This window comes from Polypterus senegalus, chromosome 2 (assembly GCF_016835505.1).
Source record: "Polypterus senegalus isolate Bchr_013 chromosome 2, ASM1683550v1, whole genome shotgun sequence".
In the NCBI taxonomy this organism is placed as follows: domain Eukaryota; kingdom Metazoa; phylum Chordata; class Cladistia; order Polypteriformes; family Polypteridae; genus Polypterus; species Polypterus senegalus.
In genome coordinates, this window is record NC_053155.1 from 40,943,831 (window position 1) to 41,088,009 (window position 144,179).

The 144,179-nt window shown below is 38.0% G+C and overlaps 2 protein-coding genes across 4 annotated transcripts; one reads left to right on the plus strand and one right to left on the minus strand.

Annotated features, from left to right (window-relative positions):
• The first annotated feature begins 19,601 nt into the window (after nt 1-19,601).
• On the plus strand, nt 19,602-47,938 carry pnpla4 (patatin-like phospholipase domain containing 4). 2 transcript variants are annotated; one of them, XM_039743576.1, is made up of 7 exons: nt 19,602-19,717; nt 23,192-23,376; nt 28,560-28,654; nt 36,465-36,600; nt 36,936-37,001; nt 38,981-39,133; nt 47,707-47,938. In XM_039743576.1, exons 2-7 carry the CDS (start codon nt 23,197-23,199, stop codon nt 47,836-47,838), a joined length of 762 nt encoding a protein of 253 aa, XP_039599510.1. In that variant the 5' UTR covers nt 19,602-19,717; nt 23,192-23,196; the 3' UTR covers nt 47,839-47,938. The 2 variants fall into 2 exon arrangements, with proteins under 2 accessions (XP_039599510.1, XP_039599511.1); XM_039743577.1 differs by lacking the exon at nt 36,936-37,001.
• A 10,844-nt stretch (nt 47,939-58,782) lies between these two features.
• Nucleotides 58,783-94,670, minus strand: sts (steroid sulfatase (microsomal), isozyme S). 2 transcript variants are annotated; one of them, XM_039743578.1, is made up of 12 exons: nt 94,595-94,670; nt 94,448-94,512; nt 93,899-93,969; nt 88,664-88,810; nt 76,847-76,968; nt 74,287-74,409; nt 71,504-71,909; nt 68,052-68,188; nt 67,656-67,793; nt 64,431-64,590; nt 63,834-63,955; nt 58,783-59,330 (listed from the first exon to the last, which is right to left on the minus strand). In XM_039743578.1, exons 4-12 carry the CDS (start codon nt 88,807-88,809, stop codon nt 58,942-58,944), a joined length of 1,743 nt encoding a protein of 580 aa, XP_039599512.1. In that variant the 5' UTR covers nt 88,810; nt 93,899-93,969; nt 94,448-94,512; nt 94,595-94,670; the 3' UTR covers nt 58,783-58,941. The 2 variants fall into 2 exon arrangements, with proteins under 2 accessions (XP_039599512.1, XP_039599513.1); XM_039743579.1 differs by having other exon boundaries at nt 94,606-94,668.
• Between the last annotated feature and the right edge of the window lie 49,509 nt (nt 94,671-144,179).

Here is a 144,179-nt window from a genome sequence, read left to right on the forward strand (position 1 = left end):
ATCTGGACTTCAGAACAGGTTTTCTACAAGGATCTCTCTGTATTTGACAGCATTCATCCTTTCCTTCGTTTGACCAGTCTCATTGTTACCAACATGCTTCACTGTAGATATGGTATTAGGCAGGTGATGTAATGAGTAGTGCCTGGTCTTTGCCAGAAAAAATATTTAGAGTTCCTACAGAAGAGTTCAGTTTAGCCAGGACATCAGGATAAACCCTACTCTTTTCAAAAGATACTGAGGTACCTATAATGACCACATTATCAGGACCTCCATTTCACATTGAATAAAAAGGATGGTGCCATTTTTTACAGCACAGTCTCTCCATCACTGCTTTACTGTGACACTCGCTGCTCTGAGACATTGGGATCCACACAAAGGCCGCAGGGTAAGCACCCCCACTGGTCTCATGAACACCTCATCCAGCAACAACCCTAGCCTTTCCAAGGTGGTCTCCCATCCAAGTAGGGGCTGAGCCCAAATATGCTTATCTTCAGGTGGAAGACCTGTTCTGAAGCACAAATGGTATGGATGCTGACAATATGATTAGGTCTGAGGTCCTGTTAATATGGGAATTTGTAATTAGAAATACAGTAAAGGTGTAACTTTACATTAACCTAGGCCAGAAGAGTAATATGAGTGGGATTTATGTTGATGATAGTCTTTATTTACAAATTATTACAATAGTTCAAAATAACATTTACAGATATACCAAATAATGAGCATGTACTGCTTCACCACTGCAGGAAATGAAGTTTAAACCTCAGCTCAGTCATGCTCAGTGTAAAATTTGTGAACATTTGCATAGCTTTTTATTCTGTTTTCTCCATTTTAGCTCTGCATCTCAAAATATATGTAGTTTAGGTTCATTGGCAGCTCAGAATGTGTGTATGTTTTGGAAGCGCCAAGCTTCATACTGGAGAATCTCTGGTCACTTGCAGTCTTGCTAGTGCTCTACTTGTAGAAATATGCCAAACACTATGGCATTGTGGATAAAAATAAACTAAAGATCTGCCGTAATATGGTGCTTACTGCAAAACACCAGGGCTTCTATAGATAATACTCTGTTTAAACACATACACTGATGTCTGGGAAATATGTAAAAACATTGGTACTGATAAGATTAGTGCCAGAATTCCACCTCACAAATACAGATCACTCTCCTGCTTTACCCATGTTACCACTCCCACTCACCTCTGATTCCTCAATGACAACTGTCTCTTCTTTTTCATCTTTAACTAATCATTTTTGTAGACCAGCTATTTATGTCAAATTGTTCACAGTGCCAGGGGTTACTCAAGACAGTGAGGAGCTGAGTGTGATGGCCTACACTGCTGCACTGGGCATGTGAAGTTTTTGCCAATCAATCGATCAACACACAGAATATACAAAAGTATAAAAACTTTATTTCAGCAAGTACCAAATGGAAAACAAAGTATTGTTCCATCAAGTCTCAATAAAACCAGTTCAGTGCAATGACACTATCAAAAATAATGGAGGGCTAAAAGATGCAACAAATATAACGATCCAATCCTCCTCCTTCTTTATTTCTTTAAGGTTTTTCCAGATAAAGACACCCCAAACGGAAGAAATCTATTCACAAAAATAAAAGCTGAAGCTAGCTCACCACACCACCCCAGATTCTACCTCTACACTTCGAGGAAAATCAGAGGTCTGACTTCAGGCACTGTACTACATTCTCTCCCAGTAGAGCGATCTGAAGACCACTAGAAGATGCAAAGGCGAAAAGACAAAAATATGCACCTCTAGTGACTTCAACACCATTTTATATGCCCATGGGATTTCCACAGCCAATCCCAGAGGACACTTCTCCAATCCCCTCTAAAAGTAGCATGCACTGCCAAATTCGTGACTTGTGTACATGTGCATCTAAACATACAAACTAATCCTCCATCCAGGCAAATTTCCTGAACTCCATGAAGGTAACTTTCTCTGGGCCCTTAACTGTCTCATAATTCTTCCCTTGCCAGAATCTGAACTGGCACTCTTTATCCTTAGTAGCAGTACAACTCCAGGATAATAGCACCTCCATCCTCAGACATGCATAGCCCGGCCAGTCTTTTGAGCCTGTGTAACCACCTGAGTGCACTTCTTTCCAAAGTGCGACCCCATGTAGATGCCCATCCATTTCTTCCAGGCACCTTGCAATGCACCACCTCATACTGACATGGAAAGTGCTTCCAAAACTATTTATAAAGTGGAAAAGTAAATCTATAAATAGTTTGTTCCTTCATTAATACCAGATCCTGTAACCTGGCCTATCACAGGGGGTAGTATTGTATTTCCAAATAATCCTTAGGCATTTTCCATTAGGATTCTGGGATGCAGCATTCATTTGCACAGTACCCTATAAATACCAATGATGCTAACTTTCCATGCTTTCCATGCTTTTGTTCAGCTCTACCAGTATGATTATTTGTATTCCCAGTCTGCAGCAAGGACTGAAGGAGGACTGAAGTTCTGTCTCGGGTGCTAGGTATCTCATTTTGGGGTACAATATTTTGTAAGGTTTTGCTAAATTGAACCATACACAGTAAAGTAATTGTAGCTTTGGCCTAAGAAAATGAAGGATAAATGATAGTTTTTCTTATTTAGCTACAAATTCAGACTGCAAACTTTTTATACTGAGTCACAATTTACCAAAATTAAATCTTTTAATTCATCTGGGTTTCTGAAACCCAGTAATCTGTGGGATAGTTTAACTGAAGAACAGAGAGTGAACTAATCATTCCGACCAACTCATCCATTTACTAGTCCACATTAAGCAAAAATCATAAATAGCTCAAAGCTTATCAGTCTTAAGCCAACAGAAAATGCACAGCTGTATGGCATAAGATAATCTTGCCAAAGGAAAATGTTTGTAAGAGAGTTAAATTATGACAAATAACTGTAAAAGTGAAATGTGTAAGCTATGAAAGTTGTGTAAAGTATTTTGATTTTTGGGGAATGATGGGCCTATAAATAGGCAAGTATAAGAATAATCAAGACAAACAGAATTGGTAACAAAAGTAAATTATTCACTTAAAATTCCTGAAGAGCTGGAGACTCTTCTGGCAGCAGCAGCAACTGCATCTATGGATAGTGTGCCAGTACTTCAATCAGAACAGTCACTTGAGTACACATCCACTAGAAGGGCCTGAAATCAGCATTTAAACCACAGGTGTCAAACTCCAGGCCTGGGGGGCCGCAGCGGCTACAGGTTTTTATTCTAACCCTTTTCCTAATCAGTGACCTGTTTTCACTGCTAATTCACATTTTAATAGCCCTGTTAGAAGGATTCAGTCCTCTGAATTGATTCGTTTCCTCATTAAAATGCAGCCAAACAGAAATGAGACGTGTAATGAGCCATCAGATGACCGGCTAAACTGGGGCTTCAGACTCTAACCAGTTTCTTAATGAGAAGCCAATTCTTGCTGTTAATTAAACTCGTTATTTAATTCCACGGCTTGTTGTTACTGTCATTCTGCCACAGCTGACATTTCCAAAACTGTTGATTTTCTGTTTTTCATAACAACATCGTCAAAGTGTTTTGGTGAGTTGAGAGATCAACCTTACTGAGACCTTCACCTTTCTTTATTTTCAGATATTGTGTGATGTGGCGGCTTGTTTTGTGTCTCATTATTATTTGGTTGCTAATGAAGGAAAAAGAAACAACTAAAGGGCCTGAGTCAAGTTAATTACAAGAAGTAATCAGCAGCAACAACTGGTCACTAATTCAGAAGATGGTTAGAATGAAAACTTGCAGCCACTGCGGCCCTCCAGGACTGGATTTTGACAACCCTGATTTAAACTAACCTGCACCGTAAAGACATCCGGAAGGAAACTGGTGTACCTCAGGAAAACCCATACAGAGATGGGAAAAGTGTGTTTTGTTTTATTAGTTTTATTTATTTTAGATACATTTATTTATTTTTGTTACATTTTATCGAACTTATAGATCAGATTTAAATAAGTAAAACAGAGTTCAGTCAAAAATACCATCAGTATAACATTTCAAACTTTGTGCACGGAGTGTGTAGCAGCTGCAGATGCTATCCCACTGCAAGAACACAATTCACACACACTACAATGTCGGAGAGAATGGGGTGACGAGGTCAGAGGTGTGAAAGTTGTTGATTAAAGTGTATTGCGTGGACTTTTTCTCATGAGTGAATTTTTTTTTATTAGTTTTAGATGATATAGAACATCATTTACTCAATGAGTCATGGAGAGCAGTTTAGGATTCTTCTAGCTAAATGAGTTAAGTCTACGCACAAGCAATGTAGTGTAAGATATCATAATAGAATTTTCGTTGCATTATCATATCCAATCTGATGATACTCTAAATATTTTTATTAATGAATTTGGAGCAATTGTAAATCAAACACAATATGACAAATACGAAAATATTTTTCCCAAGTGGTATAAGTATGGAGCATTCTCTAAACATGTGACCTAGAGAACCTAGTGATTGATGGCATTGTTCACAGTTAGGATCCTGTTCCTGATATATTTTTATATAAACTTCAGTCATGAAAAATGCGTGCAAAACATAATTTTAAGTTGAAATGCACCACATTTAGCTCAAATGAAAAAAAAAAATGTTCAGTGCCTTTAAGAAGTTTTCACATCTCCTTGTAAGTTTTTACCTTTTATTGTTATATAACACTAGGGGGCTCGCCCCCTCCTCACTTTGCTTGGAAACCCCTCTGGCCTGCGGTACGCGGCAGCCACTTTATGTCTCTGCCGCTCGCGTTGTGAAGAGGGGTGCTGAACGCACCCCAAGGAGACGCAGTGGCTCCTCCGAAACCCCCTCTTAAACGGTGATACAATGGAAAACAAATAGTTTTTTTTACCTCCTCTTTGCTCAATCAGCTGCTAGCCGCCGCTGCTGCTGCATGATCTGTATCTTGCGCGGTACTTCAAACATTTAAAAGCCTGTACATAAGTTGTCCTACTATTTGTCTTTTATTTGAGGCCCCAGGCACAGTTAAATCTCTTGGCACAAAGTCTCGTCTTGCGGGATGTGAGTTCTTGATATTTTTAAACTATTATATAGTTTATAATTTAAAAACAGAATAAGAATCTGAAAATCTAACAACAGCACATTAAAGTTTGATAAACTCTGAAAAATGATACCAAAAATATATATGTAGCTTTCAAAATAAGCCCTATTTAAAGCGCAACAAAAAATGTGACATAAAAACATGACATAAAATCGTTGCACTTTTAGGCTTAGGATTTCATATATATAGAGTAGATTAAATCACACTGACACTGATCAACAGAAAAAAGACTCTTCATTGTCAAACTAAAAACCAAAATTAATTAATTAGTCTAAATTAATTTCAGATAATGTAAGTTCAGGTTACCTGACATACTGTATCTTTTGGAAAAGTAGAGTGTCATTTAAATATAATTCAGTGTAGTTCTGGGAGATAACAGGTAAGCACATCTATAATAATGTTAAATTTAGAAAGTATGGAAAATGATAGTTACTCAGAACAACTGATGTAATGGATAATAAGGCTTTGATGATGAAAAACGTGTGTTAGGTAGGAACAATTTAAGAGGTCTTTTGTCTTTTTATCAAGCTATAAAGCAGAAATGTGAAGTGAATACGTCATAACTGATGTAGAGAAGACCAGAAGTGATGTAATAAAACTCATTTGTCAACAATTAACTAAATTAATTTAGTATTGATAATTTGCCAGACAATTACTTTATAAAATAGTTTGACATCTGTTTTCATCAGAGACAACGGCCTGTACTGCATGCATAAAAAAGGGTTCTTACCATCTTTAAGCACAAGTAGAAAAGCTGAAGCATTTACAATAAATAGGGAGTTGCATGATCTAGTGTAAAGAATAGAATTCAAGTGAAAGGCATCAAGCCCTGTTGTATTTCCAATATTTGTGCTCACTAATATTTATTTTTAGCTGAGAGATTCTTAGGTATGCAAATTGTTGACAAAATGATGAATAAAAATGAGGATAAAATATTTTAACATGGGAAATGAAAAAATATCATTACCAATATTACAAAAATAAGAACTAGTTGGTTGAAAACCCCAAAATCATAACAGGTTTGGATTACACTGCTGGTTGTTTTCTGTGGACCTTGCACAATTTCCCCATTTCTGTTCAAGTTTTACTCCAGTTTTTCTCCCACATCACCAAAATGTACAGATCAGATTAACTACAAATTGTAAACTGTGTGGGTATGGGCACAAGTGGAGTGGAATGTTATTGCAAAAAAACTCTTGACAGATTGCCAAAGAACTTTCTACGCTTCCACCTTTAAATTAGAACATTAGATTAGATAGAAGATTGGAAGGTCATTACTGTCCACCACGTTACTTGGTACTTTATTGCATGTGTCTTTTTGTCTTTGCAAAAAACACATCTTTGTAACATTTGTATGAAATCTTCCTTTAACAAATGTACAACCATGTCCTTGTGTTTTTGTTGAAGAACTTATTATACAGCTGGGATCCACTGTATTAAATTCCTTTATAATTTTAACCATTTGATTACGTCACCCCTCATTCTCCTTTGCCTAAACTGAAAAGGTTAAACTACTTCAGTCTGTTCTCACAGTTCAAACTCCTAAGTCCCAGAATCAGCCTATTCGCTTTCCTGGATCCCTCTCTTAATTTAACCATGGCCTCCTTTGACTTTGTACTCTACACATCGTGATATATGACCTAACATCCTATCAGCCATCTTGATCACTTTCTGGATGTAGATACTGAGTCCACTATGTCTCCTATATTAGATCATTCAAGTAAGGTGAACTTTCAAGTTTCAAACCTCCCATTGTGTGTTTAAATCTAACATTTTACTTCCTACATTTACTTACCCTAAATTTCATCTGCCACAAATCTACCCAAGCTTGTATTCTGCCAAGGCCCTTCTTTTTAATTTAGCTGATTCTTTCTGGCATTCCACCTAGTTTGGTATCATCTGCAAACTTAAACAGCTTATTGATTATGTTCTTGTCCAAATCATTTATGTATATTGTGGCGGACGGCCGGGACCCATGCCTGGCCAGGATGCCCATTTATCATTAGAACTGGAGGAGCAGCCATGGGAGCCACGCTACGTCCCTCGGAACCTTTGTTGGCAGCCCCCTGGGTTGCGTCGGGGCCACTTTCGTGGAACACTGGACCTCATCTTGATTGGGCTCCATCTGCTGCACTTTTGGGTGGGCTATAAGAGGAGCCTGCAGCCACTATTCAGGATGCCAGAGTTGGGAGGAGATGGACGAAGCTGCCCTGGGAGGATTGGAAATAAGAGTGTGAAATGGGGTGATTTTTCTCTGTATTTTGGGAGTTGGTGTTGTGCCTGTGGGGTTCAATGGAAAGATGTGCCCCACAGGTGAAGAAGAAAAATAAATCTTTTTGCTCATTTTGCCCATTCCTCTGGTGTCAGTCTGTGTCGGGTTGGCGCCAACCAATAACTAATCTCACAATATTAAAAAGAGCAGTCATGCTAGCACTGATCCCTGAGGGACAATATTTTTACAATTACCTCATTTTGAAGAAGTTATCTTCCCCATTAGTCTTTGCTTCCTGTTTTTGAGCCAATTTTGCAGTCACCTACACACAATGCCCAGATTTCCATCTTCTTTTAGTTTGATCACTAACCTCTCATGTGTTACCTTAACAAAAAATAACATCATATGCCTAATTACATAAATAACAGTGCCTGTGTTCCATTACCGTAGGGTTTAGGTACCATAAACCACACATTTTTGGAGATAGCATCTGTGGTTAGAGAATGTTATAAAGAACAAGGTGCAGTATGTTATAAGTAGTGAGTACATGTCAGGTAAGAATGATGTTAGCATGTAACTGAGTTCTCTGCAGAAGAGAGTAAAAGGATTATTTTCTTCCAAAGGGGTTTATCAGACCAAAACAGGCCTCCAAGTTTAAGTCAGTGTAAAGCTTTCAAAGTACCACAGAAGACAAAGTAGGCAATTGATTAGGTTAAGGAAGGAAGTGATTGATATATGGAAGCAGGACAGTATTAAAGTTATTGTCAAGATGGATATGATGGCCCAGGAACTTCAGTTTTTCATAAGCATGGGTAAAAATACACTCTAAGCTATCACAATATATATATACACACACACACATACACTATATTCACACAGTGAAGATTTGCAATTGCCACTCGCCATAAATAAAAAAGTAAAAAAAAAAAATCTTTTAAATTAACTTTTCTTTTGCCTGAGGGTGTCTGGCTGTAGAAATTTTTGTGAAATGGGACATGAAAAGCTATTTAATAATGATAAATGTTTAGGAATAACAGAAGTGAAAGGCAAACTTTATTACAGTGAGTAACCATTATGGAAGTCAGGTGAATGTGGCACACTGATGGTAAATTATAAGGTGACCAGAATTTTAAAGTGTCAGACCTGGACACTTGTGTAGTATGTATGGCCAACGCATAAAGCCCATCCTCATTAATTTAATTCTAGTTTTATAACTTCATCATTTGTGATGTGAACACAAAAAAATAGCAAAACTGTCTGCTGTTTAATCTGCTTTTTCGTCAAATTTAGCACAACTTCTTAATTAAGCTTTCCCCATCAGAATGTTGACTGTGCTATTATACGTATATTGGTTACGTCAAACTGGGAACTGGGATATGAGGGGTCCTCTTTCGAGTTTTGTATACACTGTTCTAAATACATTGTGGGAATGTCTGTTTTGATAGAGCAATGTTTTATTAGCCTATTAAAACATTTTTCTATTCTCCAGTAATTTATTGGAACACGTAGACTGAAATTAGAACTATGCCTGTCATCTGAATGTCTGGACACCTTATTATAGTAACTGTGAAGTACTGAATCATTTTAATTTGTAGATAAACAAGCTGTGAGGTTGGTTTAGTTTAGGGTGAATAGCAAGAACTAAATGTTCATTTGCTCTGGGTACAACATTGCACGCCACAGGATACTTTATTCATATGCTTTGCTTTCTTTGCTTGCATTTTATAAATGTTCGGTTATATGGCCATTTAACTTACCTGTTAAAGCTTAAATAATTCAGAGGAGGAAGATGCATGCAGCAGTTTCTATGTGCACCAAACTGGACTTGTTGATAAGATGATTGCAGTTTCACGCATGCACAGACAACAAGTGAAGGAGAATTCCTACCCTGTACATGCCGTATGCTGGTCTTTCATTAACTTGTACTGGGGATCTGTTGGCTGTCAGTAGAAGCTATCGGAGATGAAAAATATACAAATTGTTGTAATCACTGTCAAGGTAAAACTGAAACACTGATCTAATTCATAGCTGAAGTTGTACTGAATGTCTCTCCATTTTAAGTCGGACAAGTTGGTAAATTTATAAATGCTATTCAGCATCACAATCTGTTCTATTTTCATTAAAATATCTTGAACTATCGTCACAAATTTCCTTAAAGAATAAGTGTGTCACATTTCAACAAAATTGGTCCATGGGGGCCCTAGTTGTTACATACTGAAAGACAAGTAGACAGGCAGACAGATTACCATCTCTTGTGTTTGTCAAGTTCAAAACATCTGAGTTCCAGATTCCTCGTTGCTGTATTATATTCATTGTACTTCTGGGAGGGCCTGGTTGTTAGCTCTGTAACAGACAGAACCTGTCACTACAAACTTCAGACAATATTGACATGACTCGCAGGGTATGTCCAACACAACTGGCTATCACAAGAGAGTGCTGCAACTACCCCCATCTTGTTTAGATTATGTAAATAATTGTGTGTATGTATAAGTGAAAATTTCTGGAAAAGTCATGTAATGTGACATGGCCTTTAAACACCATTCCTTATCACAAAATAAACTCCACTTGGGGCAGTTGTTCAGATTTAAATCTAAAGTGACCAGGTAATGCAAAAAGAACACAATTTAAAAGTACCTCTGAGACAGGCCTGATTGGACAGATTGTATACAGAATCAAAATTCCACATGTAGCAACTTCTTAAATAGTTTCACGAGCATGGTTCTGTTAGTCGAAGTGCAAGGCACACAACTCAGTGCTTTCGTTAGCTTGGCATGGTAAAATTGAAAAAATTATAGGTTAGATGTGTAACATAATTTATAAATGTCCAGTGATCAAGCTGCTATGCAAATATTTGAATCAAGTACACTGCGTTTTAAGTCTGTCATCTATCATGTGTTTTGTTTCCAAAGAAGCATTTGTGAAATTTCAGAAATTTGTGTTAGAAGTCAGAAATTAAAACGGCAGAAAGTAATAAGGTGTCTATGGGAGAGGTTAGCCTGAAAGTGTTGATATTTGTCCTCATTTGGGTGCGCAGTCAGTCCGGCACATAGATGCTATCTATATACATGTATAGTGTGTTTATGTGTGTGGGCACATGTGCAGCTAAAGTGGATATGTCTGAGTGTTTATGTGTTTATGTATGTGTGTGTTTGTCTACATATATACCATTGATGGATTTGATTTCTTAATGTATTGTATAATTTATATTCTCTATTATTATGATATGCAATCTCACAAAACATTCACAAGCAAGCTTCTTTTTACAAGCTAGGCCAGAAAACTGAGGTGAGACGTAGTACCTAAATCAATCCAAGCACAAGGCAAAGGCTTTCAGGCTGCACAGGTCCAACAAAAGGTGTTTAAAATATTTAGGACTTCAATATGTTCTGAAAGGATAGAGGAAAATAATAAACATCTTGTTTTCAGTAATGGAAACAATGTTATGTTTTACAATTAAAGATTTATCAGCAAAAGTACATAAAAACAGAGAGAAAAACATAACAAAAATGAATTTAACAAGGAATGCATAAAAAGAAAGAAAATGCACAAAGAGAAAGTTCAGAAACAAAGAACAGTACCATGAAATGAACAGAAGTTTAGTCTCAATTTGAAGAGCACAGGGCACAAGACATAAAAAACAAATAGACAAACTATCATGATAATCCATCCATTTTCCAACCCGTTGAATCCGAACACAGGGTTACGGGGGTCTACTGGAGCCAATCCCAGCCAGTACAGGGCACAAGGCAGGAACCAATCCCAGGCAGGGCACCAACCCACCGCAGAGCATGATAATTTAAAGTAAAAAAATATATAATCAATACCAAAATATACATAAACATAAAAATATTTAACAGATAAAAAAGATTAAATTATATAAAGCTCTTTTTCAACAAAATTTTGCTGTTTGCATGGACAAAATTAAACACGACATGCATAGATGGTCTACCTTCCATCTCACTTTAGCAGGGAGAATTAACACTATCAAAATGAATAACCTCCATAAGATTCTGTTGCTATTTCAAAACATCCCCATATGCATTAACAAATAATTTTTTAAGAAATTAGATTCAACCATAACTTCATGTATTTGGAAATCAAAACATCCATGTATCCAAAGGGCGACCCTACAAAGATCTAAGGCAGAAGGTGTCATGGCTCTACCAAACTTTCAGTTTTATTACTGGGTGGCAAATATACAAGCTATAAAAACCCTAGAGATAGAAACAAACAGATGAACATACACAGGCTTGGTCTGCAATAGAAATAAAATCCAGCAGTACTTCTTTATGTGCCTTGCTTTGTACCCCAATGATCACAAGTATATACTAACAACTCAGAATATTGAACCAAGTAGGAAGTATGTTAAGATAGAGCTTTTATCTGTGGCATCTCTGCACGAAAACCACCTTTTTCCATCCTCTCAAACGTACGCAGTTTTTAATGTCTGGAAAACATTCGGGATTCAATCACTTAGCGATCTGTACATAGACAACGTTTTCACATCCTACGAACAATTACACTCCAAATGGAACTTTCCAGCAACACATTTCTTTCATTACCTCCGAATTAGAAACTTTGTTAAACAAAACCTGCTCAATTTTCTTCACCTTCCACCTACCTCTATTCTGGAAAAAATATTGATCAGTCTTGAGGACTCAAACAACCTCTCCGTAATATATAAAAACACTTTAAAGTCCCTCTCTTTCAAAGATCCCAGAGTACAGTGGGAACAGGATCTCTCACTCAACATTTCAGAAAAGGAGTGCAAGGTAGCAATGCACATAATTCACTTGAGCTACATATGTGCAAAGCATACAATTATTCAACTTAAAATTATATATCAAGCAAATCTGTCTTATTTAAAATTGTCCAAAATGTTTCCAAGACAAGATCCAACCTGCAAACGTTGCAATCGTGCTCAAGCCTCATTGGGCCATATGTTTTGGATGAGCACCAAATTAACATAGTTTTGGACCAAAATCTTGAAATGCCTATCAGACAGCCTCTGTGTCACAATCCCTTCTAATCCACTCACAGCTGTGTTTGGGGTACTTCCAGATGGGTTTAAAGTGGAGAAGGACAAACAGACTGTAATTGCCTTTACTTCACTATTGGCACGTAGTCTTATCTTGCTCAACTGGAAGAATCCTAACTCACCTATTTTAAATCAGGGAGTAAAGAGGATCTGTACAAAATTTTTTCAAAACCTGGCTGGATCTAATCAATAACATTTTAGAATAAGAATTTAAATTGAGGAAGCGGATTCTCTCCCCTCTTTTTTATTCTATTTATTTTTATCCATCCATCCATTATCCAACCTGCTATATCCTAATACAGGGTCACAGGGGTCTGCTGGAGCCAATTCCAGCCAACACAGGGCGCAAGGCAGGAACAAACCCCAGGCAGGGCGCCAGCCCGCCACAGTATTTATTTTTATTAATTTATTAATTTATCTACTTACTTATTTTTACTAGATTAAAGTTTTACTCTGTTGGCCTAGCTCTCTTTCTCATGGGTGGTGGTTGATTTGTTTTGAACCTAGTTTTGTTAAACTTGACTTACTTGTATGGAACGTTATTTGATTTTAATAAAATCAATAAAAGGCTTAAAAAAACAGATAAAATTAAGAAAACACACACATTAGAGCCAAGGATGAAGTCCTCCCTATTTCTTAACATCTATCAGTTTACCTTGATATGTGAATTAATGTATGCAAATGTAGGCAGCACAGTGGACAGTGCTGCTGCATTATGTTTCCTGCATCCAGGGCTGTAGTCTTCCCATGTCTACATGTGTTTTCTTCCTACATCCATATAGACATGGCAATTTGTTTGGTTGTGATTTAAGCCTAAAACTTCCAAACAAGGCCATAACTTCCAAAAAATACTTAAGGCCTATCATTCAAAAAACAGGACTCCATTAGAAAGAGAAGGGGGAAACCAATGGCATTATTTGGGGAGGGGCTTCCTGGCTTTAAGTCCTCTTCTCAGTATCCAGACCCTAATCTTTGAGAACCCCCCCTCCACTTGTCCTATGGACTTAGGTGTCCTGACCCTGATCTTGAGAACACAATCCCCCTTTATCCACATTTTAATATGTAAGGACGACTGCACAGAAACTTTAGAAGGCCTTTCTACTGTTCAAAAACTCCAAGGGTGACACTGACACCTGCTCCTCTGACTGTATGAAATCTCCAAGTGGGTACCCACCTCAATCCCCCTCCACAACCAAACCCCCCAACCCCCACTTTCCCATATAACATATCTGTAGGACTAATGAAATTAAAGAGGGTGTCTAAGCCCCAAATAAGTACTAAAGCTCCTGGGGGAACCTTGAAAACCATTCACTCACTCAAATCAATTAAAACATGAACATTTGAAAAATTTCAAAAATATCAACAAAAGAATTAACTAAATTTCTATATTCAAAGTTTAAAAAATAATAATTCCAAAGTAACAAAATTTCAAAGTTCCAGAATCATAGAGTCAAAGAAAGAGCAAGAACTCAAGAATAACATTAAACTGATCAAAGGAATTTTTACCATGTGTGGCACCGCCCGGCCGGGATGCCCAGGAGGACCAGAGGAGGGCTTGTACCTCCTCCAGACCGTGAGGAGGCATCCGTCCTGGTTACGCGGGTGGCCTCGGGTAGGGGGCATGGAAGCCCAGCCCTGTAGTGGCCCGTGGCCACTGCCAGGCGGCGACCCACTTCCAGACCATCATCTGCCACATCCGGCCGAGGCAGGAGGACCAGAGGAGGGCCTGTACCTCCACCAGACCACGAGGGGGTGTCCACCCTGGTTACGTTGGTGGCCTCGGGTAGGAGGCATGGAAGCCCAGCCCTGTAGGGGCCCGTGGCCACCGCCAGGCGGCGCCCCGCTGCCTGAACAGCCCTGGAGCCCAGCACTTCCGCCACACCAGGAAGTGCTGGGGGGAAGACGACAGGGGACACCTAGACGGCTTCCGGGTGCGCAGCCGGCACTTCCGCCACACAAGGGCGTGTCTGCGGAGGAGTGCTGGGAAGCAGCTGGAGCCCATCCGGGTTCCCATAAAAGGGGCCGCCTCCCAGCAGTCGGGCGAGAGTCGGGAGGAAGGAAGACAAAGCTGGCGAGAGGACAGGAGGCGGCCAGAAAAGGACTGTGTGGCCTAGACTTTGGGGGATCGGTCCTGGAGGCACTGGGGTGTGACTGCACGGTAGACTTTTGTAAATATTAGTGTAAATAAACGGTGTGTTGGGTGAAAACAAAGACGTCTGTCTGTGTCCGGGCCAGCGTCCACACATGCTAAAATCCAAATCCCAAAAATCAAAACTGTGGAACAGCCTAAAGTGAAATCCAGAAAAGCAAGCAGAAGTGGTTCAAGCCCAACAAAATTTAAGAAACATGGTAGTAGAAACCAAGCTCTTTACCTGCAGCAGGTTAAAATACAAAAAAGAAGACAGCAACCAGCTGTATCCCAGAACTTAGAGACATGTCCTACTCTGGCAGAATCAGAGAATTAAACCTGTTTAGTCTCACGTATAGGAGATTGTGTGGGGACGTAATCCTGGGCATAATGTAAAAAACAAATGGAAGAATACAAAGAAAAAGAACATTATGGCATCAAGAAACAGAGATTTACAAAAACTAGGAAACTTCATAAAAGAATAATTACATAAATAAAAGAAATAATATAAAGCAGTTCCATAAGCAAAATGAACCAAACAATTTACACTAAAGACAGCAAAATATATATTTAAAACAGAGCAAAAGTCAGAGTTGGAGGCTGGGCTAAAACATAACAAAGTTACTTGATAAGATGAAACTGGCCCTCACCAGGGCTGGTTCCTGTCTTGCACCCAAAGTTGCAGGGATAGGCTCCAGCCCCTGGTGACCCTGTATTGAGTTAAGTGTCATATTACTTTCTGGTAATGCTGATGAGTCAAAAAAACTGCAATATTAAATAGTGTTTTTATACAAGATTTACAAAGGAATATATATACCCTAATAGAAAGTGCATATGTGCAATGGGGTCACTGAAAACTGGTGTTGTCTATTGGCTAGCAAAGTGATTTAGCACCCTTCAAGCACCTATTTGCAGTTACAAATGCTGAGCAGGCCTTGTTGCCTATAACTAAGTTAATCACTGCTGTAAGATGAGACCTCGGCAAGCATTCTAAACGTGTTGTTGAAATAAGCTTGACTTGAACTTAAGTGATGAGAGACAGTTCACCTTAACTAGAGATGTTGACAAGCAAAGAACATCATCAATTAACATCAAACTGACTTGGGGTAACCTTTAATGATCCACTTTACACTGTAAAGTCCAAATAACTCTTGTGACAGTGTTCTGCTGTCATTCTAGTGGATGAAATAACATTATGCTGCAAAAAACTATGAGTATTCTTGAGCATTTTACCTCTCTAAGGTAACTCTTCTGTTTTCATGAGATGGGTGGGGCCTTCAGCCAAACCACAATGGCATGTAAACAAGAGGTTATAAGGCAAGTATTAGAACAAACTGAAAGTAATCCATTAATTGAATCAAGCAATAGCAATGATGTTGTGTGTTAGTCATCAGACATTGACACAAATAGTGAAACTAGTGCAAACAGCACTGTGAGACCAAACTGTGGTAAAATTTGGTCCTGTGAAGCTTCACCATGGTGTAAATGGCTTTGTCACAGAAAAGATTACATCTTGCATGAAGAAGTGGCCTGAGTTGCCTCGAAAGCTTGCATATTGTATTCTTTTTAGTTAGCCAATAAAAGGTGTCATTTTGCTTGGCTCTTCTCTACATTCACAGAAAAGACAAAATGATTGTATCAAGTGAAATGACAAGAAGGTCATTAGCCCTCTAAGAAAAGTTTATAATGCAGCCACTGTCAGTGTTTGTTTCAGGGGAAATGTGGAGGTCAATAAGCCTTGCACTCATGTAGCCTTCAGTAACACAAGGGGTGCATCGATTGTGCAGGTCAGGCACTGACATTCTACTCTCTCATGTGCAAGCAGCAGAAAAACATCTTATGTGAAGGAGGAGAACTACACCTGCATCAGTACAGTAGATGACACTTGACATACCTTTAATTATGTGTTTATGATGATGTTTTAGTATTTACATGTTTCTGTTACACATAACAAAATTTTTGTTGTTGAAAAATATTCAATTCGCAGTTAGGAGACCTGGGTTCGCTTCCCGGGTCCTCCCTGCGTGGAGTTTGCATGTTCTCCCTGTGTCTGCGTGGGTTTCCTCCGGGTACTCCAGTTTCCTCCCACAGTCCAAAGACATGCAGGTTAGGTGCATTGGTGATTCTAAATTGTCCCTAGTGTGTGCTTGGTGTGTGGATGTTTGTGTGTGTGTGTGTGCCCTGCTGTGAGCTGACACCCTGCCCGGGGTTTTTTTTCCTGCCTTGTGCCCTGTTTTGGCTGGGGTTGGCTCCAGCAGACCCCCATGATCCTGTAGTTAGAATATAGCGGGTTGGATAATGGATGGATGGATAGCTCATTTTTCTGGTCTTAAACATAATGCTAAATAGGCTACATACAAATATAGACAGAACAGCCTAATCTGTCTCCAAATGTGTTTGTGGTGTCAATGTAAAATCATGAATAGCCATAAATGTCCACCTAGAGCTTCCAAAACAACACATAACCCCAAAGAATATAGGTGAATATACAAAGTGATAAAGAGATAATCTATATGAACCCATCTGGGCTTTTACTGCATAAAGTGAAACCATATGTGTGCTGTGCTACTATCAACAAAGGATGTTCTTCTATTCCTCCTGTAGAGAGCCAAACAGTTGTAGATTCTGTATCATAAAAAACTGTTTTGATGACACTTGGTGGCCCAAAGCCATACTGATAGATTTACTGTGAATTCTTTTACAGCACTTTTGACTCAGTACCAGACCTGACTGCAAAGGGTCATTTATCCAGGCTGTGCCCCCCAAATATGTCAACCCCCCACCCCAGACACACTGTCTGCTCTAATGTTGCTTGTTGGATTTTTGAGACTTATCATATCAAGCCCTCACTACTATTTTAGGTGCCCCTTCTTTAATATTTTGGACAGGGGATTCTCAGTACTTAAACCCCTCAATCTGATGGTGGTTAAAGTAATAAACTTGAATACATAAGCACACATAAATGGTTGACACTTTTCACCTACTATTTTAAGATTATGAGAACTTGTACATTTATCTGTTGATTTTCAACATTGCCTAATCTAGTTCAGGGTAATGGGTAATCAGTTTCTAACCCAGATTCCATCCAAGGCCTAAAGTTAATGGGTCTAAAGTACAGATTATCATAATAGAGGGTGGCACAAAACAAGATCTCACTTAAAACAGGCAAGGTAGAACCAGTAGGAGGTGCCATGAGTGGATCTCATAAGAAACCCTCACAGATATTCATTTAACTTTGCCGATTTCCCTCTGTGCTTCTCTGTGTTAAAAGAAGGCTATCAAAATTAAACCTGAAACTGCATGAGGGTAGAAAGTGGAATTAAACAGAAGGACAGGAGGAAGGCCTCAGTACAAACATAACTTCATAAATGTTATCCTACATTAGGGCAAACTAACCTAGCTGTAATCTGATCATTCAAAGAACTTAATTCGTTGACTTACACTTGTTACATGTCAGACAGGTTTTCTCCCGTGGCTGGGGTTCAAGTACCATTTTTACCATCTGCCTAATTCATTTTTTATGTTAACTTTGATTATTTAGTTTCTTTATGTTTTAGTATCTTTCTGTGTGCCATGTGTTATTTGGATGGTCCCCTAAGAGACAGAGCTGCCTCTCTTCTTCCCTATAAACACTGAGGATAACCCATAGTCCCTTGTGGTTCAATCTGAATGCTCTTGTGGTGCTGGTGAATTTCCCTGTAATAATTCTGTTCTTTGTGATTACCTGGACTTTTGAACCATTGCTTTGTTTTTTGGTCACCCTTGGGTTCAGTTCTGAAATAAGACCCCGATTGATGTAATGAATGGATCTCCTTAACAGAGAGTCGGTCATACATTTACAATGCAGTGCCTGGATACCCAGTTATTTCATTCATCACGGTCATTACCACTTTTGCTCTCGGTGCACAGACACTCATTCATTTCACTGAGCAGGGGGCCGGTTTCCTTGATGATTTTTTTGTGTGAGCACTTGATTGTTTCACTGAGCATGGGGGAGTAGGGGTGGGGGTGATTTAGGTGTGCAGACATTTGATTGTTACTTCTAGCCATTACGTTCGATTGCCATCACGGGTCCATGGACACACACACCCAGAATGCACTGATGGCGGAACAGTTCCTTCTTGGATTTTATATTGGGGACTGTGTTTGCTTTTGAATTTTGCTTATTTTGAAGGCTTTGGTTTGAGTGCTTTTTTTTTTGCTTTGGAGCTTTATTTCATTACAGAGCTATTTTATTAAAATGAATCTTTTTATTTGTAAAGATTGTTTGTTTCCCTTTTCATTTCTAGCTGGGGTTTGATGGTAATTCCTCCTCTAGTGGGCATTTTGAGTATATTTTGAGACTAACATGCTTAGGAACTCTCAATTTCACAACAGTACTCTAAAGGTCACTGTACCATGGCTTCCTATACAACAACCATTTATTTTCAGAACCCATACCTGCCTCTTATCAGTTCATCACAGAGTGCCATTGCATGCACACTCATATTTTACCAAGGTTGGGCAGTCTGGTGTAGAATCGGTCATTGAAATGGTACCTTGTGTTTGTGATAATTAAAAAAAAAAAAAAAATCCCAAAATATTGTTATACTTGCTTAATCAGGTTTGGAGTCACTGGGGCCCCAGGCATTTTCAAGAAACACAGGGGTCAATGTAAGAGGGCAGCAGACAATCACAGGACTCACTCACATTCACACACACACTCACTCTACAGTAAGTAACATAATCTGTATGTCTACTGGGATTTTGGAGGAACAAAAACCACACACACAGATACAGAGAGAATATGAATACTCAACAAGGAAAATATCTGTGAGGCAGCTGCTGTGGATTAATATGTGTTCATTTTTAAGCTTTTAATTTATTTTTGACTTTGTGCTTTAAAATTTTCACATATTGTAAATATTTATCATTTGATTATTTATTAGAATTATGCATAATAAATATTTTTGCATTATTTTGTACGTTTTTATTTCAGGGATATGTACTGTACTCTAATCAAATGGCAATAAATTACACGTTGAACTTGAGCAATACTATTAAGTCATGCAAATAAAGGTCATCAAAATAGCCTCGCGCTAGGACCCAGAGCTGCGCAAGCGCATAGTCAAACTCTCTGCTTTTTTGTCCTTCTCTCTTTCCGTAGTATAAACATAAAATATGAGGTTGTCGGAGGGTTGATTTCATTTTACACTAAAGGAACATGGGAATATAGGTTTAAATTGTTTAAGACACTTTCACGGTAAAAGTAAAGAATGTCGTAATCCTAGGAGAAGGTTAGTTAAACATGTTTCTCAATGACATTGTTGCATCTGTGTTTCTAGTTAATTACTCGTTAAAACTTCGTCGAAGTGCTTCTTGTACTTGATAAAACTGACACATTTTATATAATCCAGTGAAAATAGCAGAAATCAGCAAGTAGGTGAAAAAAAAAAATCTGTTACACATTTCTGGCGTGGTGACTGCCGTTAGAAGACATTAAATGAAACTTTCTTGTGGAAAGCAGTCAGTTTCGCCGATAACTTGTGCCCGTTATTCTCGCCCACTGTGTGTTCTAATAGTTAACGTTGCTTATTAGGCATTACGGTTATGTTCGCAAGATGGACAGCGTACGTTGCAAATTAAGCTTTATTCTATCTGAAATCGGTTCGCCAAAAATGTAGAAGTTAAACGAAATCCTGCAAAGTTAACTTAAAACGTATACAATATAAACAGAAAAGAGGGTAAAATAGACAGGACACATTGGGGGAAGGGCGGCTGCCTCGCAGTTAGGAGACGCTCCCCGGGTCCTTCCTGCGTGGAGTTTGCATGTTCTCCCTGTGTCTGCGGGGTGCTCTGATTACCTCCCACAGTCCAAAGACATAAAGGTTAGGTGCACAGGTGTGTGTGCGCCCTGTGGTAGGCTGGCGCCCTGCCCAGGCTTTGTTCCTGCCTTGCGCACTGTGTTGTCTGGGATTGGTTCCAGCAGACCTCCGTGTTAGGATATAGCGGGTTGGATAATGACTGACTGACGGACATTTGGGGAAAATGGTTTATTGTAACTGTTGCAGCTGCAGTGTGTAATAGGCAGTGTGGCGAAGTTATTAAGGCGTTGGATTGCAAACTCTGAGGTTGTGGGTTCAAATCAAGCTACTGACACTGTGACCATGAGCAAGTCACTTTACCCGCCTGTACTTCCATGGAAGGGCTCATTCACACTCTGATGCACAAACACAGACTGGGCCAATTTAAAGACAACAGTTAGCATATCTTGCACATCTCACAAGGGGAGAACATGCAGACTACACTGTAACATCCAGATTTACGAGGCAGCAGTGCCACCAACTGTCCAGTCGTGATGGCTATTAGCATTTACCCGCTAAGTATTCCCTAGTGAACTATAGTTTGGCTTAATAAGGCATTCCTTGTAAATTGTGTATTGCTTATGCTGATTGTCTAAAATGAACTGACTCAGTGTACTTAGCTCTCTTTTGGTGTTTCACTTTTTATGCCAGACACGATGGTGCTGTTCAATTATGAAAGTATTAACAAAATCAACTTACTATGCAATAACCCAATTTAGTATAGACAGTGAATTGAGCTGTAATCTCCAAAATGTGCACTTCGGCTCCTACCTTGACTTATTGTTGAAATCTGAGCACTTCCCTTAACCTTCCAGTCCTCTCATTTTATTAAAAACATGGAAATGATTGTTGTATTGTTCTTTGTAAGCCACCTTGGGTAGATATAAAAATGTTTTTTTTCAGTTGAACAAGTAGTCCAAACATACACTCAGCAGACAGCTGCATGCCTCGCCTTAGATCCCAAGTTCATTAACCCTCTGTAGTGTTTGCAGGTTTCCTTCAGCAGCCTCTCTAGGTTTCTTCTACATATTACTACAGTGACACACCTGATATCCATAGTGAGTTGTCCTGTTCTGTTGTGTCCTGCATTGGAGTACAACTTTTCCTTTCTTTAAAGACTGTAAATCTCAAATGTGTATTGAAGAAACAATATTGCTAGTAAGTCACTAAAAATACACATACACACACTTACTTATAGGGAGCCAGTGAAGAGTAAGCAGTAAAACTAATTTGCCATTATTATGACAGTGCTGGCAATTTTTATGTCAAATGTTGTGCTTCCCCTTAACTATTTACTGTACTTCGCAAAAAATAGGTGAATGGGTTGTCCTGGAATGATAACCTCGATGTGGTTGCTGAAACAACAGAGATGTAATAATATCTGATCCACCAAGCCCTGCATGTGGAAATGAGTGCTTTGCACTGCTCCTATAACAAAAGTCATTATGTTCTGTCCTAGAGCAATTTGGTCCCATCTTCTACACATCAATGCATGCTTCACACTGTCTGAGTCAAGGACATTTCACTTGTCGGCTTCACCATTTTAACACTTTTTCACTGGATTAAATGGGTATGAATAAGTGACTAATTTATGGCCTCCTCTCCAGAGTAAAGACTGTGGATTTTGAACTTCTTTCAAAGATAGAACTGTTCAGTTCGCATGTAGCAACCAGCTTTAATTTAAAACAATTAATTGGAAAGCAATCAGATGTTATCAGATTTAACTCACTTTATCCTCGAATAAATTGATTTTCATATTCTAAATGATAGAAAGGAATATATAGTGGTTTTGGTTTGGCTGAACTAACTAATCCAGTCACAGCTTGTATACCAGCACAACTTTGTAAAAACGATCATTTCAATTTGCAGAGCTCTCTTTAGCTACTTAGTGTTGGGGGAGAGCCATAGCCAGTTATTGTAGTATCCAATTTAAGGGGGTCACTTTTAGATAATGCTGTGTAGGTGTCAAAATATACCCAGTATGCTTATAAAAATAAAGTGAAAAACCACTTCAATAAAATCCCTACTCTATATTGATTACATGTGTTTTTAATTAATTTTATCCATCAGCAGGTATCTGCCATTGTGTGTTAAAAGTATTTTAGATCTTTTTATTATAGATAAAACTGACCCAAAGCCTTTAATTTGCACCCTTTAAATACCACACAATGATGTACAGTTTCATTCTACAGTGATTTAAGCCATGCTGATATAACACAGGGTACAAATGTAAAACTTTTAAAGGCGATTGTGTTTAAAGTAGAATCAGTTTTTCCAGATACATTATTTAAATATTGGAAACAGAAAATTTTAAGACTGTGATATAGTTTTTAGTTGGCAATTTACAATCCTTATTTGATTTTATATGTTAATGAATGTGAGTCTTTAAACAACGCATTTCTCTTAAAACACCCTGGTTTAGGTAATCCCAGTAATTGCTGCCTGTTTTCAACCTACCATCTGTCCACCTATGCATCCATTTTTATACACAGATATCCAGTTCATAGTTGCAGAGTGCTTGTTGCCCATCCAAACAGGACTAACAACAAGATAGGAACCATAACTGCATGGAGTGCCAGTCATGCATTAACTCACGCCCATGTGTTCAGGGCTATTGCACAATTATCAGTAAATCTAACATGCACATCTTTTAAACATGGGAGGAGAACCTGTGCAGGTATGAGGAGAATGTGACGACTCCACACAGGCGGTGCTCAAGTCTGAGGATTTGAACCTGGGATTCCAGAGGTGTTAGGAAGCAGGGTTAACCCGTGTGCTGCTGTGTTGCTAAATTTAATTTGGCACTGTGTTAAGTGGTAAATAATGATAAAAGTGACACTGTTCATTTATAGACATTTTGCTAACATTGCAGTATTTAAAGAAACTCTCTTGTTCACTCTGCCGCAGGTAAAATGATTCCTGTAAATCTTTCATTTGGTGCTTGTGGCTTTTTGGGAATCTATCACCTGGGTGTTATTTCAGCTATCCAAACTCATGGTAGGAAACTCCTTTTGACAATGAAATGTTTTGCTGGAGCATCTGCAGGAGCACTGGCTGCAACCCTCTTAGCTACTGCACCAGAAAAATTAGAGGTACTGTATACTGAAAATGTCTTGTATGTTAAATATGTACAAAATTGTCGATGGTGTAGGATGCAGGGCAAACGGTATGTGCACATTCCATTACAGACTGGAGTAGTCTGATGAAGTAATGGGAGACCTGTTTTTTATCTCCTTAAGTTGTCATAAATATGCTTCATTTACTCAACTTTTATAAGAGTGTTTGCATTTTCATTGTGTGTGACCACCAAAACATTTTGTTTAATGTAAACAAGATGTGAATCCAAAGGGAATAAAATAACTAATTTTATTTGAACATCAGAGCATACACGGCTGTTACTGTAAGGTGAATTGTGCAGCATACAAGCAACAACGAAAATCTAACATACTGTACTACTGAGTAAATATCCAAAGTTGTGTCAAATACTGCACAAAATCACGAAAAAGTCCAAACCTATAACATCCATCCTTCCATTTTCCAACCTGTTGAATCCGAACACAAGGGTCTGCTGGAGCCAGTCCCAGCCAACACAGGGCGCAAGGCAGGAACCAATCCCAGGCAGGGCACAAATCCACCGCAGGACACACACACACCAAACACACATTAGAGACAATTTAGAATTGCCAATCCACCTAACCTGCATGTCTTTGGACTGTGGGAGGAAACCAGAATACCCAGAGGTAACCCACGCAGACACGGGGAGAACATGCAAACTCCACGCAGGGAGGACCCGGGAAGTGAACCTGGGTCTCCTAACTGTGAAGCAGCAGCGCTACCACTGCGCCACCGTGCCGCCCAACCTATAACATTTTTAAACAAATTACTAACTTCATGTTCTGTCTAGTGTGTGTTTGGTGTATGTGTGTGTGTGTGTGTGTGCCCTGTGGAGGACTGGCACCCTGCCCAGGGTTTGTTTCCTGCCTTGTGCCCTGTGTTGGCTGGGATTGGCTTAAGCAGGCCCCCGTGACCCTGTAGTTAGGATATAGTGGGTTGGATAATGGATGGATGGATTGATGTTCTGTCTAATATTATACAAAGATATCAGAAAAAAAAAATTAAGTTGTGTAATATAAACATCATTCTGTTCAGAGCAGCACAGTTAAATGTTAACACCATTTCCTCCAGTGCTGAAAGCCCTCTCAATAAGGGCTGCGTTAGGCAGGGGTGTACAGGTGCATCACTGTCCACCTCAGGTATCATCAAGTAGCTCTTGATCTCCTTTTCAGTGCCAGTGTGCAGAGACTCACCTTCTATGAATTCCTGTTTTTTTTTAATAGCTGCTAAAAGACTTTTTTTTTTCTTTTGTTGTCATCATCTGCTCCATAGGGACAGATGGAGCAGGGTGAGGAGGCAGGGATCTAAGTGAGTGTTTTGAGTAATGAAAGAAAAAAATGTGCTTTAGAATCGAGGACCCTCAACCAAGACGGCTTTCAAAATAAAATGTGCCCGATAGGCATATGCTTCTTACGGAAATAAAAATAATTAGTTTGAACAAATTATATCATTTGTTCGAATGCATTTTTTTTTTGCCTGACACAACAGGCCTCTGTACTAGATCAATTTCACTTCATGGATGGTGAAGCAAGTTAGTTGTTAAGCTCTCTTTAATGGCAAATGATTTCCGACATTTTGTTTTTGTAGATTGACGTCTTTTAAGCAACATCAGTTTTTTCATAGCCAAACCATCTGCACGCGAGTGAGGATGATCCATGCTCGCAATTGAATCTAGTGACGTAGATTTCAAGGCTGTTTATTCCTTGGTGCTGTTTGCTCACTCAATTTTAGGCAGCTAGTTTAACTCGTGGTCTGCTGACCATGAACGCATGCGCAGTAGTCTGTCCTGTTAGGCTACATGAGACAGTGAATGTGTGGACTCTCAAGGCTTGTTTTTGATTGTTTTTTGCAAATTGAGTGACATACTCGATAATTTCAGCTCGCATATCGTTAAAACAACATTGTAGACGATACATATCACACACTCTTACACTGACCTAGAAATAGACCAAAATGATACCCCACATGCTTATGTTTGAAATTTATAACTTTTAATCCACTAGGAGTGGCTCTTAGAAGGCTAAGACCACTGGTAAAGAATCAATACATTCATGTGTTGCTATCAAAATAGCATAAAACAACACTCAGCATGCCTATATTACTATTTTTTTGAAGTTTTGTGAAAAGGCTTTAAACCTTCATAGACCATTAGGGAGTGAACTTCTACAGTCTTTTGATGTGGTAAGCACAACTCCAAGTCATTTTAATGATTTTTTTCTGAAGACACCAGTTTATTCTTTATCATAAGGGTGTAATTTCCTGCACAAAATATTGTCCAAAAATGGCATAAAAATGTAGGTTTTTATGGGGCACAGAGTGCCAAAAATAAACAGAAAACCCCAAAAAGTTTGATGTCCTGCATAATTAGACATCAAGAAAAGTCAAACGGTAAATTATACACGAGGTGTGGCAGAAAAGTAATGAGACTGATTTTTTATTTACCAAAGTTTTTATTTTTTTCAAGCATCAATGTTATCCCCTTCAAAGTAGTTCCCTTGGGAGTCTTCAACCGGTATGGTCTTCAGCATGTCCGTTACACTCTTTTGGATGTTTTATAAAGTCCTGAAATGACGTCCTTTGAGGACATTTTTCAGTTTAGGAAAAAGTCACACGGACTGAGGTCAGGTGAATAAGGGGGCTGGGGAACCACAGGAATGCGTTTTTTCGATCGTCCTTCTGCTCAATTGTGAGGTTTTTCGGCACCATTTTGGCACAGACCTTTCGCATGTACAAATGTTCAGTCAAAATTTGATGAACGGTAAATCTGTTCGAATTTAATTGTTCACTCAACATTCTTAATGTTAAACAACGGTCTGATCGCACAAGAGTGTTCACACGTTCGATGTTTTCATTGGTTTTCGAAGTTGAAGGCCTCCCTGAAAAACTTGAGCTCATGATAAAGAATGTTCCCCATAGGCCTGTTTTAACTTTTCAAACGTCACACTTGCCGATTCTCCAAGCTTAACACGAAATTTATTGGCACAACATTGTTCCAAATTCTGCTGTTCCATTTTGTGTGACGCACAACCAAAAACACAACTTCGCTAATAGCAGTCACAAAAATCATGTAGTTAACGGAAACTCGCACTGAGCTATGGGAGGGTACTGATACACATGCTCTATCAAGGTCAACAGCGCAGCGTTGCCAGATCGCTTGCAGTGTTGCCAGTCTCATTACTTTTCTGCCACACCTCGTATGTGGGCGTTTTCTCATACTTGTGAGTCAGGAGGTGCCAGACAAAAAAACTGTAGTGCTTTCAAAGATTTCATAAGTAATTCTTATAAACACAATTAACTGAACTTTGTTTATAAGAAGAAGATTTCTAGAATGTTAATTAAGAGATATTGTGCATACAGTATGTGTTTGAGTAACAAGGGTGCAATATTGTGCGTAGGTTGTATGATAGATGCACAGTTTAATTACTGTTGTTTCTTTCTTTCTCTTTTCCTTTTTTTTTCTTTCTTTGGAGAAACCCCATCCTGTTTTATTACGACTTTACCATCGGCATAGGCCAGGAGTACTATATATGATATATTTGAATATGGTTTTAGAAGATTCTAGTTTTGACACTTAGCTTGGTTAGGCCCTGGATTACAAAGTTGCTACTTATGTTTCTTAGGGAAAGGTGTATATGATTTGTGTTAGTTTAGTGTTTGACACTTGTCTGGAATATATCTTGTCTTCCCTTTGTTCGGTTTCATGGACAAGACTGTGAAGATTCAGCTAAAGATTGGACAGTCTCAAGTTTGAGGACCTAATTGCTGCATCTCTACTGTATGCACACAACTTCAGCCTTTAGGCCTCATTTGACGGTCTTCTCTAGTGTACAGTAGAGCAGTTTTCAGCCAAAATGTGAAACATTTTCTTTGAGAATAAGTGCCGTCAAGTCTATGATCATTTTTTATTTCTTGGAGAGGAATACACTTGCTGTTTGCTGGGAGAAAGTTCATGAGTAGATCCAGAAAATATATTTTAGATCCCTTGTGGCTTTGCCAGGATGTTTCTGGGAACTAATAATAATAATAATACATTTTATTTATAGGCGCCTTTCAAACACTCAAGGACACCGTACACTTTACACAACACCCAACACACAATACAGTACAGTGTTTACATAGAGAAGGCAAGTTTAAAAGATGAGTTTTAACTGAAGACTTAAACAGAGAGAATGAATTAATGTTTCTAATCTCAGGAGGCAGTGCATTCCAAAGTCGGGGGGCAGAACGACTGAAAGCTCTGTTCCCCATTGTGGAAAGACGAGCGGAAGGAACAGTCAATTTAATTGAGGAGGATGATCTAAGAGTACGGGAAGGGGTGACGATGTGGAGAAGGTTAGACAGGTATGGGGGCTAAATCATGAATAGCTTTAAAGGTTAGCAGAAGGATTTTAAACTCGATGCGGAACTTGACAGGGAGCCAGTGAAGTTGATGCAGAACAGGAGTGATGTGGTGAGTAGAAGGAGATCTCGTGATAATACGGGCGGCTGAGTTCTGGACTAATTGAAGTTTGTGAAGAGTTTTTTGAGGGAGACCAAAAAGAAGAGAGTTACAATAGTCAAGGCGAGAGGTGACAAGGCTATGAACAAGAACTGCAGCAGAGTGAGGGGTAAGAGAGGGGCGGAGACGGTTGAACTGAGAAGTCTGTTCCGAGCCTTTCTTCCAGCAGATCACTTCTGTAACCCAAACCAGTACAAAACCAAACAGAAAATATAATTAAATGGAACATACTTGAGGAGGTGTTCTTTTCCGCACTTATATATCTGTGAAGTTGTTGAAAATGTTCCTCCCAATTTCACAACAACAACATAATTTATTTATATAGAACTTTCACTGTCACTGCAGTAAGTTACTTATTTCACTTAAAATGGTGCATTTTGCATAAATACCCTTTAATTCCTTGAGAAATTTAACAGGTTGGTGCATTTATATAAGTAAAAATAACTTAATAAAAAATTCACATTTCAAAACACCAGTTCATGAAAATAGACAGTGCATATTCCATTTACAGTTTGATTCAAGGCAGTATCATAATTAGTATTTTTTGTTTGTTTATTTATTTAATACTCTGTGTTTTCCTTTTGATTATCCCTGCTCCAACATAATTTTTGAGATACATTCCATTAATAGTAATTAACTTTCAGAGGTGTCTTTTTTTTTTAGGATTGCAAACAATTTACTTACAAATTTGCAAATGAAGTACGAAGTTTGAAACTTGGGGCAGTCACACCCGGCTATGATTTCATACGAAACTTAAGGTAATGTGGGTTTTTTTTAACTTATTGTGAAATAAACAATAAAATACAGTACTATTTGTGTAAACACTGACAGCATGGTGGCACATTAGTTAGTATTGTTGCTTCAGTGATCTCAATGTGTGTAACACTCGCACATTATTTCTTTCAACATGATAACACTATGTATTAATGTTATCAACTTTGTGCTTGATGATACATTATTGTAAGAATTTGGAATCAAAGGCAATTATTAACTTTAAACTGCTACTTGTTCTACCACATAATCACCAATATTATTTAAACCAATAATCAGAAACAGAAAAATTTGTTCAAGTATGCCAAGTAAATTACTGTAACTTTTAGAGCATTCTGAAGGAAAACCATTACACGATTACAGCAGTCTGCACGTGTGCATATTCTCCCTAATATTAGATAAACAGAACCAGGGTAAACACAAAACACTATTTAACAATATATTACACTAAATTGATACTTATTATATTTAAGTAATAATACTTATCCAACATCTATGTGGCCTGAATGAAAAGGTGATTACCCACTTAGTGATAGTTACTCACTTAAACATCTGACTAGAGCTAATTGATATTTAGACTGGGCTGACTGGACACATCCAAACGCGATTGCAGCCAGCCCTGTTCAATGTAAACCTCATCATATATTGACCCTTCAGAAAGAAACCCCTGCAGGCACCCAGGTACATGCCTTTATACCAGAGTCAGTAGCTGTAGAAGCGGTTATAGTTCGGTTTAAAACAAAGCTGTTACAAGATAAACTGTGTTTTGCTTTCATCCCCAATACACTGTGAAGTAACAATGAATACTCACTATGAAAATCTAATATTATAAAAACAGTCATACACCTGCAATAACAGATTCATACATTCTCAGGACAAGAATTTAAAAGTATTAATGCAAGATGAATGTATCCGTGGAATATCTATAACTATTGCAATTAGCAAACTCTTTTCATTTGCCAAACAAACAATACAGACAAAACAAAAACAAAAATACATGCACTTAACCCCATAACTGATGCACAAACATTAAGAAATTCACACAAGTTAAAAAACTATGAAGTGGGCTCTTTTCATTCCCTTTTGTAGCATTTCAATATTAACAGACTCTAAGTGAACTGAACTGATGAGTGCTTAGAATCAACCAATGTGTCTCTTTCTTTCATTTTGAATTATTGTTCTTTGCATCTGACCACTAACAGTATTCTGCTAATGCGTTATCATGATATTTCCCTCTACTTACCCTTATACTGTATAAGTGTACTCATCAGGTTTGTTACCAGGTTGGTCTATACAAATTAAAAAATGCTTATCACTATGTTCTGCGGTGGGCTGGCGCCCTGCCCGGGGTTTGTTTCCTGCCTTGTGCCCTGTGTTGGCTGGGATTGGCTCCAGCAGACCCCTGTGACCCTGTAGTTAGGATATAGCGGGGTGGATAATGGATTATAACTATGTTTGTGAGTGGCATGGTGGTGTGTTGGTAGTGCTGCTGCCTCACAGTAAGGAGACCAGGGTTCGGTTCCAGGTCCTCCCCGCATGAGGTTTGCATAGTCTCCCTATGTCTGCATGGGTTCTCCAGTTTTCTCACACTCTCGAAATACAATCTAATTTAGGTATATTGTCAAACTAAATTGGCCCTAGTGTGTGGTTGGGGTGTGTGTGTGAGGTGCGTGTGTGTTCGCTCTGTGAACCCCAACCAGGGTTTGTTCCTGCCTTGAACCCTGTGCTAGCTGGGATAGGCTCCAGCAGCCCCGACAACCTTGTTCAAGACAAAATGTTTTAGAAAATGACTATGTTCCCTTTTTGTTTTATGTAGCATTTCATTTTATTTCTCTTCGTGTATTTTAAAGCAGCTTCTATGGATTTGTTTCCAAAATGTCATTAAATATGTGACCTGTGTAAACCTATACTTCATGAATAATTCATTTTCCACATACCATAGAGATAATACTGAATGAAGAATGCAATAATTAAATTCACTGTTAAGTTTAATATCCCTGAAAGATTTTTCTAATTGTCAAGTGGCTTTTCACATTTGTAGACAAAATGTCCTAGCTAGATTTACATTTTGATTAATCCACATTTTTAGACTTTATTAAGCAACTATAAGTTCCAAACCTGCATACTAATCTGGAAAATTGTAATAGTTCCATTTTAATAAAAGAAAATTAAGACTTGCTCTCACCCATCACAGTCCTAACTACAACTTTGGCTTTTATAAATAAGCTGTTATTGTAGAATATTTGGAATGATTGAGTCAACTTCAGTCCCATATTTGTGTTGCAGGTGTCTTGACAAGTACCATAAAGTTTGTTGTTAAACAATGTGTCTTTTTATAATTAAAAACGAATGGTAAAGTGAAATAAGTTACTAACAAGGTAATGAGGTGATTAGCAGTTCTGCCTGTACCTGATTATTCTGTGTTTTGGAATTTGCATGTTGTAGGAAGATGAAAACAAATTTTAACTTGCCCACCCAAGGACAGTCATAATAATATGAAATGGAGGACAGATTTAACTCAGTTAATTATTGGGTCATAGTGCTGGGCGGTATGACCAAAATTCTATATCACGGTATTTTTCAAAATTGTACCGGTTTCACGGTATTCAACGTTTTTTTTTTCCCCATGCATGAGTTAACCACATTTTCCACTGCAATTACTTCAGTAGACTGGCTAAGAATAACCTATTCCACTGTCATGAGAACTGTACATTGTACAAAAACAGTTTCATGTGCACACAAGTATTAATACAGGTTTGCATGGCCCCATAAAGTGATAGTTTTCAAGGAGGGAGGCACTAATGAAGAGAAGGAATCACATTGCATGACAGTTGCAGTCAAAATATAGAACCTTTTTATTGAACAAATTTTGCAAACAACTTAAAACTAACATTTTTTGACAACATATTGTCAACCATCCAGAGAGGCATTTAGACTTAGTAAAATGTCCAGAGGTGTTTGTCAAAAGTTGTATTGCACTGAACATGTCTTAGAAAAGGAATAAATAGTAAATATTTTTTGTAAACCAACTACACTTTCTGTTAATGTTAACAATCTCTGTTCACTGACATGTTAAAGTGACTTTTTAAAAAAACTTTACCATCATTAAACTGCATAATATTTAAAGTAATAAATAATAACAATAAAATAAATAATAGTGCAACTTCCAGTAATAATACTATTACTTCAAAACTTCAATCCCAGGTACATTACACAGTATTCACCAAAATAAAATAAAATAAAACAAGTGCAACTTGGTGATGACATCTTTACCAACTGAACCGTCATTAAGGCAAATTGCATTAATATGGACCTTGCTTCAAGCTATATACATACATAATAAAACTGCAACTTGCATTTATAATGCTATTTGTGGTATAGTGGGTCCATGGCTTCAAAAAAAAAAAGGTCCGTTTTTAGGTTCAGTTCGCCGTGTCTGTCTCCATGGACGCGATTGCACGACTGCGGGGAGTTGATGAGGTGATTGGGGCAAGTCGCACCCAATCGTTCTCAATTGCTTCATCGGCTTACTGTGGCGTGTGAATAAGGTGCTGCACCCACTGAGATGTATATTTATGGACCGGCAGGATAGGGGGAAGGAAAAAAGAAAAGATAGAACACAGGGAGGTTAAAGAAGGGAAACGGCAGTCATGGGAGACAATCCAGACACCAGGAAGGAGAAGGCAGCACGAGCTAGGGCTCCGTGAGGGAGCGCAGGCTGAGGTGATCTAGGGGCTGGTTCATCCCACTGACTAAGCGTGTAGAGTTAGGCGAGCAAAATGTAAGACCTCCCAATGGATCTGAGGAGCGACTGAGTGACCACGAAGGAAGATGGGAGGTGTGCCGACCTCAGACTGTCTGGCTGCGCAGTGTGGCGGCAGCCAAGACAGGAGTTGGCAGAAAGCAGTTTGTGCGTAAAGGCTCCGCTGGCAACACCAGTGAAGGGTGAGCTGTGGAAACAGAAGGTGGTGTGCTGCGATTGGGCAAGGTGAGAGACTGCATTTTAACCTCTATTTTAACGGATTTATTTATTATGGATTTTATCGCAACATTTCACTGGTTTTATGGATTTGCTATTTATTTGGGTACTGTATTTTTCTAAACACTGCACAATGAACACTTTTGGTTTTACTTTTGACTGTTTTTAACAAAAGCACTTGAGCACTTTCCACCATCCCCTGACTTCAATGAGATTTCTCAGCTCATCTTGGTCATAACTATCGACGGTGTTGGTTCAACAGACTCCCATGTGAGAAGAGGGAGTCTGTAGGGGACCAGCATCATCACACTATTACACAGTAACCAGGTATATTACACAGTATTGAAAAAAAAAATAAAACAAGTACAACTTGGCTTGCAGTATTATCCAGTAGTATAGAAACAGTATTAACGCATTTGAACATAATGGTCCGCATCCAACCTTTTAAAACCAAACTATCTCCAGACAACAAACACAGCACCTTTTTCGTCAAAAGTTCTTCTGTGTCATCATGTTCAACTTTATCGTCTGCTACAGCTTCTGTTTTGGAATATTTTCTGTCCATTTTCACCGCTCAATGCCTCCAGTAACGCATGTACTCTGTTGCATGCGTGTTTATTGGTGCTATCAGTGGAAAAAGGTCCCCCCTTAAACAGTTTCCCGCTGCCCCACGTTCCGAAAAAAAAATCCATATCATAACAAAAATAAAAAATGTTTTTTGGTATAAACCGGTATACTGCCCAGCACTATCGGGTCGTGCATTTGAATGCCAGTAATTAATTAAATAATTAGCCGAGGCTCCAACTTTATTTACCTTACCCTTCTTTGTTGTAGAATGCGTGTCTCCAGCCTTTAGACTTCTATCAAGGTAAAAAGAAACACAATAATACTACTACTACTAATGATCCTACAATTTATTGATAAACACAAGGATTATAGAAATACGATAACTGCATATACAGTATTTATTGATACATAAGACAGGACGCTGACCGACTAGACAGACAAACATATATCCTAGAGAGGCTTGCTGTTTACAGTTCTATTTTATCTTGGCATAGACAAATAGTTTTACAATACCAAGTCTTTAAAGATGCTATATAATGTTGTGTGGAGTTGTTACCTTATTGCTGCTCCGGGTTCAAGTGGAGGATTATTCTTACATTGGAGTGCACTCTTTCTCTTTGCTGTATGATCCTTTGCCTGTGGTGTGAAGTGCTTTTCTCAGTTAGGCCCTTTACTGTGTCGTTTGCAACTTCACAGAGAAAAGCATTACTCTTTCTAGCATAAGAGATTAGATGCTGAACTCCCAGATTTGAAGTAATAGCTGCTTCTTAGCCTTTTCATACTACTAGCAAATCGCTTTGGCTTGGCAGACTGGATTTCAGCTTTCTGGGCCACATGGAGAGAAGAAATTGTTAGTTTCAGCTTTCCAGAGAGAGAGAGAGAGCAGCCCGTCAACTTTTAGTTTCAGAGAGAGAGATTTTGAAAGGTCATTTTGAAGAGTGTAAGAGCAGAGTGCTCTCAGAATACTCCTGAGAGATCAGTGAATGGGTTTTCTGTCTGAGAGAATATACAGTATTCAGAACGGATAAATGTAACTAGTTTATGAAGAACGGTGGAACTTCTCATGATTGGATTAAAGTCACTTCCAGTTACAAAACCAGGGGCTTCGTATAGGTGCACCATTCTCTCCAACCTTGTTGTCACTGAATTGCAGATCTTTGTTCTTTTCTGAGTCAATTTGTGTGCCCACTGGCTCAAGAAATGTCTGCAAAGATGTTAGTGCAACTCTAATTTACATCTTTGTTATCAGGTGAAGTACCGGAATATCCTGGTACATGCTGAAACTTAGTCATTTAGAATGTAAGGTTTTGTGCAACAGGATTTTTACTAAATCTGCTGTCTTAACAGGCTTGGTTTGGAACTAAAGCCTAGCAGAATGGGCACTACCCACAATATCTGCATTAATTTTCTCTGACTTCCCTCTACATCCATGCTAGGTCCATTTACCTTCTGTAAATTGGCCAAGTTTGAGTGAGTATGAGTGATGATATGGAAATAACTATTTCACATGAGCACTCCATTCATAGTTGGTTCCCACTTTCTGTTATCCTGTATTAAACTAAATGGGTGAAGAAATTGGATTCATGGGCGAATTATTACTATCCTGTAAAATGTGTATAATATTGTATAGAACTGTTACTTCCAGAAGTAGCATATAGATGAATCCATCCATCCATTTCTTAAACCACTTATCATGGCTGTGAGGCAGCTGGAGCCTTTCCTAGCAATCATCAGGCTCAAGACAGGAACAACACTGGGACAGTGCCAGTCCATCGCAGAGTGAACACACACATGTATACTAGGGCCAATTCATCCTACATCAACAACTATGTAAAAATCTTAGCCACTCAGAAAAAATATTTTTAAAGCTAGTCATCTGAGAAGTAAGTCTTTATTTACTTCTGAAAATGCTATATAACATTAGAATAAATGTGTAGAATAAAGGGTGGCATGGTCACGCAGTGGTTACGCTGTTGCCTCGCAATTAAGAGCCTAGGGTTCACATCCCAGGTCCTCACTGCATGGAGTTTGTATGTTCTCCCCACGTCTGTGTATGTTTCCTCCAGATGCCTCAGTTTCTCCCAAACTGTCCAGAGACGTGCAGGTTAGGTGAATTGGCCATGCTAAATTGGCCATGGTGTGTTTGATGAATGTGTGTTTGCCCTGTGATGGACTGGTGCCCTGTCCAGTTTTTGTTCATGCTTTGCACCCTATGCTAGATGTGATAGGCTCTTGTGACCCTGCTCTAGAATAAGCAGGATAGAAAATGACATGACCTATATACATTAATATAATTAAAAGTAACAATAATTTCTTGTGGTTATTGAAAAACTTAATTGATATCTTTTAAGCTAACTAGAAAAATACAAATTTAGTTCCCAAATCTACTTAAGATTTGATCATTCCATATATTTGTTAAAATTTCATCAGCTGTACACTTGATTCATATTAATGAGGTACTGATTATCTGAACCATGCGTCCTAATGATGCATTTTAACAAACAAAGAGCAATATTGGTCGGACGGTAAAGTCAAAGGGTGATTCCAGTAGAACTTTGAAAGTGGCTAAGCTAACACTTGACAGATGTGAAATTATACTTTTGTATCAATGAGGTAACAGTCAGGAAGAAATAGTTAACCAGACTGGATTTTCCAGTGTACAAGGAGTAATAAAGAAATTTGAAGAAACTGGGCAAACTGAAGACTGAAAACCCATAAAGCTGTTTGGGTTTGATCAACTGCAAAGTTCACCTCCTTGATAAAAACAATCTGTCTCATGGAATAACTTTCACTTCGCAAAACAATGACTAATTTTTTCCTTGAAAAAAGCTGTTTTGTTTTGGTCATTTTTAAGCCCAGATTTGGACTTAAGGAAAACCAGTACCTTGCATCCCAAGGAAAGATGCTTTTTGTGCTTTACTGACCAAAATAACAGGTTTCATCCATGTTAACACGATCACAATGGTTTCACTTAGAACCAATTGGCATGATTTATTAAGGATGAGCTAAGAGAGATTAACATTGGGACACTGGATGTCTGCTAAAATGCCACTTTGCAGTCATATGGGAATTATATATTATAAACCAGTGCTTTCAGGCCATAATAGCCATTTGCAGTATTTTTCCTACCAATGTAATGATACCATGATATAAAAGTATCAATTTCTATCAAAAATGAGAAAACGTTTGAATACTACTGCATATTTGTAGTAATCATGTCATAAATTACCCATATATATTTTGTTTTCCAGAGATGGAATAGAGGATGTTCTGCCAGCAGATGCGCACAAGACTGCTGGAAGTTGTCTTCATATATCCATTACTCACGCAAAAACTGGAAAGAACTACATGATATCAGAATTCTCCTCAAGAGACGAATTGATTAAGGTATTTCTCTTTGCAAACTGCAGTAAAAGCATAGCATGAAAAACATGTACAACTGCACCCACGTTTGGTTGCTGTCTTATCCCAATTGCTACTGAAGCCCAGTATTGCAAAACCAACAACATTTGCTGTTCTGAGGGCAGAAAACCAGTATTGCCCAGCTGTGATCCAAAATGTTCCAGAATCCTTCACAGCATATTTGCATAAATGTTACTACTTGAATTTAATTGCAGACAGTGCTGTATAGTTCTTTCCAAAATTTAATGGATATTATTGGCTGCAAACTGATATACTCCATTCCATTCTTCCATGCATAACATTAATCTTTGTAATTTCAGGTACTTCTTGCTAGCTGTTTTGTTCCCTTTTATGCTGGTATTTCTGCAGTAGAATATAGAGGCGAGGTATGGTTATTGTATACTGAATACATTTTTATTAAAGTCTATAAAAGATTAGGCCTTTACCAGTGTTTGGTTTCATGAGATGCCGATTGGCATTTCCAGTGCGCAAATCCCCACACTTGAAATGTTACAGTAGCTATGATCTTATTGGATCGACCATAGAGAGCTGATTTTGCTTCTTCAGGTTATTTTTTGTTTTTGGTCCCATTGTTTAAGACAAGTCATTTTTAAAAAAGTGTATACAGTGGTGTGAAAAACTATTTGCCCCCTTCCTGATTTCTTATTCTTTTGCATGTTTGTCACACAAAATGTTTCTGATCATCAAACACATTTAACCATTAGTCAAATATAACACAAGTAAACACAAAATGCAGTTTTTAAATGATGGTTTTTATTATTTAGGGAGAAAAAATCCAAACCTACATGGCCCTGTGTGAAAAAGTAATTGCCCCCTTGTTAAAAAATAACCTAACTGTGGTGTATCACACCCGAGTTTAATTTCCGTAGCCACCCCCAGGCCTAATTACTGCCACACCTGTTTCAATTAAGAAATCACTTAAATAGGAGCTGCCTGACACAGAGAAGTAGACCAAAAGCACCTCAAAAGCTAGACGTCATGCCAAGATTATCCACAAATGGCAAAAACATGGAACAGTGGTGAACCTTCCCAGGAGTGGCCGGCCAAGAGCACAGAGACGACTCATCCGAGAGGTCACAAAAGACCCCAGGACAACGTCTAAAGAACTGCAGGCCTCACTTGCCTCAATTAAGGTCAGTGTTCACGACTCCACCATAAGAAAGAGACTGGGCAAAAACGGCCTGCGTGGCAGATTTCCAAGACACAAACCACTGTTAAGCAAAAAGAAAATTAGGGCTTGTCTCAATTTTGCTAAGAAACATCTCAATGATTGCCAAGACTTTTGGGAAAAGACCTTGTGGACTGATGAGACAAAAGTTGAACTTTTTGGAAGGCAAATGTCCCGTTACATCTGGCGTAAAAGGAATACAGCATTTCAGAAAAAGAACATCATACCAACAGTAAAATATGGTGGTGGTAGTGTGATGGTCTGGGGTTGTTTTGGAACCATGAATTCTACTGTCTACCAAAAAATCCTGAAGGAGAATGTCCGGCCATCTGTTTGTCAACTCAAGCTGAAGCGATCTTGGGTGCTGCAACAGGACAATGACCCAAAACACACCAGCAAATCCACCTCTGAATGGCTGAAGAAAAACAAAATGAAGACTTTGGAGTGGCCTAGTCAAAGTCCTGACCTGAATCCAATTGAGATGCTATGGCATGACCTTAAAAAGGCGGTTCATGCTAGAAAACCCTCAAATAAAGCTGAATTACAACAATTCTGCAAAGATGAGTGGGCCAAAATTCCTCCAGAGCGCTGTAAAAGACTCATTGCAAGTTATCGCAAACGCTTGATTACAGTTATTGCTGCTAAGGATGGCCCAACCAGTTATTAGGTTCAGGGGGCAATTACTTTTTCACACAGGGCCATGTAGGTTTGGATTTTTTTTTCTCCCTAAATAATAAAAAGCATCATTTAAAAACTGCATTTTGTGTTTACTTGTGTTATATTTGACTAATGGTTAAATGTGTTTGATGATCAGAAACATTTTGTGTGACAAACATGCAAAAGAATAAGAAATCAGGAAGGGGGCAAATAGTTTTTCACACCACTGTAAATATCTTGTTACTTGGCTAAGAAAATTAGAAGACATAAAAGTTTGAGAAATTCTGGACCAAGGACATTTGTGTTTGTAGAAATATATATTGCAGCCACTTGCCTTTCAAGTGCAGCTTGCCTTATATGCCACATATACCCCATATTGTTGAGGTTTAATGAGTTTACCTGAGGTTTTGCTGTTATAGAAGCAGTCGAGATGGCAAATTCCTAACAGTGAAAAGCTGTTTCTTCACATATTTTTCTGATAGTCTTACTTAACTTTTTAAACTGACCTTTTTATTTTAGAAATGGATAGATGGTGGACTTTCTAACAGCTTGCCAATCTTTTCTTTTGGCCGTACTGTGACAGTCACACCTTTCAGTGGTCCCTATGACATTTGTCCAGATGATACAGGATTAATAACTACTTGTGTCAAGTTAGCAAATCAGAACGTTCTGGTGAGTTATCTCTTGTTTATGGTCTTAACATTCTTAAGTTAGTATTGTAATTACATGCTTTTGCTATTACCATTTTTTCTATATTAGGTGTTACCTGACACATTAATGGTAAGTATTTAGTTGGTAAACCTAACCCTATAAATGCAATTCTTGCTTTCCTGCAATAAGTAAATCTGACCACTTCAAATTTAAGATAGGATGAATGCGGTAGATGCTGTTTTATGAAGGCTAAGCTAATGTCAATGAAGAGACAAGTGAGCCACAAAAAGATTTGGGGCAACCACCTGTATATTGTTTCCTGGCTGCAAAAAAGTTAAGTGTGATGTGTATAATTGAGTATACAGATTTGAGTCCAGAACAGAACTGTGTTGATGAGGCAAAAATGGTGGTTTTAAAGGAGAGAACATAAAGTGATATTGTTAGGACCAGAACCGGAAGTGGCATCCTCAGAACCAGGCGGAATTTCCTGTAATTGGTCTGCAGTGGAAAGAGAGAAAGGGTCAGTATCCTCTAAACCCTCCACCCCCCCAAACCCGGGCTGACCTGGAATTAACCTCACTCAGGTCCTTTACCTGCCTCCCATGTGCACGTGTGTGACACTACTTTGTTGTCTGCAAGATCATCTTTGGCCCCTGTGACCACGTTAGTGTGGAAGATTTTTGAAAGTGAACTGTTTCTGTCTAAAGCATACTGTATGTACTCAGCTAAATTTCTCTTTTCTCATTATGCTCATTCATACTAGCTGAAGATTTGATACTGTGTTAAAACCCATAATAAGTGGTTCACCCATAGGCATCATCTGCTGTCTAGGTGTGTTGTAGTACAATTTAAAAAAAATTATTAAATATCAGATGGTGGCAATTTTTGTATTCACAATCATGTCAGTTTTCACCTGTCTCTTCTGTTCATCACTGTGATTCACAAACTGACAAATTCTTTACCAGAGCTGGAAGTAATGCAGCACAAATTTATGGTTTTGTTATAATCTAATTATGCATTTCCCAGTTACAAAGTAACAGTTGAAACACTTGTAACCACATTACAGAATTTTGTTACGTGTTACATGTTTAAGTAACACTTTAGATACTGCAAAAGTGCATCTAATACTCATTTACTCTTATGTGACAACACCTTAACATACACTTATGAAACGTTAATACATAGGTTATTGATCTCTGTGCAGTGTGGCATATTAACATGATGATAAAATTACGTGTTATAATATGAAGGAGTCATAGATCATGTACTAAATATGTACACTACCTGTGAGAAATTTTGGAACACCTCAGCTTTTCCTGTTTTTCTTCAAATTTAATTGGTTGAAATGTAATCAATGACCTAAGATGGTGAAAAGGTAAGCTGCAAACTGCCAGAGCTTTACATTTAATGTTTAGGCTAGCAAAAACTGAAAAAATTAAATTTCAGAATTTTTCTAATGGGCTTTCTTCAGGGAACAACTAATAGGTTACAACCTACAGATGTTCTGCAGGAATTAAAGAAAATTAAGCCTTGCAAGTTGAAGCAAACGGTTTGCACAAGTGTCCCAGCTTCTTTTGATTACTTAAAAACCCTCAATCTGTCTTAAAGCAGAGTTAGAACAGACTGTGTTACTACACTCTCTGAAGTACTACTTGGACAATATTACACTGCAGAATGTTGTAAATACAAGTGATAATGGCAAGAAAATGGCAATTAACAAATTAAATGAGATAAAGCATTATTACACTTAAACGTGTAGGCCTTTCATTCAGAGAAATTTAAAAAAAATTCAAACTGTCAGTGAGTACAGTGGTGTCTTACACACTCCAAAGGCAATCAGAAACTGGAAGAAACTGATAGGAAGAGATCTGGCAGATCAAAAGTCACCACCCAATCAGAAGACAAGTTTCTGAGGGTCACCAGCTTTTGTGATAGGCACCTCACAGCTTAACAGCGGTGGAGAAAAGCAAGTACAGTATCAGTTTCTGCTGTGCTGCAGGTTTGGCAAGGTAAGTGGCAGTAAGAAAGCCATTCTTTAAAGGACAAAATCGGACCTTGAAATAGCAGCTGTGAACTACTGCAGAGTGGAAAAAAATTTTATGGCCCAATGAATCAAAATTTGTAATATATGTTCATCACGCAGGGTGTTTATACACCGTTGAGTTGGTGAAAGAGTGGTTCTTCTGTGTGTGACACCAACAGTCAAACATGGAGGAGGAAGTGTGATGGTCTGGAGTTCTTTTGTTGAAGGCAGAGTTGGCAACTTTTTTTTTGTTCTTTATTTCGCCTTATACAATTTCTTGTATTAGGAATTTGTTAGTTTTCGCATACCCCTTGGGGTCAGAGATTGTACAGGACCCCAGGAGCAATGGAAGGTTAAGGGCCTAGCTCAAGGGCCCAGCAGAGTAGGATCTCTTTTGGCAGTGACGGAGATTCAAACCGGCAACCTTCTGGATACCAGCGCAGATCCTTAGCCTCAGAGCCACCACTCCGCCGAGTGACTGGCATTCTGAATCAAAAGGTTTACCACAGTTTGGCTGTTATATCGGCAAAAGGTAGCAACTTTGATTAATAAAAAAAATTGAATTAAACTTTGTACACTTAATGATTCCTTGACTTATTTTTTATTTGCCATTGTTTATTTGTTCTGTACCTTGATTTCATGAAACATTAAGACATTAAACTGTGTGTAGTTCCATAAAAACTGAGGTGTTCCAAAACATTTGACCGGTAGTCTAGTATAAAGAGAGATATATCTCAGTTGAAACATCTCAGACCACTCCAAAGTGAAGTTTTGTTAGTAGGTCACATTGCAGACATGAATAAACAGTTTACCGATGCTTTGGAAGTATTATGAAGACCCAAAGAAGTGCTGTGAAGGTCTTGTTACTTATGAGTAAATGAGTAATAGATGCATTTTTACAGGACGTAAAGTAAAGTGTTACCCATGTTTCTAATTAAATAATATGTAAATGTTTTGAAGATAAGGCACTTGGTTTCACATAATGTTCAAGGAGGTAAGTGTAGCTAATTGATATTTGTCCCCTACGTGATTTGCCCTGCATATGCACTTTATTTTGATGCACGTGTGAAGTTTATGGAATTTTTATCATTCTGCCAGATCCGGTGTCAGTTTATGAAATTACATAATAGTTCAGAATATATTTGCTTTGTAATTGCTTTGCGTTGACTTAGCCTTTATCAAATAATAAAGAAGGTTTTTAAGTTTTACAGCTCTTTGGAATAATATAATTAACAGGGAGAATTTAGTTTAAGCTCTAGCTCTAGTTTAAGGAGGATGGAGTAAAGTGAACCTCTGTGTGTGTGTCTGGAAACATTTACATTCAATTGTATCAATGTTGATATTTTTGCTCATTGTGCTGTACAGATTCTTGATGACAGAACTCATAAGGATTTAGACTTACAAAGGCAAAAAAGTCTTTGATTGCCTATGTATACATGTATAATTGTTTTTTATGTATTTTTAAATGACCCTTTAATTGACCATTTTCTTAAAGCTGGTTGAACAGCAACTCAGCATGTGCTGGAAAATCAAATTTCATTCTGCTTCATCATAGAAAGTCCGTATCGCATTTAGTAATGATATGACACTTGAACAAGTTGGGACACATCTATCAAGAAGAACAGGCAAAAATCACTGCCTTTTCACAAAAATCAAGACTTAAAGCTGTGGTGAATAGTGAGTCAACCAAATATTATTAATTGGGGTCTGCATACTTAATGCAAACAGTACAGTGCATTTCTTGATTTCCTTTAAAATACCGGCCGACAAAACTTAGATTTTTTTTCTTACTGTGCATGTGAATTTTCAGGAAAGGATAGAGTTTGGATTAAGATTTTTTTAAGTATACAAGTAATTACTAATTCAATAACATTTAAAAACTTCAAATGGTTAAGTATCTTTCCAGAAGAATGGGTAGTAATAATAGATTTAAATTTATGAACAAGTAATATTGCTGGTAAAGGCTTAGGGTTTGGTTGAATTATAGGAACAAAACTATTGCAGTATACCGGTATTATTATTAACAATCTGACTTCAGGTCAATACCATGCATATCTCGGATACACTGAACCTGGTTTCTGGTTCATTTAGTGCCCTACATTGTAAAATGACTATTATTAAAAGGTAAGTATATAATGATGGCAAGCGTATCCTTGTTTTCTATCATGTGTAAATGCAGAATTTAAGAGGTGACTTACTGTAATTACAGTGGATAATGAAGATTTTGATTCCTGAAAACTTTTCAGTGCATGTTTTTGATTTGGTCAGCCAATCACAAAATTCACCTTTACATTTTCCGATAACATACAATTTTATTGCAGACGGCTATTCAAGTAATTTCCTCCCATATTATAAGCAGAGTTATAAAGATTACTTGTAAATGATGCTTGAGTAAAGAGCATTTACTTTCACTGAAGCAACACATATTTCAGTTAAAAAAGAATAAAAGCTAAAAAAGCTTCTTCTTTCAAAAGTATTCAAGTATAAACAATAAAAGCACATTTTATATTAATAGTAAAAATCATGTCTTTGATAAGTACATAACTGCAATCAGAGGAACTTCTAATTTTCCTCCAAAGCATATTATACAGTTCATAAACTATAAAACTTAAGCAGTAGCTGATTTTCAAAATTCCAGCTGCCCTGCTGTGCTTGTCTATGTCTAAATACAATTCCAGCAGTGTTAGATGTTTCATTTTCAAACAACAGTAGCCATTGGATTAGTCCTGTTAGTAATAATATCTGTTAAAGAGTCCAAACACATTTCATTTTGATGTGAAAATATTGTAAGATTTTAGACGCTGAAGAAGACGCATCTCTACTGTGACTTAAACGCGGGATTAGGACTTGTAAAATGACAGTATTATTTGGTACTAGACATGAAATTAATGATGTGTCCTATTCAGTATTCAGTTTAAAGTTATCCACTGTATTTGGTTGGGTAATGATTATGTGTTGTGAAGCAGACAAAGGTACATTGCTATTGAGTTTAAACTCAATATTGTCTCATTTAAACACAATGGCTTTTTTGTGTGGCACCATTAAGCTTTATAAGATATTGTGTTGTGGTCAGAAGATATATTGTGAAAACAAAATGTGCATATTATGTGCACAAGTTATTATTCTGTGGGAGCAGAAGTATGTTTTATATGTTGTGTGTACACATGTGTTGTATGCACAATGTACAATCACATGGCCACAAAATTTGTTTCATGTTCCCTCGAGGACAAATACAGTAAGCCATACATATACGTAATTGGTATTTATGAATCCAAATGGATCAGAGAACATATCTCATAGTTATACTTTAAATTTAGTTTGTTTCACAAAGATATTCTTTGTATTACATCACACCGTACTACTTTGTTGGAAATGTAGGAAATTAAAATACAGAGATATCATCCACATTGAATGTAATTACTGAGCTACACTACACATGAATCACAGTTTTGTTATCCAGTTTATTTCTACAACCAGTTAAAATAAAAAAACAAAAACTTCTGTATATTTTTGTTACTCTTATTAATAAAGAGACAATAAACAAGAAAGATGTTTTAATGTAGAGACCTTTTGGCGTATCAATTACCCAGTCTCTGTGAGTGGCCAGGAGCACCAAAGGGTCTGGTCCCCTGTGCCCTATCCAATTTTACTAACATCCACCCTGCACATACTTGGTGTACAGATTTAGTGGTTAGTGCCACGGTGATGACCCGAAGTGTGGTACTAGTGAGTTCAGATGTGACTTACACTACTGAGACACCTGGCAACAGCAGATGAGGTGCCACTACTCAAGAGCGAAGAAGAAGACGACAAAATATAAAAAGAAGAAGAAAAATTAAATGAACAACCTCATTACTTGAATAGCTACACAGTATAAAAAACAAGTAAAAATCTACACGAATTGGGTTTATTGTGCTTCACTAAAGTAAAGGCAGATTTTAGAAGGACATTATGACATTAAATTTTAGAATTGTGGTTTATATTTAACAAGAATACCCTTAAGAAAGCTGTGGTTTCTTTTGCTCAGTTTAGTACCCAATTTTTTATTTAAATTAGCCTCTTGAGTGCTTTTGTAAACTATAAAATTATCCACAATTAAAGTCAAGGCATATTATTAATTTTCCAACATAAACAGATATTTACTAGTTGTCTAATTATAGATATATTTTTAATTCACTCCAGTACACAATTTAAAGTCTATAAAATGACATTTTCCCACACATATCACCAGCTTCCATTAATATTACACTACAATAAACAACATAATAAAATGGCAAATACAAATCTGAGAGTCAGTGCTGTACTGTGGAATGCTAAATTTATATGCTGTTTGCTGAATCTTGTGAAGAAATAGTAAAAAGGACAGTTCAGAAATAATATAGTGTACAGTTTTCAGTTCAGTGGAAGATGGAATAACAGATGTGCAGTAATTCTTCAATACTTTACGAAAGCAAAATCTATCAAAGTTCACACTTGCACCCAAACCTAGAATGTTCAGTTAATAAGCTGCCTATGCTTTTCATATTTGTAGTGGCTCTAGTAGCTCCTAGTCAGCAGGGAGGTGTTCTCTTAGCTTTCCCCGAACTCAAATTCCATAAGGTAGCAACAAAAGTACTTATCTTTGCTTGTAGGAAAGCTAACACCCCTTTTATTATCACTCGCATAACAAGGGACAGCAAAACCTCGGTGTCCAGGCACAGGGACATTCCTCTGACCCCTGTCTACAAGATCTTGTTTAGAACCCAAGTGTGTCATCACCAGTTAACCAGCAACTTTTAGGGCCGGGCTTATGTTAGTAAGATCCACCACAATATCTTATGCGTAAAACCTATGGATCTTGTTCACTAAATACAGTATATAACTTGCAGTCTTATATATATGAATCGCCTGTACATTTTGCAAATTTGAACAAAGTATTTAAATAGGAACGTGGGGAAAAGGTACTTTCAGTTTCCATGTCTCAACAGTGAGCGAAAAGCAGGGGAACAAATGAGCAGTGGGAGGCGGAATGTTGCGCTTTTTTTTTTTATATTATTTTTTTTTTCTCCAGCTTTTGAAGTTTTTTTTTTGTTTTTTCTGTCCACCCTGGCCATCGGACCTTACTTATTCTATGTTAATTAATGTTGACTTATGTTTATTTTTCTGTTCTTCATTTTGTAAAGCACTTTGAGCTACATTTTTTTTGTATGAAAATGTGCTATATAAATAAATGTTGATTGATTGATTGATTTCAATGAATTATGGTATCCTGTGGGCCTGAGCAGTGCTGAACTATAACACGCCTGATAGGTCTCTTTTATGAATTTATAATAGTTTGTGTAATGAGTAATGAGGTCTTGCTAGAAATTTTAATGAAGCTAAAAGGTATGAAATTTTATGATAATGTGGTGGGGCTAAAGTAAATGTAGCCCTTAATGAAATTTACTAAAGTACAAATAACTGAAAAATGTACTTATAAAAGAATGAAGTACAACTGCTTCATTACTATTTATCTCTCATTATAGGTATACGTTTATGGTACAGCATCTATAATTAGAACATCTGTGTTAATTGGAATACAGCTCGAATATACTGAGTCCTGTTGTTTCATTTCAATGCTAAAAAACCTAATTACTTAAAAAAAAAACTGGCCACTACGTAAGCATTTGGTTTGAGGACAGAAAAATGTGGTATCTGAACCACTTGCTCACCCAACAAAGATATTTTTGCCTTCTCTTCATATAACTGTTGGACTATGAAAACATTAATGAAAGTGATAAGCAAGAACTGCAAAGAAATTCAATGTGTATCTGATGACTTTTTTTTGGTTCACAAACAGACACGTTATCAATAACAAGCAGTTGAACCTATGCTAGTGGGGCCGGAAAAAATCACATGACGGATGTTGTTGAAATTTTTTTTTGGCAACCACACAGCACCAAACTACATCTAGCTGGCAGACAACACACCTTCAAGTATTCAAAACCATGAAGTGCAATATGTCAGTAAAGATCAATATTCTGTATTCCTGCTTGGGATTGTTCCCTCCTAATCTTGTTGTTGTCATTGACGAATATGGTAGAAGGTTTCACCGGGACATTGTGATGATGGAAAAGTACTATTGGGACAAATGGAATCCATTAATGCTGGCCAATTATTGTTGCACATTAAACTGAGAATTATCAGGTGCTGAGCAGAAACAAAAATCAGAAGATGAACATTTTAGCTGAATTGAACTAATGCAGTGTATCAGCATCATTAAGCACTTAAATACGCTAAACTGAATAAACGTTAATGTCATGTTTTGATAGTCAGTCTGAAATTATATTTGTGTATATCTTGAAGCTATCTATCAAAATCACCAAAGATTTTTCCAGAATCAAAACTTTTGAAAAAAGTTTTGTCTAGTGTTATTTAAAATATATTGAAGTATACATAAAGTTTCTGTAACAATATTAACTTAGCTGCAATTGTTGTGTTAATGTAAATGAATCAGGTATTAATAACTATAATATTTTTAGGATTTAAGTGTTTCAGATTAGGTAAAATGTTTTGATACACTATAATATGTTTTTCTTTTACCCCCAAATAGCTTTCAATGAATAATGTAAGACGACTGAATCAAGCTTTGTTTCCACCAGTGAAGCAGAAAATGGAGCTCTTGTACCAAATGGGGTATGATGATGCTGTGAAATATTTAAGGGCTGAAAACTTGTTTCTGTAGCACCATTTTGCGTTATTACTTTCCAGTATGATTGTTAAAAAATATTAATTTGTGATCATATTTTTTTATATTGCTTAACAATAAAATTCTCAATGCTCAACATCTTTTTTACATTTGGTTATTTATTTTGTCTTACACTGCTGGATTGTTTTATAGTCGTTTTTTTAGAGTCTGTAAAGCTATGCCCAGGCACTGTTGGTGTGAAGTTTGCACATTCTCCTCATGTTTTCTTATCTTTCTTAGAATTCTCAACTTTTCTATTTATGTCCACCCCTAAGACAGACTGTTTAGATCAGTGGAGACTGAAAACTGGCCCAGTGTGAGTGACCATCAGTTGGACTGACTCCTTATTCAAGGTTTGTTGCTGGCTTGTGCTGAATGTTCCCAGGATAGACGCTGGCCCTTTGTGATTCTAAACTGGACAAGTAACTCAGGAAATTGGCAAATGAAGTGTTTGAATTTTGTTATTTAACATGGTTATTACTCTGATGAGCTTGATTGGTGACAATGGATGCCTCAGATCTTGACATTTCTTTCATAGCACATAACATTTTCAAACCTGCTTAATCCAGTTCAGGATCACTGAGGGCTTTTAGCCCCTCCTGGAAAGACTGTGTGTAAGGTAGGAACCAGCCCTGGATTGGACACCAGTCCATCACAGAGCCCACTCACACAAAACCAATTCAGCATTCAGGGGTCTGGATCTGGATCTGTGAGGTGGCACTTTTCAAAAATGTAAAAAAATAGAATTGTTATACAATTTATATTGTGGAAGACGAATGTTCTCTTCGTTCCCTTGTACTAATTCATGTCTGAGAAGTAACCTTTACGAAACCAAGTAACAGCATGCTTTGTTTTAGCAAACAGAAAAATGTTTGTGCAAAGGACTCAAGGTCTGAGCATTCCACACATGAGTCTGCCTTATCATGTTGTCCCTTAGCTTACATCTGAACGCCATAACAAAAGGAGCCAAGAAATCAAGTTGCACAAGGGGCATTGAAGGGGCTCAAGGTTTGTGTATAATAAATGTGTTGACTGTTGCTTTTTTTAATGATATTAAATCACGCATTCTAGGGGTATAAAACTGGACCCCACCCAACAGACGGGGTTCAGAAGAGCCCTGACGCTGTCATGTACATTTGATTGTCTGCTTTTCTGAAACTCTTCTCACCGTGACACTGAAAATAAAGCTAATTTATAACCGCACCTGCTGTCGGGTCTGAGTTTTCATCCACAATATCTCTACAATATATATGTAAAATCCAACGTCTGTCTACCTGTCTATATATCTGTCTGCTTTTCAACTACTTAATGGATTTAGATTGGGTTTGTTTGTATAATTTGCTTGAATATCCTGGTTGAGTTTGGGAGTTCTGTCATCACGCTAAGTATCATAGTTCACTTGTGGCAGCGATTTATTCGCGCTAATTCGAGACAGAGGCTGTGGAGCGAGGAGAGGGGGAAGTGTGATGTTAGGAGTGGGGAGCTGGGTGGGGTCTTCCTCACTCACGCGCCAGCCTCCAATCGAGTCGGTGTACCTCTCATCACATGTTGAAGTGTACCTTACCTCTGCTTAGCTAGCGATATCTATTTGTTTATTGATTTTTTAAGTTTGTCCTGTTTCATTATGATGCGGCCAGAGACTCAGGGGACAGCTTGTATAATATAGAGATGAACACACAAGCAAATCGGGGCATTAATCCATAGAGAGGCCTTTCCCCCATGTATCTCCCACACACACAGACAGACTATAATAGTAACGGCAGAATCCAGACATAGAGAGTGAATACAGCATTCTACATTAAGTACAGTAACAGACAAGGTTCAGACAGAGAAGGCTGTGTTTCACTTATATGCTGGGATTCTATGAGGAAGCAACAAAAGAATTTGATATTATTTATCTTGCTTTTTAGAAAGCATTTGATAAGATGCCACATGAGAGGCTAGTCATCCAACTAAAGTGGGAATTTGAGATTTGATATGCAAGTGGATAGAAAATTTGCTCAAAAACAGGAAGCAAAGGGTGTTGGTGATGGAGCTTTTCCAGGATTAGGTGATGTTCCTCAGGAAAATCAATACTGAAGCCTCTGCTCTACTTAATGAGTATAATTAATCTGGACAAGAATATGATTAATAAGATGTTTAAGTTGGCAGATAATACCAAAGAAGGTGAAAGTGCAGATAATGTAGAATCAGCTAAATTGTAACAGAGCAACATGGACAGTATACAGGCTTGGGCAGATTAGTGACACATAATGTGTAATGTACATAAATGAAAAGTATTCCATGTAGGACGTAAAAGTGTTATTATAATGGGAGGTTTAAAATTGAAAATATATCTTTGGAGAAGGATATAGGAGTCTTAGTGGACCTATCACTATCTACTGTACATCCAAATAATGTACAAAAGCCATTAAAGAGACTTACAGAATGTTTGGTTATATAGCACAATGTGTGCAGTAGAAGTCAAGGGAGGATATGTTCAAGTTGTATAACACAGTAGTGAGGCCTTAGAGAAAGTTCAGAGAAGAGCAGTTAGGCTGATTCTGGAAGTACAAGGGGTATGAGCTATGAGGAGACTGAGGGAGTTGAGCCCTTTCTGTTTAAGCAAATGGAGGTTAAGAGGTGGCATGACTGAGGTGTTTAAAATTATGACAGGAGTTAGGACAAATTATACTGTATATTAAATGCACATAAATTCTTCAAAAACAAGGGTCACAGTTGGAAACTTCATTAGATTTTGCACAGATGATAGAAATGTTTTCTTAACATAAGAAACTATAGACACATGGAATACATTACCAAGCAGTGTGGTACATAACAGGAATTTAGAGACCTTCAAACCTTAACATGATGTTATTTTGGACCGTCTAGGTGAAGATGATGCACAAGCTTTTAGGGCTGATTGGCCTGTTCTCATCACAGTTGCAATATTCAGTGAGTACGAGGGGCTGTTCAGCAGTTTTATAACTCAAGGATGACATTCATAATTGCAAAAGCTATTTAAGATGGGGTTAAAGGTATGAAAGTTTTTTCCCTAATAAAATGAATTTAGCAAGTGTTAATCTTTAAGAACAGTGGAGCTCAAGCAAGTGGCAGTGCAGGAAAGCTAATGTTTTAAATAACACTATTTCCTCTTCTAAGTTAGTGTGTGTTTTTTATGTCCAAAACATTCATACTCTGAGCCACCTCACCACCGTCTGTATGGTCTTGTGATTCGGAGCAGAGTAGGTAGCCAATAAATATGGACTGTGCTGTGCACTTGTAGAAAGTGGTAAGCATAGATGAAGCCATCCAGACGTTCCTCAGACATCTAATGAATTAAAGAGAATGATGACCTCTCTTGACAATAATTGAGATGTGTTCTGACTGTTTCAGGTTCTCTTTGAAGATGACTCAAAAGAATTTATAGCTATATGGAAGCTCCCATTGCAGATGGAAGTATGGTCTGCCTCCTGCATTAGATTTTTTTGTTAGGCTGTTTGAGACATGAAAATATTTTAGCCCCAAATAGTCCCTGTTTTGTTGTGGTAGGGTCCTAGGATGTCTCTTTTTACCCCTTTATTATCTTTATGATGTAGACCTTAACAAGCTACCCCCATATCCCATCTATGTTACCTTTTATGTCTTTGACCTCGGGCAAGAAGATACTGTAGAGTAGCAGAAGAGGAAGGAAAAAAGTTACACACGTATGTATGTGTTACAGATAATACGCCCAAAATAGCGGAGTACAAATGTAAGAGTTGGCTAAAATAATACAACCTGATAACATGCTACCCGGGGGCTTGCAGTCATACTGGTTAGTCTGTTGTCTGGCCTGGTTGAACATGGCTCTTGATCCATCATGGCCTCTGAATGGAATGACAGAAACAGAAAATGGCTGCTTAAAGAGACAGTTTTCTTCTCCTCCTCCATGGATGTCAAAATGACAGAGTGCATGACCTTCTACATGAATGAAAAACAGAGAGCCCTTTGTTCTTCTTCTCAGCCCTTAAATTAAGCCCAGTCTTGTTGTTCTGGACTCGACCTTTGGACTGAATATAAGTGAATAATCCAAATGATTTAGCTTAGGCAGATTCATCCCCCCATACTGTCAAGTATCGGTCAGTTAGTTCCTTCTTGTTCTGATTTAGTATTTTCAGCTAGAAACGAAATATCTGCATGCAAAAGTCTTTATCTTAATGTGGTAAATCTTAAATGCTCTCAATCAAGGACTGATCAATGTAGAATTTGGAGCTAAATTATGGTGTGTTATGTACAGATTAGAGACAAAATGGTTAGATGGCTCCTATTGTTATCTGAAACCCCTAAGATCCCTTTTCCGTTATTCCCTAAGATTTCCTGGTGTGATTCCTTGGAGTCTGTTGGTAGAGTCTAGAACTGCTACATTTATCATTGTCCATAACTATCCGACATGGCTTTAGGGGTAGATATTGATCGTAGGTGAGGAAAGAAGGGTATTTAACTCTCATGTAGTAACTTCTTGAAATGTTTTTGAATCACAGAGTTAATATTGTCATTCATTTTTTATATGATCGTTGTATCTTTGGCCAAAATGCAAATTGAAGAGAGTTAGGCATTTCACGTTTGACTCCTGGGGTGTCTACATACTAAAAATACAAAACCTCATTTACAACTTAGTGTTTAGAAGGGAAACTTTATTGGTGTATCAAGACTTCCTTGTGGTAGATGGGAAAACTCCCCAGTAACATGTGACCAAGGTCCCTGTTTCTCTGGCACAGGGACATAAAAGCATCCCCCTTAATGAAAGATAAGTATTGGGTGACACTATTTGGATGGTACCAATTTCTGAAGCACTTCCACTGCTGGAGGCTTTGAGAATTAAGCTGCCTTCAGTACTTCCTCTCTGCTATGGAACTGATCAATGTGGCCTGTTATAAGATCACTGAAGAATCAAGTTCAATTGGTGTTTATCATGTGGTCTATTGACCCGCGTTGTGGCAGTTAATCTATCTGCTTAGACAGCTTGTTGAGTGGGTACACTTGTCATTACTACAAAGTGTGATGAATTATCTCTCCTCTGTAGTGCTGAAAAAAGGAACTTACTCTGCTTTCTAGTTTTTATCCCCTCTTGGACTGAAGCGGTTGCTTCTGTAGAATAGGCCTGCTTCCCTCTGAATCTGTTTTCTTCATTTAAATCAGCTTAAACAGAAAGTAATATTGTGGGAGGCACCAATTTTACATTTCACTTTAACCATTTGGATACCTCCCTAATAACCTCTAATGAGAAATAGTAGCTTAACATTTAAAATTTTCTTAAGATTTGAAATTCAAATAAATTCATTTAAATATATTCTAGGAAACACTTTTATTCTGAGATTAACAGACACACTCCTAATAGGTTAGACTTGGCATGGCTAATACCACAAGTGCTGAAGTCTGGGCCCGTTCCTTAAGAGACATAACAGGATTAAAGCTCGGCATTATATGAAATTAATTTACATTCTAGGCAGTCGCTAAAAGACAGACAGACAGACAGACAGATAGATAGATAGATAGTGTGAAGAAAACACAGAAAACTTTTAAGCATTTTTAACCGTCCCCATATACTGTAAAGTGTTTGTTCCAAACAAAAAACTGTCAGTCATGAAGTACATCAAAAAAGACAATGAGTATAGTGAAACACAGACATTTTAGGAGGTGGGAACAGAAGTGGGAATGCTGGGAAAGTGGGCGCTGAGGATCTTGGGATGGAGTGACGTCATCATTACAGTACCAGAGGAAATAAAGGAATCCGGAAGCAGCTCGGACTTCTGGCTAGGGTTTTGGAGACAAATTCAAAGCGGTGTTTTCTCGTCGTTTCTGTTGAAATAAAGAGAGAGTGGTTAGTACACTGTTGCCATCCCCTGCCTTGCAGTTTCACACTGCTCGTCGGGTCCTTTAGCTGCTCTCTAATCGTTTATGTGTGACAATAGATAGATAGGAGATGGAAATTTGCCTTTTACTGATGCTAAATAAACAAATATTATATTATGACAACAAACTCCTTCTGAAATATGCACCAGAAAGACTACAAGGAAAGAAAACTGTAAAAGCAAAATGCAAGCTTTTGACTTGTCCAAATTTAAAAAGAGCAGTCACAGTGAGGCTGTATACAGACGTATTGCTTCTGGTATAAAGGAGCCCCAGTCGCATTTCGTGACACACTTCTGCTCAATAGTTCAATAGCTAAAAGTCCTCAATGTTAGTGTGTCACAAAGAGGATTGTAAGAGCTAATCTTAGAAAGTTAATGCTTTGAGTTACACTCATGTTAGTGTTTGCTTATGTCGAATAGAATATAATTTTCTTTCATTGCCATAGACAATGGTTTAGCCTTTTACCCCCAGTAAGGTAATAAGAGATAGAACTTTCTTGCTCTAATTAAGATACAGTGTGTTAATTGAGTCAGTTTGTGTTTGGGATTAGTCCAATGGCTAGCATGGACAGAAGGGCCCATTTCAAATATGAAAATTGGATAGGCATAGAGTGAACGTTTAGAAATGGATCAACTGTATAAGCAAACTTAAAGAAATGAAACAAGATTTATAAGCTTTAAACAGAACTTCTCTTTTCTTTGCTACAGCAATTGTTTCTCTTTTTTTGTGTGAACTGTTTTACATTGGCCTTGCACCCTGTGCTGGCTGGGATTGGCTCCAGCAGACCCCTGTGACCCTAGGATATGACGGGTTGGAAAATGACTGACTGAGTGTTTTACTTTGAATTTTGACTAAAGTTTTTAAATTGAAGATGCTTTATCTTTGGAATCATTTCAATGCGTCAAGCTTTTGCCAGAATCCCATGAAGCAAGCTAGAGCTTGTGAATTTCCCCTTGGGATTAATAAAGTATCTATCTATCTATCTATCTATCTATCTATCTATCTATTATATAGTACCTTTCCTATCTATCTATCTATCTATCTATCTATCTATCTATCTATCTATCTATCTATCTATCTATCTATCTATCTATCTAGAGCTGCTGAACTTTGGTAATTGTGGTTAAACGCAGCCACATTCATAATGGCATTGAGTTCTGTCTTTATTCTCTTCTCTGCCAATACCTGCAACAAGTCGAGAGTGCGTCCCACAGCTGAACCCGCCCTTTGATTTAGGTTGTGAATTTCTTAAAGTGATGTTACCAGAACAGCATACCACAGAGCAGTATGTCAAATGAGAAAGCTGTAGAGCATGTTAAGGATGTCACTACCCAGTTGTAAGGAGTCTCCTCAGAAAACAGTTGGCGCTGCCCTTTCTTATATTATTCCTCTGTGTTACGAGGAATGCATCCTGTCATTGATGTGGACCTTAAAGTACTTGTCGGAGTGCACCACCTCTACGTTCACTCCCTGGATAGTGACTAGTCGTACAGTTATTGCTGTGATTGTCAAATAAGCGTTTCTTTGGTTTTGCTGATGTTATGGTGCAGACAATTCTTTCTGCACCAAAAAACAATGTTCTCCACCTGACTCTGTCCCCTCACCCTTATCAATACACCCCATTAGTGCAGAACTGGTGTTTTATTTTTATTGTCCGAGGTATACGGGGTGAACAAAAAAGGAAACAGGATTATACCTTATGGTGCTCCAGTGCTGCTCACATCCTTATCAGAAACACAGTCCTTGATTATCATAAAGTCTGCACGATAGATGGTCCACTATCCAGGACACGTCAGGCTCTTCCACCTGCATATCTCTGAGTTTACCTCACAGTGCTGCCAGCTTTGTCCAGAATAAGCCTCATGGAGCAGATATACAGGGTGGCCCATACTTATGTACATGACATTTCAAAGGCTGTAGCATTTAAACTACTACGCAAAAAGTATCGAAAATGGCATCACTGTTTAGCCTGAGAATTGGAGTAACGATGTGCTGGACTGGGCAACAACTGGACCCGGTTCTTAATGTTCATGTTCCATTATGTTACTTGATAATAACATTGGTAGTTTCCTGACAATAACGCCTTTTCAATCTATACATAAATATGGGCCACCCTGTATCTTCATCTTCCACTCCATTTTTTGCCTGATTTGCAGACTGCAAGGTGCTCTTGCACAAGAGGATTCATGTAGTCCAATAGCAGTCTCTCAAAGGTCTTCATGATGTGAGATGCAAGTGCCACTGGCCTGTAGTCATGAGGTGAAGCGACGCCTAACTTCTTTGGAACAGGAACAATGCAGGATGTTTTCCACAGAAGTGACAGTTTCTAAATCTTTAATGACAGACTAAACAAGCATTACAAGCTTAATGACTGACTCCATTAGGATCCTCATCCTCTGCACTTAGCCATCGCTTACCGGCAACCCATACTGATGGTTGGGGTGGGCTCATTTCTGGCTTTCCAGCTGAAGTGGTAGAATTTGTTGATGTAGTAGCGATGGTGTAGTGGTACTGGTCATTGGAAGAAGGCGGTGGTAATAGTGTTCGTTGAAGTAGGGTAAATAAATGAAAAATTTGGTTCAGGGCATTGCCTCACTTTTTTGTTTATTTAATACAAAGAAGTGGCCTCAGCTTTTTAAACAAAGAACCATAAACACATGGAATAAATGACCAAGTATTGTGGTGGAGGACAGCAGACATTAGGGACCTTCAAATCTTGACTTAATGTTATGGATGATTTGGGTGAATAGGATGGAGGAGCTTGTTGGGCTGAATGGCCTGTTCTCGTCACTTCCTTTTAAATGTTCTAATGCTCAGTGATGCATTGCTGACTGATTACAGATTTACCTGTTGCTACTCCATCAATAAAGGTTAAACTTTGACACTTATCTCCTATCCTGTTTGTGGATCAGAATGATTGGCCATCACAAATCCAAGCAGTCCCCAAGTCTCTTCTGTATTTTGATTTGAATGTTTTGAAGGGACAGTAGGGCAAAAATTGCAAATTAAATATGGAATACAGTTTTAAAATATTTCTTTATAATTTGTAATATCTTCAGATCTGTAATCTGAGTAGATAATACACGACTTCTAAAGATTTTCTTCAAGTCTGAATGTGATCAAATGCAGGTCCTCCATCTGCCAAATACATTTTTCAATGCTCCCATTTCTTGGCCTGCTTGTCCAGTTGAGGGTGATGGTGGGCCACAGCCTCATATCAACTTGTGCTCTGTCAGTCATTCACTCATAATTGACTTTGTTGATGTACAAACAAACTGTGTTCACAGATGATAGCGAGGTCCCAAAGATCACAACCATCTAATACTGCTTTTCAGTGCTACTCCCTCACAGCTCCATAGTTAGACTGAAATCTCAAAAAACAAAGAATGGCCATCAATCATCAGAGGCAGTACGATATGGTCAGGTCTGCTCAGTTGTACTGCAGGTTTCATTTCTGGGTTTAAATTCCATTAGGGCACTGCATGTGTACATTTTGTATATCCCCCATTTGTTTGCTTGGGCTATTCTCTAGTGGCCATGAATTTATGAAACTGACCCTGTGAGAGTCTGTACCTGTACGAGTAGTCTTCATGCAAACAATAAGATTTATACCTCCAGCCTATTCATTCAACTGTCCCATCTACACACCACATCCGTTATCATTGTATACATGAAACATGTAAAGAGCTTCTTTAAAAAGCCAAATTTCCCTGTGGAGACAAATACAATTCTATCTGTCTATCGGAGAAAGTCAGCAGTGCAGTAAACCTGATCTGATGTATGTACATAATAATAACCAATTTCAATAGAATCCTGTGTTAAAATGTTATTGTTGTTTTTTGTGGAACAGTTCTGGGTAACTCATCTTGTCTACTATCACTCCATACATTTAACAATCTTTCTTTAAGTTGTTGCACAAGTGATCATCAGGAATGTCTAATGAGTTCCGCACAGGTAAGTGACATGCACCTTATTTCTATCCTGTTAATGGAGGAGGAAACAACCAAGAAGCAGTTACACCATTTCTGGTTTGGCCCCAAGGGCCCCACCTTTTCCGCTGTGGCCATTACACATTAAAATATCCAAGTCCTTAAATATCCCTTGGACGCCAGTCATTAAGAAATAGAGAGTATGGCAGAGCTGTAAATTTGCCTAGAGCAGGCAGTCCATAAAAACAGAATGATTGTGCAAGAAGACGACCAGTGAGGGAGGCCACCAAGAGACCTGGGAGAACTCTGAAGGAGTTAGAAGCTACAATGGATTGGAGACAACAAATGTTACCCAGATCTCAACCCAACTGAGAGTTTGTGGCTGGATTTGAGAAAGGCCGCTACTTCACAATGTCCCCATGCAGCGTAAGACCTTGTGCAGTTTTACAAAGAAGAATGGGGAGAGATGTCAGTGTCCAGATGTACAAAGCTGATGGAGACAGAGAGACCTGTGCACACAGACACAAACATCTGTTCACGCTTTGACATTAAAGAGTCTTTTTCTCTTGATCTGTTGTCAAAAAAGACAAATTAAATCTGCAGTGATTCAATGTTGTATATAACAATAAAAAGTGAAAAATTCCAAAGGGGTGAGTTATTTTTTATAGACATTGTAGTGGTCTTTGTCTATTTCAAGAGTATTGTACATTCTTACCCAAGTATCAATGTGTATGTAAGCCGCCAGCTGTACAAACACTGAATCTGAACTGACTTGATTGTCAAGCATTATGACTTCAGTAAACATACAAAAGTTTCATGTCTGCATAACTAATCTGTCGTCTCCTTTTTGAATGTTCATTTCATCAGTGACTGACCTTCAAATGCTGTAGAGCTGGAGAGCATTTAGCATGAAGAAAAGCGAGTTCTGCAAAGGCCAGAGTGTGTTAACTTTGGCTAAGGCAAAGTGCAAGTTCCATCCTTTTGTGGACTATTTAGGCTGTGATTTTGATTCATTTTATTTGAATACTTCCTTGAATGCAAGATTTAATTTGAATGTGGAAGTTCTCTATTTTGTGAAAATGAGTCTACAAGTTCAAGTAAGACATCATGAACCTTCTAAAAAAAAACAAGAACTGAATTTACAGTATCCTCCCACTCAAATAAGTGTTCATTTATTTTCTTGTAAGAAGCACATTTGCTAATGTTAAAAATCATTCAGCTAAAAATTCAGTAAGTGAAGACTATGTGACTGACGTTGACACAAGCAACCTCAGTAAAGGAGCTGTATGTTTTCACTTTATTCAAGTTCAGTGTCTTTCTCAGAAGTTGCAGTTTCTTGGTCTTTAGCACAAACACATAAACTGGTTAAAGAAGAGCAACATGGCTGTAGCCAGGGTTTCCATATGATATTATTCACAGAGAGCTGGTTAGGAACATCACTTAAAGTTTGTGAATGATTGACAACAGCTTCTTGTATAACATCCAACACTGAGTAGAACTGTGGTTCTGTTGCTGGGGTCAGTGGATTCTTCTCTGATGGGTCCTTGGAAAGATCAAAAAGCAAAGGTGGATCATGAATGGAGACATACGTACCCATGCAAAAACAAACATGGGTGTCGAGGCAAAGGTCTGAATCACTGGGATAGAAATTAGGAGTGAAGAAAAAAGCTTTCCAGACAGAGTTACCTGAAAAAGAAAAATACACAGGCAATAAATTACAATTTGTTACATGTATCTTTCAAATACATTCAATTGTACTTGAGAAAGCCAAAGATAAATGACCGGAACAGTACTCACACATCTACATAGTATATGAGGCAATATAATTAGGACGTTTGGGTTTAAGGGTGCCGAGAGATGGCACAAGCTATTTAACTGATGGTAAAAAGGGAAACAACTTTTTCTTAACATAGTGTCCATCACCGCAAAATGTAACTCTCTAAAATGTTATGTTTTATTATTTAAAAATGCAGTCAAAATTTATTTTGTTGTTTTATATATGGAGCTAAACTATAGTAAGCAGAACTTCAGAACTGTGGTGGGAACAAGCGATTCAACCCAATAAATAACATTAGATCAAGATTTGAAGATTTCACAAGTATTGCTCTCTATCACTCTACTTGGTCATTAATTTCATGTGTCTGTGGTTCTCTGAGCGAAGAGAACATTTTTAAGGTTGGTGCAAAAGTTACAAACATGCTTCCAAATGGTCTCCGTGTTTTTGTTGTTGAATTCACTTTAAAATAACATCCCAGAATCCAATTAACTATATCTTTCTGTAATGTTTACAAGTTCAATTATGTCACCTTGTAATTTACATAATATAAAAAGGTTCAACTCTTTTATCTTTTCTCACACTTTATAGCTTGCAGTCCTGCAATCGGTCAAGTTGCACTTCTCTGGCCTTTCTCTAGCTCTACTATATCCCTTTTTGTAATATGAAGACCAAAGCTGCACACAATACTCCAGGTGAGGCCTCACTAGTGCGTTATACAACTTCAGCATAACATCCCATGACTTCTACTCTACACATCGTCCTACATAACTCAACATCCTGTTAGCCTTCTTGATGGCCTCTGCACAATGTCTGGATGTAGGTGATGGCAATGCCGCTATGACTAACAGGTTCTTCTCATAAGGAAACTTTGACGTTCCAAACCCCCACTGTGTATTTTAATCTAACACCTTTATTTTCTACATGTAATACCTGACTTACCTTATACTTCATTACCCACAAATCAATTCCACCTAGTCTGGTATCATCTGAAAATTTGACAAGCTCATGCAGTAATTTATATTCTTATTCATCTATACTAATAAAAGGCAAAGCCCTCACTGACTGACTGACTGACTCATCACTAATTCTCCAACTTCCCGCATAGGTAGAAGGCTGAAATTCTACGCGTAACGCTCATAACTGAATCCTACTTACGTACATTTATACGACCATAGCCTGCAGCTCGGTTGCCGTGTGAGGTGGAGTTGCGTCTCCCATCACCATGCCTACCACGTTATCGAGTGCCTGCACATATAAGGCCGTCTGTCAGCAGCAATCCAATAGACATGCTGCCGCTATGAGGCGTTTGTCATGCCTAAGACGAATACGATATTCGCGAGATACAAGTTTAGTGAGAAGACGCAGGGTATAAACGAGACTTTTGATCACTTTGTAACGGAGTTAAAATTGCTGGTGAAGGACTGTGATTATGCAAATGAAGATGAGATGGTCAGGGATAGAATAGTGTTTGGCACAAACTCAGCAAAAGTGCGAGAGAAACTTTTAAGTGCCAGGTCTGAGCTAACATTAAATAAAGCCTTGGACATCGCAAGATCACACAAGATAGCACAAGCACAGCTGAGAACCTTCAATGCATGTACTCCGAGTGGCTCACGTGAACTGACTGTGAACGCAGTAAGCACACAAAAAGCAAGAGCTCCAAAGAGCGCTGAACAAAAAATGCATTACACAATTGAGAAGGCAGCAAAAGAATATGAAGCGAGTGACGCATACAAGCATATTCATAAGTGCAGCTACTGCGAAAACAAAACACACGGTGGAAAAAGTCAATGTCCAGCTAAAGGAAGACAGTGTAAAAAATGTGATAATTCAACCACTTCGTTAAAGTTTGCAGGACTGGGAAAGGTAAACCCGTGCATGCAGTGTGTGATGTCTCAGATAAAGAGGAAGACGAGCTGCTTATTGATGCAGTAAGAAAGGAACAACCCTCTGAATCTGAACAAGCCTTTGTAGACATATCAATAGGAAAGCACGGTGTAAAGCTTAAGTTTAAATTAAGTTCATAGACGCGCTGCTGCTAAATATTTGCAGGCAAATCCACAATTTAATACCGGGAATGCCTGTTAAACAACTTAGATTCACGAGTACCGATTTGGGTAGTGAACACTTCAATGAATGAAACTTGTTATCTTTACAACGGTTGACAAACACGGAATGTAACTTGAACACAACACATCTTCCAAATACGAACCTGATCGAAAGAAATAATGATAATCAAATCCTTGATGACAGCAACACTCATAACAGTCACAAAACAATTACATTGACAATCATGTTGCGTTATTTTTAAAATGTTTACTTTTCTTTTTCATAACTTCTTTAACACACTACTTCTCTGCTGCGAAGCGCCGGTATTTTGCTAGTATAGTATAAACAGCAGTGGCCTCATTACTGATAACATGACCCTTTGCTTCCTGTGTTCAACTACTTTTGTGACCATCTACAGACGACCTCCCACTTCATTTAATTTGATCAGTAACTTCTTATGTGGTACCTTATCAAAAGTCTTCTGAAAATTAAGATAAATCATGTGCACCTCCCTGATATGCTTTTGAAGCTTCTTTATAGAATTCTGCCATATTAATGAAACATGATGTGGTCTGTCTAAACCGTTCCTGACTGCTAACTAACAGACCCGTTTTTGCCATGAGATGCTGTCTTTTTCTTGCCAAGTGTTTCCATTAATTTACCTGTTATCTATTTTAAGCTTACTGTCACATAGTTACTTGGATCCTCCTGGTCATCCCTTCTATATAACTGGGTACTTGCTATCCTCCTAGTAATTTGTAAAATCTTATGGGTGCAGTGATTTTCAAAAAATGCGTGACAGATTCCTATACACATTCACTAATCTGTTTTAATTTCAGCCTCATTAATCTATGTAGCACTTTTCTTTTTACAGTTTCCAAATCATTCAGTAGTTCCTTAGTTGTCCCTGCTACTGCTGGGAGGTTACTGACTTCTTTACATGATTAACCATTAGAGAAATGCAACTTAAGATCAACTGCTATTTCACTATGTTTACATTTTAATTTGCTCTTGCTGTTTTTGATCCACTTTGCATCCTCAGTAAATGTTTTTTTTTTACTATTAAAATACTGAAAGAATCTTTTTGGTCATATTTCACTGTTTCCACAACAGTTTCTCTAACTGCCTTTCAGCTTTCCTAATATTTTTTTTGACTGTTCTGGTGCTCACATATGCCCTTACAGATAGCACTGGAGTTATTTGTCTTGAACAGCATTTTTTTTTCATTTTAGGTCCTTATTTATTTGCTGCAGATTCAATGCTTCTAAATTTTGGGATTAACTTGTTCTACATTACAGGTAATGGAGCTGTGGAGAGACACCTAATTGCTGACTTAGCATTACGTTTTCAAATTGCCATTAAAGTTTCAAGAGTTACCGCAAATAAGAGATCAAGGCTTTCATTATAAATCCCTGACTTATGTTGATTCTTTGGTTTCAAGATTATGTGGGCAGTAAATAATAAATCAGAGTATAGAATACACTGTGGGATATCATTAAAAAAGATAGGAAATACTAAACAAATTCACAATATGCTACTCCTGTGTTAGCAGGAATGTTCCTGCATGTTGTTCAGAGGACTAAATTGGTTACATAAATAAGACGCACTCCTAATTAAATGTGGGAAACAAATTGCTATAATTACTGGTCAAGTATGGAGACTGTCAAGGAGTAACAAATCAGTTCAAGATTTCAAAGAAGGCAGGCAGGGATACCAGTGGTATTTTTAAGATGAAAAAGGGTCTTTTTCTGTGACCGAGGGATTCTTTAACCTTGAAACATTACTAGCTCAAGGCCTCTCAACATTCCATTCTGGAAATACACACTCTCAGTTTTATATTTGTTTTAATTTTTCACACAAGCAATCAGGTATTTAATAAGAACATAATGTATTTTACTATTTTATTCAAAATCACTTCCTGGAATAATACAAAACCAAAAATGTCCATATTGCTACAAATAGGACATATTTGTGAATAAAGAAAACAAAGCTGACTGCATAGAGCAGAACACAACACATAGAAATATTCACCTTTTAATGACTGGAAGTGAGTAAAACCTAGCCACTGAACCTGATGAAAGTTTTAAAATTGGTAATAAATTTTCAAATCTAAAAATTCTACTCCACTATCCCCAATACAGGAGCATCCATAGATCCTGAATCAATGCGGAAAAAGGACAATCAGAGAGAGAGATTGGAATTATTGTTTTTTTTTATGATAGTGTTATGTGGAAATATTTCAGTTCTTACAAATAATGTATCCCCTTTAAAAATGGTCTAATATAATAAAAATATACTCAAACATGTCAATTTAAGTATTCTCTAAATAGGGTATAAAAATATATAATGGGAAAAAAGCTTACTTTCTCTTGGATGCCATCTTACTGCATTTAAATAGGAATTGCAGTAATGGAACAAGAATTCATGTTCAGAACGTTTAGTCTTTCCTTGCAAAAGAGGCATCAAATTTTGTCCATCTATGACTCTACAATACAGAACAAGTTAGTTAAGTTAGTAATACATACATGCATTACAGACACTTTACGGAGGGGGAATACAAAACAAAATCAATAAACATTCAGTAAACGGCGACAGCAGGACATCTTTTTGCATTGAATCTACTGCTTATTTTAATGTTTCTCTTTTTGAACTCAACATTTGAGATACTGGTACAAGTATGAACATGGCTAAAACTAAGAAAGGTTTTTTTCTTTTCCCTCTTCTCAGACTACTAACCATGTTGCCTAAAATGCTGTAGTTAGCCTCTGTTTCCTCTAGCATTGACTACAGTTCTGGAAGAAAAACAAACAAACAAAAAACTCCAAAGACAAATTTCCCCTTAAACCGAATAAATAAAAATCATGCAAAATATTTGCCTCAGTACGTTGTTCAGGAGAAATCAAACTTGTTTTTTTTATTATTATTATTTTGTAAACTAAATAGTTTAACAGTACACCTACCTGTCACTGGGTACTTTTAATCCAGCCAGAGAAACAACAGTGGGATATATATCCATATTGCTGGTTGGTTCATCACTTTGCATACCTTCTTGTATTACCCCCTTCCACTTTAAAAGACCAGGCACCCGAATTCCTCCTTCCCAGTTAGTTGATTTTCCCCCTTTTAAAATATGCATAAAAGAAGAAAGTTACAGACTCTTCAAATAATATTAATACTTGTAGTCAAACTATAGGAATGTACAGAATTGTCAATATATACTGTATATGGCACTTTAATGCATTTTAATCAAGAGAGCATGTCAGTATGTATATATATTGAATACTGCCAAAGAAAAAAGTAATGCCACAGTACTACTGAAGAAACAATGTGAAGGGGAAAAAACAAAATTAATACACACAAAGGTAACTTGTTAGTAAGTGTATCAGCAGAACAGCAGAGCCAACATTTGTATGCAAGGTCTGTTAAAAAATAAATCCAACATGCATATAATATTTAAACTAAAAAACAAAGGATTTTTAGACATGATCTGAACATTAAGGATAATGCAGTCACATAGACTGAGAGAGACTGTGAAGGTTCTTGATGTAAACCACAACACAACTCAATGCTCTATGTACCTTTATTCATTTCACACACATGCACAGCCTTAGCAGGGTTCAGGAAGTTTTTGTCAAAGAGATAGATAGATAGATAGATAGATAGATAGATAGATAGATAGATAGATACTTTATTAATCACTGGACATAGTGAGGGGTTCCATGTGCATCTGTTTCAATATTGATTGCTACACATTTTAAAATATTGACTTTGCTTTGTTAAATAAAATAAGCAACATATCACAAAAACAACTCATTGAACCTTATGAAAGATGTGAGTTGGACCTCATTCTGCTTGTCCAAGGAGCATAACAATTGGCAAAATCACACATTTGAATCCCATTACAATTGCAGTTTTAAAGTTATGTTATACCAATTTTTTCAAAAATGTAAAATGTTTAAGACAATATAAAGTTTACAACTATATATATATAATTCTTTGAATTTTTGTTATCATTGGCTGAGCTTTCAAAGTAGCAACTTCCTTTTAATATATGACATGCCTTATGGAAACAGTAGTATTTCAGCAGTGACATTAAGTTATTAAGCTCATCATAACAAAATTAGACAGGTGCATAAATTTGGGCACCCCAACAGAGATAGTACATCAATACCTTTTGCAAATATAACAGATCCTCTAGACGCTCCTACAGCCTTTGATGAGTGTCTGGATTCTAGATGGTGGTATTTTTGACCATTCTTCCATACAAAATCTCTCCAGTTCAGTTAAATGTGATGGCTGCCAAGCATGGACAGCCTGCTTCAAATCATCCCATAGATTTTGGACAATATTCAATCAGGGGACTGTGACGGCCATTCCAGAACATTGTACTTCTCCCTCTGTATGAATGCCTTTGTAGATTTTGAACTTTGTTTTTGGGTCATTATCTTGTTGGAATATCCAACCCATGCGTAACTTCAACTTTGTGACTGATGCTTGAACATTATCCTGAAGAATTTGTTGATATTGGGTTGAATTCATCCGACCCTCGACTTTAACAAGAGCCCCAGTCCCTGAACTAGCCACACAGCCCCACAAGCATGATGGAACCTCCACCAAATTTGACAGTAGGTAGCAGGTGTTCTTTTTCCACCATGCAAAACTCTTTTTGTTATGACCATATAAATCAATTTTTGTCTCATCAGTCCAAAGCACTTTGTTCCAAAATAAATCTGGCTTGTCTAAATGAGCATTTGCATACAACAAGCGACTCTGTTTGTAGCGTGAGTGCAGAAAGGACTTCTTTCTCATCACCATGCCATACAGATGTTCTTTGTGCAAATTGCACTGAATTGTAGAACAATGTACAGATACACCATCTGCAGCAAGGTTTTTAGAGGTGATCTGTGGGTTGTCTGTAACCATTCTCACAATCCTGCGCATATGCCACTCCTGTATATTTCTTGGCCTGCCAGACCAGCTGGGTTTAACAGCAACTGTGCCTGTGGCCTTCCATTTCCTAATTACATTTTTTACAGTTGAAACTGACAGTTTAAACTTGTAACATAGCTATTTGTGGCCTTCCCCTAAACCATGATACTGAACAATCTTTGTTTTCAGATCTTTTGAGAGTTGCTTTCAGGATCCCATGCTGTCCTTGCAATTGACCACCTTAAATACCTTTTCTCATGATTGGACACACCTGTCTATGAAGTTTAAGGCTTAATAAGCTAATCCAACCAATTTGGTGTTGCAAGTAATCAGTATTGAGCAGTTACATGCATTCAAATCAGCAAAATTACAAGGGTACCCACATTTTTGCACAGCCAGTTTTTCACATTTGATTTAATTCCATACAACTAAATACTGCTTCACTAAAAATCTTTGTTCGGAAAACACCCCAGAACTCCGATGTTCCTAGGAAATGAAAGACATACCACTGTTATCTTTTTTGTTGAAAGCAGAGTAAATTATTATGCAGGGATTCCCAAACTTTTTCATATGACTGTATGTATGTGTATGTGTATGTGTATGCATAGATACACATATGATACATTTTACATATCAGCCTTTTTACTAAAGTATAAATATATTTGGACATTGTTCACTAGATTCTGTATAGAGAACTAGTCAAAAATGAATGCCCCATAATATTCTCATTATTAGTATAGACTTTTTTCACCACACATACTTTTGCCTCTGATGTCCATCATAAATAGTATGCTGCAAATGTGTTTTGGTATATGAGAACTAGACAGTTGACAATATCCATAACCTCATGCTAAACATCTAGGGGCTTACTATTATCAGCCCTGGTACAGCGTGCTTAATGAATAAATCATAGATTTGATCTTCACTACTTCCTAAACTACTGTATCCTCAGACTGAGACTTGCACTGAGTCGGTATACACTTTTTTTTTTCAAGAATGTGCTAAGGATGTGCTTTATTTTAAAAGTGACACTGAAAAAAAAAATCCATACTTCATTTAAAAACTGCATTTTTCCTTTTAGTATGCATCTCTAAGATGAAGCTAAGCATTTACACTCAAATGTTCTAAAATAAATACAGTGAATTTTCAGAATGAGTTATAATGTAAATTGTTATAAAGGGACACTGTACATTTATTGGACAATAATATTTTAAAATGTCTGCCACTTTTCCCCATGTATTTAGTAACCAAATTACCTTTAAAAATACCGTTTGATCCCCCATTGATATCACCATTGCTTGATATTTCTTCCAGATGAGCTCCTTGGTCTGATGTAAAATAGACAAGAGTCTTCTCACTTATGCCAAGGGCATCAAGTTTATTAATTATCTGACCTAGACGAGAAATAAATGATGACTTTTATATAATTTAAATCACTCAAAATTGAATGACTGGAAAATTCTACTTAAAAGTACAATGTAGTATTGTAGAGTTTGAACTGTGTAAAATAATGCTTTTGTAATTAAAAAAACTGTAGTGTACACATAATCAAGTATGTCTAAAATTTCAACTTTTACCTTTATAACAACATTTATTGGCAACACTCAGTTTTACTAGTAACTTCAAAACAAACAAGTATTATGAATAATTACCTACACTCCAGTCTACTTCTTCCACAGCATCTCCATACAATCCATGTTTACTTTTGCCTCTGAATGCCTTAGATGCAAAAAGTGCAGTATGGACTTGCACAAAAGAAAACACCAATAAGAATGGCTGTTTTCTATTTCTATATTTAAAAAGACACAACAAAATTGCATTATATGAATAAAAGTAGTATACTAGAGACCACTGATTAAAGAAAAACTGAACCATGCTGAATTCATATATTTTGTTTCTGCTTATGTTACTGGAGGAAAAAAGTTAAATAAAGTTCATTATTGTTGAATGTGCTGAAGGCCAAAGGGAATACTGTTCTAAAAATAATAAGTAAGGGAGAGGAGGATGGACAATTTCTTTAATTTCATACAACACAGTCACAGTTTGGGCTGCCCGATTAAATGCTTGCAGCATCCAGCTTAAAACTGGGCCTAATTTTTTGTCTTACAGTATGTGTGCAGCATTTATTCTTTGAAGTTAATAACATTCCACACAAGAAAAGGAGAAAACCAAATGATTTCTTGGTAACTGTGTGCGCCATAATAGGCTGAACATTTTTTTCAGCAGTTTCAAAGGAACTTAAATTACACCACAGCAAGTCTGATTTTAAAACCTAGGCAATATGTTTTATGGTTAATGATTTATCTACAAACTTCATTGTGTCTGAGTTACAGTTAGCAACTGCATGATTTTTTCGATGTAAAGTACAGAGAGAAAAAAAAAAACATTACTTGTTCCCTCTGTTCTTGGGCCATTTCAATCTTAATACAATTTTTGTAGACCTGTTTCTGCCTACTACCAAATGTCACTGCTCTTAAGCACAGAACACATATTACCTAATGACTGAATAACATAATTGTTTCACAGATAAAACAGTGAGGACATTTTTACAAAACCACTGAATAATTTGCCTTATTTTAAATAAAGTTTATTTATGCAAACATACACAAACATACACAAACATTTAGACAAGCAAGGTGAGAATAATAACCATGTCTGCTGGTTAGTTAATACAGTAGGATGCAAAAGTTTGGGCAACTTTGTTAATAGTCATTATTTTCCTGTATAAATCATTGGTTGTTACGATAAACAATTTTAGTTAAATATGAGAAGTGAAATTAAGTTTATTGGATTTACAGAAAGTGTGCAATAATTGTTCAAAAAAAAATCAGGCAGGTGCATAAATGTGGGCACCACAAAAAAGAAATGAAATCAATATTTAGTAGATCCGGCGTTTGCAGAAATTACAGCCTCTAAACGCTTCCTGTAGGTTCCAATGAGAGTCTGGATTGTGGTTGAAGGTATTTTGGACCATTCCTCTTTACAAAATATCTCTAGTTCATTCAGGTTTGATGGCTTCCGAGCATGGACAGCTCTCTTTAACTCACACCACAGATTTTCAATTATATTCAGGTCTGGGGACTGAGATGGCTATTCCAGAACGTTGTACTTGTTCCTCTGCATTAATGCCTTAGTGGATTTTGAGCAGTGTTTCGGGTCGTTGTCTTGTTGAAAGATCCAGCTCCGGCGCAGCTTCAGCTTTGTCACTGATTCCTGGACATTGGTCTCCAGAATCTGCTGATACTGAGTGGAATCCATGCGTCCCTCAACTCTGACAAGATTCCCAGTCCCTGCACTGGCCACACAGCCCCACAGCATGATGGAACCACCACCATATTTTACTGTAGGTAGCAGGTGTTTTTCTTGGAATGCTGTGTTCTTTTTCCTCCATGCATAACGCCCCTTGTTATGCCCAAATAACTCAATTTTAGTTTCATCAGTCCACAGCACCTTATTCCAAAATGAAGCTGGCTTGTCCAAATGTGCTTGAGCATACCTCAAGCGGCTCTGTTTATGCTGTGGGCGGAGAAAAGGCTTCCTCTGCATCACTCTCGCATACAGCATCTCCTTGTGTAAAGTGTGCCGAATGGTTGAACGATGCACAGTGACTCCATCTGCTGCAAGATGATGTTGTAGGTCTTTGGTGCTGGTCTGTGGGTTGACTCTGACTGTTCTCACCATTCGTCGCTTCTGTCTATCCGAAATCTTTCTTGGTCTGCCACTTCGAGCCTTAACTTGAACTGAGCCTGTGGTCTTCCATTTCCTCAATATGTTCCTAACTGTGGAAACACACAGCTTAAATCTCTGGGACAGCTTTCTGTATCCTTCCCTAAACCATGATGGTGAACAATCTTTGTCTTCAGGTCATTTGAGAGTTGTTTTGTGACCCCCATGTTGCTACTCTTCAGAGAAAATTAAAGGAGGAGGGAAACTTACAATTGAGCCCCTTAAATACTCTTTCTCATTATAGGATTCACCTGTGTATGTAGGTCAGGGGTCACTGAGCTTACCAAGCCAATCTGAATTCCAATAATTAGTTCTAAAAGTTTTGGAATCAATAAAATGACAACGGTGCCCAAATTTATGCACCTGCCTGATTTTGTTTGAACAATTATTGCACACTTTCTGTAAATCCAATAAACTTCATTTCACATCTCAAATATCACTGTGTGTGTCTCCTATATGATATATTTAACTGACATTTTTTATCGTAACAACCAACGATTTATACAGGAACATAATGACTATTAACAAGTTTGCCCAAACTTTTGCATCCCACTGTACCTATGATGCCCCAATACCTTAATATTTCAGTTACCTAATTTTCAAAAGGTATTGCAGTTTAAGCCTCAGTTATATCTCATTAAACACGGCAACTGGGCAAAATCAATCCACTTAATTTACAGCTTCTTCTTGTTAAGTACTTTTACATTATCATTAAATAAGACCTTTCAATATTGCATTAAAATGGGATTAAAACCTTAAAAAAAGCACTGCATCTACAGATGAACTACCACCACAGGCCAATGTGAAGGCACATACATCTTTCAAAAATGTAAAAGATTTTCCATAAATGGCCATGCAAACATGCAGGAAAAATAACCACTACCTAAGAAAGAAGGGGGTCACAACAAGTGGCACAGCACTCCCCTTGAAACCTGACTGAGAAAGCCAAATATTTACCCTTTATAAATAATAATTTTTTTTATTCAGATCACTTTATTGTTGTTAAAACAGCTGAAGATGTCTACTTAGCAAATGTGCAGATTACTATTAAATCAATTTCATGCAATTTAGTAGATCTTCAAATTATATAGAAATATAAAAATGAACTTCGTAATGCTCATTTTTAATATACTAATTGCATTCTTTTCAGGGCAAAGTTTTTAAATTATACATGCAAACAAAGCTTCTGAAATGTCATCATGATTTCCTGAACTTTTGTTTACATTAATTTTAAAAGTTAATAGTAATCTACAAATAAATTCAATTAAATTACATTTTTTACATAATCTGAATATTAACAGACAAATGGTAATTTATGCTTTACTGTATTTTAATTTATGCTTGAATGCCAAACAAAACATAAGAAATAAAACTTTACCTCTGAATGAAGTTTATGCCTTCATTTGTCATTTTTTGAGTGAGATTTTCTGCAGCAAATGGCTGCTCTATAATCTGATGATTTCTCATTAAGAAGCAATTGAAATAGGGAAATGTAAAAACAAAAAGTGCAAAAACAATGACAGAAATTGTTACGAGCAGAGCCAGTAGCTGTAACAGCATCCTTGGGACTGTCACTAATCCCACAAAATGCAAAAGTATAATTAAGACTAAGGTTGGGACAATAAATTTGAACTCTGTTGCTTTACAAAAAACAGTGCCATGGTGAGGCGAACAATCTCTTAAATTGGTCATTGTAATTCCATAAAAGTAATCAAAACCATGATTTAGTGGATGATGACAAAAATCATCTCTTCTTTCACAGTTCAAACCTAGGTGCCATTTACCTGAGAAGATAAAAAGGTTAAAATTTTCCAGCTTTTCTGGTTTAAATACTTATACAACAACATTTACAGTACTTACATTCACTGATAAAACCTACAAATGTAATTCACCTTACAAAAGCACAATTTTGTCTCACTTCTGGCCTCCTTCTAACCTCAACAATACCTACATGCATCCAGTTTTCTGTTGTCTATTACTACATTTCATGTTTTTGGGTTGCTACACGTGCACATTGCTTTTCATTCCTAATTCAAATGCTTTCTCTATTGAACTGCATTCAAACATAAAGCTTCACGTTTAAAATATGAATATACATCGTTTTGTAACAATCTTTTATCAAAAAGTGTGTAAAGGCAATGGTATTTCTTGCGTTCTGTATTATTTTTCTCGCTAATCACACGTGGATATTGTCCTAATGGAATAACTGGCAGTCTGGGATTTGATATCTCTTCTTTTCCTAAAAAAGTAAGTCAATTATTCATGTTTATGCATTTATATATAGTTTTTCTTGTTTTATTGGCATCTTTAAAAAGCTATTAAATATAAATAAAAATCATATTTAAAAGCTGTGACATATGTGTGATTTTTTTCGAGTTTCTTATGTTTTTATTTAAAGGTAAACTCTTAAACTGTGAAAGAAAGACAGTTACAATTTTTGATACATACTGACACGACAAGATAACTTGTCAATTGATTCATGTTCACAAAAGAAGCAGTCTGGTAGTATGTACAAGGGGAAGTCAAAAAGTAAAGGGACATTTGAGAAAAGGGGCATTTATTGTAATGATAGAAATGTGAAACATACCTTATTTTTCTACATAACCTCCCTGGACTTCAATGCACTTTTCCCAACGTTTCACAAGTTTTTTGATTCCGTCGGAAAAAAAGTTTTTCGGTTGCATCTGCAACCAATTTTGCAATCAACGACTATCACATTGTCCTCAGTGGTTGACGTTGATGGCCTGCCCGATCTTTCTTCGTCACATAAAGAAGTTCTCCCCTGTTTGAAGCGCTCTATCCATTCGTAGATCTTGCTTCGCGATAAACAGTTGCCACCATACTGTGCTTGCATTCGACTAATAATGTCCGCAGGTTTAACACCTTCCGCAAATAAAAAGCGAATCACTGCCCTCATTTCCTCCTTGGTGCAGATCGACAATGGAGCTGTCATGTTTAACGGTCTGCTACACTCCAACGAATAACGCGGGAATAAGAGTTACACGTTGTATAGAAGTGTTGGCGACTACACTCATTCAGCGCTGGATACGAGCAGTGTTACCAAACTCTGAAAAAAGAAATAATAAAAAAAAAAAACTTTACTTTTTGACTTCCCCTCGTACAATCCTCCAGGTCTTTGCCCTTTTTTAAAAGGAGAGTGATTAAGGCTGGAAAATTTTGTGTTAACGTTAGTTTAGTTTTAAAAATGGAGCAGATATTGTTTTAAAAATAATTTAGTTTGGATGCAGGGGTCACACAAAGGAAAATATATAAAGTTAATCACATTTTAACGTGCAGGAGAACCTGTTCTTTCTTTTTGTTAATTGCCCACTAAATTACATTCCTACACTGTTTTCCCCACAATGAGTAAACTGTCCAGAATGGAAAAACCCACACTACTTCAATTACAATTTTGCAGATTTTTGTGGGAAAAATGAATTGTAAACACTTGATGGAAAAGGAAAAATGCCTTTAATGTGAGCCTTTATGTCTCAGTGCATATTTTTACCACAGTATGCCCCACACGCAAGTTATACCTGGCACCTGCAGGCCAATCCCTGGTGCTGACCGTGGGATAGCAACAAATGCACATTCTTACAATTTAAAATACAGGGTTAAACATGAGTTTAAGAATTTCACAAGGGAGTCATAATGGAAGAGCCAGAACCAAAAAAAAAACACCTGTTATTCCAAAACAGCTTAATGATGTTCAAGAAATTGTATATGTATATTACAGTTAACCTATCTTAACATACAGTATACTGTTTATCTTTGGGTTTCAAAACGTTCATCATGTATAGCAGTTCAATAGAGGAAACAACAATAAAAATGGTAGTTTTGCTCAGCTTATGGAATCCATGTATATAGAGAATTATCAAATTCTCGACTCATGAGGAATACTGGGGTTTTTTTTTCCAATTATTTATATTTTTATTTACTCTGGAAGCTTCTGTAAATTTTTTATTTCTCCTTTAAATAACGTAGATAGTTATTAGTGCCGTACTGTTGATGACGGATGGGACGCTTAATTTTAGCTAGCAATGACAAAAGGGTAAACATTTAAAAAATACAAAAATATTTGCCTTCTTACTTTAACTCATTATAGAAGTAACCCAGACAATGTTGGGTACTTCAGCTAGTTTTTAATATAAATAATTTCACCTATAAATCCTGTGGAGTACCCATTCTGCTTTGCAAGTTTGGCGAATGTAAGCTCCTCAGTTGGTAGTCCGCCTGATGCAGCTGCTATTATAAATACTCCAATTCTGCCTGTGCTAGCCATTCCTGGAATGAGAATTACATTTTATATTTCAGTTCCTGGAATAAGAATTACATTTTATATTTCAGTTCCTGGAATGAGAATTACATTTTATATTTTAGTTATCTGTAATGCACTTACTGTATAATATGATATACATGAAAATAAACTTACCTTCAGTTTACAGATAGACCAAACGGCCACATTTTTAGTTTTTTTTTAGTATAATCAAATACACTAGCTTATCAGTACCTGTTACTAACTGCCATTATTAGTTATATGAAAACAGAAAAAGGGTATTTACTTTTGGTACTTGCTTTTTTACCTGTTTTCTATTAAGTAAATAATGACAAAATAAAACATTATGTATTTGTAAGATTACCTAATTTTAAAAACTAATGAGGATTACATGTTTTTTTTTTTATTTATGCCCTGATGTGTAAAATCACAGAAACAAAATCTTGTAATTTCATAAGACTGTAATTCTGCTCTGTTACCCCTAAAAACTACTAACACAGACATGCCATATGGTTCTGTTTTCTTGCCAGCATTGTAATAATAATAATAATTCTTTACATTTCTATAGCACTTTTTCTCACTCCTCAAAGCAGTCTCCACATAGGGAGGTCCCAGGAAGCCAACCTACAATCTCCTTACTGCAAAGCAGCAGCGCTACCACTGCACCACCTGTGTGGTACTTTTGTACACAGATAATTGCAGAGCTTCATATGTCATTGACACATTTTTTGCTGGTTGCCTTAAAATTGTGGCCAATGACAACCGGCACCCACTTTTTTCCCCTGATTGCCAAGAATGTTAACCACATTAGTGTTCCACTGCTTTTTTTTTTGGCAGTGAATCAGAAATGGTCAATTTTTGCTCATTATGCATAACTGGCAGATCGGCACATAACTTGCCAATTGCTAGTCAGTTTTTCAATTAAAACGAAATATAAGTTGCACTCATGTGCACTGCACTTCATGTCTTTCCTTTGTGCAAGTTAAAAACAGTGTAACCATATAAGAGTATGTGAGCCAGTTGTGCATGTAACAGGAATATTATAAGATGAACATGAAAGGCTGAAAAACCACACAGAACCTGCAGTCACTACAATATATCTGCTGTGTGGAAGCATGTTAAAGTGTGTGAAGATGAAAGATACACTAACTGCAAGAACAGCTAGGAAAAAGTCAGCTATGATGGAACAAAGATATTTGGCACTGCAAACTTGATAAGACAGCTAAGATTGCATCACACAGCAGAATACGTTGACTTTCAACAATTTTCATCATATACAAGTAAAAACAGCGTTTTTTGACACATTAACTTTTTTTTGTTTCTTCAAATTACTACAATGTTAATGAAATAATATATTTTAGTAGTAATCATTGTTTTCTTATTTGAATACAAGATACAAGGATCGATATTTTAGAAACAAATAAAATATTAAATAAGAGAAATGTTGCTAAATGTTAAAAAAAGAGTGAGTAGACAGAGATGACACGCACCAGGGCCTGCTGCTAGATTTATTTTATAATTAAGTATGCCAAGAGGACTGTTACATATTTTCATTCAAATGATGTTTGTTATACAGAATATGTACTGTATACTATATGTATAATGAATCGATTACATTGTACTTTGTTAAAAATTTAAATTGCTAATACTTATACAGCTAATACCTATGCTGTTGCTTATACTGTTTTGACCTGGGAATTTATGCGAAAAGTAGGACAACGTTTTTATTTTACTGGGCTTGGGGATGGCATATTGAACCAACTCTGGGAGTTTACATTTGTTTAAGCAAGTAATTTTAATTTGCTGCTGCACAGCATTAGATGAAAGAAAGACTATAAAACAGATTGCAGGATCGAATCATATTTGAACAAACAACTTGACTCAACTTGTGCTCAGAGCCAGAATTCTGTTATGTTAAGTGATAACTTTTTAGATTAAAACGCTGAAAAGCAGCTAACATATAATTGCCTAGCATTCTAATTATTTCAAATACAGCAATCATATTTTCAGTTTCAGTAGCCAAAGGTTGATGCATGATTAACAGACCTGTCAACCACTTTTAAAAATTAGTGTTGAGCCCTGAGACACAAAGAGTGAACATGAAGTTTCAAAAGTAACCAAATTTGTGAAACAGTTTACTAGTGTCAGATATAAAAAAAACAAGAACTTCATGTAAGAATATTGTGAAATAAAATGCCACATAGTTTTGAATACCATTGCAAAAAATGCATAACAAAAAGACTTCTTAAAACAAGTTACATAATCTTAAATACAAATTTCGTGATAAGTCAATAAATCTTACAATAAGGAAAACAAGACTTAATTGTTTAATATAAAAAGTCTTTAATAGCTTAGATATCATTTTTACAGTATACCAAAATAAATATGTGAATAAATCACAAGTGTTCTGTGCTTTATTATTAATAATAAGGCATATTTTTTTACCTGATCGAACAGGGTATCGCCCAGTCATAAATGCAGCTCTACTGGGGGTGCATAATGGTGAAGCAGCAATGTGATGATTTAACTTCATTCCTTCATTAGCAAGTCTGTCAATATTGGGAGTTCTATATAAAGAAAATAAAATGGAAAGGCTATCCAGTACTATGTAACAATATATCATATTTATTGACAGGTTTTTTATATTAGGGACAATATATATAAAACAAAGGAATTTTTCTTTTTAACTTTCTTTACTTCATTATAGCCATTCGCTAGATTACTATCCCTGCGAATTGGCTGGTTATTTCATTTACTTTATGGGAAAACTTTATGCAAACTTGGTGTAGAACTAACATTACCACATATTTCAAGACAGCTTAAAAAAGAATGAGCAGTTAGATACCCATTAAGTACTGTATGTCTTGTGACTGGTCAAAATTATAGTCATCCATCCTTTTTGTAGGTTGCACCTATGACTCTGAGACTGCTATACATGCTGTCACCATCAATCTCTTTGTATCGTTAAGTCTCTTGTATGCTTTTCACACATGGGACAATTAAATACAGTGGGATGCAAAATTTTGGGCAACCTTGTTAATAGTCATTATTTTCCTGTGTAAATCATTGGTTGTTACGATAAAAAATGTCAGTTAAATATATCATATAGGAGACACACACAGTGATATTTGAGAAGTGAAATGAAGTTTATTGGATTTACAGAAAGTGTGCAATAATTGTTCAAACAAAATCAGGCAGGTGCATACACAGGTGAATCCTATAATGAGAAAGAGTATTTAAGGGGGTCAATTGTAAGTTTCCCTCCTCCTTTAACTTTCTCTGAAGAGTAGCAACATGGGGGTCACAGAACAACTCTCAAATGACCTGAAGACAAAGATTGTTCACCATCATGGTTTAGGGGAAGGATACAGAAAGCTGTCCCAGAGATTTAAGCTGTCTGTTTCCACAGTTAGGAACATATTGAGGAAATGAAAGACCACAGGCTCAGTTCAAGTTAAGGCTTGAAGTGGCAGACCAAGAAAGATTTCGGATAGACAGAAGTGACGAATGGTGAGAACAGTCAGAGTCAACCCACAGACCAGCACCAAAGACCTACAACATCATCTTGCAGCAGATGGAGCCACTGTGCATCGTTCAACCATTCAGCGCACTTTACACAAGGAGATGCTGTATGCGAGAGTGATGCAGAGGAAGTCTTTTCTCCGCCCACAGCACAAACAGAGCCGTTTGGGGGTATGCTCAAGCACAATTGGACAAGCCAGCTTCATTCTGGAATAAGGTGCTGTGGACTGATGAAACTAAAATTGAGTTATTTGGGCATAACAAGGGGCGTTATGCATGGATGAAAAAGAACACCGCATTCCAAGAAAAACACCTGCTACCTACAGTAAAATATGGTGGTGGTTCCATCATGCTGTGGGGCTGTGTGGCCAGTGCAGGGACTGGGAATCTTGTCAAAGTTTAAGGACGCATGGATTTAACTCAGTATCAGCAGATTCTGGAGACCAATGTCCAGGAATCAGTGACAAAGCTGAAGCTGCTGGATCTTTCAACAAGACAACGACCCGAAACACTGCTCAAAATCCACTAAGGCATTCATGCAGAGGAACAAGTACAATGTTCTGGAATGGCAATCTCAGTCCCCAGACCTGAATATAATTGAAAATCTGTGGTATGAGTTAAAGAGAGCTGTCCATGCTCAGAAGCCATCAAACCTGAATGAACTAGAGATGTTTTGTAAAGAGGAATGGTCCAAAATACCTTCAACCACAATCCAGACTCTCATTAGAACCTACAGGAAGCATTTAGAGGCTGTAATTTCTGCAAAAGGCGGATCTACTAAATATTGATTTCATTTCTTTTTTGTGGTGCCCACATTTATGCATCTGCCTGATTTTGTTTGAACAATTATTGCACACTTTCTGTAAATCCAATAAACTTCATTTCACTTCTCAAATATCACTGTGTGTGTCTCCTATTGGAGAAAGAGAACAGAAGCCCTCCCCGCAAGAAACATCCACTCACACATAAGAACAATGCAGCTGCACCAGGTGTAAAGGCGAAAGATTGCACCATTTGAATGCAGCAAGAAGTTGAGAGTCATCCTGCCAGTCAATCTGCCACACGCAGAGTGGGGGGAGTGTGAACGTGACTGATAGAATAAAAGTGAATAATAAAACAAAACTCTAAATTTCACAAGTACCATAAATTTACACTGGCTGTTACAAACTCAAATAAATCAAGTTTATGTTTTTATTCAATAATAACAATAATAATAATAATAATAATAACAGCTGATCACTACTCAGAACAGTTAATTCATGAAGGACCTGGGATCGAACCCACAACCTCTCGGCTTGGAGACAGCAGTTCTTACATCTGCATAAGCCAAGCAAACGTATATGTATGTGTGTGTTTGTGTGTGTGTCTCAAACCCTATTCCAATTTTTTTTACTTTGGTTAAATTCTAGAAAAATAGCATACTTGTTTTGTTATATCTGTGTCTTTTGTGAAAGTGTTTATTTGATATTTGGACTTCAGTCTTCACACATTATACAATTCATGTCAGTAATTTGCCAGTTATTAGCAGAACATGAAAAAAGTTTCTGTTCTAGTTATGTGTTCAACATTTCTTGCCTCGCATTTCCTGTCATCCTACATTTACACAGATTGTTGTAGACACAGAACACACTTGAAATATATGTGTTCCAAATAACAATATATTATTTACCCAATACAATTCAAGGCACCTCGCACCATGATACACAGACTGGAGCTGGGAAAACTTTGTGTATGACTAAAGCTGCATTGGTGGGGTTTGGGATAGCAGGCTGCCTGCTGCTGGTGCTCATTAACATATTTGCAAAACAAACGCTGATGAGGAGGTGCGAGGGAATTTAAGGTGGCCCAAGTTTTTTCGTAGGCTTCAAGATACCAGTGTTAAAAAGGAATAAGCAGTCAGAGGGATCAGAGCAGTGTTTCAGACACTCACTCAAACACACACATACACTCTCACAGAGCATCTAAGCGCAGTGGCTGTTCTGTGTGATGTTGGTTAAAAGATGGTGTGACTTTTCAATGTAGAATCCAAATCCTAACTTACGATAGCCATATTCTAAGTTACAGTATAATACTTAAGCATTAGTGGAACACATCAATTAGCACAGGGTATTTTCCATGCTTCTGTAGTCCTTAGGGTGACCATTCACAAAGTTCTTACTCCGCTCATAGTTCTTATTACAACATTAGCAGCTGACCACGTCTCCTAATAGAATCATTCAGTTAGTTCTATACAAGTGACAAAAATGCTATATGTTTACATTTTATTTTTAATCATTGATGTTTAAAGTGGAACTAAACCACTGGAGATTTAAAAAGGCATAATTCAAACAAACTGCAAATAATTTAATGTAACATTATATTTTTGAAATTGCTTAACCTCCTTAGCATTACATTTTTTTCTTGAAAAACATGTAAAAATCATTGCATTTTTTTGCTTCAAAAACTACATATTTATTAAATCTGATCTTACTTCTGTAAAATGTGCAAAACACTAAAAGTCAGAAGTGTAGAAAATATAATAATGATACAAATAATAATAATACCATATATACAGTCAAAATGTGTCATCATGTGTGCTATATCTTGAAGCACGATGAAATACACAATTCAGCATCTCAGTTTGGACATTAGTAGCATGATTCCTTGTGGATTTTCTTTCCAGACTGATCAGCTTTTGAACAGCACATTGCTCGTGTGCTGTCTAAAGACAGATTCACTTTGTCATCACTCCTTGTATCACTGTGAAGAGCATACACGCCTGGCTGCTGAAAAACATTTCTTATGAGACGCCATTATGAGGTGAAAGAAAACACGTCTCCATTGCGGTCTTGGTAACACTCGGGCCTGTCACTTACACAACACATGCCTATATTGTTTTCTGAGCAATGTTTGATATTAATGCTATTGGTACTTCTACAGCCCGAGTAAACCTTGGGTCTAACACTTACACGCATCTATACAATTGCCCGAGTGGTGCTTGGGTGTAACACTAAGGAATTTAATCCAATTCAATGTTTTTGTATCCGGAACTATTTGAAAAATCCAGGAAAAATAAATAGCAATCTTCAACAATAGTGACTGGGAGAGTTGTCAGTCTCTTTTAAATGTAATTCAAATTTAAGCGTTTTTGATTTCAGGAATGAACATGATAGAATTTTGAGGTACACCAGGAATAAAGGGATGGTGTTAAGAAAATGGAGATTTAGTAAAACATAATTTGCAAAGGTTTAGCTATAAATGTATTTCTTCTTCTTTTTTTTGCTACATTTACATGGCACATAAAAATGAATACCTTAATATAAAAGGAAAATCTATTATTGTGAAAGCTTAAATATACATACTAAAGTTTTTGAATAACTTGTTTCGTTTATACTTGTTTTGAAACTGTCTTTTCATTTACTTATGTCAATTTTGTTAGTGTGATAAGAATGAGTCGGAGACATCATAAAGATTTAGGGCAGCAACCCGTATAATTGAATTGGCTGCAAAAGTAGTTGTAAATAGCATGATGTGCTTAGTTCGGAGTCCAGAACAGAACTGCCTGTACTGAGGCAAGATGGCAGTTTTAAAGGGCTGGAAGGGAAGTGACGTCATCTATGCCGGAACTGGGAGTGCTGTCCTTGTGCCCGGAAGTGACGTCATCCTTGGGGCCGGCAACAGGCGGGATTTCCCGGAAAAGGTCTGCAAGGGACTGAGAGAGATAGTCAGTACACTCCGCCACCCCCTGGTCTGGCGTAGAATTACTAGTGTTTAGGCCCTTCAGCTGGTTCCTATGCTCACATGTGTGACAAGGCCCCCCCCCCTTAGCCCAGACCCACCAGGTCGGGCGGACCTGTCTGAGAGGTCGTGGACTCGAGAGAGGGCATCAGCATTGGAATGGAGAGTACCCCTACGATGAACGAGCGAAAACTTGTATGGTTGGAGGTCAAGAAACCACCTAGTGACCCGCGGATTAGACTCCTTGTGAAGGGCCATCCACTGGAGAGGTGCATGGTCCGTCACTAGAGTGAATTCACAGCCCAAGAGGTAGTATCTCAACTGTGTAATCGCCCATTTTATCGCAAGAGCCTCCCGTTCCACTGCCGCATACCTGGTTTCCTGATCCAGCAGTTTCCGGCTCAGGTACATGACGGGGTGTTCAACACATTTGACGCATTGGCTCAGCACGGCTCCCAAGCCTGTGTCTGAAGGGTCCGTCTGGAGTATGAAAGGAAGTGAAAAGTTGGGTGCTTTCAACATGGGTGCTGACGTAAGGGCCTGTTTTAGGTCACAAAATGCAGCAGCAGTCTTGTCAGTCCATACCACGTGGTTTGGAGCCCTTTTCTTTGTTAAGTCTGTTAAGGGTGCTGCTCTCTCAGAGAACCGGGGTACAAACCGGCGGTAGTACCCGGCCAAACCGAGGAAAGCCTGCACTTGCCGCTTGGTAATCGGACGGGGTCAGTTTAATATGGCATTAACTTTGGAACACTGTGGCTTCACGGCACCTCGACCCACTAGGTAGCCCAAATACTTAGCCTCTTTTAACCCAAAGAAACACTTCTTGGGATTAATTCGAAGCCCGGCTTCACCCAGCGTCCGCAATACCGTTTCCACCTGCCGCACGTGGTCCTTCCATGTGCTGGAATAGATGACAACATCATCCAAATAGGCAGCACTGAACGTGTTATGAGGACGGAGCACTCTATCCACCAGACGGTGCAAGGTTGCTGGCGCCCCATGTAACCCGAATGGGAGGACCCGGTACTGCCAGTGCCCACTGGGAGTGCTAAACGCGGTCTTCTCCTTCGCGGAGTCCATTAAAGGAACCTGCCAGTACCCCTTCGTAATGTCAAGTGTGGTCAAATATTCCGCCTGTCCCGGCCTCTTGAGGAGGTCGTCCACGCGAGGCATCGGATAGGCGTCAAACTGGGAGACTTGATTCAGCCGACGGAAGTCGTTGCAAAACCTCCAACTCCTGTCGGGCTTACTGACAAGACAACTGGACTGGACCAGGGACTATAACTTTCTTCAATCACACCTAGATCCAGCATGCGCTTGATCTCAAGCTCCACCTCTGCCTTCTTTGCTTCGGGAAGCCGATATGGGCGTTCTCGCATGACAACCTCAGGTTCTGTCACTATGTTGTGCGCAATCAGAGAGGTCCGTCCAGGCTGCTCACTCACTACCTCCGGAACTGACGAGATCACTAATTCTAGCTCCCGTCTCTGTTTAGCATTCAAATCGGGTCCCAAGTTAAGGCGGTCGGTCTGAGCAAAGAAAGAGCGGGGCTGAGCAGAGGAGGGATCGGAATCCCTCTCCTTCCACGGCTTCAGCAAGTTGACATGATACACCCGCTCACTCTGCCGACGATTGGGTTGTTTCACCAAATAATCGACGAGCCCTTTCCTCTCCTTAACTTCATACGGGCCTTGCCAGTGGGCAAGCAACTTAGAATGCGAGGTAGGAACCAACACCATGACGCAATGCCCCAGCTGGAACTCCCGGAGAGTCATGCCACGGTCATAATAGTGGGCCTGTGCTGCTTGCGCCTCTTCCATGTGACTTTTTAACAAAGGTCGGATTTTTCCCGAATCGATCGCGTAACTGCGCGATATACTCCAATATATGGCTAGATGGGAGAGCCTCTCCTTCCCATCCCTCTTTTAAGACATCCAATAGCCCTCGGGGTTGTCGGCCATATAACAATTCAAACGCCATAGAGGCTTGTGGAACTTCCCGATAAGCAAAGAGCACGAGGAGGAGGAGCTGATCCCAGTTCCTCCCGTCCCTGCTGACCACCTTGCGTAGCATCTGCTTGAGAGTTTGGTTAAACCTCTTGACAAGACTGTCAGTTTGAGGATGATATACTGCGGTTTTTAGGTGCTTTATTTTAAGTAACTTGGCCGTTTCCTTGAACGTCGCCGAGGTAAAGGGCGTCCCTTGATCTGTGAGGACTTCTTTAGGGATCCCTAGATGCGCGAAGACTCCCACTAGTTCCCGTGCGATCGCTTTACTAGTAGCAGAGCGCAACGGAACTGCCTCTGGATATCGCGTAGCATAATTCACGAGGACTAATATATATTTGTGTCCTCGGGCTGAGGGCTCCAGAGGTCCTACTATATAGACCCCAATTCGCTCAAAGGGAACATCAATCAGGGGGAGGGGAACGAGAGGAGCACGGTCCCTCCTAGAAATTTGCCGTAATTGACATTCTGGACAAGATATGCAAAAATGGCAAACCTCCTCATTAATTCCCGCCCAATAAAATCGAAGCTTAATGCGCTCTAATGTCTTTTCGGTGCCTAAATGGCCTCCCATGAGGTGGGCGTGTGCCATCTCGCAAACCTGCCGCCTGTAGGTTCGTGGGATTAGCAACAACTTCCGCACCCCGCCCTCATGCTCTGCTATTCAATATAGCAGATCATTGTCTAATACAAAGTGGGGCCCACGCGGCATGGGCTGATAAGTGCGTTGGCCATTGACATGCACGACTGCATTTTTTGCAAACTTCAGGGAGTCATCATTCCATTGTTCTCTCCTGAAAGATGCCGGCGTTTGGTTAAATTGAAAGTGCATGTCGGAGAGACCTCAAGGGGCGGGGAGTCCTCCTGACTCATCGAGGCCCGGGTTGATGACGTACCTAAGTGCGATGGCCCAGGAGCCTCCCCATCCTCCTGGCAGTCTTCCGTACCCGTCTCCGCCGGCTGTTTACACGGCGTGGAATCAGCTTGAGTCGGGTTATCCCCTTCCATGACTAGGCCTACAGGAATAAGGGGAGCAGTTATTCGCACTCCGCATTTACTATCAGACCAGTCCCGCTCTAGGATCACAGGAGAAGGTGGGTGTGGGTGGAACGCCTCGGGGAACTTTTTTACTAAGCCTTCATAACTTATAATATAGAGGGCGGTTTTGTATGTCCTTGTTTCCCCGTGTATGCAGCGTATACTGGTCTTTTTCCTCATCCACTGTCGCGGTAGTACGTAACGGCAATCAACAATGGAGATGTTGCTGCCGGAGTCTAGAAGGGCTGTAACTCGAAATCCATTCAGAATTACTACTCCCGTATGACCAGTAGCCAGGGGGTTTGTAAGTGCACATAACCGTCCTCTCCCCTTCCACTCGCATTCCCCCGTGCTCCCATGCGAGCGACCCACCCCGCGTCCCGGGGACACCAGAGCAGGCTTCGGGTTATGTGGAAGGGACTTATACGGTGGAATGTAATCCCTACGGAGTCCGCTAGAGCAGTGATTCCCAAACACTGTGCCGCGGCACATTAGTGTGCCGTGAGAGATCATCAAGTGTACCGTGGAAAATTATTCAATTCCACTTAATTGGTCTGAAAATTATTATTTATTTACTGCAAATAATTTGTCTTTGTTCGTCTGTGTGACAGTGACAGGCAGAACAATTAAATACTCTTCCGCTAGGTGGCAGCAGATGGCTAATTAATCTGTGTATCTACCTGTTGCCATTCAAACAGTAGAATTCGTGATGCTTCGACTGTGACAGCAGTGATGGCGGTGGATAAATATCTGAAAAGAAAAAGTACACAATTTGAACTGGGTCCTGGAGAAAATTATGACCCAGATGAAGCCCCTAGTATGAGTAGTGGTCAGAAGAAAGCAAAAAAGGTGAGCTCAAGACAATACAATGAAAGTTATTTTTGCTTTGGATTTACTTTTACCGAGGAACCAACTGAGCCGATTCCGTTATGCTTGGTATGTGGGGAAAAGCTTTCCAACAGTTCTATGGTTCCTAGCAAACTTAAATGCCATCTCCAAACACAACACCCGTCAGTTCAAAACAAGAACAGACTATTTTATTCAACTTCGTGAACAGACTAAGAAACAGACAGCTTTAGTGAGGAAAACCACAAAGACGAATGAGAGATCTCTCAAAACTAGCTACCTAGTTGCTGAACTCCTCGCCAAATCAAAACAGGCACACACGGTGGCAGAGACATTAATACTACCTGCCTGCAAAATCATTGTAAATGAGATGCTCGGCCCTGGCGCTCTTAAAGAAATAGCCCAAGTCCCTTTCTCAAATAATACAATTGCCAGATGTATTGATGACATGTCTGCAGACATTAAAAGAATCGTTTTGGAAAAGTTGCACGCCAGTGGAAAATTTGCATCTAAGGATTTCAGTGGACATGCACAACTTTTGGCAATGTGCACTTTGTAGACGCAGACACCATCAGAGAAAACTTCATGTTTTGCAAGGAATTGCCAGAAAGAACAACAGGAGAGGAAATTTTTCGTGTTATATCAAAGAACCTTGAACAAGGAAAACTGCATGTGTTTGTACTAATGAAGCAGCCGCCATGTTCGGGTGCACCAAAGGATTTGTAAGAAGAGTGAAAGAGCAACATCCAGATGTTATTGCGACGCATTGTTTTCTGCATCATGAGGCACTTGTTGCCAAGACATTACCAGCAGACGTAATTCCTATATTAGACGATGTTGTGCGCATGATAAACTTTACGAAGACAAGACCTGTAAAAAGTCTCATGTTTGCATCATTGTGTGAGGAAATGGGAGCGGAGCATAAAACACTATTGCTGCACATGGAGTTCCAGTGGTTGTCCCGTGGCAAAGTTTTAGCCCGTGTGTACGAGCTGCGGGAGGAACTAAAAGTGTTTTTGACAAATGAGAGGTGTGATGATGCCAAGTTGCTTTCAAGTGATGAGTGGTATGCAAACTGGCATGTCTGTCGGATAGATTTCAACATTTTCAATAACCTGAATACACTTTCATGCAAGGCCGAAATGAAAACCTGCTCACAAGAGCAGATAAAATAAATGGATTTCCTTCAAGGATGCAGCTCTGGCAACAACATGTGGAAAGTGCCAACCTTGACATGTTCCCACACATCCAGAAATGGCAAGGTATCAACATTGCTGCACTGTGTGAGACAATAGGCAAGCATTTGAAAACCCTTGAACAGAAGTTGTCATTTTATTTGTCATTTTATTTCCCTTCAGTTTCCACTGATTGCCTTGACTGGGTTAGGAGCCCATATAGCTCAACCGCAGTTGGAAAGGACATGATTTTGCAGGAGCAGGAGGAAATAACTGTACTGAGAGAAAATCAAGGTTTAAAGCTGAGCTCTGCTGATCTACCTTTGGACAGTTTTTGGCTGCCTGCTGCTAAGGAGTTCCCCATTCAGGCAAGCAGAGCTATTTCAGTGCTGTTCCTATTTTCCACAACCTACCTATGCGAGCTTGGCTTTTCAAACATGACCGCTATAAAAACTAAAAAAAGAGAAGAGACTCAAAGCTTTGAGTGTGTCTTTCTTCAATTCCTGCATGTATATCAGCATCATGTTCAACTAAAGAGGCCCAGGTTTCACACTGATTAAGTAAATTGTGAGTAAATTGAAACTAGAAGATCATTATATTTCATTACATATACTTTTTGTGACATTTTTATTTGGTGGTGTACCGTGGGATTTTTCTAATGTAAAATATGTGCCGTGGCTCAAAAAAGGTTGAGAAACACTGCGCTAGAGGACCGTTCTGCTCCCACAGATTGTGAGGCTGGCTTAGTTGTTAATTGAGTTATTAACTCATCCATGGAATTAAAGTCTCCCCAGACTGGCTGGGTAAAAGTAGCGGGAAGACCATTAATTAAGAGGCAGCAGGCTACCTGCTGCACAATTTGCAGGGTAGTTGATTCGAATGGCTTCAGCCATGAACCTACTGTTTCCCAGAGAGCATAAGGTTGCTCCCGGGTTGATCTATCTGGATCATATTCCCAGCTTTGTAGGTACTTTACCTGCTGGTCTGAGGACAGCCCGTATGTCTCTGGAACCGTGGTCCCAACGGACGGCTCAGTCCTCTTCTCTGAGAGAACATAGTAAGCCCTTTTCGTTTTCCCCACAGGAACCAGTCCACGTTGGTGGGTCTCCTCCACATTCTTATTGTGTAGGACTAGGGGCTCGTTTTCCCTTGCTGGAAGCGAAGCCTGCACTGTGTCGCTCTGGACCTCCGAGCGGGTCCCCCACCCGGAAACACGGGTCCGGTACTCTCCTACCTGAGTAAATCCATGGTTCCTTCCTAGTTTCTTCTGGGAAGGTTTCATCCTGCCAACTACGCCACTGTGATAAGAATGAGTCGGAGACATCATAACGATTTGGGGCAGCAACCCGTATAATTGAATCGGCTGCAAAAGTAGTTGTAAATAGCACAATGTGCTTAGTTCGGAGTCCAGAACAGAACTGCCTATACTGAGGCAAGATGGCAGTTTTAAAGGGCTGGAAGGGAAGTGACGTCATCTATGCCGGAACTGGGAGTGCTGTCCTTGTGCCCGGAAGTGACGTCATCCTTGGGGCCGACAACAGGCGGGATTTCCCGGAAAAGGTCTGCAAGGGACTGAGAGAGATAGTCAGTACACTCCGCCACCCCCTGGCCTGGCGTAGAATTACTAGTGTTTAGACCCTTCAGCTGGTTCCCATGCGCACGTGTGTGACAGTAGTTAATAGTTTGTATATGTTTATATCTTCTTTACTAGGAGGCTAAATAAATAAATGCTTTAAAGTTGGAATTATTACTAATAAAAAATGAATTACTCTAAGTAAAGCAAAACTGGAAACTGTTACAAAAAATACATGTCAGACCAAAGCAATTATACATTAATGGATTAATTCTGCCCAAAATCTGAGTCAGAAAGCAATGAAAAACATCTACCATAAAATGGATGACAGTGTCCCTAAAAATGAACAAGGCAAGGAAACAATTATAAAAAATTAAACGAATACCTTATGGTAGTATTTCCATAGCATCCCAGATCACCAATGCCCAAGTCATCAACCATTATTAGCACAAAGTTTGGTAGGTTGTCTTCTGTCGTGCATCGGACACCCAAAATGGAATGGTACAAGATAAAAATCCAAACAACATTCATTCTGGAACATAAATAAATAGATACTGGATGTCAGTAAAGGATTCACCTTCCATTGTTATGATATTTCTTGATGAATGTGCAGTAACACAATTAATGTTATCAAAGGCTACATCCGGACTTAGCATATACAGAGTATATACTGTAGTATACTACTATATTATATACTAAGGTATATCATATGATGTGATAAGAACTGCCCAGCTGTCTCTGTCCTTATTTGCTCCTGTGTTGACATACATAGTATCAAAACAGAGAGTTGTGGCTTAAAAACAATTATTTTGATCAATGCAGCAAATTAAAACACAAAATTTTGAAAGTTTCATATTAATTTTTTTCTTAATTTTATTCCTCAACCAGCCACTCCCATCTATAGCACTAAAATGTTATTTCTTGCCACAGAAAATTAAGTGGAGTTCTGTGGGACCACTACAATGATGCAGATCTCCACTAACAAAGTGCTTACTGTAAAGATTCAAATACACAGCAGAATTCTACAGGAGCTACTAACCATGTACTGTAGCAGCAGCAATGGTCATGAAAAGCGGAAGGGATTTTTGTCACTTCAGACTTAATTTTAAAAATGCCTTTTAGTAGCTGATGAATGTAGGTGCCCTAATGAAGCAAACCTGCTCAAACACATTTGCCTATGAATGGGTGATTGGACTTCCAGTACTTCTCAGAATAGTCTTATGCATTAACCTCAAAGTAGGTATCCTGACTTTTGCAAAAAAAGTTCATTTTTGATGTGATTCATTAATTCAAGTAACTTATGCATATGGTGTAGTGCAAGCTTTTGCATTCAGGTCCATGCATACAATGTCTCAAAACAGTCACAATATTTGACCAACTAGATGCACGTCAGGGAATATTTTTGCTAATTTTTTGCCTCCAATGACTGAAATCCAAGAGTAGCTTTACAAAAAAGAGGCATTCTGTAAAGTACAATTCACTTTACCTGAACAGAGAAAGGAACTGATTTAGTCTAATCAATAGCAGAAAAGATTACAAATTAAACTGTGCACAGTATATATTTAAATTCCCTTTTTAAATTAAAACTGTTAAAACATAAACAAAAGACAACACATTTTGTATGTCAGTGGTCCAGTTTGCTAAAATCAAAGATGCAGAGGACCACCTTGTTAGCATAATCCTAAAGTACAGTTACCAATGACACAAAAACTAACAGGATTATTACAACCACACAGGTTAAAAGATTACCAGCAGATTAAAGGATCAAAGCACAGCGCTACAGGTTCAGAAATAGTTCTAATGCCAGGTACTTTGCGAGTCTTGAACACTTTGAAACGCTGCATGAATGACTGCTATTCTTTATCAGATACTGTATGTTACTATTGTTTCACTAAACTATATTAGAGTCCAGAGTGTGTCCTGTAAATGAGCTTTCCCTTTTAATTAGCCTGTTGATTCGGGGGCCTATCTTGAAGTGATGTTACCAGCCCAGCACACCGCAGCAAAGAAAAATCACACTGGCCATCACAGAGTTAATAAAGATGTGAAGGATGTCACTTCCCACATTAAACGAACGCAGTCTCCTAAGGAAAAAAGAACCAGCTCTGCCCTTTCTTATATAGTTCCTCTGTGTTCTGAGACCATTCCAACATGTCATCAATGTGGACCCCCAGGTACTTGTGGGAGTAGACCACCTCTATCTCCACTTCTTGAATAATGACCAGACATAGAGGCTTTTTTAGTGCGGTGAAAATCAATAACCAGTTCCTTGTTTTCCCAATGTTAAGATGCAGACAATTCTCTTTGTGCCAAAAAACAAACTTCTCCTCCTGAATCCTATACTTTGTCTCATCCTCCTTATCAATACACCACATAAGTGAAGAAACATCTGATACTTTCTGCAAGTGACATGACTTGGTGTTATATTTATAGTCTGAGGTGTACAGAAGAAACAGAAAAGGACACAGAACTATTCTTTGTGGTGCTCCAGTGTTACTCACATCCTTATCAGAAACACAGTCCTTGAGTCTCATAAACTGTGGTCTGCCTGACAGACAGTCCATTATCCAGGACACCAAAGGCTCATGACTTGCATATCTCTGAGCTTATCGCTTAACAGGAATGGCTTATCCATTTATTATCTGAATTCACTTTTATCAAGCCACTGGGCCCAATTCATTCAGCAATTAATCAAGGTAAGGATCAGAAATGAACAGAACTCCACTCCAAACCAACACTGAACCTACTCATGTATGCACGTAATTCATTACATCAGACCAGTGTAGAGTCGACAATTAACATTGCTTCTTTTCATTTTCCAACCAGTCATGGTAAACACACATTTTGGTCGTTGAATATACTTTAGATGTGCTAGCAGGTAGAGTTTTTTATTTACTTGATAAATTAATAGGCATATCCATTTCAAACTTTACCCAACCAACCATTCTTAAAATGCTGATGACAAAATAGGACTTAGGGAACTAAAGCCTGTCCTGGCCACATTAGGCATAAGGTAGGAATCCAGCCTGGCTGAGGCAATCACCTATCATGGGCACATTCACTTACTTAGCCACACTCAAATCAGGCCAATTTAGACTCATCAGTTTTCTTAACATAATAATAATTCTACATTCTTGTTAAGAATACAAGGGTTAACAAAAATGTGGAACAAGTCAGTTATTAAAAGCATTTTATGTTTGCTAATATACAATTTTCTTTCTTTCATTAGTCAGCAAAAAGTTGTTATTATTTAAAACTAATGTATATACTCTCGGATAAGTTCTCCCGCGGATAAGTCGGGAATTGCTTTTACAGTATAATTTCTGGTATTTTATAATGTCAGTTGTATAAGTCAAATGCAGAAAACTCATGTTATTGGTACAAAATATACTAACGCCCACCTGAGACAGTAACCACGGAGCACACTGCCGTTTTTCTATGTGGGTTCGGCAATGCGCTGTATCATAATGTGCTCCTAACCTCTCTCTCACTCTCTTGTGCCTACGTGACCACACCGTAATACCCAAACTATTCCGAAGCAACGTTTGCACTGATTTGTGTTTTTTGCATCTCACACACCTTTATCGTAACAGCATATCTTATCTACGATGGACTGTTTGATCAGAAGAAAATATGAAGCTAGTTTTAAATTAATGTCGTTGAAGTAGCGAAGTAAATTGGTAACTGTGCTGCTGCAACAAAATTCAATGCGTCTGAGAAACTGATGCGAGATTGGAGGAGGCAAGAAGGTGTAAAAAAAAAATAAATAAATAAAAAATTGTGTTGCATTTTTGAACAGGCATATAAGTCAGGGTCTGATTTTATGATTGATTTTTCGGGTTTCAAGACCCAACTTATATGCGAGTATATACGGTACATCCTATACCCTTACAAGGACTCCTCCTAAAGTTGCCGGTCTGGCCAAACTAAGTAACTGGGCAAGTAGGTCCTTGGTCAGGGGAGGTGACCATTGTCAAACAGCAAAATTCAACAAAGCATTTATTCGCCAAGAATAATTCAGTAATTAAATGCATTTTAAACTTACCAAAATACAATTATCTTTCTTTAGTTAGTCTGCACTAAGTTGTTATTTAAAACTATGTCCTTACATCCATCAACCATTTATCTAAATAGTGAATTTCCTTAAATCAGGGGTGAGCAAAAACAGTCCTGGAGGACCACAGTGGCTGTAGGTTTTTGTTTGAACTAAGTTTCTTATTGAGAAGTTAATTATTGCTGATGAAGCACTTATTGCTTAAATGTTTCATTTTACTTGCCTCACTTGTTAAGATTCTCCCCACTTAATTGCTAATCTTAAACAGCTGCATTCACTGTTCTTAATTGCTCCTTATTAGTAATAAGTTGCAAATAGCAAGACAATCAGGAGTTCTCCCTCCAGGACCGACACTGCTCACCTCCAGCTTAAACTAATTTCCACTGCCATTGACTGTCTGCGCAGCAAGGGCAACAACAATAAAAATCAGTTCCAGCAAGGGGTGACAATTGATTGCAGGGAACAAACAACTTAATTTTTATCACAGTTAAGACTTGCCCATTAAAGGCAATGTTACATTGAGTGACTGGTTCATGAGAACGCACCACCAACTGCAGACAACTTTCTAAGATTAAGTAAATGAAGGCTACAAATGAAAGTTGCTGGAAATTTGCCACATTCAACAGCTCACTACAATTAGCCCATGATTCACTGTGACACGGGTTTGATTTATGTCTTTTGCTGTGGGGCTTGATGTACATGAGAGCTGGCAACCAATAAATTGTCATCCGGAAGCAGAATTCATGGAATGCAGTGATGAGGAATAAGGGTTGCAGGTGTTTTGGACCTAAAAAACAGAACAGAGCCCATTTGTCTGATATCTCGTATTTTACGTACCATGATAGAATGGAAAATGAGAAAAGGGAGAAGACAGTGGATGAACACGCAATACCTGTTAACCCTTTGCACAGCACATTATTAGCTGTCACAAAAAGTGAAGAGGATGACTGTACCGGAAGATTGGCACTCAGTTGGCAACTGAGCAACTTTCAGTCTTTTAAACTGACATGATCTGGCAATGAGATTAACAACTGCTGTTAGCAAATCTGACCTACCTAATGACTACATGTCATATAATGTGGCATCGGTACTACCTAACCATCCATTTTTCTTAATCTGTTTAGTTCAACTCTGGTCTTCATGGAGCATCAGCACCAATACTCACACATACATAGCACTTAAAACTACAGATCATACAAAAAACATTAATAACTTATCTAGTTTTGACATACAGTATAAGATCAATTTTACCGTCATTGTGAGATGCCATATAATGTGGCATCAGTTTAACCAGATATGCATATATTCTGGATGTGGGATTAATGCCAGACTACCTATCCATCCATTTTTCTTAAAATGCTTAGCTCAGTTCTCGTCTTCATGGAGCATCAGTACCAATACTCACATATAGCATTTAAAACTACAGATCATACAAAAAATAAAAACATTAATCTAGTTTGACATACGGCATAAGATCCATTTAATCGCCATTGTGGGATGCAAGTATAATTTCTGCAGTACGATTTATACAGCAATGTAAAAAGTTTCATTTTTAATATACTATACCTTTAAACGAATGAGTCTTAGAATTTAAAAATTTCAGAGCCCCGACTTTCAAGCTGTCAAGCTGCAAACTTCTAAAGAGAAAAAACATGAAGATTTTTTTAGTTGGGTCGAACCGAGTAAAGTTTTAACTTCAGTCTTGATAGTGCAGGTTTTCTAAACAAACAACGGTTTTTGTGTGGCACAGTGGTGAAGGCTTTGGACTTCAAAATCTGAGATTGTAGGTACTAATCCCGCTAGTGGCACTGTTTGACCATAAGCAAGTCACTTCACCAGCCTGTGTCCCAAATGGAAAAACAAAGGAAATGTAACCAATTGCATTGCAAATACTGTAAATCGTCTTTGATAAAGGTATCAGCTAAATATGTAAACTGAGTACCATACAGTAATGTCAGCAAAATCAAGTTCATTATTGGAAAAAAGAAACGTAATGTACTCGGGGTAAGCACACTCCGCTGCATCCCTTTGTACGTAAATTTACTTTCCTCGCTAAAATTACTAAAACCGCATCCGCACATGTAATTGTTGCAGGTGCCTACTGTACGTACGTACCTGCGTGCTCATGGCAGCTCATGAAGCCTCTCTGTTTAGTTCGTTCAGGAAGCCCGATCTCATTACTAAAAAAAGGAATTCAAAAATATGTAAATAACGATATTTGTAACTAATGATCTGTATAGAAAAGACACTTTATTTACACACATATGTCAAACCTCTGCAAACGTCAAGCTCGAGCTCTCACACCGCCCCTCCTATGCATCCCGCTTGCAATATTCAAACACAACTTTATTGACACAACTGTAGAGCGTGACTTCACACCGTTTGCAATACAAGGCAGCTCTCGCGATTTTAGTACTCGGAGTCGGCCCAAATTTTCTCATTGTCGTTATCTGAGCTTGTGAGTGAAGAGATGAACTGAGTCGTTTTCAGTTTAATGTAGTCTAAATGCATTTTTTGAGTGTTCTGCTTAAAAAAATCGGCTGGCACTTAGCAGCCGATCAGCCTGCCTCATGGCATAAAGAAGCAGATCGCGTATTGCCAACTTTCCAGAGACACTGTCAGCAACAGAAGCAGAGAATAGCTGTTTAAAATATTGTACAGATATTGCCCGGTTAATAAAACGCCATGTAGTTTCTTTGATATAAGTAATGCTTGTATGTTTTGTAAAGGACTACAGAGTCTATTGAACATTTATTTTTTTATTGGGTATTTGTCAGCTCCTTTTGGTTAGATATTATTCCTAGACATAAAGAAAAGAATTGATAGGGATTGGCACCCTGAAAGTTGCTACATACGGCCTATTATGTTTTGGTAATGTCCCCTTTAGGTTGGATGAACACTATATGATTAATTTAGTTTTTATACTAGGTACATTTTCTATACATAAGATATGGCTCTCCAAAAGGCTACCATCATTTATATCTTGGGTACGCACTGCTTTATTTAATTACTCAACGGTTAACCCGAGGACCCAAAAAAGATAGACTGGATTATTAATACTGTATAATGATAGAGGGGCTATAAACAGACAAATAACAATGGCCATATAATCAAAAAACACGTTTTTGTTTCTTTTCAATCTGTCTCTCACATGATTATTACTAAAAGAGAAAAGTGGAAAGTAAACGTATTGATACAAAAATCAATAACTAACATTTAAAACAGGAAATAGAAACCTGAGGTATAGTATTTCACTGCCAGTGTAAATGCTTAGTGTAAGCTTATGTAAAGCTAACACAAATAAATTGATAAATAATTTTTGAAAGACTAATAAGAATGGTCACTTAAATTTGTCACCTGATTTATGACACCAAATAAGAATAAATTAGGCAAACAATAGTTCCAGTCTACTGTAGATACCATGTGTTATAAATTAGCTCCACTATTAATAAAATTGATTTTTCTAAGTGGGCTCACAAATACTTCAACTTATCTCTTTTTTTCTATCAGTGTTTATTAAGTTGAATAAATGATTCCTTAAAATGGATTCACTATTATTTTATACTGTATGGGTGATAGGATCAATCTTGAGAATTTAGCGAACAGTCCAGTTTAAGATGTTTAAGGCTGTTGTATGTCTACCGCCTGTCTCAACCTTTGGATATTTTCTGGTGTTCGTATAGTTGTCAGTGGTCCAAACACGTCTTTTACGCTACCAGTAAACTGAACCCACTTTAAATCGTATCACAAGAAGGAATTCTTCCTCCCTGGAGCATGTGAAAATTAATGCATTATCTTTTTGATTCAATATATCAGGTAACAGCGAACACGCGATAAAGCATGTCATTCATGGCCACAGAAACTGTTTTCAGAGTACAGCACTCTCACTGTACATACTGTATATTCCCACGCTATTCACTTGCCCTTCATAACTTGTCGCATCCGTTATTTTTATTTTGACACGTGAAGCATCATAACCCCTCTCCTCATATTTCTTATATTTGCGTTTACTTTTCAGATTGATTGTTTCTCAGGTTGTGAGAAGGGGATACTATACATAGAATGAAGGTTGTCTATGTTGCATCAATGGCGTTTCACATAACTGCCGTAATAAATGTAAAGCTGAAGAAGTGGCGCTATATCACGCGACACTGAATTTGCATTTGGATGAACACGGCTAACTTTACTACCAATCCTGTCACGACCCCTCACAAACATAGCCACGACCTATAGCTCAAGGAACACTATATTATACAACTAAGTTAATAAGTTTCCGATCTCAGCAAAACAAAAGCTTATTGCTTAATTTTGGATTTTCAACTTCATTATTTTGGTGCCGATTTTTTCTTTATCATTTTCTTTATTCTGTGTATAAAAAAATTGTTACAATATCGGTGTTACATATTTTAAATTTTAAAACCATTTAATACAAATTATTTGAAAAAAATAAAAAGCTTCCTCAGACACCTCACGATTTGGAGGTCACAGAAGTAATACTTCAAGGTTGCACTTTATCCCTCCGACCTTATTTCTAAAATTATTATTTTCTTGGTAAGCCAAAGTCAATTCAAGTAAATAAACTGAAAGAAAATGAAATTAAAAGATGACAATAATGAAGCACATAAAGCCCTGAGGTCTCTTTGCGTGGATTCAAGTGTGAAAATATGCACACACCAAAAACCGGAAAATTCGTACGCCAAAAAAACGTACAGTACACAAATTACTATAATAGCAATCACCTCGTAAATGTGCGTGTTTGAGCGTGCATTGAACCCTGCACTGAAACATCGATATATGGAGTATGCTAATCATCTTCATACATATGCAATCTTGATGCTGCAGAACATCATTGGCCTGACACGCCCAGATCCCACCGTCTCGTTGTGCTCCACAACTGAGAGTGCAAAATCATGCACAGCATAATAGCAAGATCATGCACAGCATAATAGTGCCTCTTCTCGGCGCTCTGGGTGTCCAAGAAAGATGTATGACACCATCGTCTGAGTGGGTGGCCGCTATTACTTGGCACATGTAGTGAGATGATTGTTATTAACAATGAATAGTATAGTCAGGGCTGTCCTAACAGTATCATAGACCCCAAGGGCAAAGTAGTGCACTGGGGCCCCTGTAGTAACCTGCTTGGGCATCAGAAACATCATGGGACACTATGCTCCTGAAGCCCCTGGCCTGGTCCATATGAAAAATTTTACCTGATCAATAAACCAACCACCACATACAATATCATCTGTCACAGCTACTTTGCCTTAAAATAAATGAATCACAGGTTGGCACAGGTGACTGAGAAACGATGTTTGCCAGACACATCTTGTGTATTAATGGAATGTAACTACTTGTGGTTAGCAAATGCATCTTCACGTTCACTTCTTGCAAGATTAGTGCAGTATATTGCTCAAATTAGGAGAACAGCACCCTCCACAGATTTCCTTGAGGAACACAGTCTTATGTCTTCTCAAAGTTAACAAAACACATGTAAATTGATTGCTTGTACTTCCATGTACCGTCCAGGATCCTCTTGATGTTAAGGAGGTGGTCCACTGTTCCACAGGATGGACGGAATCCACATTGCTCCTGCATCTGAGGTTCCACAAGTGGGCTTTTTTTAAAATATTAATTATGGAATGCATACTCAGAAACTAATCAAAATATTACTTATATGAAAATAATACAACCTGTGTAGGTTTGGGCAAGAAAGATCCTGACACAGCAGGCAAATGAGTTATTTGAAAACAAACAAATATTCCAGTTATACACTAAATTGGGTCCTTTCCAAGTTCTTACTTATTTATATAATTTTAATTAATTACTGTTTTCACTAATATTAATAGCTAGATAGGAAACTTATTTCAGTTCCCTTACTCCTTTCATATGATTATTCTGATACTTATTTTATGCTAGTTATGGTATTTTGTTTTACAAGGTATTTTTCAGTTGCTAATTATTGGATACTACTCTATTTGGGTATACTTTCAAAATGTTACGTTTAAGGAAATTAAACAACAATTAGTCCCAGATCCTCCACCACTAACACACATCAATCAATGCCATTTTCACAACACCTAAATTGAACTCAGCTGTGTATGAAAGCTATTGAGCCATCACAAGCCTATTTGTGCTAACTCCATTGTAAAGATCTTTTAAAATTAACATATTTAATGTTTTCTACTAATACACAGAATTGCATTCTATTATCACTATTATATTTGAATATGATTCATTGTTACAAAACTAATAAACAAAAATAACTGGATGAAGTAAATAAAAAAATGTAAAATGCTCTAACTTTTATATTAGTTAACTTGGTCTCTGGATGCACCTGAATATTACACCATTGTCTAACTTGTTTTTCTTCTGCATTCCTTCTGAATGAGTATGGATATGTGTGTGAGATGATCTTAGTTGGTTACTGCCTTCTGGCTGATTATAATGGAATTGGTTCCGGCAACTGAGAGCTGAATTGCTTACAATCACTTTGTACCACTGGCTCCCATTTTGTACCTCCTAAACCCTTTTTCTTGTCTATTCTCTCCCTTTCACTATTTAAATGTGTACCACCAAACTCTGCCACCTACTCCCCTCCAACAAGCTCTTGGTCATGATGCATGCTTAAATCATGCCCCAGAGTCATTTCTGGGGCCAGAGTGATGTTGTATATAGCTCAAGTGCATTGGGCGAGGATTCCATCTGTTTTTCTTTAGCATACTCGAACCTCTGGGCCTTCCATACCCTTTAAACAACCAGTTCTTCTACTTTGTGTTTGTTTTTTGTTGTTTGATATACTGTAGAGTAGGGCCTCAAATGTTCTTCTGTATGACCATGTGACCTCAAAGAAAATATTGTCACCACTGTCATTCCTTTCCTGGCCACTCTCTCATTTATTCTTTGTACCTTTTAGTGATCTGCAGATTATAATCTATTTCCTCCAGCATTCAATCCAACACCTCATGTAGCTCAAAGTATGGAGGATAATTTTGAACTGTAAAGATCAGAGGTGCGTTTGTTAACCTGGTCCAACAGATAGAAAACTTCTGTTTATGATAAACTGTCTATAGTTGAAAAGTATCCTAAAAAAACCCTATTAGACATATACGTGTGTCGTGTGTGCAAAGAGAACATGGCACATTTTAAAAATAACCCAAACCTGTTTTAAAAATAAACAACAACAACCTGATGCAAGGGCGGCACAGTGGCGCAATGGTAGCACTGCTACCTCACAGTAAGGAGACCTGGGTTCGCTTCCTGGTTCCTTCCTGCGTGGAGTTTGCATGTTCTCCCCGTGTCTGCGTGGGTTTCCTCCGGGTGCTCCGGTTTCCTCCCACAGTCCAAAGACATGCAGGTTAGGTGCATTGGCAATCCTAAATTGTCCCTAGTATGTGCTTGGTATGTGTGTGTGTGTGTGCCCTGTGGTGGGCTGGTGCCCTGCCCGGGTTTGTTCCTGCCTTGTGCTTTGTGTTGGCTGCGATTGGCTCCAGCAGACCCCCGTAACCCTGTAGTTAGGATATAGCGGGTTGGACAATGACTGACTGACTGACAACCTGATGCAGGAGAAGAACCTTTCTATAGCATCAGATTATACAATAGCATTTCGAAGACATCAGTTGACGAGTGGTAAACTTGAAAGATATGTTGTCGCAGGTACTGTGTGTGCACTGTGTTGTTCAGAGTTACAACAATAGTGTAAGAGTTGATGTGATTTGGCAGCTATATTAATGAAAATATGGACTGCAAAAGATGCATTTGAAGTAAACGTAAAGCCATTAAGAGAGATGATAATGATAATGATAATAATGACAGGAGATGCAGATGCAAATTTCAGTACTGAAAACACCTGAATCAACAAATCTCCCTTACACCAACAATAAACTACAGACTAGACTGCACAACATCCACCTTCTGGCCTCAAATCTCTACAAATAACTAAAGAATTTAACTTGCTATCTAATTGTGAAGGCAAGTATGCAATGACAAAATAGCTGCAGCATTTTAACACGCAGTATATTTGTAGACCACAATGCTTACCTCAACTCTATTTGCTGTTGTTAAGACATATAGTGATGCGATAGTTAAAATGACAGAAAGATATCATAGCAGACAGAGGCACTTATCAAACGTGTGGAGCCCAGTATCTGTGGTCTGCTACATGTGTGTGCATGACTGTCTGTCTATCTCTTCTATTACAGCACACATTACAACATTCATATTAATTAATAAGTTTCAGTTACTTCGCGCTACTCCTGAATGGATAATAGCACCATTAGCTTTTCATTTTCTCTTAGTGTCAAGTCTTTTGTTCGGTATCTTTTGCTCTCTCACTGAAACAACAGCCGTGGTTTAAAATGCATGGACTCGATTGGGGACAAGTGCTTTAGGAATAAGTCCTATGCATGAAGCCCTTGGCAGTGCAGGATTTAATTCCTATTCACTACACACTGTTTAATGGGTTGTCTCCAGACATGTAGTCTCATTTGAGAATCAAATCTGGCCTCTGGAGACCACTCTCTGTCTCTGTCTCAGTCTGGTTTCCCTGTCTAATGCTGTTCCAGAGTACCCAACACATGTATTACCCTTCCCCTGATGGAGCTCTTCCTTCTACCTTTACACAGAGACTTGCACCTGTTTCTGTCTCACTCATAGAGGAATCCAGGCTCCTGCTATTTCCGAGTGCAACCTTTTGTGGTGTGCAATGCACCGTTCCACAATGTCACTAATTACAGGCAGGTAGCGGAACACATTTCTGTCTACTGCCTCCATATAGGGGTGGCACAGCAGTGTACTTACAGAAAGCTGCTAAACACAAATATCCAGAAAACACATTTTAACTTAATAAGTAGCAGAATATAGAAGTTCAGCTTTGTAGTACAAAGTTTGGTTTGTCATTTGTAACAAATACAGTACATTGGAATTCTTATTTGAGCGTTTTCTTTTTGCAAAAGTTTATAAAAAGGGATACGGCAACAATAAATAAAAAGGGAGTATAAGAACATATATAAATAAAAAGGAATGAAATAATAAATCAAGACATTTTATCTGTTTCCCACCATAGGAGTCATGATTCTGTTTTAGTTCATTATTCAGAAAATAAAATCATTTTTATTTCTGTTATGTGATATTGATGTTATTTTTTCAGTTTATTTTTGATTCATGTACAGGAGCTACTTCTAGAGGTATACATGCAAGATTTTATAAGGGGCACGTGTTGCAAAAATTCTAATCATTGAACATTTATTTTATTTTACCCCTTTTTTTAACAGTATGATCCTGCACAGTGTACTTTATATTGATAGCATAATGGTAATGCAAGTGACAAACAGATGTCACACAGGAGGGAACAAATAATGGGCTCCATAAAAGCTCCTGTTCTCTCTCCACCAAACCTACACCTCATAGCTTCTCTTTAAGTAAACTTTGCACTCTGCCATGTGGCAGAAATATACTACACCAGAGTTACCCTACAGTCTGTCCAGAACTTCATTGTTTTTGTAACATCAGGAAGTCACAGTGTCAACCAGGTTTGGCTCCACTGAGATGTTTAGCATTAGAACATCAGAACAATCTAGACTAGAACAGGTCCTTCACTCAACAAAACTTGCCTGTCCTATCCACTTAATTCTTCCAAAATAACATTACCTCTACCAGAAACATGTTCAGGTGGGACAAGTCAGAGTGTCCTCTCAGGTAATTAATATTACTCAAATCTTCTCACACTCACGTGCTCACACAAGGCCGATTTAGAGTCTCCAATTAACCCTCACCTGCATGCCTTGAGGGGAATACCAGTGAACGCAGAGTAAATCCTATTCACAGTAACAATGACTTTGTGCAGGGTTTTATCCCAATGTGCATGACCCATGCCAACAGTATTGTCAATACAGTACCTGCCACATTGGTGTTTAAGTATTTCTGGCCTTCAATTAAGTCTTCTGAAATGTGTTACTAGGTGCTTTCTTAAATATAACAACACCCCTCGATGCTTTTCAGGTCTATTTGCTTCAAGGTTAGACATGATTATACCCTCTGTCATTAGATATTCTCCCATTTCTTATATTCCATCATAATTCTCTACAGATGCAACAGTATCAGACTCTGTTATTTTCTTCCTAATCCTCCTTATGATCGTGTTTAAATATTTATGAGTAGGGTATTGCTTATATTACATAATATGCCTTTAAGGTTGTATTTTCTGTACTATCTGCAGTTTTGGTCTTTGCAATGTAAGAAGAACATAATAAAACAGTTTACCTGACCAGACTCCTAATGTTATGTCTGATTTTTTGTGACCTACATGGTGATTCATGGACATTAATACAGTGCAAAACTCTTCAGGATAAAAATGCATCGCCATCAAGAAATTAGATTAGATTCTTGACACAGTCACAGTTTATCAAGGGTGAGCACATTATTTTCCCATCCATGAGAGTTTTCTTGGTCATACTCCAGTTTACTCCCACATCTCATAAATGTACCCGAGGCTAATTGGAGATTCTAAATTATCTTGTGTGGGTGTTCCCAGCTGGGGTAATGGCATTTCATCCAGGCTTTGTTCTTGCCTTGTACATAATATACAATAATTTTCACTTAATTCATGGTTTCAGGTGTCTTAAACCAGTTTGTTGTTATGACTGTTAAATATGAATTAATTAAAAGAAAACTATCAGTTTAGAAGTCCAGTTATACCAACATAAGTATTTATTTATTTTTTGCTTTTTTACATTAAATACATCATTGTTAGCACTAATTTAAGTACAGTTAGAAATGGTGAAATCAAACTGTCTTCCTTTTGATGACATGTACAAGACTCCATCACAAGGCAGAAATACCTTAAATCATATCTGTTATAATTTTGAATGCTATATAACAGCAAACAGAGGGATTGGTTTTGGCAACAGTTATGGATTTCTTATAATTTGTATATTTACAAAGTGATGTCCTCTGAGCATGCTCTTCCAGGTTAACTAGATTTATCACCAAAAAAGCACATATTTCAGTATTCTACATTTGTGCCAATATTCTGCATTTGCTGTTTCAATGAGTCACAAAGTTGCATGCCTAACCAGCTGTAACAAAAGTTGAAAACTTTAGTAGGACTGATTTAGTTGGTGGTTCAAGGATGTCAAGCAAATTCATCACTTTGACCAATCCTTTGACTTTTGTCATCAGAGTGGTTGTAGATTTTCCAGTACCTGTCACAGCTAGAGACTGTTGTGAAATGGAATCCCAAACATAGGAAAATGGGTGGGGGCCCTCCAGAATATAGCTTGGAAGCAGGCCATGACCTTTATTAATCAGCCCAAAAGAGGCTTACCCAGTCCAGCTTAGTCTTCACTGCTATCAGTAGGCTTTGGTCTAGCAGGCCCCATTCAAGGAGAGTTGACAAAATAATTAGAAATGTTTGAAAATATAGCAAAAGCCTTACAAGAGAGGGGATGATCGTAAACCCCTGGTCTGTAGACAGAAGGGCAAACAAGGGATCTTTATAAATAGAAAAATACAAGCAACATGCTTAAAAGAGCAAAAATAGGAAAAAAGGAATTGTCTAAAGACAGAACAGAAAAAGATCAAAAAGCCAGGGTCAAGACCCAGACTTGTCAACCACTGAACACTTGGGTCATGAAAGAAATAGGACCAAAGGGCTAGTGGAACAATGAAGGAGGTGGACACAGAGTGGTGGTTTATGCAAACTTTAAGCAATATATCAATAGAAATTCCTTAAAATTTCAAAATCAATAATTTCAAGGTGGGCTCCATTTCTACAGTGAAAAATAACTAACATCATACTTGTGCCAAAAATACATATTTTACACAGCCTATCACTCAGTAATCAATCAATCAATCAATCAATCAACATTTATTTATATAGCACATATTCATACAAAAAAAATGTAGCTCAAAGTGCTTTACAAAATGAATAGAAAAATAGAAGACACAATAAAAAATAAACATAAGTCAACATTAATTAACATAGAATAAGAGTAAGGTCCGATGGCCAGGGTGGACAGAAAAAACAAAAAAAAAAAAAACTCCAAAGGCTGGAGAAAAAAATAAAATCTGTAGGGTTTCCAGACCAAGAGACTGCCCAGTCCCCTCTGGGCAATCTACCTAACCTAAGTCAAACAGTCCTCTTTGTATTTAGGGTTTTCATGGAAGGACCTGATGATGATGGTCACATAGACTTCTGGCTTTCAGTCCATCAATGTTGGTGCATCATGATGCTTTGAGTAGGTGGTGGTGGCGCAGGCCGCCACCACAAAGGAACCGGAAAAAGAAATAGAAGAGAGAGTAGGGGTTAGTGCGGATTTTAGAGCCACTATGAATAGTTATTATGATGAATTGAACATACAGAGTATCAGTATTAAGTTAAAGTGAAGTTATAAAAAGGCCATGTTAAAGTAATGTGTTTTCAGCAGTGTTTTAAAGGGCTCTACTGTATTGGCCTGGCGAATTCCTATTGGCAGGCTATTCCAGATTTTAGGTGCATAACAGCAGAAGGCCAACAATCAGGAAGATCCATACAACTGGCCCATAGAGGTTCTTCTTGTAATCCTACACCTTAAAATATTCTATTATGACATCCCTTTTTCCTGCATTGCAATCAAAAGCAACTACAGACTTGTCAAATGAAAATGCATAACAGCTGGCCACCCTTTACCAGCTCTGCTCTGACTTTACAACCAACAAAGTGGCAAACAGACCCACATATATTAAGCTTTTGTACAGCATCTTTTTTCACTAATCGGCTGAAGTCCGCTTGTGCCTCCCTCATGTGCATGCACTTGCCATTAAAACACGATATGTCTTTACACGCATGAGACCTCATTAAGCATAACGCGAATGCTGCACGTCCCAAAGCATTATGCTAGACTTTCTCTCAAAGAGAGCTCAACCTGGGGAAACAGCTTCTCCCCAGTGTACAAACCCACCTGTGACAAAAGCAAGACTGCATGCAAGAGATTGGTGACATCCACGCCTGTTTATCCAGTTTGTAGACCTCCCACACTGAATGCCGATGCAGCCACTGATCTTTTCCACATATTAACAGACCTGCCTCATCACCCCACCAGTAACTAACTGTGCGCTGTCAGCCTCAAGCAAGTAAAACAAAACTGCTTTCACAGTAATTCTTAGTACTGCCTTCTTGGTAACAGATTACTTATAGCATGCAAAGTTACATATTGTGATGTGTTTCATCATAGCCAGTAAATTTAACAAGAAATAGCAATACTCACAATAAACTACTTAAATCTAATGATCTCTTTATCTGAGAATTCTCTGCTATGGCCTAAATAGCCAGAGGGAGGGCTCAAGAGTGGTAAGTCAGGGTGGTCCTACTTTCTGGAGCTCCACCCAAAAAGTCCAAGGAATGGAGTTGCGTTTAAAGTAACAGGACATATTTATCAAATTCTGAACAGCACTAACACAAATAAAATAAAATATGAAAAATAATAATTAAAAATGACAATAAAACATAAAATACACATAAATACAGGCATAACATAACAGCATTATTGTTACATAACAGTGGTAGTGTTTTCACTTACCATTGGGACTTCACGTAAATTTTCAGTCCCAGTTCGTTTTTAGAGTTAGTTTTCTTTTGCTAAAAGGGTTATTTGTCAAGGCATTGTTAATAATAGTAATAATAATCACAAATAATAATAACATTTATCTTGCCTTGCTCATGTTTCTCTTTAACAGGACATACCTAAATAACTAGTAAAATTGGTAAGCTACTAGTCGATAGTCTCTTGTTAACAGCAGAAATTTGGAGTGCTATTTAAAGTTAATCTTATTTTTGTTAGGTAGACGAACAGAGTAAAATTGCTTTTTATATATACCCTTTCTAATTACATTTTAAGAGTTGTGGTGGACGGCCTTGACCCTTGCCCGGCCAGGACGCCTGGAGAATTGAAGGGCCGAGAGAGGAACAATTTCTCTCCCGGGAGGCAAGAGGGCAGCCCCTCTGGATTACATCGGGGGCACAGGATTGGAGTTTGGAAGCTCAACCCTTTTGGGGCCCGTGGCCACCACCAGGGGTGCCTGCATGGTTCCAGAGCCATGGACTGCAGCACTTCTGCCACACTAGGAAGTGCTGCAGGAAAATTGTCAGAGTGCACCTGGAGCACATCCAGGTGCAACATGAAAGGGACCACCTCACTCCGTTCTAGGAGCCAGAGTCGGGAGGCAGAGAATGGTGCTTGCAGGGAAAGAAGGATAGGAATGAGCTTATTGTGGTGATTGGTGCACTGTGCTGTGTGCAGGAGAAGAAAAAATGAACAAGTGTGTTGTTTGGAAATTGTGAGTGTGCAACTCTGTCTGTGATATGGGCTGGCATCTCCACAGAGTTAACTCTTACAGTATTAAAGTAATACTTGTTGATTTTGCTGTACAGGTATATAATTAATAGATATTTGAAACAGGGAAGATAGATATTAAAATGTATGTATTCAGTATAGGTTCATTTTCATTTTGAAAACAAAACAAAAAAATAAATTGAAAAGCTCAGTTTCAAAACAAGGTGGGCATAGAGATGTGAAAATTTTTAAAAGACCGAGGGTCAGTCAGACAACGGTTAACATATAAAAAGCAAAAAAGAAAGCCAAGGGGCAAAACCACTGAAGATCAACACCATAAATAAGCCAAGATATTCTTTTTGTCTCAATAATGATTTTCCTGTTTTTATTTTTAAATGTGAGTTAAAATACGTCTCAAATAACCAAATTGGTATAACATAAATTTTTGATTCACGCCTGTATGCATACAGCACCAAAAATAAATATACTCCAAGCAAAAAATGATGCTGAGATGAAGTCACCAAAACAGATCTCTAGAAGAACAGATTATTCATTCATAAGATAAACACAAAATAATCAGTATACAGTAATCCCTCCTTGATCGCGGGTGCTGCGTTCCAGAGCCCCCCGCGATAGGTGAAAATCTGCGAAGTAGAAACCATATGTTTGTATGGTTATTTTTATATATTTTAAGCCCTTATAAACTCTCCCACACTGTTAACATTATTAGAGCCCTCTAGACATGAAATAACACCCTTTAGTCAAAAGTTTAAACTGTGCTCCATGACAAGAAAGAGATGACAGTTCTTTCTCACAATTAAAAGAATGCAAACATATCTTCTCTTCAAAGGAATGCGTGTCAGGAGCAGAGAATGTCAGAGAGCGAGAGTAAAGCAAACAATCAAAAAATCAATACGTGCTTTTCTGCTTTTAAGTATGCCGAATCATCATTTTTTAGAGGAGCGTCCTTATCCTCTAGGCAAACAGCCTCTGTGCAAACAGCCCCTCTGCTCACACCCCCTCCGTCAGGCAGAGAGAGTGAGAGAGACATAGAAAAGCAAACAATCAAGCACCGCGCGAGAAGCATATCGTATATCATTGAGGAGTTTTATTTAATACATAATACATGCTCTGATTGGGTAGCTTCTAAGCCATCCGCCAATAGCGTCCCTTGTATAAAATCAACTGGGCAAACAAACTGAGGAAGCATGTACCATAAATTAAAAGACCCATTGTCCGCAGAAATCTGCGAACCAGCGAAAAATCTGTGATATATACTTAGATATGCTTACATTTAAAATCCGCGATGGAGTGAAGCCGCGAAAGTCGAAGCGCGATATAGCGAGGGATCACTGTATTGACAAACACTTTTCTCATTGCTCAGTTGTTTCATTCTCTGTGCTAATTTGCCTGCCATGCTTTAACAGGAGACAACTGTGGTGGTTTAAATGCCAACTTTCCCTCAAATATACCTTCTTCTGTATAACATAAGATATACAGTATTTATTAATTTGCTTCCTTAATAATTTGTTTAAATAATAATGGACTTGGACAATTACAAGTTTTCATATTTTTGTCCTTTCTTTTTTTTGATTCTTCTGGCTCTTGTTTATCATTTATATTTGTGAATCATGGACTTGCTTTTGCTCACAATTTACTTTAGGGACTAATCCTTTTGATTGTCTTTAACTCTTTTTAAAATTTTTGCCTATTTGAGAATTTTGTTAATAAAAACATTTTATTATAAACAACCATTGATGTTTTCTTTTTGGCCCAGGGGTTTAATGGATTCCCTCTCCACTTTTATGAATTGTTAACTTTGGCTCCTTTTCAGTTGACGCAGGCCGCAAAGCCTGCTTCTTATATTTGGCTCATTTGTGCAGCAAGACTCACTCTTTGTGTTCAGACCTGTATGGGGGAGTAAAGACCTACAATCCCTTTCAGTTTCGTGAGCCAGCAAGATGATAACACTGGTTTTTCCCAACACACTCCCAAAGACACACTGGTTAGGATACCTGGTGACTCTAAATGGCTCCCTTGTGAGTGGTTGGGTGTATGTGAGTGAACCTTATGATGGCCTGTCACCCTGTTCAGGGCTGTTTGCTGTGTTGTACTGGATATTGCTTGGTTACAATCCAGCCCTTAAAAAACCCTGAATTAGATTAAGCAGGGTTAAGAATGTTAGGGTTAGGTTAGGGTATATTATGAGTACACATTGATTAGTGAGTGTGACTTCTGATTTAACTTCTGTTATCAGAGACTCTCAAATAAAATCAGTGCAGTGGTAAACAATTTAATTTCCACTTGAAATGTCCTCTTACTGTACATTTTGAGTTCTTCCCAGTCTGTCACTAACTTATGCATGTGCTGTTATCAGGTAATACATTGTTTTTCACAATTGGCCCAGATAATTTCTGATGGACACAGAACTGCCTGAGGCTCAAAGGCTGCTAAACTTTAGTTAAAGAAGAGATTCTTGGAAAATCTAGCCCTGGGCAGCATTCCACACAGTAGTGTTACACTTCTCAGATGTAGAATCATCTGGAGGAGATGTCACTGATATAGGATGGCACCTATCAAGCTGCTCTTACCTTGTTTGTTTGTTTTATTTTGTGTCTTATGTTAAATGACCAAAAAATACATGCAGCATATTGGTTTCTGCTTTTTTCCACCTTTGTCAGTCATTTTTGGATTTGGTTGACAGCAGATTTCTTACTTTGTACTCTCAGTAGCTTATGGCTTCTCATCTACAAATGCTAGAAAGATGTTTCCAAGAGTTTTTCATTGTAGTTAAAGCTAAGATGATATATGAGTGCTTATTGTATATATTTTTTTAACTAAACTTGTAAATCAGATGAAGAGTGGTCACAACTTCCAAATGGAATTCTACATAAATCTAAGTGATGGAAAAGAAAACCATAAAGATAATGCATCAGAACGGTTCAGGGAAGGATTTCAGGAATCATCTTACCTGTTATGATTTAGTCTCTAAAGTGAAAATTCTCAATTAAATTAAAAATATAAAAATACAACAATGCAAAATCTCTAACTTCAAATTTAAAGATACCAACAGAGGAAAGTAATCCTAAAACTAAAGAAAAAAGTAAATTGAGATTATTAAATGCAAGAACATAATTCATGAATTATTATTAAACCAAAAATCAATGATCCAAAAATATAATATTCAAAACAATTGTTATTATTTTACAGGCTTTTGTTTAGTTTTATGTTTAGTTTTGCATTTAATTTAGACTTTAGAGGGTTTTTTTTACCATGCAGTTTTCATTTCTGGTTATATTTAGTATTTTTGGTTTCATTTTATTAATATTATTAATATTTCACATTATTTTTTTGTTTGTCCATTGTTGTGACTTAAGGAATTCAAAAAATTGTTTTAAAGATAGTGTTTGGGGTTTTCAGCTTTGGAGAATAGAAAGGTGTGTGTTTTAGCATAAGTAAAAATACTCTTTTTTAATTAAAAAAAATCTTTCTGTAAATTCTCTTTTGTTTGTTTCTGGGTACTAATCTTTTGAATTCAGTTGTCAATATGTCTGAACTTCTCTTTTTTTCTCCTTTGTATTCGTTCTGAAGTAAATGGTTGCATCTGTTATTATTATTTATTTGATTGTGTAGTGTGCCATTGTAATGTTCTGGTTTTTGAAAATTAAATTAGAAGGAAAATGACCTTCATTTATTAGGAGCGTTAGGGTGAAGGTCAGGCACCGGAGCATCATATCAGCAACAGTGTACATTTTCACATCACAGTATTTGTGACATCCTAGTTTGTTGTATGTAAATGTTGTATGCTTTATTATGTAAGCACTTTGAGCTACTGTTTGTATGAAAATGTGCTATATAAATAAATGTTGTTGTTGTTGTTGTATAAACTTTGACTGAATACTTGCATTTAAATGTTTTGATTTTGACTCTTTGGTTGCTTAATTTTTTCCACTTTGCCTTTGCTAAGTAATTTTGTTTTGATGTTAGTACCTTTTGACTACCTGTTATCAAATTTTTTTTGTGGGCATGACTACTTCCAGGCTCTTTAAGTCCTTTCGCTCTTAGCAGGGCTTCTGGTTGCTACTGCCTGAAAAAGGTCAATATAAACGTTGGGGATATTATTTTTAAGAGCTCTGTTTTCTGTCTTAATTGAGTTCAAAAATATTTTGTAAAGTTTTGGCCTTTGCATGTTCTCTAATTTGTTTTCATCTATTCCTTTTTTCTTCTGTTCTTGTGTCCTGTCATTTAGCCAAACTTAAAAAACACCAAAAAGGCCAAAGCAGAATGGTCAAAATACAGCTTAATTTACAAAGGGGGAGGCACAAAAATAAAGCAGAAAGGCACAGTTAAAGATGAAATGCCACTGCAATGAGGCGGTGACCACATTTATATATAGGGAGCAAAAAAAGAATCAAAAGCGAGACCCTTATACATTCTTGGCATTACATTACATTGCATATTCTTGAAATTACATCCCAAGTCTTCAGAACTTTTCTAGTGTTTCTGACTCAAGCCTCATAGGGCCAAGTGAAAAGATGTGCTTGACAGCGCCTGGCAATGGACTTGAACCCTTCACAGGACTTGTTTCCGTCTTGCACTTGATGCTGGCCATAATCCTAAACTAGATTAAATGGACTTGATAATGAATGGATGGATGGATAGGCAGATGTTTAATTAGTGAATTTAGTAGCCAGTGTTTCATGTCGAGCTTATCAAAACATTTACAAGAGGAATATTAATATTGTACTATCTATCTTCAAATATAAAACGCTACCGTGGCTGTCTGTTAGTTCAACTATTGACCTGAAATTTGGTACACATATACCACGTGACATCTACTATGCGCTTTCGGAGTGACAATTGACCCCCAAGGTTATTCCTCTTTTTATTTTTATTTTATTGTAGAATCAACTCTCGGCAGTGGCCAGCAGGGAGGCCATGCAGCGCATGCGTATGGGCTCTGTTCTTATCCTACCACCTTCGCCGTCACTTCCCCTACCTCTACATATCTTAAATCATTCTTGAGGCAGATTGAAGACTTAAGTGCCAGCTTAAGTGAAAAATGAAAGAAAACATACTAAGTAATTGCAATACAAACACTGACTTAATCAGTTTTAATGCGAAAAGATGCCAACGAAAGAAGAGAAGAAGCAGGCCACTAGGATGGAGAAGAGAAGAATACTAAACGTACAGAGAAAGAGTATGAAAACTAGGAATGCTCAAGTCAAGTGTATTCACTGCACATTATCATGCAGTGCACCATTACTGGTGTTCAATAATGCAGTTGACAACAGAGGATTTAAGAAGGTTGATGTGTCATATAAGAACTACTAGGTAAACTGACCCACACAAAGCTTTATAGAGCAGTTTAATAGAACAAAAGAGTCACACGCGCTGACCTAAGTAGGAAAGTTTATTCTGCTTCTGTCATCCAGTACTAAGGCTTTATGCACTTTACTGGGAAACAATCATGAGCAGCAGTGGAAACATGAACATGGCAAGGAATGGAACCTGCTAAAGACTAGTCTGATTAAAGAGCCAGTGCTCAAATTCTTTGATATGGAAAAACTAGTGAAATTGTGAACTGGCACATTTAAACATGGATTAGGAGCCTAATTGCTCCAACAGCATGGCACATAGTGTTTTTCCTGTCACTTAAGATTCTGGAATTATGACAGCATCTGAATGAAATTAAGCTGAAATTGTAAAAGTGAGATTAAGATTGGCTGCAGTTTTCAACTGCAAAAAGATTCACAAATAAGTCTTTGGCATGGAAGTAATACTGGTGACTTCACAGCTCTTTGAAATGTGCCACTCACGTTTAATGCATTTTACTTCATCACCAGAATTATAACCTGACTTTCAAGTTCACTCTGGGAAGAAACTTAATAGTGGAAGATACAAGACTGCAGGATGCAAATTTGGTCAGTAGAGAACAGGATGTACAAATTCAAATGGGCTATATTAAAGGCAATGTAATGTTATATTTTAGCCATTTATGAATAGAAAGATATTTGTTCAGCATTGCAGTATTTACTAACAACAAAGGTGCATTTAGCCAAGAGAGCTGTCTTTAACACATAGTAAAACAAATGAGCCATGGAGAAAAGTCAAAGCCGATTTGTTCCACATGGAGGATAAGACTACTGTATCTAATAATAATTATAACTCAAATTATCTAGAATAAGATTTGCTGTCTGATACTAGAGTACAAAACAGATAATTACATTCTCTGAAGCCATCTTCATGAAGCATGGCATTCCCACTAATCTAGTCAGTGATAATGGACCGCAGTTCGGCAGCTAAGAGTTTAAAGACTTTGCAGAACAGTATGGGTTTCAACATGGAACCTGAAGTCCACTATACCCACAGTCAAACTTACTATCAGAAAAAACAGGTTATTAAACACTTACTGAAGAAAACATCAGAGGCTGGTGAGGACGTGTATCTGGCTACCGGGAACTATAGTGCATCAACCTTAGAATGTAACCAATGTCATCAGCTGAGTGCTAATGATAATACTACCATCAGCAGTACATGTTCTTCAATGCCCAGAACAATATTCACCAAAATATCACAAACTTACCCATTCTTATGGTGATACAGGACAACCCTTAAATTCACTAGTACAACAGGACCTGGTATGAGTCAGATGCAATGAAAGATGGGGGGCCGATTGCAAAGGTTCTCAAAGAGACAATGCCAAACTCATATGAGGTTCTTAAAAAGTATAGCTTGTTAAATTTGACTTGATTGAACAGAATGGTGTTTTCTTCAAGTTAAATCAATAAAAAAAGTATGGCAATACCCTCCACAGGATCAGAGACATTATCTGAAAATATCACAATCAGAATTTCAGGGTTCAGACAGCTCTTCTGACATGATGTTATTACGTATGCATTCCAGTGCTTAAAGGGAGTGGTGAGACACTCAAGCTGAAGCTGAGATTAAGTGTTAAAATGCTATGCTTTGTCATAAATGGAATCAAAGTAAACTATTATTAAACTTAAAAGGCTCATTGCAGTGTGCTAGTTATCAATCCTTTATTCGTTTTTAACACTGCGGAAAGGATATTTGAACATTTGTCTAGTGGGTTGGATACCATAAAGTTGTTTGTAGATAGATAGACAGATACTTTATTAATCCCCAAGGGGAAATTTACATACTCCAGCAGCATCCTGATAAAAACAATATTAATTAAAGAGCAATGAAAAAAGCAGTGCAAGTTAAAAAATTCAAGGTGGAGAGTGTGAGGCAGATATAACAATCTATAATCTTTTATAGTGTTAACGTTTACCCCCCTGGGTGGAACTGAAGAGTCGCATAGTGTGGAGGAGGAATGATCTCCTCAGTCTGTCAGTGGAGCAGGAGAGTGACAGCAGTCTGTCGCTGAAGCTGCACCTCTGTCTGGAGATGATCCTGTTCAGTGGATGCAGTGGATTCTGCATGATTGACAGGAGCCTGCTCAGCGCCCATCGCAGTGCCACAGATGTCAAACTGTCCAGCTCTGTGCCTACAATAGAGCCTGCCTTCCTCACCAGTTTGTCCAGGTGTGTGGCGTCCTTCTTCTATATCCTGCCTCCCCAGCACACCACCGCGTAGAAGAGGGTGCGCGCCACAACCATCTGATAGAACATCTGCAGCATCTTATTGCAGATGTTGAAGGATGCCAGCCTTCTAAGGAAGTATAGTTGGCTCTGTCCTCTCTTGCACAGAGCCTCAGTGTTGGCAGTCCAGTCCAATTTATCATCCACCTGCACTCCCAGGTATTTATAGGTCTGCACTCTTTGCACACAGTCATCTCTGATGATCACGGGGTCCATGAGGGGCCTGGGCCTCCTAAAATCCACCACCATCTCCTTGGTTTTGCTGGTGTTCAGTTGTAGGTGGTTTGAGTCGCACCATTTAACAAAGTCCTTGATTAGGTTCATATACTGTACTTCTCCTCCTGCCCACTCCTGAAGTAGCCCACGATAGCAGTGTCGTCACCAAACTTTTGCACGTGGCAGGACTCCGAGTTGCATTGGAAGTCTGATGTATATAGGCTGAACAGGACCGGAGAAAGCACAGTCCCCTGCGGCGCTCCTGTGCTGCTGACCATAATGTCACACCTGCAGTTCCCGAGACGCACATAGTGAGGTCTGTCTGTAAGATAGTCCACGATCCATGCCACCAAGTATGAATCTACTCCCATCTCTGTCAGCTTGTCCCTAAGGAGCAGAGGTAAGATGATGCTGAAGGCACTAGAGAAGTCCAGAAACAATTCTTACAGCACCACTGCCTCTGTCCAAGTGGGAGAGGGATCGGTGTAGCATATAGATGATGGCATCCTCCGTTCCCACCTTCTCCTGGCATGTGAACTGCAGAGGGTCAAGGGTGTATTAATAGTTACTAATAGTTGAATAAAGGGTTGTAAAGACATTTTATGGGTTATGGTGACATTGATGTTATGCATATTCAAGGAGTAAACTGATTATCATTAAGATTACTTAGAGATATAGGTAATGCTGTCTTCTTTTGAAAGAAGGAGATCTACTTATAGATGACAGCAGAGGACATTCTTGCTACTCTGCAGAAAGGACACTACTATAGCAGTATAGCAGTTCTTATGAGTTTGGAGGCTCAGCTTATAATCAAAGTGAAATGTACTGTAATTATTATATTTATATAACTCTTACTTCCCACATTGGGTATTACCTACAGCATTAAATGCTTTACCTACTGTGAGGGATGGCAGACAGCTCAACCTGGCTGGGACGCCCAAAGGATAGAAAGATGGGGGAAGGCAGATATTTTTAGACACTGCCTCCCCCAAAAGGCTAGATGTCAGTTCCCTGGAGTGTAGTGGTGCCCTGGATTCCTGCAGGGCATCCTGGGACTTGGAGTTCTGTTTCTCAGCCCTGTTGGGTACCGTGGGTGCTGGCAGGAGGAGCAGTAAAAGGAATGGAGGAGTCATGCTTCATCCGTTGATAACTCAAGTCCTCCATCTGACCCGGAACAGAAGCAGTTCCGGGTCAAGAACTATATAAAGGACTGCTGTGAACCCAGCAAGCGAGCCAGAGTTGGGAGGTAGAAGATAGAGCTTACTGAGAGGTGTGGAGGAGAGAATTGCATGTGGTTATTGTACATATTATTGTAATTATTATTACTTGCCTGTGTATGGTGATTGTGGTGCTTAGAGGCGATATTAGAGAAAGGAAAGGAAATAAAATACCTTTTTGTATTTTTACCTGGTGTCCTTTACGTCTGTTAGAGGAGTGACAGCACCCTCTATTGTCACACTATAAAGCAATTTTATGTCCCGAAACAAAATTTCTATGAACATTTCCTCATTCACCAATATTAAAATAATATTCACAATGTCAGTGGGACCACCATAGTTTATCACTGTGCTTTGATTGTTTTTATTACTTGCATGAACAGTGACACCTAGCATTTCTATGATCAACTAAAAGCCATTTTTCCTAATATTTTTATCTCAAACCTAAACAGTAAAAATATTTTTGAAAGTAGAACTTATTTGCAAACCCCTTTTAATTTTACAAGATATGTGCACTGCCAGAGTTTCCAAAACATCATGATTCCTGCCCTACACCTTATTCCATCTGTGTTCTCCATACCATTTTTTGTAATCTCACTGGCAGGTCAATTTGTAGGCTTCTCCAAGCTCAATATTATGTGAAAATTATGTTTCTTGTTAATACGCATTCAGTGTGTGTAATGAAGTGCTGCTCATTTTCTCACCACTTAATGATTTGATGGTATATGACAATTTTATAAAAACAGCTTTTACATTTTTTGCCTTACTGTACCTTTTTATCTACATTAATATTTGTACATGAGACTCCTGCTTCTATTTAATAGCATTCTATGCAAGCTCTTATTTCTATTTCACCTCTTCACAATAGGACTTCTGTTTAAAAAGAAGCATATGGTATGATTGATTTTATTATAATAACTCATAATTTAATCTAAATTCTTTTATGTTTCATGCAGTACTCATCTTTAAATTAGACAGGAAACACCCTATATATTATAACAGTGGCAGTACATTAAAATACATCTAATAACATAAAATGATCATACCTGCTTAATCCATATCAGGGTTTTGGGAGGTGGCCCACAGCTTAACTAATCAGCATTTGTCACAAAGTAGGAAACAAAACAGCAACCACAAGTCACATGTACACACAATGAGAAGGTGCAGACTCCACCGAAATGAGACCATGTGCAGGGTTCAAACTCAAAACGTTAGTTTGTGAGGCAGCAACACTAAGTACAGGGTCCATGTTCTAATAGTACAAAATATGTGTGAAAGACAAGCTTGGTTTGTCCACATGATATTTGCTAAAGGACCAAATACTGAACTTGGCAGCTCTATTAAAAATATTTCAGCCACAAAAAGTATTGAGTGATGCACTTTGATTTCAGATGGGAGGTGAATCCTTTAAAAATAATAAAAAATAGTCAGTACAATACAATGCAGATACAATAACTTTGCTTTCTGGACTTTAAGAAAATAGACTGGGTTATTGGTAATGCAAATGTATGTTTTTATGTGCCTCATTTTTCAGTGCCTTGAGCATAGGAAAGGCGCTATATAACAAATATATATTATTATTATTATTATTATTATCATATCCCTCTTGTATCACTGCACCTTATTTAATCATTTTCAACTTCACTACCAACCCTTTACAGCTAACTCTTATTGTTTTAATTGCTTTGGTTTCTGCTCCTGTCATTTAGGCATTAAACTGGTGTTCTCCTTTATAACCATTGAAGTTCCATTATGCTTTCCCTGCAGGTCTATCTTTTTATCATTTAACTGTAATGGGTGATAAAGCTACCTGTTGTTTCAATTGTCAGGGTTCCATGTAAATAACAGACTCACTCATTCTCTGTGTGTCTCCTCTCTCGTACTAATTAGTGTAAGCAGCTGTAATGTGCAGGCAGAAACACAGCATTTGTAGCCAAACAGAACCAAGGTGTAAAAGAAATGCCAATACTATTCATCAGGTTAAAAAAAATCTAAACATGTTGTCACACCTACCTTAATTGTCACCTCTGTAACTGTTCTGGTGCAATGGAGATTAATATGTTCTTCTGTATGCTACTTAAAAATACAATGCTGCCTCCAAGTGGCCAAAATATTAAACTGCTACACTAAATCATCTAGTCTGAAAAAACATTATTTTTAATGAAACGTTTAATTGATTAGTTAAATATGTAATTGTTTAATGAAATCAAATTAGCTTAGTTACGAAAAAGCTTTTGTTTTTGGATTTTATTTGGAAAGGTGGACACTGGCTCATTCCACCACGGTTTGCTAAGAAGCACCTCTAAAGGGTCTTTTATGCCCACCGTTATCAGGCAATTCAATGCTTCCACTCCAAGTACTTAAGTACTGGAGTACGCATCTGAATGTCCCTGTGGGATTAATAAAGTTTACTTAATCTAATCTAATCTAATTACATGGAGTAAATTAATAAACCATATGGCAGTGCACAGCTGAAAACGTGTTAAGGGTAAATTTGACACAAATGTTTTTCTTCACATTAAGAACCACAGACAAACAGAATAAACTACCAAGTAGTGTGGTAAAGAAGTAGGACTTCAGGGATCTTCAAATCTTGGTTCAATGTTATTTTGAAGAATTTAAGAGACTATTCTCATCAACATTATTTTGCTGTTTGAATGTTCGGTGAACTCTCACCACAGTCAAGCCACCGAGTAAGAGGCAGTTAGTGATCAATTTCAAAGCTTACATGTATTGTTTTTGGTCTTTCCAACCTCATACACTTTTTTAATTTATTTACGGAAAATAGGAAAAGATACTTAGAAGTGTACAATTAATTAGCTGAAAACATGTTTCTAAAACAAACACAAATAATAGGTTTGGAAAAAAAAAACTGTTAATTTGGTAGAACAGGTTTAGGTTTTGCCAGTGGTGGTTGTCGCCCAGCACTCTCCCTGCAACACAGGCAATCATACTCTGTTGGCAGCCAGGTAATGTAATTTTTTTTGTCTTTCTTTCCAGTTACTCCTCTTTCGTTTCTCTCTCATCATCCATCTCAGAGAATCAATAAAACTCTGCAGCAAGACTGAAAGGTTGGTCACTAAATCTTGTGCAGTCACACATATTGATGGCAAACTATAAACAAGTGGCGACTTGTTTGTTTAAATGTTTCGAAAAGTAAAAAAGTCACACACAAAAAGTATACTCAAAGCTTTTCAAAAATAGCTTTTAAACTACTGTCTATGTAATTTTGTAACTTTACCTTAAAGGAAGCTAGCTTGTCTTTTAATAACTGCTAAGTCTCAAGCAAATCCAGTACATTTTTGTGAAAACACCTTGGATAAGTACATGGACATAACCTTGAGGCATAAATGAACACACAGCTTTCATGTTTGAAATGGTGCACAACTGATGTGACTTTGGAATGCACCATGGGGACATTGTGTTGAATAGCATGTAACTACTGTATATCTTCATTTCATAAAACAAGTACTGGGGCAAATGACAGTCATCACAGTGTAGCATACAATGAAACTGATAAAAAACTTCAGAGCAACTTTGCTAAACAGTTACGTGGAACAAAAAATAAACTGAATATTGTCCTTCTCTCCAATTAACAGTGTCACAAATGCCTTCAATGCATTGTGCAATTTCGGGAGTACAGAGAAAAACCTGACACAAAAGACTAACAACTCTAGATGCCTCAAAATTCTTCTGTCTTTTTGAGTTTAGGACCTGAAGTCTCTGAAGAAGAACATATCCCAGCAGGTCATTGGATGTTCAAAGCAGTCTGACATTCCCATTAGAAACTGGAGGGCTGCCTCCTCTGGTCTCATGTCAGAGGGACCTAATCAAAGTGTGGATGGGGGCAGTTCAGAGACGGTTGGTTCAAAGTCAATTAGTCAGAGTTAATTAACCGCCCGATTCAAAGTATGTGTGTTTAGAGCAATTCTAGAAAAAAGTCACCCAGGTGAAACAAAGTTGATAAGTTCATACCAGATTATATATGCTGTCATAATAATAAGACAAAAAGAGTTGCAAAAAGGTTTAGGATAGCCACCCCGTACAGTATATTGAAGTGGGTTGCACACAAGGTAAAGAAACAAATTTCACTGAGCTCAAAAGAGAACTTATGCGTAGGTGGAAAAATGGCGGTTTTAATTGGAGGCAGAGGAAATGAGGTCGTCAGGGCCAGAACTGGAAGTGATGTCATTGGGCCAGGCGGGATTTCCCGAGAGTGGTCTGCAGGAGAAAAAGAGAGTTAATGTACACCACCCTCCTTTGGTCCAGCATGGACTTTCCCTCATTCAGGTCATTTAGCTGCCTTCCATGCGCACGTGTGTGACAATGCCTTCAGAAACTGCTGCGGGCTAAGTCTGAAGGTAGATGCATACCTGACCCATCAACCTAAGTTGTGGTGATGATAAGAGCAAAATAACAGTATTCATTTAGGACCTGAAGTAAACTGACTATCCCAATATAATCACAAACTACAATACTATCAGAATGTAATAAATATCCTTAACATTGACCCATGATTCCTGTTTATTGGGTTCATGCCAACATACGCTGAAAATGCAGTATCACCTTCTGCTTAGAGCACAGTGTCAGAGAATGTGTCCAACAAGAAGTAGTCCGTAGAGGACAAGGAGCAAAAGTGAGAATTGGCATCAATAAGCTTGTCGATAGTAATACTAGTAACTGTAGTAGTAAAGAAGTATTCAGACCCTTTCACTTTTTTCACATTTTGCTATAATTAAATTTTTTTTCCCCCATCAAACAAGACTAAATGCTCCTGACAATGCAAAAACAGGATGTTAGGAATTTTTGCAAATTTATTAAAAATAAAAAATTATATTGACATATTCAGGCCTTTTGCTGTGACACTTGAAATTTAGTTCAGGTTCATCACATTCTTTTGATCATCAAAATGGAGTAATTGAAGGAGAAGGGCCATTATAAGAGAAGTGACAAAGCATCAGCTCCAGAGAACTTGTGTTGAGATAGGTGACACTTCCAGAAGGACAACCATCACTGAAACACTCCACTATTCTGGGCTTTATGACAGAGTGGCCCGTCTCATGCTGCCGTCACATGGAAGCTCACTTGGAATTTGCAGAAAGACACCTAAAGTACTCTCAGACTGTGAGAAACAAGATTCTCTGGTCTGATGAAACCAACATTAATGTAATGTATGGAGGAAACCAGGTGCCACTCATCACCTCTGCAATACCATTCCAACGGTGAAGGATGTTGGTGGTGTAATGGGCTAGAAATTGGTGTTTTAAAGAAAAGGACATTTCTGTTTTTTGCTTTTAGGAATAAAAAAATGTAAATAATAAATGTAACTAAAATAATAAAAGTCAAAGCCAAGAGATGAATGGGATCAATAGGCACCCTTTGTTTGAGAATGGGATAAGTAAAAGGGCACATTTCCTGAATAATACTGTTACAGGTTATTGGTAGTCTACAGGACGTAGATATTTACCTGTCTTGCAAAAAAGTCACCTGCTTTGAAGATCAAACTGCTTTGATTGGTATCTCTTCAACATACAGTACAGTATTATGATAAAAGAACTGCCTCCTTCCTTAGAAAATGTTTGAATTTACTAGGTTTGAAAATTAACATGTTCTGGCGTCACTAGTATCCAATTAGCTTATTGTGGTATAAGTACTTCTTGATATTTGACAACAATTCTATTGTTTAACCCAATAAAAATGTTTGTTTACACTATGGTTAAACAAAGGAAATTGGTGTGTATCATTGTTTAACCAATCATAATGTTGATCTAGGCAGAGATAGAAGCAGTGATATACTTCAATATGAGAATAAAAAGTATGGTCAGGGATTTCTAACTGATTATTATGGATATGGCCCCATAGCGCTGTGGCTATCCCCTGTGGCAAGAGTGGTTTGTACTTGGCCCAGGTTCCCCTAGGCCTGAGGCCGGTAACAATGGCGGCATCATTCTGTGGGGTTGTTTTTCAGTCGTACAGACTGGGAGACTAGACAGGGTTAAGGGAAAGCTGAATGGAGCAAAGTACAGAGGTATCCTTGATGAAAATCTGGACCAGATATTTGGACCTCAGAGCCAGAGCCAAGATTTGAACTCAGCTGAACACCTCTGGAGAGACCTGAAAATAGCTCTCCATCAATGATCTCTATCCAACCTGACAGAACTTTAGAAGACCAGCAAAGAAGAATGTCAGAAAATCCTCAAATCCAGGTATGTGACACTTGCTGCTTCATACCAAGAACACTTCAGGCTGTACTTGCTGCCAGAGGTGCTTCAACTAAGTACTGGATAAAGGGTCTGAATACTTATGTCAATGTGATATTTCAGATTTTCGTTTTTATTGCAAAAACTTCTTAAAATCCTGTTTTTGCTTTGTTATTCTGGGGTGTTGTTTGATGTGGTGAAAAAAAAATTTAAATGATTTCAGAACAAGGCTTCAACATAAAATATAAAACAAATGAGTCTGAATACTTTCTGAATCCACTGTATATCAATCACAAGGAGCCTTTAGAGCCTTTTAACAATATTCAAAATCTCCACTTCATTACGTATCAAAGATCAGGCTCCTCAAAAGAGTCTTTGTTTAATTTACAACAATATTGCAGTCCTCTGCTACTGAATCTTTCAATTCCAATAATTAATCTTCAAACTCGGGTAGGAATGTTTTGTCTCCCTTCAATATGTATGACAAGTTGATGTCAAAGGACAAAGCCACAGCATACTGTACAAGATCCTTCTACTCCATTTCTAAGCTCTGAAATCAGATGCTCAGATTATTAGATACACAAAACTGTGAGGCTGCTAGGGCTTTTTGAAACCATCCTACACGGTGTTAAAAAAAATCTGATCTTGGCGAATGATCTGCTATGTAAATTGTCTGATATGGTGGTCCATTCTAACATGCATATTATGACTCAAAACAAGCATATTCCATAGTGTATTCCTTCTAAGAAGAGTGCATTTTCAAAGCATTCATTTGCAAGTGAAATTACCTCTTTAGCAAAAAAAACTAACTAGGTGTAAGCATCTTAATTAATTTCACATTGCTTCTTCCAAATTCATTAGTGGCCTTTTCCTCAGCTTTAAGTCAGCCAGTTACACTATTTATACAGCAACCTGACCAAATGTGCATTTTTAAGTAAAATTTGGGTGCCTTACTGTCACATTTTCTCCCAAACCTAATTTTATCATATTCTTAAACAGCTTTATCGGCATAAGAGCATATTTGTGTTACCAAAAATAATAATAGTACAATGTACAATTTTATTTATGCACGGGTACAGTTTGCCTAACTAAATGCTCTACTGTTCTACTAGTAATTCTATCAAAGTAAATAAATTACAAATTAAAGTGGGAGAAAACCTGTGGTCAGATTTGTAAAACTTGCATATACACAAAAAGAGGCTCAAAATATGCATACAAATCTTTTCAATTGGAATTTTTGAAAGAAAACTTTATGGGAAAGCTTTATTTTTTTGTATATTTATGGCAACTCTGATCCATCCGTACACAACATTTTGGAGAAAGTGGGTAATGATGACACCCTTGATCAAGTGTGGAAATGGAGCCAAACAAGCTAAATTACAACTCGTGTATATAATGATTTGTATCGCAATGCCATTATAATAACTTGTGTTGACATGACAAACATATTAAATCTCAAAGACAATGCATCTGATGTCAGCTCCTTATTAAGTGGGCCAATGCTGCTTATCGTATTTGCACTGAAGAACCTTTTTATTTTTTGTCAGTTTATATCAACTACCTGTTGTTCCTTCTCAGAATTAGAAACCAAAGCGTAGTAAAATCAGAGACGCTATTCACTCCCTGTATACAGGCTGCTACTTTATAAATCTCATGCCCTGTAGCTTATTTATAGCCTAATGGGTCGACACAACATGGCTTGTTTGGCACTGCTTGAAGACTATGCAGATGGTCACATACAAAGGATAATTCGAACTTTTTTGCTCAAAATGATGACTGGCATACAAGCTGATTTAGACTTTCAAGAGTCATTCTCTTGGAAGTATGTGCTGTGTTGTCCCTGGCATTAGAAAGACTGAAATTTGGGCTTGACCTGTTTATATTAAGGTTTTAGCAACATTTGGCTTTCTGGCAACAGGGACCTACCAGAGCTAACTTGATGACAGGTCAGGGATATCTCAGCCATGCTTTAGCTCTATCAGCCTGCTGTGCCATAACCCATAAACAACTGACTGAAGAGACTATAAACTCAGTTTCTATCTGGTTTGGTTGTGCATGCCACCATGAAAAGAATATTTGCAGCAGTGTTCATTTTTTCTAACGTAACTGGTGGCAATTAACAGCTCTCGTTGCAAAAAAGACACCTAGTGAGAATGTTGCTGCTTTTGTTAACTGTAAGCAGATACATCCCATTAACATAGCAGGCATCTCTTATGCCATAATGAGACTGACAAATGTTGTGGCCCGGGTCAACACATGCTTCATTTATTCTGAGACAAAGTAGCATTAGCACATAACTTGCTGAAGGTGCTGTAAGTAATGGCTGAATTTTTAGTAAGGTAAATGGCTTAACCCTCAGTGTTTCATATGGTGTATACTATTCATTGTAACAACAATCACATCATTACATGTGTCAGGTGATACTGTTTACTAGACACTGGCAATTTATGTCTTTCCCCAGGCCCAGAGTGCAGAGGAGTGATGCTTCCATGCCGTGCGGAGCACACAATAGGACTCCTCAAATGCAGATGGCAGTGGCTGGATGTGTCTAGTGGGAGGCTGCTCTACCAGGCAATAAAGGTCTGCAGCATGGTGACTGCAAATGTATGAGATTGATCAGCATAGTGCATATATGGTTGTTAACATTAGAATTACCAGAGCCTACGAAAAAACTTGTAATTCCATCCCACCTTAAATCGCTTCTTAAATCCCTTTACACCTCTCTGCCAGTGTCCTTTGTCTTCTAGTGTCTGATGATTGCATATAGCGCCGAAGTTACTGCTCTTTACCATTCTTTCCTCTGCATGTCCTGGAGTACAAAAGAAACAGCATACAGCAACATGCAGGGACTGGCAGGAACACTCAATAAAACTGAATAAAAAGAAAATCAAGTGATGGTTAGATACGAAGAAGACAGCTTCGCCAGCATTTGTGTGTCAAATGGGGCGTTAGTATGCATCGTGGTACACTGCAGAGCTATAGCGCGTCTTTATGTGAAAACAGCCATGTCAGATGGGGTTGTATGGATTGATTCTGAACGCAACTGAGAGAATGAGAAAAAAGCTAACCTTTACAAGGATCATAAATTGCACCGGCTGTTACAGACTCAGACTAAAATCAAATGTATGCTTTTACTCAAAAATAGTAAGACTAAGAGCAGTTTACTTCTCAAGACAGACTGGTGAAGGATCGAACTCGCGACCTTTTGATTCCCTGGCGGGAACTGATTCTAATGCACCACAGAAGCAGTTACAGTACATGGGTGTCAATGTCGCATGTTAAGGCGGCTTTTTGTTTCTGCAGTTATATTTTTGAATAAAAGCGCAATTGTTGTGCTATATTTGTATTTTTTGTGAAAATGTTTCTTTGATATTTGGACTTCAGGCTTCATACTTTATATAGTTTATGCCTTTTGTCATCTACTAGTAGAATATAAAAAACGTTTCTGTTTTAACAATGTGTTTACAGAGATTACTGTAGAAACGGAACAGAAATGAAATGCGTGTGTTCCAAACAACGATCTATTATTTCCACTCTAAAACTCCACTTCACTCCCAGAAAATCAATCAAGGCATGAGCTGGGAGAAGTTTGTACACGTTCTGAGTCGGTGGGGGGATGGAATAGCCGGCATCTTGCAGCTTTTCTTTTATCAGCACATTTAGATTAAAAAAAGATGCTGGCGGAGAGGTGAGAACGATTTTAAGAAGTGATTTAAGGTGGGACGGATTTACGAGTTTTTTTCGTAGGTTTCTGGTAATTCTAGTGTTAAATGTTATTAGCATTTGAAGACAGCAGGTCCAGCTTGTAGTGTTCATGAATGGAACATGCTGAAAGATGTTTGTTTCCTTGTTTGAAGTCATTAACTTTCACATTAATCATGTGTCCTTCAGTACAAGCACAATATGTAATCCTTTCTTCTTAAGTGCACTCAATTTGAAAGGCATAGCCTTCATTCTTACACTGCTCTCTATGAGTGCGGCTCAGCTAGTCTTTAATTATTTCTAAGCGTAATACAGTAAATGTAAGGCACTGAAATAAAATATTATCTTTTATTAACAGAATTCTTGTCAGTAAAGGAAACATTAATTACATAGGTGTCACAATAATAATTTAGAATATCATATGAATTAATTCATTCAATCATTCAATTAAGCTTTATTTTACATAACACCATTAAGAGCACACACCATTACAATGCACTTTAAAGAACAAACTAAATTACAATGCAGCTTCAAATATACAAACAGCAGTGCAATTAAACCATAGCAAATGCACAAAAGACATCACTTTAAGGTATTATAGACCATGGCCAATATTATTATACTAGCAATATACCCACGCTTCGCAGCGGAGAAGTAGTGTGTTAAACAAGTAATGAAAAAGAAAAGGAAACATTTTAATAATAACGTAACATGAGTGACAATGTAATTGTGTTGTCATTGTCATGAGTGTTGCTGGTATATACAGTATATATATATATATATATATATATATATATATACACACACACACACACATACATATATATACATACATATACATATCTACATATATACTGTATATACACACATATATATACATATACAAATCTACATATATATATCTACATATTAATTAAGGGTGGGACTCGATTAAAAAAATTCATTTCATTAATTAGAGGCTGTGTAAGAATTAATCTTGATTAATCGTATGTAATCACACATGAAAATTTGCCCCAAATTGCAAATGTTTGTTTTAAATTTAAAAGGGTTTTAGTGGGCGACAGAATCAAATAATAGACATGGACATGAATATTGTAAACTCAAGCTCTTTTAATTTCTGAAAAAAAATGCTTTTAAACTGCATTTCAATTCAAAACAGAAACAAAAATATCATCCCTGGCTAAAATTGGGCAGACTTAAAAATAAAGTGGTATTTTAAGTACTTACGTACATTTTCAGAATGGTATTGTCTTTAAATAATAATAACCAAAATTTCAACATAAAGTGCAGTTTTTCTTCTTAAAAAAATAAGTCAGAAACATAAAAGGTAATTTGACCAGCTTCATCTTTAAACTCTGAGTAACTTTAGCCAAAATTATTTTGTACATTAGGCTAAAACAGTGTGATCATTGAACATTTTGTAATTAGATGTAATTAGAATTACTAACGGTCACGGAAGTCCAATGATCCCCAGTAAGAGCCACAAAGTCCGCTTTCTGTAATGCATCTAATTTTGCTTGCTTTTCAGTGTGCACAAAACCATGCTTTTATCAAGACTTCCGTCGGGAAGTCTTTTGAAATGAAATTTGCCTCCGATCAGTCGTAGGAACGCGCTTTATTCCGACTCTAACATTTTTGTAGCTCTGATGTGTGCATCAATGTCATCAAAAAGTTGCCCTTTGCTTGGAATTGAAAGTGTGATTAAATGCGTTATTTTTTTTAACGCGTTATGGAGCACATGCATCGAAGCTTCTCATCTGTGCGTGTGCCACGCAACATGATTCTGCGTTAATCGCATATTTTTTCATACGTCTCAAACCAAGGGGATGCGAAGGTAAAATGAATCGGCAAGCGCACGTACATACTCAGTGCATCCCCTCTCAGGAATCGAATCTCGGATGTTGGTGCTAGAGGCGAAGCCTCTACTAGCATTGCGCCACAGCGTGTGGCTTGTCTATTTGAGAGTATGTAGATTATGGTATAAAGAAGATAAATCGATATCTGAGAAGACTCCAGCAAAGACAAGACAGCAGGAGGGTGATGGGGCCACAGAGATTCCTCCAGGTCAAAACTCTTGAAAAGGACATTCGAAACCTATTGATAGTTCACACTGGAAAACCACTAAATATTCAAGAGAGATCAAGACAAGGCAATGTTTGAGAGACCTCTTTGATCTCAGCATTTCAATCATACCTGGAAGCTTATTCATTTATAGGAGCTTATGCTTGTTAAAGTTGCTCCTGAGGTTGTTCCTAAAGCTTTTTCTTTTCAATATTTGTTGTAGATGTTTTATTTGGCAGGTATCCATTTTCATCCATTTCTCTCTTTCCCCTGTGGTTGTTGTTGTTATTCTTCTTCTGTCGGCTGCTCCCATTAGAGGTTGCCACAGTGGATCATCTTCTTCCATATCTTTCTGTCTTCTGCATCATGCTCTGTTACACCCATAACCTGCATGTCCTCTCTCACCACATCCATAAACCTTCTCTTAGGCCTTCCTCTTTTCCTCTTCCCTGGCAGTTCTATCTTTAGCATCCTTCTCCCAATATACCCAGAATCTCTCCTCTGCACATGTCCAAACCAATGCGATCTCACCTCTCTGACTTTGTCTCTGAACCGTCCAACCTTACATTAGAGCTGACCCTCTAATGTACTCATTTCTAATCCTGTCTATCCTTGTCACACCCAATGCAAATCTTAGGATCTTTAACTCTGCTACCTCCAGCTTTGTCTCCTGCTTTCTGGTCAGTGCCACCGTCTCCAACCCATATAACATAGCTGGCTTCACTACCATCCTGTAGATCTTCCCTTTCACTCTTGCTGATATCTGTCTGTCACAAATCACTCCTGACACTTTTTGTCCACCCATTCTACCCTGCCTGCTTTCTCTTCTTCACCTCTCTTCCACAATCCCCATTACTCTGTACTGTTGATCCCAAGTATTTAAACTCATTCACCTTCACCAACTCTACTCTCTGCATCCTCACCATTCCACTGACCTCCCTCTCATTTACACACATGTATTCTGTCTTGTTCCTACTGACATTCATTCCTGTCCTCTCCACAGCATATCTCCACCTCTCCAGGGTCTCCTTTACCTGCACCTTTTAAAACTGATACAACTTTTATTTAGAAATGTTTTTTCCATTTTTTTAATTTATAAATGAGTATATTTTTAATTTTTGTTTTTAGCTGGCATTTCAGCATTATTCCTCTTGTTTAAGTTTTTTTACTTAAGAGTCACTTTGTGTCAAAATTTAATTACATTCGTAACTTTTATGAAAATGCACTTTATAAGAATCAAGTGAAGTTGAAAAATAATACTTTGGTCTAACTGGGAAGTATTATACACATGTCAAAATACATCAGCTACTGCTCTTAAGAAGCACAGTCTCTCTGGCAATGTTTTGTAAATGATAAAATGTAATTTTGGCTGCAGAAGAAATGTCAGATTTAATTGTCAGTCAAGTACATCTCCAAGTCTGGGCGACAGATGATGATACCACAAGAACTAAGTTGTAGGTAGATGAGGGCAAATTATTTTGAATGCACCAGGTGACCCTTCTAAAAGTAACTGCATTCTATTTATTGAGATGTATGAAGTTCAATAATCATGTTCATCACATAAGGCATAACAGATTGTTCATCCTGAAGTTATTTGGTGTTGTGAGTGTGGGAGTATAATATGAGGTCCTGTTGGATAATTATAATCCAGCAACAGAATATAATGGTAAAATAGAAAGCTGAATATAGAATCTTAAGAAACAATATAGTAAAGAAATCAGAGGGAATGCAATTAACCAATTAAATTCACTAATTTCATATATATATATATATATATATATATATATATATATATATATATATATATATATATATATATATATATATATATATTTATAGCTGTTTCCTCCCACAGTCCAAAGACATGCAGGTTAGGTGCATTGGCGATTCTAAATTGTCCCTAGTGTGTGGTTGGTGTGTGTGTGTGTGTCCTGCGGTGGGCTGGCACCCTGCCCAAGTTTTGTTTCCTGCCTTGCGCCCTGTGTTAGCTGGGATCGGCTCCAGCAGACCCCTGTAACCATGTAGTTAGGATATAGCAGGTTGGATAATAGACGGATATATATACCTGGAGAGAGATGTTATGGAGGTTAGGTTAGGTTAGGTTCCTGTAAATCCAGCATAATTCATTAAATAAATGGTTCTTGATTTTCACTGGATGGCCTCAGTAAACTTCCAGGGGAGCCACAAAATGACTGAAATTAAAATACTTAAATTACTAAAAATCAAGCTACAACAGGGGTGTCAAATTAAAGGCACAAGGGCCGACTCCATCCCTGAGATCTTTCTAAAGTGGCCTACTTCATCAGCATTTGCAAAGTGTTACATACAGCCAGCAATGACTGATAGTTTTCTCAAAGACTTCCCTCATAGTGCATTTCATATATAGATTGTATCCGTAAATTGTTTAGCTGGATTACATTTACAACTGCCATTCAATGGTTTCTCCAGTGTCCACATTAATATTAAATTAAGATTGATTGACTTGCCTCATATCCACAATAATTTAGAGGTTTAGTGGCTGCTGGTGCTGATCAGCGAAGTTCACTAAGTTGTTTTTCACAGTAAATTTTCTGCGTTTGCTGAGTTTTCGCCATGTGGCCAGTTTAGTGTTTTTCTCCCTGGTGTCCCATGATGCTTTATAAAGCCAGCATGACATCACTGAGCTGTAGTAGTCATGTTGGATGGGAATGCCACTTCTCAATCTGCACTACATGCCCAATTTGTGTCCCACATGTGCAGAACTTTCATGCATGTGTATATAGTACCGTGTTAGCCATTATGAATGTAGTGAGAAGTCAAGCAAAATGACACCTTTTATTGGCTAACAATATGCAAGCTTTTGAGGCAACTCAGGCATATTCTTCAGGCAAGATGTAATCTTTTTAGTTAGCCAATAAAAAGTGTCATTTTGCTTGACTTCTCACTACATGCATGTGTATAGTAAGAACCCCACCTCACAATTTTCAGTGCTGCAAATACATGCACGTGTGATGTCTCTACGTTATCAGTACTCCAAATGAATTTGCACTTCACATGCATTGAAGGAATAAGGAAAACAAACGCAGTCATTGTGTTTTGAAGGATGCATTAGCTGACCCTAATAAGAATTTTAAGAAAATACTTTGCTGTGCTACATAGATTCATTACATGGGGTTTTTATTCATTGCATTGCTAGATTAAGCATATTATGCACCTTGCTATTAAGTCCAGATTGGGTATTAAAAGAGACAGCTCCCCGAAAATATAATGCCAATCCCTTGCATCACAAGCTTAATGGATATTACAAAGTAGTTAGCCATAGTGATAGGAGCTCAAGAGATGCTGAGACAGACAAATGAAATGGAATGTTGTGCACTCAGGGTATAAATTTATCTCAGGAAGACAGTACTGCTGCCTCACAGATCAAGTCACATTTTCGGGCACAATAATCGGTCCAGTATAGTTGGCATTCAGGTACTCAGTTATGACAAATATTAGGGAAAATCAGAAGTGAAAGGCAAACTTTATTACAGTGCCTAACCATTATTATGGATGTCAGGTGAATGTGGCACTCTGATGGTAAATTTTTGGGTTACCATATTTTAGAAGTCCAAAACTGGGACACTTAGTATGGCCAATACATAAAGCCTATTCTTATTTTTTAATACCTGCTTTACCTCACCATCAACACCGAGGGATCAGGGCACAGAAAAAAAAAAAAAAAATGTAAACGAACATGTATGATTTGACACCGTGCTTGAAGTGGAAACAAATAATTGACAGCACTGTCTGCTTTTGTTTGCTTCTTGGTTGTCTTGGCAATGGTGTTAAATTTAACACAAAATCTTAATTAAGCTTTCCCCATTGGAGTTTTGACGGCATTATTATTCATAAATTATATCAAACTGGGATCTGGGGTATGGGGAGTTTGTACGTGCTGTTCTAAATATTGTTTGTTTCAGCAGAGCAATATTGTAGACACATAATAATGTATCAACTGTTAAATTTCAGTGTTAAAAATCAGTGATTCCACACTGATTTCATACTGTTTGGTCTCCTATATTCTTAAAAATTGACTTTAAGAACATTAACTGTGGACACAACAAAGAATCAAAGCAGGATAGTCATTTACCTTCCTGATATTAATTTTTGAGATCCAAAATGCCAATAACAAAATCACTAGTAGAATACAGTGCAGTTATTAATTATAACATACAAGAATTGTCTTCTATTCATAGGTGAAAATGGCCTTTCCTGCTGTTGGAGCTTATTATAAAAGAGTTTTTTTTTTGCTCCATCAAAAGCAGTTTTCCTTTTTAAAATGGAAGATAGGAAAGGTCAGATCTCTATCTGGATGATCTTGAACCTTTCTCCAACCTTTAATGTAACAGGCCATGTCTTTTTAATTCATCAATAGAAAGAAAAAACGATTGGCCTGACAGAGGTGGCATTAAATGGGATGATCTTATCTATGTGATTGGATAAAGGAAGCTTTATACATTGATCATTTATCTGCCAAGTTCCTTTAAACAAAAGCAAAAGCACCTGATGAATTTATTTTAGTCCCCAAGTTTTTTTTTTCTCTCTCTCTCTTGCCATAATCAAGATTTACCTGTTGTAAATTAAATTGAATTTTCATTTGCTGACTGATAAACAGTATTGCAGTTCACAATGGCTTTCGCAAACAGCTTTGTGCTTGACAAATGGATTTTTATAGCAATGTAAAAATGTTTTCATTGTGCACAAACAGTTTCATCAGCTTGTAAAGACTATTCTTTTCCTTTTCATGCAATTCCATAAAAGTATGTCTTAGTATTCTTATTGCTGTATTTTCAGTTCCATATATACAAATATTCTGTATGCATATATGTATGTGAACATGCATGTTTTTGTTGGTTTTATGATTTTCTTATCTATACGGTGTCCTTGGTTGTTTAGAAAAGCACCTTGAAATAAAATGTATTATTATTATTTAGTAAATTATTTGGAGACCGCTTATCTTTTAGATGGGTACCTAAGTGGTGATTTAACAACAACAACAACATTTATTTAAATAGCACATTTTCGTACAAATAATGTAGCTCAAAGTGCATTACATGATGAAGAAAGAGAAAGAAGACAAAGTAAAAATTTAAATCAGAGAACACTAATTAACATTGAATAAAAGTAAGGTCCGAAGGCCAGGGAGGACAGAAAAAACAAAAACAACTCCAGACGGCTGGAGAAAAAATAAAATCTGCAGGGGTTCCAGGACATGAGACCACCCAGCCCCCTCTAGGCATTCTATCTAACATAAATCCGTCTTCATTGTATTCAGTGTTCTCATGGAAGAACTTGATGATGGCGGTCATGTGGACTTCTGGCCTTTAATCCATCAATGTAGGGACATCACGGTGCTTTGATTAGGTGGTGGTGGCACAGGTCGTCACCCCAGAAAACTGGAAAAAGAACAGAAGAGCAAGTAGGGGTTAAACTCCAATTTTGTACAACATTTAAAACAACGTTTGGGTTATGGTTTGTTCAGACATCTCACAGCTCAAGCTGGCTAATTAGACATATATAAATGAAAGACCTGTGTGTGTGTATATGGAGCAGTCCACTCTGCTCACGCTCAACCACAGCCACTAGATAGGGCATGCATGCACTTTTAAATTTTTTCACTGCTTGCTATGAAAGACCTGTGTAGAGCAGATGATGCCATGCCACAACAATATTGTGCTAATGACATAGATAAAGAGACACAATGTCAGAACAAAACAATCGCTGCTGCTCAACGACATATAAGTGAAACACTTCAGCAACAGAGGGCAAGGGTAAAAACATTGTCTATCTGGAGGTATTTTCTTGAGACAAAGATTAATAGAGCTCATATGCCAGCGATACGGCTAAGATATGGCATCGCCAGTGTCTTGCTATTAAAGCCAGTGGGGCAGCATGCATATTGTGGTGTCCATGTACTCTGCACTGGGTAATTCTTAAGAGTTAGCTGACTCCTCTCCAAGTTCAGATACGTATAAAGTAAAACGGATAGCGCGTCCTCTGGTTGTTTTTTGGCCAGAAGACCACATGCGACTAGTTTTAAATATACTTGATTTACTATAAATTTTAATGTATTGACATATTAAAGTCACAGGCATGAAACTGGTCTAGTTGAAAATTTATCTTAAGTAAACATACAGGTGACTAAAGTCATAACTCCAAAAAACATTTTAACCCAGGATGTAATGTTTGTGAATCTCATGCTTGAGGATAAATACTGTTATGAAATGTAGTACTTCTGATCTTGATTGACTTTTGCGACTATGGCGGCGCGTGCGTCACGCGAGGCTCAGCGTCTCTTCAGATTTTGCAAAATAGCAGTGTTATTCCTGCTCATCTCGGGTCTGTTCGTTCAGAACAGCTTCACTTTTACATCCTATACCCGACAAGAGCTTCTGGATATTGATCTACACAACTCGGACTGTTTTATTAGCAACCTTCATCTCATCCCTGAGATAAGAAGAACACCCGACGCTTCGCAGGCTACCCGGCCGACCGGAAGTACTCGAAGACGGCGCAGAGACCGTAAACAAAGGCGGGGGAAACGCGGAGGGCTAACAGCTAAGCTAAGGCTAACACCACATCGGCTATCCTTACCCAATATTTTCCTTGCTAATGTGCGGTCCCTGGCGAATAAAATGGACGAGTTGCGACTTTGGATCACCGACAATAGGAGAATACTGGACTGTAACATCATGATATTCACAGAAACATGGCTACACAGCGGTATACCTAACGATGCTATAGAGCTAGTCGGGCGCCACATTCTCCGGGCGGACAGAACAGCTGATGATTCCGGTAAGACAAGAGGCGGAGGATTGTGCATTTATATCAACAAGGCTTGGTGTACAAACTCTGTCATTGTTGGAAAACACTGTTCAGCTGACCTTGAGTATCTCATGGTTAAGTGTAGACCATTCTGTCTGCAGAGGGAGTTCACCTCCACTATAATAACAGCTGCATATATCCCACCGGATGCTAATGCTAAGCTTGCTATGAAAGAACTCTATGCAGCCATTAGCAAACAACAAGCTGCTCACCCTGAGGCTGCATTTATTGTAGCAGGTGATTTCAACCACTCCAACCTAAAGACGGTGCTACCTAAATTTCACCAACATGTCTCCTGCCATACCAGAGGGGATAAAACCTTGGATCATGTTTACACTAACATTGTTGGAGCCTACACAGCTACACCCCTCTCCCACCTTGGACAGTCTGATCACCTTTCTTTGTTTCTCACCCCCAAATACTCACCACTCATCAACCGTGTGAGACCAACAGTGAAGACCATCAAAGTGTGGCCAGCGGGGGTTGACTCTACACTCCAGGACAGGTTTAAGGACACAGACTGGAGCATGTTTGCCTCTCAGGCCACCTTCGACTCACAAATAAACATTGACTACTACACACACTCAGTACTGGAACACATCAGCACCACAATTGACAGTGTTACCACAGAGAAGCGGATCACAACGTACCCAAATCAGAAACCATGGATGAACAGGGAAGTGCGGCTTCTGCTAAAGGCACGTAACAATGCCTTCAGATCAGATGACACACAGGCCTACAGTACTTCCAGGGCAGAACTGAAGAGGGGCATCAACAAGGCCAAGCTTAGCTACAAACTGAAGGTGGAGGGGCACTTTGTCAACTCTGACCCCCGACGTATGTGGCTGGGCATCCAGGCCATTTCTGAGTATAAGTGCGGCACTTCCACACAGACAGCCATGGATATGTCCTTCCTCAATGAGCTGAACGACTTCTATGCTCGCTTTGACAAAGACAACAAGGAAAAGTCCACCATAACCCTACCCTCTGATGACTGCTATACCATCACACTCACCCACACGGAGGTTCATAACGCACTAAGCCGCATCAATGCTCATAAGGCTGCTGGCCCTGATGGCATCCCTGGACGTGTCCTTAGAGCATGTGCTGAACAGCTGGCAGGGGTCTTCACGGATATTTTCAACCTGTCCCTTGCCCAGGCAGCAGTGCCAGCATGCTTCAAAACCACCTCCATAGTGCCAGTGCCGAAACACTCATCACCAATGTGCCTGAATGACTACCGCCCTGTAGCACTCACGCCCATAGCTATGAAGTGCTTTGAGCGACTGGTACTGGCACACCTCAAGAAATGCGTACCCCCCACACTGGATCCTCACCAATTTGCCTACCGCAACAATAGGAGTACAGAGGATGCTGTATCCACAGCGCTTCACGGCGTACTCTCACACCTGGACAATAAGAACACCTATGCAAGATTGCTGTTTGTTGACTTCAGCTCAGCATTTAATACAGTCATCACTTCCAAGTTGATCACTAAACTTGTGGATCTTGGTATCAATAATTCTATCTGTAATTGGATCATGGACTTCCTGACCAACAGACCCCAGCATGTCAGGTCTGGCCATAACTGCTCTACCACCATTACACTCAACACTGGCGTTCCACAGGGCTGCGTGTTGAGCCCGTTCCTCTACTCCCTTTTCACTCATGACTGCAGGCCCATGTATGGATCCAATTCCATCATCAAGTTTGCAGACGATACCACGGTGATCGGTCTCATCAGTGATAACGATGAGTCTAATTACAGGGAGGAGGTAAAACACTTAGCTGCGTGGTGCGCTGAAAATAACCTGCTCCTGAATACCACCAAAACCAAGGAGCTCATTGTGGACTTCAGGAAGAAGAAGGGAGACACCCACCACCCCATTCACATCAATGGCATGGCTGTCGAACGGGTTTCCAGCTTTAAATTCCTGGGGATACATATCTCGGAGAACCTGTCATGGACAAACAACACCTCCAGCCTGGTCAAGAAGGCCCATCAGCGCCTCTTCTTCTTGAGGATACTGAAGAAGAGCCAACTATCTGCTGTCATACTGGGCAACTTCTACCACTGTGCGATAGAGAGCATCCTGACTAACTGTATTACAGCCTGGTATGGGAATTGCTCTGTTGCTGACCGCAAGGCACTGCAGCGGGTGGTGAAAACCGCACAACGCATCATAGGGACTCCACTTCCGGTCATTGAGGATGTTCACAAGAAGAGATGTTTACGCCAAGCTCGTTGCATTCTTAAGGACTCCTCTCATCCAGCCAACAAACTCTTCCAGCTCCTCCCTCCAGAAGGCTACAGGAGCCTTCCAACTAAAACCAGCAGGTTTAGGAACAGCTTCTTCCCCACAGCGGTCACACTTCTGAACTCAGTCCCCCATTGAACCTTCACATCCACACACTTAATCCTCTACACTACTCCTCCTCCCTTCCTTGTAAATATCTGTACATACCTGTGCACACACAGCACACCTGTACATTGTACATCATATATCATATATTGTACATCTGTATATATTACAATACTCATAGTATTACAGCACATACATATCACATCTGTATATTGTACATCTGTGTATATATAATAGTACTTATATTATTACTGCACATACATAACACACCTGTATGTTGTACATCTGTATGTGTATATATATATATATATATATATATATATATATATATATATATATATATATATATAGTACTTATAGTATTATAGTACATACAAATACATGTATAGGTACATAAATGTATATTGTAAAATATGTATATTTGCAATCCGCATTTAGAACATTTGTATATCTATTCATATATATCTATATATCTATTCCCATCTTCACTGTGCTCTTAACTGTACATATCGTATTTAACTGTATATATCGCATTTAACTGTAAATATCGTATTTAACTGTACATAATATGCACATATTATACTTATTGTACTTCTGCTATTTGCACTTCTGATTAGATGCTAAACTGAATCTCGTTGCCCTGTATTTATACATGTGTAATGACAATAAAGTGAATCTAATCTAATCTAAACTATGCCATTTGCATGACAGAGAGTGAACAGAAATGTCTATGTCTAGGTAGTTTTTTCTGGGTACCCTGGTTTCACTTTTTTTTTATTAAACACTCTTCACTGGTTACAAACAGAAAAAAAAATTCTATTTCCACAATATTTGTATCTTCCTTTCTCTGTAAGCAATTGGGAGACAGCTGAAAGGCCTTAAGAATACTACGCCAGACCAGGGGTGGCGAGCTACACTAACTCACTCTCTCAACCTCCTGTAGACCATCAGCGTCACTTCCGGTACCGGCACCATGGAGGATGTCAGTTCTGGTCCTAAAGACACCACTTCCGTTCCAGGGCCCAGTGATGATGCCACTTCCGGCCAGAAGATGTCACTTTTGGTTCCAATGACATTACTTCCTGTCTCAGGCTTTAAAGCCTCCATCTTTTCTTTTTACAATCAGTTCTGTTTTGCACTCAAACCTGTGAACATCACAACCAATTCAACCCATTTGGAGCCAAGGCACAATATATGGGTGGCTGCCCAAAACCTTTTTGATGTCTGTGGTCTGCTTTTGTGACCGTTGTTAATTACATTATTCTCAATGAAAGGAGAAAGCTGACATAATAAACCAAGGGTTAATTCATTGTTTGTCACTGCAGGGAGAAGAACTTTAACTGTGCTGAAACATGTGACTTTTAGTAACTCAAATAATATTACTAAAGTTGACTTTCAACTTGCATCACTGCTAAAGTTTTAACTATAGAATTTGGTGTACCTTCGATTCTCTAAGTACCACCAAGATGACACTATACGGCATATAGAAAAATGAGAAACTCTAACACAAAACAAAGACTTCTAAAAAATGCCTGTTTATTATACCAAATAAACGTAAGGGAGGAATCTCACCATCTCAACCAGTATTTCTTAATTTGTAAAAGGATTGTTCAACCATTTGGTGCTAGTCTAGATTTAGTAAGAATCATAAATCAGATTTTGTAATTAATATAATATCATTTAACAAAACAGCTTTATATCTGAGAGAGGGAATGTTTATTAAACAAAGCTTTAAACTAGAAAGATGTTTTTAAACTGATGTTATACTTTTTGTTTAATTTGAATTAAGTTGCTATAAAGGTACAGCTAGTGGAGGACCTTATTTTAACTCTTAGTCTTATTATTTTTATTCTTTGATTATCAAAAGATTTGGATTTTGCTTCCAAACTATAATTGTAAGATACCCCACAACAGGGATTCTGGGCAACAGAATAATAACAGGTGGGATAAAATACAGCCTGTGATTTAAGAGCCATATTCCAAAATAAAATAAAAGATCCACTCCAGTTAAGCTGAAGATCATTTATTTGAAAAACTCCAGGCGTTTCCCCAGTTTTTTAGCAGTGAAGGGAACAGAATCTACTATAGGCCATATTCCTTCTATAGTAATCTTGGTAAGGGTCCAGACACAATTAAGTTCCAACACTTTTTTAGCTTTAGTGCATAAGGATGTGACATTTTTCTTTGATATCTCTGATTGATGCAAAGCAATATCCTTAGTGCCAACATGTAGCAATAATGTAAATACTTCATCATCATCATCATCATCCACAAAGTCTGATTTAGCCTCTATTTCAGATACCTTTGCCCCTGGGAGACATTTTACATTAACTGCTGGATTAACACAGTCTGGAATTTCAACATGTCATACTATAGAATCACAAAATATGAGCACTTTGTTGTTCTCAACCCTGACAGGCATACTTCTGAGTGCCAAGTTTCTGTTCAGGGTCCAAACTATTGACCTGGGTGATGTGGCAGACAGCCAGGACCCTTGCCCAGCTGGTAGACCCCTATGATGGAAGAACCAGGGGGGAGGGCATATTCAGGGCAATACCTCCCCTGGAACACTAGAGGGCAACCCCCCGGCTCACAGCGGAGCCACAGGTTTGAAGCTTAGAAGCTCAACCCTGCTGGGGCCTGCAGCCACCACCAGCCAGTGCCTGGACAGTTACTGAGCCCTAGGCTGTAGCACTTCCTCCACACCCAGAAGTGCTGCTGGAAGAAGGTCTTCAGGTTGCCCTATAAAAGGGGCTGCCTCACTCCATCCAGAAAGCCGACAGTCAGGAGGAGGTAGGCGAAGTTTGCTAAGAGAAGACTGTGTATTCATGTTGGTGCTTTACTTTGTGTTGTGGATTGTGAAAATAAAATGTATGTTGTGTGGCAACTCGTTTCTCTGCTTGTATGTGTCAGGTTAGGGTGGCTGTACGCGCCCTGGTGGTCCACAGTGTCAAGGCATGCACATTTTGACTTCTTAGGCCCCTGTCTTCCTGTTAAGAACTCACCCTGTGGCCAAGTTTGTGCTGATGATTTTTGCCGTGCACTGACTATAGTTGAGCCTGCCAAGAATGAAGCCAAATTAGAAATGGCCAAATGGTTAAAAAAAAAAAAGTGAATCCAATTATTAATTTGCTTACTCACACACTATAGGGTTCCAAACATGGTTTTCCAATGCCCTTATTTTCCTAGCCAATCCCAAGTTAGCTATACCATTTTTGGCAAGTGAAACAATCTTCAGTTTTTCTTCTTTAAACTGTAATTTTTGCTTTTGTGATAGATTCAATTACTTTTTTCCTTCAGACCATGATAGAGCATATATATTGAATATACACTACACGTGTTTATTTTTTCTTAATTAGAGTTTGTAAAACTTTGCAAACATGTATTTACTGCTTAATCCAAGGATATCAATTTTTGCAGCAGTGGGAGATTGGCATACTTCTAAGCTTAATAAATACTAGCCTGGAGTTTATTTCATTGCATGAACTAGACTCATAAACATGCAGAAAAACAATGGAAATAATTAAAAACTAAAAAAAGAATCTAGTTAAGTAGAGAATAATTAGATGTTTTATTTAAAAACATGGGGAATGCTTGTACATCCTAAAGACTAAAATGACTTTGTACGCAGAGTGTGGTTTTGCATTGAACAGTCATTCTTTTCTAATATTGATTTTGTTTGGGAATGAACTACAGATTAGAATTTTGTTTTCTTAATACACTTGGCAAGCATGTCATGTACAGCACACAATCACAGAAGCTGTAATAAGATTGCTCTGTTTAGTTAGAACACCTTTAAGCAAAAAAGTTATACCCACGAATAAAATCTCCAATCTGGGATCTGCTATTCTGAGTATTCTCAGTGCCCCAGTTATTTAGTTTTTTGCCATTAACGTAATATATTTACCTCTAAAACATTCTTATGAAATCTTAGTTGAGCTGTAGGAATGATTTTTTATATCTGCAGGAGAAACAGTCCTGTCACAAAATGCATTATTGCCAAGATATCTGAAAGAAATGAAATGCTCTTCCAGAATTTAAATTATTATTTTATCTATTCATGTAATTACGTGTCAGCACTGCATTTTTTTAAAGACAGTCAACATATGAGACAAAGTAAAACAGCATCACCTACTGCAGCTGAGAGTGCACTGCACTCAGTCTTTGAACAAAATAAGGCTCTTGAAACCTTTTAACTTGAGAGCAGTATTTTTTAAAATTTACATTTTTCTGAAAATAATATGCATTCTGGGAGTGACAGGGCGGTGCACTGTTTGTTTCTGCTTATTCAAAGATATATGAGGCTTGCTTCGAATTTTGGCCATTTTACTGTGAGTTTGGAAAATGCAAGATCTCTCTTTGCTGTTCTAATCTTTCCTCTCATATTATAAATATGAGTGTTCGGCTCTGGCCTACCCTGATACTGAACTAGAAGGAAGGGTAGGTGGGTCTGAAATTTAATGAATGGGTAGATGGGTAACATGCATTTTGGTATTTTTCTATAAACCTCTTATTTTGATTTACTGTAACTGCATTCTATATGTATATTTTTTATTTGTGTATGTGTATGCATATATATATATATATATATATATATATATATAGTAATAAATAACAAGTCCTCAAAATAGAAAAGTTTTGGGGTTTTATCCCCGTCTATTGTCGTCCAGACAAAATGAAAAGAATGATCCAAATATGACTTTTTCCAGCACACAAATGAATGAAATGCTGTAACAAAATGGCGTTTATATAGAGGATGGGATGATGGGAGGAAGTGGTTGGCAGGAAGTGATGTTTGGAGGCTGGACCACGGAACCAACGTCACCAGGAGCAGACTGAAGTAATCGAGTGAGAACCGGAAGTGACGTCATCAAATGGAAACCGGAAGTGACGTCATCGCGGCCATTTTGGATTTGTGATTTTGAGACTGTTTTACTTGTCTTCCGGTTTTCTGTAGATAGAAAGAGAGTCAGGTAAGCACCACGTGATAAACCCTTGTCTCGCGAGATTTCACTCACCTTTAGGCTCTTTGACTGTCTCCAACTCGACGTGTGACAATATATATATATATATATATATATATATATATATATATATATATATATATATATATATATATATATATATATATATATATATATACACACAGTGGGTACGGAAAGTATTCAGACCCCCTTCAATGCTAAAATCATTTAAATTAATTTTTTCCCTCATTAATGTACACACAGCACCCCATATTGACAGACAAAAAAAGAATTTTTGAAATTGTTGCAGATTTATTAAAAAAGAAAAACTGAAATATCACATGGTCCTAAGTATTCAGACCCTTTGCTCAGTATTTAGTAGAAGCACCCTTTTGAGCTAATACAGCCATGGGTTCTTCCAGTTTATCAGAATAAGTCTGCGTGCCAAAAGTGTAGTGAATGCAATCACAATTTGTTTGTCTTTCTTCACTTCAAGCCCCTCTGGAAGAACCCCAAACACAGCTGTTAATGGGTTAGGAGGGATTGTAAGTCCAAGGCTGTCTGAAAGGTAAAAAAAATTTTGTCCAGAATAATGTTAATTTGGCGCAGGCCCAGAACAATGTGACCCAGTGAGGCTGGAACTTGGTTGCAACGTTCGCAGGTTGGATCATGCCCTGGAAACATTTTGGAGAGTTGTAGCCAAGACAGATGTGCTCGATATATAATTTTGAGTTGTATAATTGTATGCTTTGCGCATATGGCGCTCGAGTGAATTCTCTGCATTGCTACTTTCCACTCGTTTCTGATATATTAATTGAGAGATCTTTTTCCCAGTGTCCTCTTGGATCTTTGAAAGGAAGGGATTGTAAAATGATTTTATATATTGTAGAGAGGGAGTCTAAGTCCTTAAGATTGAGCAATATTTTTTCCAGCATGGATGAGGAAAATCTGGAAGGTTCTGTTTAACAAAGTTCCTGATTTGAAGATAGTGAAAGAATTGTGTAGCTGGAATGTTACATTTGGAATGTAATTGTTCATAGGATGCAAAGACGTTGTCTATATAAAGATCTCTAAGCAAGTTAATTCCAAATTTTTTCCAGTCTAGTGCCACGTTCTAGTTTTAAGTAGTCTGAGCAAATGTTATTGATGCAAACTGAAACTTCTGGGTTAGTATACAGTAATTTAATCCATGCACAAATGTTTGGGCCAAACCCAAACTTCTCCAATGTAGTAAAAAGGTATTTCCATTCAATCATGTCAAATGCTTTTTCTGCATCCAATGATAATAATATTTCTGGGGTGTTTCATTTAGTTGGTGAGTATATTACATTAAACAGGTGTGAAGATTTGATGATAAGTGTCGGCCCCTAATAAATCCATTTTGGTCTTGTGATATTACCGAGGGGAGCACTTTCTCCATCCTTCTAGCTATGATTTTAGAGAGTATTTTAACGTTGTTATTCAGAAGTGAAATTGGTCTGTATGATGCACATTGTAATAAGTCCTTATTTTGTTTTGGAAAGACAGTGATTAATGCTTGGCGAAAGGTTTGTGGAAGAAATTGGTTATCTCTGGCTTCTGTAAATGTTGCTAATAGGAGGGAGCTAGCTGAGCGGAGAATTTCTTGTAAAACTCTGCAGGGTAGCCATCAGGGCCTGCTGCTTTTCCACCTTGGAGTGACTTTATAGCATCTAGTAATTCTGATAATGCCAGAGGTTTATCAAGTTCCTCCACACTAAAAGCGTCTATTTGTGGTATCTGTAATGTATCCAGAAATGCATTAGATTGTATATTGTCTTCTTTAAACTCAGTAGTATATAGGGATTTATAGTAGTCTCTGAAAGTGTGCATTATATTTTTGTGTTCGATGATTTTATCTCCATTCGTGTTAGTGATTACCGAGATTGCGTTGCGCACTTCTTGCTTGTGAATTTGTTGAGCTAAAAGCTTATTAGCTTTCTCTCCATGTTCATAATAATGATGTCTGGATTTGTAAATTAGTTGTTCAGTTTCTTTAGTTGTCAAGAGGTTTAATTCTGAATGTAGAGCCTGCCTCCTCTTATGTAGAGTCTCGCTTGGTAGTCTGGCATGTTCTTCATCTATTTTAGTAATTTCGCTTTTTATCTCTGCTACTTTCTTCGCTTCGGATTTATTTCTGTGGGAAAGATATGAGATAATCTGTCCTCTTAAGAAGGCCTTAAGAGTTTCCCAGAGTATTCCTGCAGAGATCTCAGGGGATGTATTTGTCTCTAGAAAGAATTTGATTTGTTTGGATATAAATTCAGTACAATTCTCGTCAGCTAATAGAAGCGGGTTGAGGCCATCTGGGGTGAGTGTATGGGGCTTAGTAATTTCAGCTCCAAGA

Bases quoted from the DNA above. Each gene is read 5' to 3' on its own strand.
- pnpla4 (XM_039743576.1), top strand. From the start codon at position 23,197: ATGATTCCTGTAAATCTTTCATTTGGTGCTTGTGGCTTTTTGGGAATC. The intron at 28,655-36,464 runs GTAATGTGGGTT...TTTGTTTTCCAG, and splicing joins GATTTCATACGAAACTTAAG to AGATGGAATAGAGGATGTTC. The intron at 36,601-36,935 runs GTATTTCTCTTT...TTGTAATTTCAG, and splicing joins CAAGAGACGAATTGATTAAG to GTACTTCTTGCTAGCTGTTT.
- sts (XM_039743578.1), bottom strand. From the start codon at position 88,809: ATGAATGTTGTTTGGATTTTTATCTTGTACCATTCCATTTTGGGTGTC. The intron at 63,956-64,430 runs GTAGGTGTACTG...TCTGTATTGTAG, and splicing joins TTAAAAGTACCCAGTGACAG to AGTCATAGATGGACAAAATT. The intron at 59,331-63,833 runs GTAAGCTTTTTT...TTTCTTTTTCAG, and splicing joins AAGATGGCATCCAAGAGAAA to GTAACTCTGTCTGGAAAGCT.